At 42.8% G+C, this 121,896-nt stretch overlaps 1 protein-coding gene, 1 long non-coding RNA gene, 1 other non-coding gene and 1 pseudogene across 4 annotated transcripts; 3 read left to right on the forward strand and 1 right to left on the reverse strand.

Annotated features, from left to right (window-relative positions):
• The first annotated feature begins 3,944 nt into the window (after positions 1–3,944).
• On the forward strand, positions 3,945–4,051 carry LOC143653286 (U6 spliceosomal RNA). Its single transcript, XR_013161226.1, has one exon. It is a non-coding gene; the product is annotated as a U6 spliceosomal RNA (small nuclear RNA).
• Positions 4,052–53,564: 49,513 nt separating this feature from the next.
• On the forward strand, positions 53,565–73,932 carry LOC143648486 (uncharacterized). The gene is made up of 3 exons (XR_013158565.1): positions 53,565–53,744; positions 71,409–71,523; positions 73,198–73,932. It is a non-coding gene; the product is annotated as an uncharacterized LOC143648486 (long non-coding RNA).
• Positions 73,933–74,164: 232 nt separating this feature from the next.
• Positions 74,165–121,653, forward strand: RAMP3 (receptor activity modifying protein 3). Of its 2 annotated transcripts, none has more exons than XM_077118629.1 (3): positions 74,165–74,340; positions 112,275–112,407; positions 120,489–121,653. In XM_077118629.1, exons 1-3 carry the CDS (start codon positions 74,235–74,237, stop codon positions 120,742–120,744), a joined length of 495 nt encoding a protein of 164 aa, XP_076974744.1. In that variant the 5' UTR covers positions 74,165–74,234; the 3' UTR covers positions 120,745–121,653. The 2 variants fall into 2 exon arrangements, with proteins under 2 accessions (XP_076974744.1, XP_076974754.1); XM_077118639.1 differs by having other exon boundaries at positions 74,165–74,304.
• On the reverse strand, positions 74,408–110,634 carry LOC143678392 (myozenin-2-like; annotated as a pseudogene).
• Positions 121,654–121,896: the final 243 nt, after the last annotated feature.

The raw sequence follows: 121,896 nt of genomic DNA on the forward strand, positions 1-121,896 counted from the left end.
TAAGTTCCTTCACCTGTGATCAGTCTGTCTCTGAGCCTTCTTTAAATCTAGCATTTGATGCTGAAACCCTGGTAGCCTTCATTGAGACAAACTGATCAATGGGGAGACCCCACCTTGCCATTGCCAACCAAGTAAACAGCACCAGACAGTGATTCTTGGGACTTCTGCAGAGGCGTGTTTCTGAAGGGGAACTGTCCCCTAGCTGTTCCATTTCCAAAGGGGAACTCTCCCCTTTCTGTCCAAAAATCCTAGCACTAGGTCTGTGTGCTGGTTTGAAAGATTGTATGTACCCTAGAAAAGCCATGTTTTAATCCTAATCCTATTTTGTAAAGGCAGCCATTTCTTCTAATCCCTGTTCAGTATTGTATGTTTGAAACTGTAATTATATCATCTCCCTGGAGATGTGACTCAGTCTAGAGTGGTTGTTAAACTACATTAGGTAGAGACGTGTTTCCACCCATTTGGATGGGCCTTGATTAGTTTACTGGAGTCCTATAAGGAAACATTTTGGGGAAAAATGGGAGATTTGGAGAGAGTAGAACGACATAGCCATGAGAAGCAGAGAGTCCACCAGCCAGTGACCTTTAGGGAGGAAGAAGGAAAACGCTTCCCAGGGAGCTTCATGAAATAGAAAGCCAGGAGAGAAAGCTAGCAGATGATGCCGTGTTTGCCATGTGCCCTTCCAGCTGAGAGAGAGAGAAGCCCTATGTTCACCATGTGCCTTCTTACTTGAGAGAGAAGCCTTGAACTTCATCGGCCTTCTTGAACCAAGCTAGCAAACTAAAACAGTCTGTGATCCTCTCTGGCAGTGGGGAACTGCCCCCTAGCCTTGACCACTCTGCCTCTGGGGAGGCCTGGTCCCAGGATCTGTCATCTGTTTTCCTTGGGTTGAGGACAAGGGTTATGGGGATGCCTGTGTCCTCCCCTTAACCCCTTGTCCAAGGTTCCTAGACTCTCATTTCTCAGGTGAGTCTCAGTCCCTCTCCGGAGGATCCAGCCATCTCTTCAAACCTGTGTCTTTCTTTTCTCTCCACTCCCCAGGTCTCTAAGACTCATCCTTCCATCCGCCATAGGCAGCACTTATTTTGTTCCCCCCCAGAGACACCTGTTTAGGGTGCCTTCTCCATAGTCTTAAAACTCTCTATCCAGGGGGCAATATTCAACAATAAAAAGCAGCTCATTTTTTACTCCACATCAATTCGGCCACAATGTAAATTAAACAATAACAGCTAACGACCTATACATGGTATTTTTGACTTTCAAGTCCTCTGAGACTCGAGGACTTTATACAGTGCAATGGCAAATGGTCTGAGTTTCTCACATTCAGGCTTTCTTTTCCTTCTGTAACTGTCCTTCCTCCTGCCAATCCTGTACCTCCCACCAGATTTTGCTCCTCCATGAATGCACTTCTTTCACCTCCCCTTCTCCCAAGAAATCAGAAAAGTCCTCTGCAGAAAAATCCTCTGCAGAGTCCTCTGCCCACTTTGACCTGCTGATTGTGTACCACCCCCTCCCCTTTATGCTCCTTTAGCATCTTCTGAACATCCTTTGATTTGTGCAACCACCCCAAACAAACTTGTTTCACTTATCAAATCCTTCTCCTCACCTCCTCCAATTCTTCCATTGATCCCACCAAAAACCTTCTCCTTAACTCCTCTCCCTCTTCTCCCAGCTGACCTGCAGCTGCAGCTAAAACACAGCCAGAAGATAATACTCCCCCTTCTCCTCTCTCCCCATCTCCAGTCCACCGCAGAATCTCAGCCCTCTTCTGACCTTTCCACCTTCTCCTCCTCTTCCCTACACAGCCCCTAGTCAAGCCCAAACTGCTGCCATATTTCCTTTTCCCTTTTGGCTTTCTAACCTTTCTCAAGTTGAACAGCATCTAAGTTCATACTCTATTAACCCCATATAATTTAATGAAGAATATCAGTATCTAATCGTGTCCTATAACCTCTCCTAGTGAAATCTAAGCATTTAATGCCTGCTTTAAAATCAACTAACAACACTATACCATTGCTGAACATCATGCGTATTAGGATATAACATGTATAGTAAGAACACTGTCATATTTTTTTTCTTAAAAAATATGTTCAGTCTAGTTATTAATTGGTGTGTTACTTAAATATATTGTATTAAATGTCTGTTTCAATTTGCTGTTTGGTATGTTTCTGCATCTGTATTAACCAAACGTTCCAAATTGGTTCCCTCTCAAAAATATTTCTAGCTTTCCATTTCTTATGTAACTAACATTCTATTTGTGCCTGTCTACCTGTTCAACGTATGTTCTCATACTTTCAAATGGTAATAGCAAATAAGAAAATTCTTTAAAAGAAGCAAAAGAATAAAAAGGGGGGGAAACTTCTGAAAGGCAAGATTCAGAAACCTTAGTTTTATAATTACTGTAAACAAACTTGGACTTAGGAAAAACTGCCCCCAGAATTTTCCTAAAGCAGCAGAAAACTGTTAAAAAAGCAAAAACCTTTTCCAGTGGTCCTGGTCATAGATTTTTTTTTAAAAACATGGGCAGATACTGGGGAGCGAACGTGGGTCTCCGGCATGGCAGGTGAGAACTATGCCACTGAGCCACCGTGACCCACCCTGGTCATAGCTTTTAATAAAATAAATCTAATAATTGAAAATATTTCTGAATATAAAGCATATAAATGCATAGCTGTGTTCCTAAACCCAAGCATAAATTTCTTCCTTCTTCGATTATTTTGTAATATCTCTGTCTCTTCTCCCCTTCAGGAATACTGTTATTAAAAGGAAGTGTGCAGGTTCAAAAGCTTCGTAAATTTAATATGAAATTTACTTCTAATTAGGTGCAGTCTGGATGAACAAAAATTGTATGTGATAGAAAGTTTAACAGAATGGATTTTGTTCTAATCGTCATTAACTACAAGCCCCAAAGGAATACAGAAAGTAAAAGAGAGTTGGAGGAAATGAATTTTGTTTGTTATAGTCCTTGTTGACTATAAGCTCTGAATGAATGTAGAGAGTTGAAAAAGGAATTTATGAATGTGATTCTGTCTTTCATAAATTGACATGAAATTGACATGATTGATCATAGTACTGATCAAAATGTAATAAGTCTGTTTACCATATATTTCAAAAGAAAGCTTTTACGTCAAACCAGATAGTCACACAAAACTAAAGCTTAGTTTTTCTTCCTGTTGGATAATGCAATTTGTTAGCCTGTTCTTAAGTAAAGTACTAAAACAGTTTAATCTATTGCATAGGAAGTGTTTAAAAAGTACTCCAGTGGTTAAAAGAGATTTTCTATCTTGTCACTGGTTAAATTTGTAAAGGTAAAATAATATTTTTATTTATTATTTAGAGATTACATAAAATTCATAAAAATATGACATGCAAAATAAAATATGACAATGTTCTCACTATACATGTTATATCCTAATACTAATATGTATGATGTTCAGCAATGGTATAGTGTTGTTAGTCAGTTTTAATTATTCCTAAAAAGCTAGAGATCATAAAAACAGCCAAATTATCAGTTGCCCTGCTTTGCGCTAATACTTCTGTAAAAGAATATGTAGTCAGCTATAAGTCAGAGCTCCATCTGTGCCAAGGAAAAACTTTAAAAGAAAGGCAGGACAAATATATACAATATTTTATCTGTTAATTAACATAACTATGATAAATGTGTAAAAGTGAAATAGAATAAAAGTTCTGCTATGGTTAGTTAATGTAAAAAGTTATCTGTTCTTAATTCTAAAAATAGCTTCCTTTAAAAATGCTTATAAAAATTAAAGCTCAGATTTTGAACTTTAACTGCTATCTTTAAATTCTAAAAAGATGTATTCTTTGTGTGTCCTGGTAGTTCCCTAGAACCTTGGGTGTCTGTGTGACACCTGAAATTCAGATTTAATTCTCCAGCTCTGGGGGCTGGCATGAGTCCATGCAGCAGCTGTTAAAAGTTGTTACTGGTGCTCATTTTGGCAGGACATATAATAAAATTGGAAGGATATAGAGAAGATTAGTATGGCCCCTGAGCAAGAATGACACACAAATTCGTGAAGCATTCCATATTAAAAAAAAAAAAGTTGCAACTGAAGAAGATCAGACTCTGATTAAAGATGTGATGACACTGATCTGGTTGGGACTGGGGTAGATCAATACGCCGGGTAAAGAATGGCATTCTCTATAATTTTGGGTTTAAGTTTTGTGCGAGATAAAAAGAAAAATGTTTGTTTTGTCCAAAATTAAAGTTTTCTGTGGCACACTATCTAATTTAATCTGTCCGGTTGGTTAATTTAAGCAACCTAATTCAACTTTATTTGATATAAAACCTGAAGAAGGAATAAAATCTTAATATTCTGTACAGGTTAGTGTTGTGCAACGATACATTTCAGAGTGTTTTGTGCAGAAAATGAGAGAGTGTTTGCAGAGCCCCTTGAGGGACTGGAAAAATAGAACTGTTGGACTTCCCCACCTGGGGAATGCCTGACATTTTCTTAGGCAAGAAAGACTCCCAATTTAATAAGTCAACACCTCAATTTTGGCGCTTTCTCTCATGAAATTTATTTCTGTAATAGCAAACTGAACCTACTAGTGATTTGTGCCTTGGAGTCATCTCTAAAGGATCAAACTCTGAATTTCCCCCCAATGTGGGACATGATCTCCAGGAGTGTAAGCCTGGTCCTGGCATCGTGGGACATAACTGGCCCTGGCATCATGAGACATAAGTTCCATGGATGAGCCTGGTCCTGGCATTATGGATTAATTGACCAAAAGGGGGGAAAGAAATGGAATTTTGGTGGCTGAGAATTTTCAAATCGAGTCAAGAGGTCATTCTGGAGGTTACTCTTATGCAAGTTTCAATCAGATATTGCACACTGACACAATATACAACCCCCCAACCAGCAGTGTCCTGGAAACCCTGAAAAATATTTTGTGTTCTATAAAATTTTACTTGTCACATTTGGCTTTCAGAGACTTAAAACCTCCAAATTGTTTCAACATCAAAAAGCTCTAAAACCCAGAGATGCACGACTCTCCAAGAACAGCAACCAGTTTCATCATATCATTCCTTTGCCCCTTAATGACGACACTCCTTTTCAGCTTTGAAGCAGTTAAAGAGTACATCACCCAGGTAACCCTCCTCATTTTTAGGCCCTGTCTCTTAAAACTCTTAACCAGTTTTATTCACAGAACTGTCCAAACAATAACAAATCAGGCTACCAACAACATGTTACTTCTCCCGCAGGAATGTCAGTACCCGCCAATGCCCCGTAGGGGTGGTTCTAAATGCCTCCTCACCGCTATCAGTCAGAAGCAGATACAGAAAACAGACCTTTGCCCTTCAACATCCCACAAATTAAAAAGAAAAAAATCTCATAGTTCTCCTGGCTCATCCTGATCCTCTCCCCACTAATAACTCTTCTTCTCTTGGTATCCATAGGACCCTACATCATGCAAGCTCTAGCGCATTTTACTTAATCTGTGGTCCACAATATTACTCAAAGTCATGTAGAAAACATTCTTGTGTTGTGAGAAGTTCAGTACCACCCTGTCCCCACCCCCCCCAAATCACCCCTTTACCTCAGTGCTAGGAAGTAAGAAAACCCAACCCCCCACATTGACATCTAACAGCAGGAAGCAGCCAAAGTGAACAAGTTTGCCCCCTTTGCTTGCACTCCCTCTATGGCCTGACCAAATAGTCCATCCCTACCCATTTTTTCTTTTTTTATGTATATAACCAAAGGTGGAATGCTTGGCAAGACCTCTTCCCCCATGACGTGATTAGCCCTTAATGGATATTCTCACACAACAGTTCCACGATAGCTAGTCCTAAATGATATTCCCACACAGCAGTTCCATAATTGATCCTACACCCACTCTCCAGAAGCTGCATCCACCCTCCTGCAGTTACAGCCCTGCATGACTGCAACAGCATTTAACTTTTCACCCTGCCCAGACCTTTAGGTATAAAGACCCTTTGATTACTCTCCCTGGCAGGCTTAAGTCTGACTTCAGACCCCCACCTTGCCAGTGCCTGAATAAATTTATTCACCTGTGATCAGTCTGTCTCCAAGCCTTCTCTAAATCTAACACCTTTTTTCTTATCTAGCTCCAAAAGAACTAATACAGAGCTGCAAACTTCATCGGCAAACTTCCTGGGACAAACATTTCCCTAAGGCCCCAGACCTCCCCAAACCATTGAGACCTCCACAAGCCATAAAAGCTTGTAAAATTCTGGGCCCAAAGCAAACTCTTAGTTAATAAGAGGAAGAATAAGGTCATAAAGATTGTTAACCATCTGCCCAAAGACAAATTTTAGGTATGTGACAACAAACCTCAAATTCTGCTGGCTGTCTCCTTAGAACAAAGAAAACACCTAATATTCAAAGGCAACAAAACTTTCCTATAAAACAATCTGCCCACTCCACTCAGTGTGTGCTCCTCCCTTGGGCATGTCTGCATTAACCTCTTTAATGAGAACTCTCTCTTTTGACAAACTCCTTTGATAAACTTTATCACTTATTCCTACTGGCCCTCTCATCTCTAAATTCTTTTAGTTTTGAGACTATTGAACCTGGATTGGGGCTCAGCTGATACCATTGCCAGTAGGGCACCAGTTACATCTTTTGAGGTCATAAGACTTTAAAGTTGAAAAACAGGATAAAGGGATACAAATGAGGGTCAGTAACAAGGTTATTACAGTCACTAATAAAAGCTACCTAGTTATACAATTATCAGAGATCAAGGGAGTCAGATTGCAGTTCAGCAATTTCAGATATTTCTTTCTGTCTATTCACTAGAAATAATACACTAGAATAATACACTAGAAAGTAAAAAGAACTATCTATATAATGACTTGGTACTCGTAATCATGAGTTAAATCTTAACTTCTTGGCTACAAAAGGTACTAGCTTTGATGTCTCCATTTCTGAGAAACGGCTCCCAAGTCCTAGAGATAGACATTCTTGTGCCATCAACTGGCAGGACATTTATTTAGCTTTTTAAAAAGAAATTATACACATCTCCAGGCATATAGGAAGGATTTAGAAGTTTTCTCAAGGAAATGCTCTAAGAAAAGGGAAGGAGGGAAAGTCCCTTTCTCTTTGGGCAGCAGGGAAATTCCATTGTTTTAGGTTTCTATTTACCTGTACAGTGGGAACCCAGCTGATTCCTTGGAACTCACCCCCTCTCCTTCATTGGGTGAATCAAGGAGCAGAGCCAAGAAAAGATTCCCTGAGACATCATTACTTCCCACTGTGTGTTTCCAACAGTAGATGGATCCTCTGGGTCTCAGATCAGGAGGGTTTGATTCTGTAACCCATTGTCAAGCCATTGCAGGCTTTAAATTCAAACCCACAGACTGGAAGTTTCAGAGACTACTGCAGAGGCCTTAGGGCATGGGGTTGTGGAGGTGATTCAACAGGAGGGTGCACCTTTCCAGCAGGTGTTTCTCAACTGATAGACCTACACTCTCTATGACTGTAATTGTATTTGAAATTTAAAGTAAACTGAACATTATTTTTTACCTCTCCCAAGGCTTTGCTGTGCTTTCAAACACAATGGGGTAAGATGCAATACTTACCCCATTAAGGATGTAAAAAGAAATAAAACAAAATAGAGTTACTACGGCTAAGAGATTTAAAATGGAGTCAGGGGGTGATGCGATAGTGGCTCAGTGGTAGAATTCTCGCCTGCCATGCCAGAGAACAGGGTTCGATTCCCAGTGCCTGTTCATGTAAAAAAAAAAAAAAAAAAATGGAGTCAGGAGGTCATTCTGGAGGTTACTCTTCAGCGGGTCTCAGCCAGATATCACAAACTGCCAATGTATGCAAAGCCACAGAAAACAATGTTCTTCAAAACCCTGAGGACATTTGGACACCATAAACAAACTGCAAGACAAAAAACTCAGTAAGCTATCTAACTGAAAGACAAATGGAGTACCCCAAATAGCCACTGTTCTAGTTTGCTAGATGCTAGAATTCAGTATACCAGAAATGGAATGGCTTTAAAAAGGGGGGAATTTATTAAGTTGCTAGTTTACAGTTCTAAAGCCAAGAAAATGTCCCAATTAAAGCAAGTCTACAAAAATGTCCAAATTAAGGCACCAACAAGAGGTTATCTTCACTCAAGAAAAGCCAATGAAGTTCAGGGTTTCTCTCTCAACTGGAAAGGCATGTGGTGAACATGGTGACTTTACTAGCTTCCTTTCTAGTCTTCTTGTTTCATGAAGCTCCCTGGGGGTATTCTCATTTTTCATCTCTGGCTGGTGGACTCTGTGATCCTCTCATCATTCAGAAGCTTTCTCCGAAGTGTTTCCTCTTTTAAAGGATTCCAGTAACCTAATCAGACCCATGTGGAATGGATGGAGTCACATCTCCCTCTTTTCAAAAGTTAATACCCACAATTGGGTGAGTCACATCTCTATGGAGATAACCTAATTAAGCTCTCAATATACAGTGCTGAATAGGGTTTAAGAGGAATGGTTGCTCCCAGAAGATTGGATTAGGATTAAAGCATGGCTTTTCTGAGGTACATAAATCCTTTCAATCCAGCATATTCCACCATCTGGACCCTAAAAAAACCATGTTTTTTCCATATACAAAATACATTGATTCCATAACAAGATCAGAAAGTCTTAAACCATTTTAGTAATAATACAATATAAGGTTAAAACCAGTACAAATTCTTATCAAAGCCTGTTACAGGCATGGTCTGTCTTAAGGTAAAATTCTCCTCTGGTTCTGGGCCTGTGAAACTCAAACAAGTTATTTGCTGCCAACATACAAAGTAGAGACAGTCATAGGATACATACCCCCATTTTCATAGGGAGAAATTGGAAGGAACATAGGGGTCACTGAACCCAAGCAGTTTCAAAAACCTGCAGAGCAAAGTCCATTAGATTTCAGAATCTGAGAGTCATTTATCTTTGAAGCTTTGGAAAGCAGCAGTCCCACCATTTTCAAGGGTCTACACAGTGGCCTGCCTCTCTCTGAATGCTCCCTTGGAGGACATTGGGGAGACCACTTTTCTTCTCGGCTCCACCCTCTCCAAGCATTGGGACTGCCTGGGCTCTCTGCCATCTCTGGGGAACATGCTCAACCCCTCCATGTGGTGGCAGCCAGGCTCTCCCCAATCCTCAAGGAATGTGCTCTGCCCTCTCCAAGGCCTAAGGCAGCACCACTCTTCCACTGCAATGAGGTGGAAGGCTCATCCCCTGCCTCTGAGGTTTCCTGACTCTAGTCTTTAGCTTCCATAGTTCTGCCTCTGAAGTTATTTTACCTTCACATTGTCCCTTTTCTGAGCCCCCCCCACCCCAGGCAAGATTGGCAGCATTTCCTTTTACACAGGTCCCACAGCACTCTTGTTGGCCTTTGATGTAGCAAGCAAGGATCACATCCATCAGATAACAGGAGTGTCCACAAATTCTTCCAGGATAACTCCATTTCCAATCCTGGCTTTTTCTGAAATGGCTGACTGGTTCCACATTTGGTTAAATTCTCTGTGCAGCACTATTCTCTGGGGTCTCCCCTCCTGGAAGCCCAGAATTTTCCAGAACATCACTTTCTGGTTTCTTTGTACCAAAGAGTTCAGTTCTTAGCTTATCTTTGTCCTGTTGCATTTCACTATAAGTTGCGAGGAGAAACCAGGCTGCACTTTCCTCATTTAATTTGGGGATCTCTTCTGCTAAATATCTGAATTCATGGCTTTTAAAATCTGCCTTCCAGTCAAAGCCATAGTAAGTTTTGTCAGATTATCTGCCATTTTAAAACAAGGATCACATTCCTTCCAGTTTGCAATAACACATGACTCATTTCTGCCTAGTTCCTCATCAAAGATATCTTTAGAGTCCACATTTCCACCAACAGTCTCTTCAAAGTATTTTAAGCTTTCTCTATCAAGCTCCTCATAACTCTTCCAGAATCTTCCCTTTATCCATTTAAAAAGCTGTTTCAACACATTTGGCATTTATAAACCACAGCAGAACACCAGTTCTACAGTACCAAAATCTGTTCTAGTTTGCTAGCTACTGGAATTTAATGACCAGAAATGGAATGGCTTTTAAAAAGGGGGAATTTATTAAGTTGCTAGCTTACAGTTCTAAGGCTGAGAAAATGTCCCAATTAAAGCAAGTCTATAAAAGTGTCCAAATTAATGTACCAACAAGAGGTTAATATCACTCAAGAAAGGCCAATGAAATTCAGGGTTTCTCTCTCAACTGGAAAGGCATGCGGTGAACATGGCGATATCTACTAGCTTTGTCTCCAGGCCCCTTGCTTCACGAAGCTCTCTAGGGGTGTTTTTCTTCATCTCCAAAAGTCTCTGGCTGGTGGACTCTGCGGTTCTCTTGTCATTCTGAAGCTTACTCCAAAGTGTTTCCTCTTTTAAAGGACTCCAGTAAATTAATCAAGACCCATGTGGAGTGGGTGAAGTCACATCTTCCTCTTTTCAAAAGTTAATACCCATAATTGGGTGAGTCACATCTCTGTGGAGATACTATAATCAAGTTTCCAATGTACAGCACTGTACAGGGTTTAAGAGAAATGGCTGCTCTCACAAGATTGGATTAGGGTTAGAGCACGGCTTTTCTAGGGCACATAAATCCTTTCAAACTGGCATATCCACCAACCACAAACAACTTACATAATTTTCTCTTCCTTTAAAAGTGCTTGCCTTTCTTCTTTTCCTTTAAAAGTGCTTGCCTGGAAATGCCAAGACAGGATGGAATTTGTGTTACTATCTGAATCTGTGCTCCCTGAATTGTGATTCTAAGATCCCATATAAATGCCTTTGCTGCTTGCAACTTAGTTTGTTATTTCTCGGTTGACAAAGATCAACCCTATACTTGGCTCAAGTCGCACTTCCTTTAGACCTTTTGCCAAGGTCTAAAGAGTCCCTTTAGCTATAAGGATTGCCTTAATTATAGCCCACAGAATTTATTTCTCTATAACATTCAAAGGAACGGTCAGGAGTTGTAAAGGCAATGGGCTGTCAGTATTATTGAATTCTAGGTAATGAATATTCACCATGGATAGCTGGAGGAACAACTTGCTTTTCCCCAATATGTTCCCTTCCTCCCCAGACTGATGGACCTTGCTCAAGAACTCAATTAAGTCCTTACAAGTGATCATTTCAAAGTACCATCTGGGTTTCAGCACTGCCAAAGAAGGGTACTAAAAGGAAGATGGCTGAATGATAAGTTCACTTCTTCATTTTTGGCAGACTTGAGGGGAGAATGAAGGAAAGGGGCCAACACAGCTCTGTGAAATAATGGGAGTATTAATATCACAGGAAGGTCACCTTGCAGAATTATGCAGCAGTTAGGAAAAAATCCTATTCCTCCTGTCTGTTTAGAATGTACTGCTTCTCAGAATTAGTGGCTGCCCCTGGGGAGTTGTGTATCATCAATTGGATGAATACATCAGTATGGTGGGAAAACCTAGATGAGGGGTCTGGCCTTGGGATACCTATACCTATCTTGGACAGCACTGAGGGATTCTTAGTGACAACATTCCCTGTGGACTGTCCTGCCAATTGAAGAACAGAGCTAAAGAAATATGCCTCGGGTGTGAGACAATTCCTGTATGGTTTGCAGGGTGGTTTTCCAGAAAGGTTGATAAAAATATCCATAACGAAGATAGACAGGCACTTCTTTAGATAATGTACTGGATTGAGGACTTCCCTGTGGTGACCAGCAGCAGAAGAGCTGAGTCCCTAGTGGAGCAGGGAGTGGCAGGAAGCACTCTTCTCTTTGCTGTGAAGCAAATGCTGGCTGGCCAGCTCAGGAGTCAGGCAGAATAAATATAGTTATTTGTCATTCTTGGTGGCTGTCCAACATCTTTTAAATACCCTATTGCTTTGGGGGGCTTCCCTCCATTATGAGTTATACCACTGCAAAGTAGAGCCATGTTTTAGTTTCTTTGGCTGCTGAAGCAAATACCATGAGATGGTTTGGCTTAAACAATGGGAATTCATTAGCTCATGGTTTTGAGGCTAAAAAAAAGTACAAACAAGGTGCCGTCAAGGCAGTGCTTTATTCCCAGAGACTGGAGTCCTGGGGCTGGCTACTGGTGATCTTTGGAGCTTAGTGTGTCACATGGAGGCATCACCTGGTCTCTCCCTTCTCTTCTGCGTTCCCTTGATATTCAACTTCTGACTGCTCCCTCCGTGTATTTCCCTCTGTGTCCGAATTTCATTCTGCTTACAAAGAACTCCAATAATAGGATTAAGACCCATCCTGCTTGAGCTGGGCCACAACTTAACTGAAGTAACCTCATCAAAAGGTCCTACTTACCATGAGTTAACTCCCACAGGAATGGGTTAAGTTTAAGAACAGGTTTTCTTGGGGTACATGCAACTTCAAACCATTACAAGCCATAAACTCCTTTCCAAGCCTCCTTGCAACTAAAGTGTAGGAGTGATCTATTCTCCCTCAAACGCACCTGCAAGACTTGGATTTGGAGGAGAACATAGAGAAGAAGCAAGCACTGCTTGAAGCCATCTCCTATAGTGGAAGGTGGTGGAAGCCTCAGGTCTGAGGACTGCCGGGATGGAAGCTCTAGGTACTTAATGTCCAACATCATGGCTTGAGATCAATGTCTGTGCCAAGCAATAGTGGCCAGGAGGACTTTTCTGGTGAAGTTTTGTAGTGTGGTCTGGATGTTGTTCCTGGGTGCAAGCTTTGAAGCCTGACTGAAAATATTCTTAACCTAAAAACATTAATAGATTATTTTTCCTCTTAAACTAGATAATATGGAATGCTGGCTGGTAATATCCTAAGGAATTTGACCCTTGGGGGTAAGGGTAGGGGAGCTGGATGAAGCTGGTGCTTAAGTTATATAGGATTTATTAAAAACTGACAAATTAATACTATTTTTCAGCCAGTGTCTGTGTGGTAAACAGTCAGTAGTAAGAGGACTTTCCAGTGACTTAAGATTCAGAACATTTATCAGATAGTCCTTGCGTCTCACTTTGCAATTGTAATTAATGTCAATGACAGTTCATATTCCAGACATCAACTCCAGCTGTCCCATGAAGAGCCACTATGGCATTTTTCTGAAATGACTGTGTTGTTTTGACTTCACAGTTCTCAAGAACTGGGTTCATCCATTTTCGCAGACCACAATGCTGATTTGTGGAGTGTAGACAGTGGCTGTCCTGACCCCAGACATCAGAACTGTGAGAAGAACAAAAGCATGCAGCCTCCCTGCTCAGCGTCCAGGAAGGATACAGGGGATTAAGCAAGTAAAAAGCTAACAACATACCTTATTTATGTTTGGAATAACCAATCTTAATACAGTTTTGCCTGGATCACTGGATGTAGTGTTTTAGTACTACAAACAATTCACTAGAGGGGCCTAACAACAGGCAGAAGAAAGAATCAGTGAACCTGAAGATGGGACAATTGAAATGATCCAGCTTGAGAAACAGAAAGAAAAGGAATGAGAAAAATGAACAAAGCCTAAGGGACCCGTGGGACAACATAAAGTGGACAAATATATTCATTATGGGAGTCTTAGAAGTGGGAAGAATGAATATTTGAGGAAATAATGGTTACTAAGTCCACAAATGTGATGAAAGACAAGATTATACAAATCCAAGAAGTTCAATGAACTCCAAAAAGACATCCACACAGAAACACATTATTGTCAAGGTGTCAAAACCAAAAGACAAAGATAACTTCTTGGAAGTAGTAAGAGAGATGCACATAGTCACACATAAGGGATCCTCAAAAACATTAACAGCTTATTTCTTATCATAAACCATGCCTTCCAGAAGGCAGTGGGATGTTCAAAGTGCTGAAAGAAAAAAACAAACCATTAATCTGCAATCTTATACCTAGCAAGCCATCCTTCAAAAGTGGAGAAATTTGGGCCACGGTGGCTCAGCAGGCAAGAATGCTCACCTGCCATGCCAGAGGACCCGGGTTTGACTCCTGGTGCCTGCCCATGTTAAAAAAAAAAAATTAAAAAATTAAAATAAATTAAAAAAAAAAGTGGAGATATTTAAGACTTTCCTGGATAAAGAAAAGTTAAAGGAGTCCATTACTAGTAGATGTATTCTACAAGAAATGCTAAAAGGGGGTCCTTCAGGCTGAAATTAAAAGAGACTAGACAGTCATTTAAAGTCATATGAAGAAATAAAGAACATGGTAAAGGTAATTAAACAGGTAAATATAAAAGTCAATATTATTGAACTCTCAGTTTGCCACTCTCCTTTTTTCCTTAAATGACTTAAAAGGCAAATGTATAACAATAATTATAAATTTATGTTTGCACACAATGTGTAAACAAAAGATGCAATCTGTGACAGTAACAATATAAAGGGGGTGGAAGAGAAATGTATAGGAGTAGAGTGTTTGCATACTGTTGAAACCAATTTCATATGATTCAAGTTAGGTTGTTATAAGTTTAAACTGTAATTTGTCATTAAGAAAATAACTAAAAGTTATACAGAAGAGAAAATGGTACACTATAAAAAAATAAATACAAAAAAGGCAGTAATGGAAGAATTGAGGAACAAAAACATATAAGACATAAACAAATAGCTAAATGGCAGAAGTAAGTCCTTCTTTATGTAATTATATTAAATATAAATGGATTAAACTCCTATTCAAAGGCAGAGATTGGTAGAACACACACACAAAAATAGGACTCATCACTTTAGATATATGGACACAAGAAGGTTGAAAATAAAAGATGGAAAAAGATAGTCCAAGTCAACAGTAACCAAAAGAGATCTGGGATAACAATATTATCAGACAAAATACATTTTAAGTCAAAGAGGTTACAAGAGACAAAGAAGAACATTATATATTGATTAAAAGGTCAATCCATTTAAAGATATAATAACTGTTTACTAATCTAACAACAGAGCCCCCAAATCTATGAAGCAAAAGTTGACAGAATTGAAGGGAGAAATAGTTCTATAATTACAATCAGAGACTGTAATATTCCATTTTTGATATGGATAGAACAAACTGAAGATCAATAATGAAATAGAGGACTTGAACAGCATTATAAAGCGATTAATTCTGATAGATATATACAAAACACTCCACTCAACAACAGCAGAACACACGTTCTTCTCCAGTGCACATAGAACATTCTTAAGCTTAGACCATAGGTTGGACTACAAAACAAGTATTAGTTCATTTAAAGGAACTGAAATAATACAAAGTATCTTTTTCATTCACAATGGAATGAAATTAGATATCAATAAGAGAAGGAAAGGAGGAAAACTCACAGATATATGGAAATTAAACAAAACACTCAAATAACCATAATATAAATGAGCTAAAGATGGCCTCTGTGTATTTCTCTGTGTATTGTTTACTTCTTAGTAGCTGCCTGAGTCCATTAGAAAAGCCCACTAGTGCCCAACTCAAATTCATACATATTAAATTGTTTTAAAAATAGCACAGATAATAAATTTTTAGCCAGTAGAAACAACCTGTTTTGTATACCCTGTGAAATTGTGCTCAACATCTGCTTGTCATTGATAAAACTGCATTTATAGGGCCCCAAGCTGCTTCAGCCCTTCAGAGATCTCTGGCACAGAGGCTCCAAATTGTGCCCCATTGTTGCTCCATTTTGCAACATCACCTGTACACATGAGCCCCCACTCCACTTTCCCTGGGGTTTTCCTTGCCCTGCTTCCCCTCTGGTTCCCCCGTAGTCTCTGGAAGTTTTCCTGCTCTCAGGGACTGTGCCCCCAATGCAGACCTGTGAGCCACCATCAGTAAATAGCTTGTGTGTTACTGCCATCTAGTGGTCAAATCTTCTTGGTCTGAAATCCTTGAAATTCAAAGAGGAAATCAAAACAGAAGTTAGAAACAACAACAACAACAACAAACTTTTGAGATGAGAGAAAAAGAAAACGCAACATACCCAAACTTGTGGAATGCAGCAAAAACAGTACTCAGAGGGAAATTTATAGTATAAATGCCAATAACAACAATGAAAAAACTGAACTATACACTGTAAGAAATAACCAACAGTACACCTTAAGAAAGTAGAAAAAGAGGAGCAAACTAATCCAAAGCTAGAAGAAGGAAGGAAGTAATAAAGATTAGAGTGGAGATAAGTAAAATAAAGGATAAAAAACAATAGAGAAAATGAATAAAATAAAAATTTATTTCTTTGTGAAGATCAAAAAGTTGGCAATTTTTTAGCTAGATTGCCCAAGAAAAAAGAGACAAGACCCAAATTATTAAAACTAGAAATGAAAGAGAAAATGTTACTACTGTATTTACATAAAATAGAACAATTATAAGAAAATACTATGAACAAGTATCCACCAACAAGTTGGATAAGCTAGATGAAATGGATAAATTCCTAGAAGCAAACCATCAAAACTGATCCAAGAAGTAGAAGATATGAATAGATCTATAGCAAGTAAGCTGATTGACTCCGTGATAAAAAACTTCCCAAGAAAGAGAAGTACAGAGCCTAATGGCTATACTGTTGAATCTACCTAACATTTAAATAATTGACATCAAATTTTATATTTTATTAAACTCTTCCAAAAATTGAAGCAGAGGGAACATGTCCTAACTCATTTTTTTGAGGCAGACATTACCCTATTACAGAAGCCAGACAAAGTCACTAGAAGAAAATAAAACTACAGGCCAATACCTCTTATGAATACGGGTGCAAAAACCCTCAACAAAACACCAGCACACTGAGCTCTGCAGCATATTACAAGGATTATACATCATGAGAAAGTGGGATTTTTTTTTCCCCAGGAATTCATGGGTGGTTGAATATGTGAAATTAATCAATGCATTATACATCAATAGAGGGAGGGAAAAATGCCACATGATTATCTTAGTTGATGCAAAAGAGGTGTTAGAGACAGTCTAAGACTTTTTCATGATAAAAACATTCATTAAACTTGGAATAGAAGGGAGCTTCTTTAACATTATAGAGGTAATATATGAAAAATGCACAATTGATACCATACTCAAGGGTGAAAGTCTAAAAGCTTCCCCCTAAGATCAGGAACAAGACCAAGATGCCCACTTTCACCACTTCTATTCTATATAGTAGTTCAAGTCAGTGCATCAGGCAAGAAAAAGATATGAAAGGAATCCAAATTGGAAAGGAGTAGATAAAACTATGTTTATTCACAGATGACATGATGATATATGAAGGAAAGCCTAAAGATCCCCCCCACAAAAAATATTAGTGCTAACAAACAAATTAGCAAAGTGTAGGATACAAAATCATCATACAAAAATCAGTTGTATTTCTATACACTAGCAACAAACAATCTGAAAAAGAAAAGAAGAAAGCAATTTCATTTACAATAGCATCTAAAAGAATAAACTACTGAGGAATAAATTTAACCAAGGAGACACAAAACTTGTACATGAAAAATCATAAAACATTGCTGAAATAAATTAAAGAAGACCTAAAAAAGTAGAAAAGCATCCTGTGCTCATGGATTGGAAGACTAAAATTGTTACGATGACAATATGGATTATAGCAATACACAGATTCAAAGCAATTCCTACCAAAATTGCAATGTCATTTAAAAATATTTTTATTGAGAAATATCCACACACATACAGTTCAACCATATCATACAATCAATGGCTCACAATATCATCACATAGTTGTGTATTCATCATTATGATCATTCTCCAGAACATTTGCATCACTCCAGGAAAATAAAAAAAAAAGAACTCATCCATTCCAGTCCCTTTACCCCTCCTACTCTTTGATCCACAGTATTTCAACCTACCCAATTTTTACCCTTTATCTCTCCCTATATTTTATTTATTAACTTTTTTTTAAAAACTCATCTCTGCATACCCTGGAAAAAAGGAGCATCAGACACAAGGTTTTCACAATTACACAGTCATAAGGTAAAAGTTATATAGTTATACAGTCATCTTCAAGAATCAAGACTACTGGAACACAGTTCAAAAGTTTCAGATACTTCTCTCTAGCCACTCCAATACACCATAAACTAAAAAGGGATGTCTATATAATGCATAAGAATAACCTCCGGGATAACCTCTTGATTCTGTCTAAAATCAGCCACTGAAACTTAATTTTGTTTCATTTCTCTCTTCCCCCTTTTGGTCAAGAAGGCTTTCTCATTCCCATGATGCCAGGTCTGAGCTCATCCCTGGGAGTCAGGTCCAACATTGCCAGGGAGATTTACATCCATGGGAGTCATGTCCCACATAGTGGGGAGGGCAGTGAGTTCACCTTCCAAGTGGGCTTAGAGAGAGAGGCCACATTTGAGCCACAAAAGAGATCCTCTGGGGATGACTCTTAGGTATAACTATCAGTAGGCCTAGCTTCTCCTTTGCAGGAATAAGCTTCATCAAAGTGGCCCCAAGATTAAGGGCTCAACCTATTGAACTTGTTGTCCTCACTGCTTGTGAGAATATCAGGAATTCCCCGGATGGTGAAGTTGAATATTTCCACCTTTCTCCCTAAGCATCAGACACAAGGAGCAAAGGGGACTTGGCAAATCCTTTTTTATTCTCTGCTCAGATTACTCTGGGATATATGGGGGGAATCACACTAATCTGGACAAACCAACAAGATCTCGTGCCCTATTCAAAATTCCATGTAATTATGATGTTCCAGTAGACTGACCATAGAATTTAAATTAGATAATGTACTACCAAAAATAGAAATTTTGTAACAAATAAATATTTCTCTGTTTGGTCTCTCACAGAGGTTGAAATTTGAAAATACGGGCCATTTCATCCTTTACCCAGTATTCTGATTTACCTTAGTCCTATCAAGATCAGCTTCATTCATATCTCTGGGGGGAAGTCTGATCCCTTTTTCAGTTTTTTAAACAGTTTCTGAATGGGGTACTGCTGACTTTCATAGATTTAGAGCTCTAACTCCGAGTCTCAGTTGTCACATAAATACCAGAAGTTTCAGGAAATGATCAGGTTATATACAAATAGCTCAGTATCTTAGAATTTAGGAATGTCAGTTACAACTCCTGAATATATGTGACTGCTGTGAGAGCTTACAAGGTAGGACTCTTTATGATAGGCCCCGACCTGATAACCCATGACTTCAATTCTCTTGAGTTTATATATCATAGTCCACATGAGTGAGTCATGATAGTATTTGCCTTTTTGTTTCTGACATTTCATTCAACATACTGTCTTTAAGTTGATTCACCTAGTTGATTGTCTCACAGCTTTATTTCTTCTTGTAGCCATTCAGTAGTCCATTGTATGTAAACACCACAATTTCCTTCCATTCCTCAGGCATTTTCCCTTAGGCCACCTCCATCCATTGTGAATCAGGAACACTGCCACCATAAAAACCAGATGTCTATTTGCATCCCTATTCTCAATTCCTCTAGGTATATACCTAGTAATGGGGCTGCAGGATCATACAGCAACCCCACCCCTAGCCTCCTTTGGGATCACCACACTGCCCTCTGGAGAAGCTGCACCTCTCAGCTTCCCTATCAACAGTGAATAGGTACATCTCTTTCTCCACCTTTTATCTAGCACTTGTTTCTCTCTGCTCATTTTTAAACAATTTTGTTCTCATATTATACAAGCAAAACTAAGTTAAATAGACATGTCTTCACCATCATAATCTATCTGAAGACATTTCTTTTTTTTCCACAAAGAATCCATACCCCTCCTCTATGTACCTGCTTGTTGACATTTTGTTTTGGCATAATACCTTTGTTACATTCAGTGGAAGCATATTACAATGTTACTGTTGACTATAGACCCTAGCTTGCATTGATGGTATTTTTTCCTGTATACCATCCATTTTCAACACCTTGCAATGTTGACATTCATTTGTTCTTTCTCATGCAAAAACATTTTTATATTTGTACATTTAATCACCATCATTATTCACTCTAGATATTCTATTCTGAAGTTATACCATCTCAGTCTTTATCCTCTATCTTTCCTTCTGGTTTCATACTTGCCCCCAGCCCTTCTCCTTCAATCATATATATATTCAGCTTCATTCAGTGTACTTGTATTATTTTGCTAGAATCAGGTAGTATTGTGCTATCCATTTCTGAATTTGTACAATCAGTCCTGTTTCATATCTGTATTCCTTTAGCACCAAATGCCCAATCTCAACCCTCTTTCTATCTCCTGATAACCTGTATTCTTTAACTCTCAAAGTTCACTCACTAATACAGTTCATATTAGTGAAACTATACAGTATTTGTCCTTTTGTTTCTGGCTAATTTCACTTGGCATAATGTCCTCAAGGCTTGTCCATGTTGTTATGTAGCAGGCAGGCCGTCCCCTCTTTCTAGTTCAGCTGTGCTCTCTGTGGAAAATCCTCAAACCCCCTCTCCTGACCTTCAGGAATGGGTAAAACTACAGGCAAGCGAGATAAGACACATTCCTGGGATAGAAACCCCCTCCCCTAGCCTTCAGGAACTGGTGAAGCTGAAAGTAGGCAAGATAAGACATTCTGGGGTGGGGACCCCTCCCTTAATGGTTCAGCTTTGGGCCATTCTCAACTTAAATCAGTCAATTGTTTACCTTGTCTTTAACATGTCAAAAAGTCTATAAAAGCTAAGGTTGCCTTCTGTTCAGGGCTCAGACTTTCAGAGGTTACTCACTGAGCCCTATGGCCATAGCAAATAAAACCTGCTTCCCGAAACTGCAGATCCTTAGTCTCAGCCTGTTCTAACTTCGCGGAATGTTCCTGGAGGCCTGTGGCCTCATTCCTGGTTTTCGCGCTACATTTCTGGGGGCTCGTCCAGGATATGAGGCAGGTGTATTGTCACCTCCCTCACCCATGGTAGTGGCAGAGCCCTAACTTAAGACCCAATGGAATCCAGTTCCAGCAGCAGGGCATTTCCCCATCTCTCGGATTCCTGAACTCCCTGGATGGGGTGCCTGTCTCCACCAGAGCGGCAATGGATCTGGGAGAGTTTCTGGAACCAGGTTTCTGGGAGCACTGCCTGTCTGTCTGGTAAGCACCTGGGTGCAACAGTTTCAGCCCACTCATACAAGGCTAGGGGGGCCTGAGTGGAAGGGGAGCCTGATCACCTCCCAGACTACCCGAGTACCGGTCTCCAGCTGGAGGACCAGGGAAAACGGAAGTCTTCAGGTTCGGTTCTGGAAAGGGCGGTGCAGGGGGGGAGTGTTGGAATGTGTGTGTGTGTGTGTGTGTGTGTGTGTGTGTGTGTGGCGGTGCAGGGGGGAGCGTTGGAATGTGTGTGTGTGTGTGTGTGTGTGTGTGTGTGTGGCGGTGCAGGGGGGAGCGTTGGAGTGTGTGTGTGTGTGTGTGTGTGTGTGTGTGTGGCGGTGCAGGGGGGAGCGTTGGAATGTGTGTGTGTGTGGAATTGTAATTGTGTGAATGAAAGGAAGTCCTGGGCTGTGCAGCAGGCCATGAGTGAGTTTGGATTCTGCAAGTTTGTGGCAAACCTCTTATGGTTCAGGGTGAGCAACCCTGAAAGGGGGGCTGGCTTGCAGTTTAGGTGCCCAATGTCCCCATGGGGGAGCACCAGACTGAAGGAAGTAAGTTTATTCAAAACGCTTTGCTGTTTGTCTGCAAGCCCTCCCACTAATCATTGGTGCCGAAGATGTGAGAGGTGAAGTCAGTAAGACACAATTGAAATGCATGATTTCTAATTAAAAAAAAGGCTTTCACTAATGACTAAGGAATCAAGCTGACCCCTGACTGACTTAAGAAACTGTATGAATTAAAGTGGACCGCTTTTAGGAAGAATTAAAAAAAAGAATTTTTCTTATATTACAGCTTATCATTACTCTGTCTTATAAATTAAATCTTACACATTTCAGAATAAAAGGAAAACATCTATGTAAGGGTTTTAAAATTAATTTCATGAAAAGAATCTGTTCTGTACAATTAATATTGCCATTGTGTGACCTTGATAAAACAAACAAAACAGTTAAAATGTGCACTCTAGCTGGGAGGACTGGCTATCCTCTCAGAAGGAGGTGTACTTTAATAAAAATATCTAGGTCCCAGGAAGCTCCTCTTGGTCCCTAGCCAGTTCCCAGAGGACCAAACTGGGCCTAGTCAAACAAGCTAATTGAAATTTGGCCACTACTATGTGAAGTTATCATAAAAAGAGGATAGAGAAAAAAAATCTTATGAAAAAGGGACAGTACCTCATCAAAATCTTATGCTTTGATATGTGTCTTAACTAAGGAGACTCTGAATGCTGTCCCCAAAATTGCTATGAATTTTTACTGAAAGTTATAATGCTGCTTCTGAAATTCTCCAGCACTTCTCTTCAGGTGATAATGCCATCTTACCTGGTGATGTAACTATGCTCTATTTTTAAAGACTTTTAGTTGCTATCTTTTAATTATTTTCTTTACTTGCTTTCCTGACAAAATCTATTTTTATGAAACTGAAGTCAATGTTGTCCGTGAATCTGAACCTATAAATTAAATGGCCCAAAATATCACATTGTCTTTTATGCACAAAATTGGCACTGGGAGCAGGATTCGCATTTCAGCGTGGATTCATAGTAATAGAGGTCAATGAGACAATTAAAAATTTATGCAGAAACTGTGGAGTATGTTCTTCTAAATATTGTGATGCTTTATTAGGGCCATACTTGATAAATTAAAAGTTGCTGTTTTCTTGTCTTTTTGTGTGCATAATTGTTTTAAATTTAAATATTTTGTCTCCCTGGGTTATACTTTCTGGTGCTTTAAGACATTTGGAAATTTTTATGTCAGTAGGCCCTCTTCAAAGTTTACTTAAAATGAATTAACAGTAAGCCATGGGCTTTTAACATGGATTAGAAAATAATGTCATTTTTTTTAGGGAAAAGATCCTCTAAGCTCAAAATAAAAAACCAAGAAATTCCAGGATGGGATAATTTACCTTATCCCTCACTTGCAGAGGAATGAGCAAAATGCACAGGACCCTATAAAAATTAATAAAATAAAATAAAACAGGAAAAGCCTATGAAAAGGAATTGGTAAAATTACAGGAAAAACTGTAAATACTACAGGATCAAAATTTTGTTTTTAAAGAAATTGTTTTAATTGTCAATCAATAGCTGAGAGGGCCACAGTCCATATAGCCCAATATAAATATAAGAAAAATAAGGTAAAATAAACAAAGGAAAAATACATATGGTATTAACCACTGCCACTGTGATTAGAACCCTGATAAGTGGGATAATAATGTACAAAATAAAGCAGATAATAAAAATATTTTAAATAAAAAAAGTTTGTCAGAAAAAATATTAATTATCTGGATGGTCAAAATTGCTAATGCGGGGGCTGAAGGAATGGTGTTGGACTATGCAGATTATATGAAATTTATAAAAATTGGCACTGACCCCATCAGATAGACTGCTTTTTAAAAGTTTAATCAGCAAATTGGAAAAAGTTCGATCTTTCTGGCATTAGTTGCACAAAAGTGTAATAAGCAATAGCCTGTTAACACTGTGGCTACAAAAGGATCAACTCTGATATACTTCATAAAATGGTAAAGCTGGAAAACATGAGAAACTGGAATACAGGAAAAGGAAAAGCCAAAACAAACAAACAACTAAAATTTTTATATGTTGAAATTTTGGTTGTGCATTAACTGGAGTGTTTTGGTTATTGAACACTATAATAACAAATTTAATTTTGATAATTGTGTATGATGAAATGTTTGCTTGACTTGGTGACTTGAGTTTGAAGGATATAAAGAATATTTTTTTGCTGAGAGGAAAAAGAGAATAGTTTTGTCCTAACATGAAATGAATGGCTGTTGCAGAATGAAAAATATGGGACAATGCCTGAACGAATATAATAAATTATCAAAGGTTTGTAGAGGGGAAATTATGGTCAAAGTTAAAAAAAGTTTTAAATAAACTAAAAGGAAAAATATTAAAAACAGTACCCAAACTCTGTAGCATCTACTCTCCCTTACCTGAGGTCAAACCAGGAAACATGGTATGGGTAAAAAGCTATGAAGAGAAAAAAAAATTTAAAAAAAAGAGGCTCCCTCCAGTATTAATAGAAAGATCCTGACCATGTTGTTTTAATAACCCCAACAGCTATCAAAGCCATGAGGAGCATCCTATAAATTCAGCACTCTCAGGTCAAAAGGGCCACTGCAAACCACCCCTGATCCTGAACACCTGAGATGCACCATCCTCCGGGAGCCACTGTGCCCTTCTCCATTGCAACTGAAATGAGCTGACCAGCCCACGACTGAGGCCAGAGTGGCTGTCATTGCCCTGCTCTAGCTCACTGGAAGCAGCTAGTCAATGCATGGCTGAAACTGAAGCCTGAAGAGACCTCCAAGCCCTGCCTCTGTCACCCCGGAAGCTGACTGATCTACGCAGGGCCGAAAATTAGAAAATCAACACATGGACATCCTGGCCTGCTGGGTCTGTGGACTGTCTTTTCTTGTTCTTTGTATTTGTCTTTTGTTTAGCAGTTTCAGCCCTCCTGAAAATAGGTCTCCTGGAGTTCTTCCTGAAAACCAACTTTACTCTAATTTGATGGAATCCCTCTTTACCTGGGTTACTTCCCCCTTCCTAGCTGCTGTTCAGTGTGTGTGTCTACACTAATATTATAAAAAGGTTTTTAGGGTAAAAAAAAAATACTGTTTGTAGGAGTTAAAAGGTTGATGTTTAACCCAAAGCTTGCAGACACAAGTCTATGAAGAAATGCAGACTTGAGCTTTTAGGATCTGGAACTACAATAGAAGCTGAGATATGCAAATAAAGCACAATGAAGTGTGGAAGAGACTTGCTTAAGGGAAATTAACATCCTAGCCTTAAAAGTATTTACTTCCTAGAATTTGTTTTTGCATTGTATAGCTTTTGCTTGCAAACAACCTTTATCATCTTTCTTGCTAGTAAATAATTTTGTACTTGGCTGAAAATATGCCCCTGTATACTATAATCCCACCTTACCAGGTTCAATAATGCTGTTTTCATTACTCTAGGATGGCAAAAACTGAAAAGCCTCCTGGGAACTGGTGCTAACTTTATCTCTTGCCCAAAAGTTATGAGCTAAGACTTCACTGAAAAAAAAAACCAAAAAACCAAACAAAACAAAAACATGGGCTCCCAAAAGCATGTAACCAAAGCTAATGCCCCACCAGCAGGTGAAAAAAAAAAACCCCAAAGCAGGTACTGGGCATAGAGGCTAGGGGGCATAGGCTGTCAAAGAAACAGATCAAATCCTCTCAGGGGTTATTACTGCTCCCTCACTTGTACACCTCATATCACCCTGCTTGGCCCCGGAAGATGGCTGGTTAGCCAAAGACAGGTAAGATTCTTCAGGGGAGGAACAACCTAAGACAGGCACAGTCACAAAGGGGCCATCAGGAGAAAACTTGAGGCTAACAGAGGGAAGACACAGACCTTAACCCCCCCACCCCCCCCACCGCAACTTCACAGGGGCCTAAACCCTGCATGGCTACATTGTTTCCCATGCCCAGCTCAGATCAGAACATATCAACACCTGCAGCAAATAAATAAAAATGAAATATAAGTGATGCCCTTACCCTCCCTAAAAGTCGGGGTAAGCATCAAAGGGGGGAAATGTAGAAGGCAGGCCTTCCCCTCTTCCTAGTTCAGCTGTGCTCTCTGTGGAAAATCCTCAAACCCCCTCTCCTGATCTTCAGGAATGGGTAAAACTGCAGGAAAGCGAGATAAGACACATTCCTGGGATAGAAACCCACTCCCCTAGCCTTCAGGAACTGGTGAAGCTGAAAGTAGGCAAGATAAGACATTCTGGGGTGGGGACCCCTCCCTTAATGGTTCAGCTTTGGGCCATTCTCAACTTAAATCAGTCAATTGTTTACCTTGTCTTTAACATGTCAAAAAGTCTATAAAAGCTAAGGTTGCCCTTTGTTCAGGGCTCAGACTTTCAGAGGTTACTCAATGAGCCCTATGGCCATAGCAAATAAAACCTGCTTCCCGAAACTATGGATCCTTAGTCTCAGCCTGTTCTAACTTTGTGGAATGTTCCTGGAGGCCTGTGGCCTCGTTCCTGGTTTTCGCGCTACATTTACATGCTTCATGATTTTATTCTGTCTTACGGCTGCATAGTATTCCACGTATGTATATACAACACCTTGTTTACCCATTCATCCATTGATGGATATTTGGATTGTATCCAACTTTTGACAATTGTAAAGAATGTTGCTATAAACATCAGTGTGCAAATGTCTGTTTGTGTCCTTGCCTTTGATTCCTCTGAATATATACCTAGTAATGGGATTGTTGGATCATACAGTAATTCTATACTTAGCTTCCTGAGGAACTGCCAAATTGCCCTCCAGAGTGGTTGTACCATTTTACACTCCCACCAACACTGGATAAATATGCATCTTTCTCTACACCCTCTCCAGAACTTGCTGTTTTCTGTTTCTTTTATAATGGCCATTCTAGTGGTTGCCAGATGATATCTCATTGTGGTTTTTTTTTTTTTTTTTAACATAGGCAGGCACCGGGAATTGAACCCGGGTCCTCGGGCATGGCAGGCAAACACTCTTACCTGCTGAGCCACCGTGGCCTGCCCTCTCATTGTGGTTTTGATTTGCATTTCCCTAATAGCTAGTGATGTTGAGCATCTTTTCATGTGCATTTTAGCCATGTGTATTTCCTCTTCTTAGAAAGTGTCCATATCTTTTACCTATTTATTAATTGGTTTGCTTGTCTTTTTTGTTATTGAGTTGAAGAATCTCTTTATATATTCTGAATACTAAAGTCCTTATATGATATATGGTTTCCAAATTCTTTCCCACTGCATAGGCTGTCTTTTTACTTTCCTGACAAAGTTCTTTGATGCACAAAAGTGCCTAATTTTGAGGAGTTCCCATTTATCTATTTTTTTCATTGCTTGTGCTTTGGGTGTAAGGTCTAGGAAACCATCTCCTATTACAAGATTTAGAAGATGTTTCCCTATGTTTTTGTCCAAAAGTTTTATGGTCTTAGCTCTAATGTTCAGGTCTTTGGTCCATTTTGAGTTAATTTCTGTATAGTGTGTGAGATATGGATCCTCTTTCTTTTCTTTGTATATGGATATCCAGTTCTCCAAGCACCACTTATCAAAGAGGCTGCTCTGTCCTAGGTGGGTTGGCTTGGCCACCTTATTAAAGATCAGTTGTCTATAGATGAGAGGATCTATTTCTGAGTACTCAATTTGATTCTATTAGTCAGTATATCTATCTTTATGCCAGTACCATGCTCTGTTGACCACTGTAGCTTTGTAATATGCTTTAAAGTCAGGCAGTGTGAGACCCCCTACTCATTTTTTTTTCTTAAGCTAGTTTTTAGCTATACAGGGCACCCTGCCCTTCCAAATAAATTTTGTTATTGACTTTTCAATTTCTGCAAAGCTGTTGGGATTTTAATTGGCGTTGCATTGAATCTATAAATCAATTTGGGTAGCATTGACATCTTAACTATATTTATTCTTCCAATTTATGATCATGGTATGCCCTTCCATTTATTCAGGTCTTTCATGATTTCTTTTAGCATTTTTTGAAGTTTTCTGTGTATAGGTCTTTTGTATCCATAGTTATATTCATTCCAAAATATTTTATTCTTTTGGCTGCTATTGTAAATGGAATTTTATTCTTGATTCCCTCCTCAGATTGCTCACCACTAGTGTATAGAAACACTACTGATTCTTGGGTATTGAACTTGTACCTTGTTACTTTGCTGTACTTATTTATTAGCTCTAGTAGATTTTTTGTAGATTTTCAGGACTTTTGACATACAATATCATATAATCTGTAAACAGTGAGAGTTTTGCTTCTTCCTTTTCAATTTGGATGCCTTTTATTTATTTTTCTTGTCCAATTGCTCTGGCTAGAATGTCCAGCACAATGTTGAATAACAATAGTGACAGTGGGCAGCCTTGTCTTGTTCCTGATCTTAGAGGGAAAGCTTTCAGTCTTGCCCAATGAGGATGATGTTAGCTGTGGGTTTTTCATACAGTCCTTTTATCATGTTGAGGAAGGTCCTTTCTGTTACTATCCTTTAAAATGTTTTCATCAAGAAAGGATGATGAATTTTGTCAAATGCCTTTTCTGCATCTGTCCTGGTCAGCTTCATGTGTCAATTTGACCAAGTGGTGGTACCTGTTTGTCTGGTTGGGCAAGTACTGGCCTGTCTGTTGCAATAAGGACATTTCATAGAATTAGATCATGATCACGTCAGTTGCATCCACAGTTGATTCTACTTGTAATCAGCCAAGGGGAGTGTCTTTTGCAATGAATGATGCTCAATCTAATCACTGGAAGCCTTTTAAGGAGGATTCAGAAGAGACAGGCTCTCTTCCTGCTTCGGCTGGCAAGCCTCTCCTGTGGAGTTCATCCAGACCCTCCATTGGAATCATCGGCTTCACAGCCTACCCTGTGAATTTTGGACTCTGCGTTCCCATGGTCACATGAGACACTTTTATAAATTTTATATTTGCAAGTGTTCCCTGTTGGTTCTGGTTCTTTAGAGAACCCTAACTAATACAACATCCATCAAGATGATCATGTAGTTTTTCCACTTTGATTTGTTGATCTGGTGTATTACATTTATTGATTTTCTTGTGTTGAACCAGCCTTGCATACCTGGAATAAATCCCACTTGGTCATGGTATATAATTATTTTAGTGTGCTGCTGGATTCAAGTATTTTGTTTAGGATTTTTGCATCTCTATTCCTTAAAGAGATTGGCCTATAATTTTTCTTTCTTGTAGTATCTTTGTCTGCTTTGGCATTAGGGTGATGTTGGCTTCATAGAATGAGTTAGGTAGCTTTCCCTCTTCTTCAAGTTTTTTGAAGAGTTTGAGCAGGATTGGTACTACTTCTTTCTTTTTTAAAAAATATTTTTATTGAGAAACCTTCACACACATACATTCTATACAATGGCTCAAAATATCATCACATAGTTGTGTATTCATCACCATGGTCATTCTCCAGAACATTTGCATCACTCCAGAAAAAGAAACAAAAAGAAAAAAAAATCTTATGCATACCATACACCCTTTCATTGACCACTAATATTTCCATCTACCAACTTATTTTACCCTTTGTCTCCCATTATTTATTTATTCATTTGTTATTCATATTTTTTTACTTATCTGTCCATACCCTGGATATAAGGAGCATCAGACACAAGGTTTTCACAATCACATAGTCACATTGTAAATGTTATATCTTTGTGCAATCATCTTTAGAAATCTAGGCTACTGGAACACAACTCCACAGTTTCAGGTCTTTCCCTCCAGCCACTCCAGTACACTACAAAGTAAAAAGGAATATCCATATAGTGCATAAGAATAACCTCCAGGATGACCTCTTGACTGAAATCTCTCAGCCACTGAAACTTTATTTTGTCTCATTTCTCTCTTCTCCCCTTTTGGTCAAGAAGGCCATCAATCCCATGATTTCAGGTTCTGACAAATCCCAGGATTCTCTCCCATGTTGCCAGGGAGATTTACACCCCTGGGAGTCACATCCCATCATGTATGGGGGGAGGGCAGTAAGTTCACCTGCCAAGTTGGCTTAGACAGAGAGGCCACATCTGAGCTACAAAAGAGGTTCTCTGGGGGTGACTCTCAGGTATATAAGTAGGCTTAGCTTCTCCTTTGCAGGAATAAATTTCATAGCGGCAAATCCCCAAGATCGAGGGCTCAGCCTTTTGATTTGGTTGTTTTCTCTGCTTGCAGAATATCAGAAATTCTCCAAATGGGAAAGTTAAAGACTTCCTCCATTTTCTCCAGTCCCTCCAAAGGAACTTTGCAAATACTTCTTTATTCACTACCCAAATAATTCTGGGATATATCAGGCTATCACACTAACCTGGACAAACCAACAAGATCTCATGTCCTATTCAGGATTTCATGTACTTATGGTGTTCAACTAAACTAACCATAGAAGTTAAATTAGGTTAGTGCACTACCCAAAGTATAAATTTTCACCAAACAAATTTCTCTCCCTTTGATCTCACACAGAAATTGAAGTTTTAAAATATGGATGATATCACTTTTTATCCTGTTTCCTAATTTACCTTAGTCCTATCCTGATCATCTTCATTCATACCTCTAGTTGAAGTCTGATCCCTTTTTCAATAATTTAAACAGTTTCTGTATAGGATACTTCTGACTTCCATTGCTTCAGAGCTCTAACTCTGAGTTTCAGGTGTCATATAAATACCTGAAGTTTCTGGGAACAACCAGGTTATATATAAACAGCCCAGCCTCTTAGAATTCAGAAATAAAAGTTAAAACCTCTAAATATATGTCACTGCTGTAAGAACTTAGAATCTAGTACCCTTTAAAATAGGCCCCATCCTGATAAACCATGTTCTCAACTTCAGTTCACCAAGTTTTTATATTATAGGGAATGATAATATTTGTTTTTTGTTTCTGACATTTCATTCAACGTACTGTCCTTAAGGTTCATTCACCTAGCTGCATGCCTCACAACTTCATTCTTTCTTGTGGCCTCTCAGTCATCCATTGTATGTAAACATCATAGGTCCCCCTTCCATTCCTCAGTCTTTGTACCCTTAAGCCACCCCCATTTGTTGTGGATTGTGAACAATGCCACCATAAACACCTGTCTGAAAATATTTTAATCTCTCCCTTATTTTTTGTTTTTTTTTTGGCATGGGCAGGCACAGGGAATCAAATCCAGGTCTTGGGCATGGCAGACAAGAACTGTACCTGCTGAGCCACCATGGCCCTCCCCCTCATTTTTGAGGGGCGATTTTCCTGGATATAGAATTCTTGGTTGGAACTTTTTCTCTTTTAGAATCTTAAATATATCATGCCACTGCCTTGTTACCTCCATGGTTTCTGCTGAGAAATCCACACATAGTCTTACTGGGCTTTCCTTGTATGTGATGGATTGCTTTTCTCTTGCTGCTTTCAAAACTTTCTCTTTGTCCTTGACATCTGACAATCTGATTAGAAGTGTCTTGGAGTATGTCTATTTGGATTTATTCTGTTTGGGGTACACTGTGCTTCTTGGATCTGTAAAATTAAGTCTTTCATAACAGATGGGAAATTTTCAGCGTTTATTTTCTCCACTAATCTTTCTCCTTTTCTTCTGGGACACCCACAATATGCATATTTCTGTGCTTCATGTTGTCATTCAATTCCCTGAGACCCTTCTCATATTTTTCATTCTTTTCCTTATATTTTATTTTGTGTGTCAGATTTCTGATGTCCAGCCTTCTAGCTCACTAATCCTGTCTTCTGCCTATTCAAATCTATTTTTGTAGGTTTCCATCATTCTTCATCTCTTCATCAATGAAAGTTGTGACTTTCATTTCCACATGTTTGGTGATTTGTTTTTGCATACTTTCAAGTTCTTCTTTTTGTTCACCCAGTGTTTTCTTTATATCCTCCCTCAACTTGTTGATTTGATTTTTTATGATATTTTCCATGTCTGTTCAAACATCTTGAATTATTTCTTTCAACTCCTGTATTTCATTTAAAGTGTTGTTTTGTTCCTTTGACTGGGCATATCTTCACTTTTCCTAGTGACGAATTAGTTTTTGCTGGCATCTAGGCATTTGATTTCCTTAATTAGTTTATTCTGGATGTTGTTTTCACTCTTTTACATAGGATTTTCTTGCTGGATAGCTTTGTTCTTTATCTGTTCTTGGAAATTCAGTTCAACTTATTCTAGACCTCTAGCACAGGCTCTTTTTAAAAAATATTTTATTGATAAATTTTAACATCCAAACATTTAAAAAAATATATTTTTATTAATCAAACAACATTAAAACACACATTCTTAACATACAATCATTCCATACATGATATACAATCAATGGCTCACAATATCATCACATAGTTGTGTATTCATCACCATGATCATTTTTTTGAACATTTGCATCACTCCAGAAAAAAAAGTAAAAAAGGAAAAAGAAAAAAAAAAAAAAGACCTCATTCTCACCCCCAAGCACGGCAGTTCTAGATGAGGGTATCTTAGGCCTGCCCCCTTGGCTGCCGAGGGGATGCTGGAGGATCTAGAAATTCCTGTTCCTCAGCAGGACCTCCAGGATCTTCAGCCACCATATTTCTGGATCATGGTCTGCAGTATCTTCCATTTGATCTTTGAGTCCTAATGTCCACTGTCATCTTTTCATAATTGATCAGCTGATCTATCCCTCAGTCACTGGACTGTGGCCATCAGAGGCCACAAGGAGATTTCTGAGGCTTGGATGGAGTCTCCTGAGGGTAGTGGAGTGGGTGGGCCCTTTTATCCCATTCCTGATCCTTCTGGGGAGAGGAAAAACTGGAAACAGAGGCATGAAAGGAGACCCTATATGACTTTTTTTTTCTTTTCTTTTTAACACAAATTCACCCATTTCTGGCTAGAGATATTTTGTATCGTGGAGACTCTACTGGTCTTTCAGTTCCTTCAGCTTCCTGATGGTGGCTTTTACTGTGATTGCAGAGGTGATAGTGTCAATCCAGGAGCCACCAGTCAATCTTTTCATGCAGGGACCACAGCTTGTCTCTTCATTTTGGTTTTGACCACAGAAGGAGCAAGGGTACTTGGCCTGCTGGCCTATCTCAATTTACATCACCATGTTCCTGCCACAGTGGGTCCTGTGTTTACCAATGGTCCCTACCTCCTGGGTATATGTAGCTGTGCTGCCCCAAACTAGCCCAGAGTACTGAGAGGATCCCATGTAACTTTTGCCCTGGTTAAAATATCACTCAAATTCTTATAAGAAGCCCATTACTAAAAAAAAAAAAAAAAAAAAAAAATGGTGCTGGGAGGGTGGGAGGTTTGTAGGTCCAGTGGGAAAGCAAAAGTGTGCCTAGGTGCTGACAGGCAGTGCAATGGGCACTACCCCCTCCTGCCCAGGGGTACCCTGTAGGGGTGGGGATGGGACAGGGCCCAGTGCTCAGTGCTAGGAGGGCAAGAGGAAGTGCAGAAACCAGTCCTGGCAGGCAGGATTACCAGACATGGAGCTTAACCTGGGGACAGGAAGATGAGTGACAAATGGGCTGTCTCAATTGGTGACTCCCAGGGACTGTCCCCAAGGCAGGTACATACCTTCCCTCTTCCTGTAGCCTGACTGGGAACCAGGATCTGATGGTCTATCTGGTGCCACCAAGAGCATGTGAACCAGACTGGGCTTTTTAAACTGCAGGTCTAAGAAGCCCCTTAGCTGAAACTGAGAAATAGCCAAGGGTCTCCAGCTGTGCTGCATAAACCTAGCCCACCTACCCGCCCTTCAGAAGCTTTCAGCCCCTTCTTAAGGCACTCTTTCTCCCCCACTCCCTCTCTACTCCAGTCTCAACGTACTCTAACTTGCCTGACGTTTTTATGTTTGTGCTTGCATTTTCTATCGGTCCTGTTAGGCGTGGTCTTACCAACCTAACACTGTTGCATGGAGGTCAAGTAAAAGTTCACTCCAGGGGTTCCAACTCCACCCTTTGCACAACTTTGCTTTAGAAGTCCTTCTTTCAGGCAGAATCGCAGCTTCCTCCTGGGTTCCTAATGGCACTTTACACATGCCTCTGTGATGTCCCTTCTCCCACCATGTGTTTTTGTGCTTGTATCCTTGGGATCACTTCACTCACCTTGTATTCCTGGATTCTCGAATACATCCATGGGTGCTATGAAGCTGTTGGTGGTTCTTGTGTAAAAGGGAATTTTATAAAGCTTAACAGTAGCTAATTTTTCCTGCTTAATTTAGCTATTTACATATATTTTAGCTTCTGAAATATCCAGCAAAAGCATTTGTGTCATTTTATATTCACGGCTATGCATTTGGTGTGAGTTAAGAATTATAAAGAAAAGAATTATGGGCCCCATCAGGCTGAAGATAAACAATCCTGGCGCCAAGGTTACTTGTTGTAAAACTGTTAAGAAATGCTTATTGTAAAACTGTTCTTATTTGCTTTTTTGCAAAACAGCACCTGTGACCCATGCTCAACCCCCACCCCCCTCATCTTACCCTTTAAAAAGCTTTTGCAGACTTAGGTTCGGGGCTCTCTGTTCCTGCGTGTTCAGCGAGCCCCACACATGTGTGGAAAATAAACCCCTTGCGTGTTGCATGAGAGAACGTCTCTTGGAGTCCTCCTTTGCGTGGCAAAATTCTCAAATTCTTACACTTGCCTAGGACCCTTCCTTTCTGGCTGATCGCACATCCAGCACTTCTGAAGCCTGGTATCTGAGGCCAGGGCTGGTTGACAATGCCCTTTGGGCTCTTGGTACCACAGATCCCCACTCCTTTCCCTCTATATCTGGGTCCTGAGCACCCATCCTCACTTGCCCTCACAGCTTGCCCACTTGGATGTTATGCTACAAATGAATTTCCACAAGGGTTGCTTTAAGTTTATGGATTATAGATATGAAACTCAGCCAGGACTTGCACTAATGCAAGAATAATGTTAGTGGTCTGTGCCCAGGTATAGTTACCTCAGATTCAGGTAGTTTATTGCTGATAGTAACATATAGCCTGGAAAAAGCAACAAGCCGTCACTCTTGGGTTGGGCCGTGACAGTCAAGCCCTGCTGGACAGGGAAAGTAGAGAGAAGGTGCAGCCTCCTTTCTGTCCCAAGGCTTACAAGGAGAGACTCCCACAACCCCAGCCTTCAGTGTTTAGCCCATGAAGGTTTTGGTTGCAGAGCTGTCCCTGAGGATGGAGGATAAGTTCTGTGACCCATTGGAAAGAACTAGAGAGGCAGGAGAGCTGCTGGGAAATCCATTGCTCTTTTCAGCATGACACCATGGCCTCTTGAGGTCTGCCACTCTTGCTGGGCCTGCACTGAAATGTGACACAGCTCTTCTGACTTTTCACTGGTTGCCTGATGACCAACTGCTGCTGAGGGTCTCCTCCTGTACCACTGGCCAGGGAACCTGCACTGTCATTTCAGCTCTGCTCCTCCAGAAAGGAAGGGATGGGGTTCCCTTGAACATCCCCATGCTCTATGAACTCCAATCGCCCTCCTCTATCTGGAAGAGCTGCTTGGACTTTGTACCTGAGGTGCTGGGGCAACCGTTTGCACCCTGATGAGGGGCAGTCAGCTGACACCTGTGGATGAAGCCCTTGTCACAGTGGCTGCAGGAGAATGGCCTTTACTGACGGTGCAGGTGCCAGTGTTAACTGAAGCCACTCTTCAGGCGGATGGCCTTCTCCTAGTTGGGGCAACTGAATGGCTTCTCACCTCTGTGCAGCCAGGCGAGCTCCTGGAGCCTGGAGCATTAGGTGAAGACTATTCTGCACTCAGCACATAAGGGCCTGTCCCGCTGGTGCATGCACTGGTGGACCTTCGGCGTGCCCTGGAGGTGGGAGTCTGGGCTCTTCCAAGAAGGTCCTTTACCTGGGAAGTTGTCTTGCAGCCAGGGCTTGGACCAGCACTATGGATCAGGACTCCCTGGTAGCAGTCTACCCGAGTGGTAGCATCTTCTGTTACCAGCAACCTTGCATGTTGATGACAATTGCTCCCTGAGGTAGCTTTGTCATCACCCCAGAAAAACACCTCACCTCTTTCCTCTGTCAGAAGTCCAGGCCAGTCCTGGCTTTTTGAGGGACATGTAAATAACACTTGTCATTTCTTGTAAACTCAGCTTGGCAGCCTGAAATTACAAAAAAAGGAAAGAAAAATAAAAGATCTAGTTCCTGAGTCATTATATTTGTCTGCCTACAGGAGGACTGTGGGATGGGCTAATAGCATCTGGAGAACACTCTGAGAATTGGGTTCTCCTCCAGCCCTTCTGCAGAGACATTTTCATTTGGCTGTGTTCCTTTCCTCTCTAATATAATCCAACTGCTAAAATGTGGTTGAAACTAGACACACAACACAGGGTACAGACCATTCCAAGACAACAGGAGGAGCCTGAGAGTGTTACAGCTGTGTCATCCTTATCCAAGATGGGAGTTGGGAAGAAATCCATCAGTAAGGCCCAGAAGTCTCATAGTTAAGAACACAGGCCCTGGGGTCAGAGTGGGACAAATCCTGGCACCTTCACTTGCTGACCATGTGATGGACAGTCAATGGATCTCACAGCCCCAGGTTTTTCTTCCATAACATGGGGGTTGTTGGAGATCAAATGCAATCATTTGCATAGATAAACCAGCACAATGCCTTGCATGTGAGAAGGGCTTAATAAACATTAGTGATTGTTAATACCATTCACTAATTCAGCTGATTCTCTGGAGCACCAGAAGGTGCCAGGCCTTGCTTTAGGCAACACCAGTCTGTTGTGGAGCTCACCTGCGACAAGAATGAGGATGTGGGGGGTGGGGTGGGGGTGGGGGTGGGGTGGGGGGTGGGAGGGCTGGGCATTTCCTGTGAAGGGAACTGTATGCCCAAAGGCCTCAAGCGAAAAGAGCCTGGCTTGTGTGACGGATCCAAAGTGAGCCAGCATGGCTGCAGCATGGAGGGTGAGGGGAGAGTGGCAGAGGCAGGCCCCACCCCTCTTTTATTTTTTAAATATTTTCACTGATAAATCATCACATACATGCATTCTATACATGATATATAATCACTGGTTCACAGTATCATCACATAGCTGTGTATGCATCATCATGATCATTTTTTAGAACATTTATATCACTCATGAAAAAGAAATAAAATGAAAAAAGAAAAACCGCATACCTACCATACTCCCATCCGTCCTTCTCATTGACTGCTAGTATTTTTATCTACCCAACTTATTCTATCCTTTGTCCCTGCTATTATTTATTTATTTTTTACCCATATCTTTGCATTCATCTGTCTATACCCTAGATAAAAGAAGCATCAGACACAAGGTTTTCACAATCACACAGTCACATTGTAAAAGTTATATCTTTGCAATTTATTCCTGTGGGACCCACGGAGGAGGCCCCCATAACTCGTGGAGTACTTGGGCCACGTGCAGTTTTTGCTTACCTGGTGCTTATCTTGTTATGAGTGTAAACCCAGAGGAAGACAATTGTCAGCTGAGCTGTTGACCATGCAACCACTGGAGTTAGTGAAATTGAAAGATGTATTTATAGAATTTACTCAGGCAGAGTGGGTCATGCTGGATTCATCCCAGAGAAGGCTGGTCAGAGATGTGATGCTGGAGAGTATCAGTCATCTGCTCTCAGTGGGGCTGTCAGAGTCAGACCACAATCTCAAAGTCCTGAGAGGTTGGAGATTTCACTCCTGTGTTTACAGAGAGCATGGCTGTTGCACAAGCATTTTGGAGAGATAAAATTCCCACTTCATCAGTCTTTGAGGACAAAATTTCATTATGTTTATGACTCTCAGAACTTGAAATGTAATAGAGTATGTCATTCAGGGTTTGGAACCATAAACTGTGCTTTCCTTTCACCTATCAATCAAGTGGAAGTGTTTATTTTATTCTTGTCACTCCACTGTATATGCTTCTATAGATTTCACAGGTACTCAGGCAGAGGGCACACATAACCAATTTTGATTAGACTAAGCATTGCTTTTAAAATGGCTTAAATTTTGGGAGGATGTTTTAATGGAATGAATGTACTTTGCCTATAGAAAGAACAGGTCTTTCTGGGTTGCAGAGTGTGGAATGTGGTGCTTTGAAATTGTATGTGCCCAGGAAACATTTTAACTAAAATCCATACCTGTGCTTTTTTTAAAATTTGCTTTCTAAAGCCCAAAGGATATATGTCTCTCAGAATTTTAAATCTAATGGAGAAAGCATGTAGGTTTCCAGAACTGTATGAGTACAGTGGCCCCATTTTATTTTTTTTATATCTCCCTATACCAATGGAAACATGTATCCCATGAATGTCCTGCTTACGTATATTGGCAGCAGATAACTTGCTCTAAATTTCACAGTTCCAGAGCCAGAGGAGAATTTTTGCCTTAGAGCAGATGTGTATAATTCACTTTGTTGAGAATTTTTAGTGGCTTTAACATCTTATTGTTTTTGAATTGAATTGAAATGGTTAAATTGATGGAGTGAATGTGTTTTGTATTTTGAAAGCATGTCTTTTTGAGGGCCCAAAAGTTGTAATGTGCCAGTTTGGCAATGTTATGTAACCCAGAAAAGCTATGTTTTAAACCTGATCTGATCTTGTTGGAGCAGCTATTTTAATCGTGATTAAATAAATGTTGGTTGAGAAAAAAAAAAAAGTTATATCTTTGTACAATCATCTTCAAGAATCATGGCTACTGTAACACAGTCAACAGTTTCAGGTACTTTCCTCCAGCCACTCCAATACACCATAAACTAAAAAGGGATATCTTGACAATGCATAAGAATAACCTCCAGGATAACCTCTCGATTCTGTTTAAAATCTCTCAGCCACTGAAACTCCATTTTGTCTCATTTCTCTCTTCCCCCTTTTGGTTAAAAAGGCTTTCCCGATCCCTTGCTGGATTCTGGCTAATACTGGAATTTTTCTCCCACGTTGCCAGGGAGATTTACATCCTGGGGAGTCATATCCATTGTAGGAGGCAGGGCAGTGAGTTCACCTGCAGATATGGCTTAGAGAGAGAGGCCACATCTGGGCAATGAAAGAGATTCTCAACAGGTGACTCATAGGCACAACCATCGGTAGGTTTAGCTTCTCCTTTGTAGGAATAAGTTTCATAGGGGTGAACCCCTGAGATCAGGGATCAGCCTACTGATTTGGTTGTCCCCACTGCTTGTGAGAATATCAGAAATTCTCCGAATTTCTTCCTTTCTCCCTAGTCCCCCAAGGGGACTTGGTAAATACTTCTTTATTCACTGCCCAAATTATGCTGGGATATATCAGGGCATCACACTAACCTGGGCAAACCAACGAAATCTCATGCCATATTCAAGATTCCACGTACTCATGGTGTTCAACTAAACTGACCATAGAAGTTAAATTAGGTAATGCACTACCTAAAGTACAAATTTTGTACCAAATAAAGATCTCTCCATTTGGTCCCACACAGAAGTTGAGGTTTTATAATATGGACCATATCATTCTTTACCCTGTATTCTGATTTACCTGAGTCCTATCCAAATTAGCTTCATTCACATCTCTACCCAAACTCTGATTGGCCCTGTGTCTCTTGACTGGAAGGAAAAGGATTATTTTATTCTAGGTGTGGTGTGAATAAGATGAAGAGTTTGAGTAGGAGGGATGTGGCTTAAAAAGACTCTCCAGGTGGCCATATACAGAACAGTTATAGAGGGTGGAGCAGGAATGAGAGGTGAGATTATAGGTGGCTTCTAGAGCAGCAGGTAAGAGGCTGTGTGGATGGGGATGGCTGAGCCATGGTAGCCGGTGACAGTAGTGGGGCTCAGCATACCCTCTGGGACACTGATGTACAAAGTGCCAGTAAGCAGAAGCATCCAGGGTGGCTCCAAGGCTTCTATTTCAAGCAACTGTGTGGATGTGGATGTTGGCTATGCATGCTGAGATGAGAAGGGTGAAGAGAAAGCATTTTGTCTCGTTTGGGAGGGTGGCAGAAATTGAGAATTCAGTCTTGAACATGTCGAGTGTGAGAGGCAGTCATGAAAAGAGGTTATGTGGGTGAGTGTAGAGATGAGCTGCCAGCTCTTGGGGCCATAAAGCCATGGAGTTGGAGGAAGTGGGCTTAGTAAAGGGGAAAGAGGATAGGTCCCAGGCTAAGCTCTGATGGTGCCAGATTTGGGGACTTTTTTTTTAGAAGAGCAGGATAGTGACATAGAGGTGGGAGTGGGGTGAGCAGAAAAGCAAGTGAGACCCCAGGAGGTGGGAGTAGGGAGACTTCCCAGAAGGAGAGCCCAAGTCCAACCATATGGTTGCCTCTAGGACTCCTGACTGACCTTCCTTCTAAAGTAAACAAAATACCCTGAATGAAGCACCAAAACCAAACCTGACATGTTAGCAAGGAATAACCAGAAGCTAAAAATTAGATGAAAGGAGGATCTCTGTTCTAGTTTGCTAGCTGCCAGAATGTGATATACCAGAAACAGAATGGCTTTTAAAAGGGGGAATTTATTAAGTTGCAAGTTTACAGTTCTAAGTCTGTGAAAATATCCCAATTAAAGCAAAGGTATAAAACGTCCAATCTAAGGCACCAACAAGAGGTTACCTTCACTCAAGAAAGGCTGATGAAGTTCAGGGTTTCTCTCTCAACTGGAAAGGCACATGGCAAACATAGTGATGTTTGCTATCCTTCTCTCCAGGATTCTTGTTTCATGAAGCTCTCCTGGGGGTGTATTCCTTCATCAACTCCAAAGGTCTCTGGCTGTGTGGGCTCTCGTGGTTCTTGTGGCTCTCTCATGGCTCTCAAACTTTTTCCAAAATACTTCTTCTTTTAAAGGATTCCAGTAAACTATCAGGACCCATGTGGAATGGGTGGAGTCACATCTCCCTCTCTAATCAAAGATTAATACCCACAATTGTGCGAGTCGCATCTCTGTGGAGACAATCTAATCAAGTATTCAACCTATAGTGCTGAGTAGGGGTTAATGAAATGGCTGCCTCCACAAAATTGATCAGGATTAAAACATGCCTTTTTCTAGAGGATATAATATTTTCAAACCAGCGTAATCCCAAAGACAGCAAAGCCATGCTGTTGCATGAATAGTTTTTGCCAAGCCAGGTACGCTTGAACTTGAACACATAGAATAGGAGACAAAACCCAGGATTAACCCATGATGGGGAGTCTAAATGGATACCAAAATCTCAAAATAAAATTATCCCACAGATCTGGGTAGCTGCCCCTTACTTTTTTACACTTGGTTCCAGTCCTGTTATCTTTGGTATAGGATTGGTATCTGCTAAATTCAGGAGAAAAGCCAGTTGGTGGGGGGTGACTGGCTCGCCTGGGATGAGGGCCAAGGCTGTTGGCTTTTGCCTGTTCAGCAGGCTTTCCAGTGTTGCTTCCCTGAACACAGGGTGAAAATGTCAGGCTTGGGCCAGGTGGTCCTATTTAACCTGGAGATTTCCAGCTCAGTGATAGATTGGAAGAATGGAACATATGGCCATTTTCCTCTGAAGGAGGAAACCATAGGACTACCCATAGAGGGAAGCAGGAGGAGGGACAGAGAGGGATGCTGGCCGAGTTTTCATGGCTGAGACTACTGCCCCTCCATCCTGTGTGATCCAACATGCCAATCAAGCTGATTCTTTGCTTAATCTTATTCAAAATGGGTTTCTGAGTATTGTAATTAAAAAAAGGTTCTGAAAGACACAGGCATGGAATTATACCAGGGCCCAAACTCTTCTGATGACAATAGCTTATGTACTTTTGCCCTCTGTTTCAGGCAATGGAAAGAATGTAGAGGTAGCAATTACAAGGTATATTAGCTAGGGTTCTCTACAGAATCAGAGTCAGCAGGAAATATCTGTAGATATAAAATTTATAAAAATGTCTCATGTAACCATGGGAATGTAGAGTCCAAAATCTATAGGGCAAGCTGTGAAGCTGATGACTCTGATGAAGGGTCTGGATGAAATTCACAGGAGAGGCTCACCAGGCAAAGCAGGAAGAGAAACTGTTTCTTCTGAATCCTCCTTAAAAACCTTTTAGGGATTAGATTAAACACTCATTGCAGAAAACACTCCCCTTGGCTGATCACAAATGCAATCAGCTGTGGATGCAGCTGACATGATCATGATTTAATTCTATGAAATGTCCTCATAGCAACAGACAGGCCCACACTTGACCAAACAGACAAAAGGGCACCACCACCTGGCCAAGTTGACACATGAACCTGACCATGACAGTCCAGCCCTTGTCAAATTCGTAGCTATACACATCACCTTAAACCATACTTAATCTCTAAATAGAAAACAATAAAAGACACAGTTTTTTCCTCACCTAACAGTACTCAACTTTCCTATACACAACTGGAAATACATTAAATCTCCCCAGAATAGGGTGCAAATCCTTGGATAATATTCATCCATAAATTTCATATCTTACAACTTAAATACTATAACATGAGCAAAACAGCATTACAATCTTTGTTTCTGTAACTGATCACATGGTTGTAGTTCATATTTATTGTTACCTTCTTCCACTACCCATTCCATGCTCCCTTTACCCTCAGTAAGCACTTCAGCTGGCCATGGTTCTTTGCCTAGTGGGGTGACCCAAACCTTCATTCCTGAACTTTCAGAGCCATCGGTAGTCCTGCCTGGATTGGGTTGTTGCAATTTTCCATTGATTTTAATCACAGGGCATGGTAGTACTGAAAGACACCTTAGGGGATTTCCTATATTCCAGGAAAACTCTTCTTTACCTCCATCGTGTAGTTGCAGCCCTATTTTCCCCTGATAGGCAGGGTCAATCACCACAGCAAGTAAAGTAATACCCTTCTTGGCTTGTTGATCTAGGGGCATGAGTAGCCCAAAGTGGCCAGCTGGCAGCCTTAGATTCCAGTTCAATGGAATCATTGTTGTTTCTCCTGTAGGAAGCACTTCCTACAGGAACTAAAACCTGTAGACCAGCAGAGCTCAAGGTCATAGGGACAGGAAGCAAAAATTTTCCTAATGGATCCCTATGGGTAATAGTGAGTGGTGCCACTCCCATTTCCACCCCTTGGTTCTTGGACCTCTATCCTGGCTAGAGGAGAAACATCACCATATAGTGGACACTGATTCAGAGCATACATAGCCTCCTGGAGAACATTATCTTAGCCCTTCAAGATATTGCCACCTAATTGGCACTGTAACTGAGTTTTCAAAAGGCCATTCCACCATTCTATTAATCTAGCTGCCCTGGGATTATGGGGAACATGGTATGATCAGAGAAATCCATGAGCACGTCCATTTCCACATTCATTTTCTGTGAAGTGTGTTCCTTGATCAGAAGCAATGTTGTGTGGAATACCATGATGATGGATAAGGTATTCTGTAAGTCCACAGATGATAGTTTTGGCAGAAGCATTGTGTGCAGGGAAAGCAAACCCATATTCAGAGTATGTGTCTATTCCAGTTAGAACAAATCGCTGCCCCTTCCATGAAGGGAGTGGTCTAATGTAATAAACCTGCTACCACGTAGCTGGCTGGTCACCTTGGGGAATGGTGACATATTGGGGGCTGAGTGTGGGTCTCTGTTGCTGGCAGACTGAGCACTCAGCAGTGGCTGTAGCCAGGTTAGCCTTGGTGAGTGGAAGTCCATGTTGCTAAGCCCATGCATAACCTCCATCCCTACCACCATGACCACTTTGTTCGTGAGTCCATGGTGCAATGACAGGAGTTGCTGGGGAAAGAGGCTGACTGGTATCCACAGAACGGGGCATCTTATTCATTTGATTATTAAAACTTTCCTCTGCTGAAGTCACCCTCTGGTATACATTCACATGGGGCACAAATATCTTCATGTTTTTAGCAAACTCAGAAAGGTCTATCCACATACCTCTTCTCTAGACTTCTTTGTCACCAATTTTCCAATTATGGTCTTTCCAAGTCCGTGACCATCCAGCCAAACTATTGGCAACAGCCCATGAGTCAGAATACAAATGCACCTCTGGCCAATTCTCCTTCCAAGCAAAATGAACAACCAGGTGCACTGCTCTAGGTTCTGCCCACTGGGAGGATTTCCCCTCATCGCTGTTCTTCAGGAACATCTGAGAAAGGGGTTGTAGTGTTGCAGCTGTCCACTTTTGGGTGGTACGTGCATATTGTGCAGAACCATATCTAAACCAGGCCCAAGTTTTCTCTTCCTCAGTTCACTGTGAGGAACTCCCCAAGAGGCCATAACTCTGATCTGGGAAACAGAAGGTAATGTGACAGGAGTGGGGGCCTGTTCTAGTTTGCTAGCTGCCAGAATGCAGTATACCAGAAACAGAATGGCTTTTAAAAAGGGGAATTTAATAAGTTGCTAGTTTACAGTTCTAAGGCTGAGAAAATGTCCCAATTAAACAAGTCTATAGAAATGTCCAATCTAAGGCACCCATGGAAAGATACCTTGGTTCAAGAAGGCCGATGAAGTTCAGGGTTTTTCTCTCAAGTGGAAAGGCACACAGCTAACACAGTTTCTCGCTCATCTAGAAAAACACATGGTGAGCACGGTGTCATCTGCTAGCTTCTTCTCTTGGCTTCCTGTTTCATGAAGCTCCCCGGGAGACATTTTCCCTCTTCATCTCCAAAGGTCACTGACTGGTGGACTCTTCTTCTCGTGGCTATGTCATTCTGCTCTGCTCTCTGAGTCTCTTATTTTCTAAAATGTTTCCTCTTTTATAGGACTCAAATAAATCAATCAAGACCCACCCAAATGGGTTGAGACATGTCGTCACCTAATCCAGCTTAACAACTACTCTTGACTAAATCACATCATCCTGGGAGATGATCTGATTACAGTTTCAAACATACAGTATTGAATAGGGATTATTCTACCTTTATGAAATGGGATTTTGATTAAAACATGGCTTTTCTAGGGGGCATATATCCTTTTAAACCAGCACAGGGCCATAGCCATTTGGGTTATTTCCTCATGTAACTTGTGCCTTCAGACCTGCTCTGGCCCTATCTCATATATACCATTTCCATTTTATGATGGTGTGCTGCCGTACATGCCCAATTTTATGGCTCAATGGTCAGACAACACCCAGCTCATGACAGGCAGTTCAGGTCTCATGGCAACTTGGTGGCAACTCTACTAAGGTCCAGTCACAGGCCAAAAGCTGCTTCTCAAAAGGAGAGTAGTTATCTGCAGCAGATAGTAAGGCTTTGTTCCAAAATCCTAAGGGTCTGCATTGTGATTTTCCTATAGGGGCCTGCCAAAGGCTCCAGACGGTGTCTCTATTTGCCACCGACACTTTCAGCACCATTGGATCTGCTGGATCATATAGCCCAAGTGGCAGAGCAGCAGCCTGGACCTGTTACAGAGCCTCCTCTTGTCAAGTCCCTACTCAAAATGAGCAACATTTTTTGTCACTTGGTAAATGAGCCAGAGTAGCACACCAAAAACAGGAATATGTTGCACTAAAATCCAAAGAGACCAACTAGGTGTTGTGCCTTTTTTGGTATAGAAGGAGCCAGATGCAGCAACTTATCTTTCACATTAGAAGGGATATCTTGATATGTCCCACACCATTGAACACCTAGAAGTTTCACTGAGGTGGAAGGCCCCTGTTTTTTTTTGTTGGATTTATCTCCCATCCTCTGAGATGCAAATGCCTTACCAATAAGCCTAGAGTAGTTGCTACTTCTTGCTCACTAGGTCCAATCAAAATGATATCATCAATATAATGGATCAGTGTGATGTCTTGTGGGAGGGAGAAATGATCAAGGTCTCTGCGGACAAGATTATGACATAGGGCTGGAGAGTTGATATACCCCTGAGGTAGGACAGTGAAAGTATATTGTTGACCTTGCCAGCTGAAAGCAAACTGTTTCTGGTGGTCCTTACTACCTGCTATTGAGAAAAAAAGCATTTGCCAGATCAATAGCTGCATACCAGGTACCAAGGATGCATTGATTTGCTCAAGCAATGATACCATATCTGGAACAGCAGCTGCAATTGGAGTTACCAACTGGTTGAGTTTATAATCCACTGTCATCCTTGAGATAATCCACTGTCATCCTCCAAGACCCATCTGTTTTCTGCACAGGCCAAATAGGAGAGTTGAATGGGGATGTGGTGGGAATCACCACCCCTGCCTCCTTCAAGTCCTTAAAAGTGGCAGTAATTTCTGCAATCCCTCCAGGTATCCAGTATTGCTTCTGATTTGCTAGTTTGCTAGGTAGGAGCAGTTCTAGTGGCTTTCACTTGGCCTTTCCCACCAAAATAGCTCTCTCCATGAGTTAGAGAGCCAATGTGGGGATTCTGCCAGCTGCTCAGTATGTCTATTCCAATTATGCATTCTGGAACTGGGGAAATAACTACAGAATGGATCTGGGGGCCCACTGGATCCACTGTGAGACAGACCTGAGCTAAAACTCCATCAATCACCTGATATCCATAAGCCCAGACTCTGACTGGTGGACCGCAGTGATATTTTGGCCCTCCTGGAATTGTCACTTCTGAACCAGTATCTAATAACCCCTGAAATATCTGATCATTTCCTTTTCCCCAATGCGCAGTTACCCTGGTAAAAGGCCATCGGTCTCCTTAGGGAAGGCTTGGAGGAAGATTAAGAGTATAAATGTGTGTCAGTTAAACAGGGTCCTCTCCCAAAGGGACCTGGCCTTCCCCTCATTCAAGGGGCTCTGGGTCTGTAAACTGTCTCAAGTCTGGAAATTGATTAAGGGGCCATGATTCCGTGTTTTTGTAATTCAAGTTAGACTTGTGCTCACTTGACCTAGAATGATTTTATTTATCAGCTCAAACAAGAATTTAGTAGACTGCCCATCAGTTATATTTCTAGGTACCCCATGACTTATTAGCCAATGCCACAAGTCTCTGCAAGTCAGATTATTTTGACTCCTGCTTTGAGTCTGTTGTCTTTATGATAGCCACATCCACCTTGTCTTTGGCGATTAAGTGCTGCCACCTGACTTCTGCCAACTCAGAATTGGGTCATTCCCATTGTGTTTAAGGATTCCAGTTCAGTGACAGCAGTCCTCACAGTAATATCTGACCCACAGAGAAGTGCAACTACAGAGCTCTTCAGGGATGATGGTGCTAGTCTCACAAATTTATTTCTCACAGTTCTGATAAAAGGTGTATCCTCCAGACATTCCTGGGGTGTAAGAGCAGGCTTTCCATGATAAATCCACTCTAACATTCCAATCTCTCTAAGCCTTTGGATCCCCTCATCTACATTATACCAGGGCAGTTCTGGCATTTCAACCTCAGGTAATGTTGACCCCCTTTTGATCCATATTTCAGCCAACCATCCAAACAGTTATGCCTTTTCTAACTCCTCAAGCTATAACATTGAATGCAGAATTTCTGCTTAGTGGGCCCAAAATAATAAATTCAGCTTGATCCAGCTTTATATTCCTCCCACCATTAACCCACACCCTTAAAATCTATTGCCATACACATTCCCTGATTTCAATCTATATAAATTGAAAAAAAAAAAAAAACACAGTTCTTTTGGAGTATAACATACCTCACCTTTTGGGGCTTGTTGGGACTTCAGTCTAGTTGTAGGTCTGGAAGAAATGAGGGGTGGTGATGATGGGTCATGAAATGAATTAGAAGTATCTTCAAAGCCATTTGCTTGAGGGCATTCATTTGCAATTTCATCTGGTGAAACATGATTAATCACTCTAGGGCTAATCCCTTCAGGTGGAGATTGGGTGGTCAACTCCTCAGGGCAGGCTGGAGGTGGGGCAGCTATGTCCTCAGGGAAGGTTATTACAGGGTTATCAGGGAAGACTATTTCAGGGTTATCTGGAGAAGACTCAGCATGATCTAGGGTTTCAACCTCTTCACTGACATCATTATCAATCCACATGTTACCATCCCATTTTTCAGGGTCCCACTCCTTTCCAATGAATGCCCTCACTTAAATGGCAGATACCAGGCAAGATTGAGATTTCAGTTTACATTGTAAAGTTGCTACTCTAACAATAAGATTATGAATCTGATTTTCAGAGATCTCAAGTCTACGGCTATAGGAAATAAAATTTTCCTTCAGGATATTTATAGAAACGTTTACATATGTCAGACAGCACAGAAGCTTCTCATTTGAAGCCTTAAGCCCATCCCTTTCACTCATTAATGTATACAGCGTATCTAACAACAACCAGTCAATGTCTCTATACCTCCTATTTCTACAGAACTCCAAAAAGGTGTCAAAAACATTGTCCCCTACAATCTGATTTTGTACAAGCAAAGCATTAGAAGAATCCAATGGTGATATTTTGACTATCTTTTTTGCCAACTCACCCCATGGACTGGCAGTATCATTCTAATTATGGGAATCAGAGTCTTTCATGCCTTTGAGTCCAGTCAGAGTAGAAAACCAATGATAAAATCCCATTTTTAAGATTCTGTTTCTTAAAAATCACTCTGGTACTAAGCTGTATTAGCTAGGCTCTTTACAGAATCAGAATCAGCAGGAAATATCTGTAGACATAAAATTTATAAAAGTGTCTCACGTAACTGTGGGAGTGTACAGTCCAAAATTCGTAGGGCAGGCTGTGAAGCTGACGACTCCGATGAAGGGTTTGGATGAAATCCGCAGGAGAGGCTCGCCAGGTAAAGCAGGAAGATCAACTGTCTCTTCTGTATCCTCTTTAAAAGACTGTCAGGTATTAGATTAAACATCACTCATTGCAGGAGACACTCCCCTTCGCTGATCACAAATACAATCAGCTGTGGATGCAGCAACATGATCACGATTTAATTCTATGAAATGTCCTCATAGCAACAGACAGGCCAGCACTTGCCCAACCAGAGAAACAGGTACCGCCACCTGGCCAAGTTGACACATGAGCCTGACCATGACACCAGGCTACCAGCCTGACTTCCATGCTAGGATTACCAGAGCTAAAGAATCTCCTTTCTGATCCTACTTCTCATCAGCTGAGACCAGTATCAACTTGGTCTTAGTTGGAAACAGGGATGGGCCAGGCCAAATTCCCAGGGGCAGGAAAAGAAAGGGAGATTAAAATTCTGAAATCTACATAAAAACAAAACAAAACACACAAAATAAGAGATAATCTCATGGTTCTGATCTCTTCACACTCACCCCATGACGACTGTTTCATAGAGCTTGCTGCATCAAAATGTCCATCTGTTTCAAAGCTGTTTTCTGCTCCCACCAAGTTCTTCTCATCTCTTATGAATGAGTCAATACCCTGTTTGAGCTGGGATATCAAAGCTGGCTTTGAAAGGTTGGGTCTGCACAGAGAGCCAACATGGCAAAAGTTCACTCCTTGAACTGAGTTGGAAAGCAATCTATAGCTGCCAAATTCCCCTTGATCCACTAAGGGATAAAGTCTGAGCATGGATGTCAGAAACAGCCTCCTTCTCCGAGCCCTCTTCTAGTCTCAGTGCCTGCCTCCATACCCCTCTGCTCCTGCATCCTTCTCCAACCAGTAGTGCCCCTGTGAAAGCTCTGGCCCTTGTGCCACTGGGCATTACTCTTCCCAGCTCCACTGTGCCCATACCTGAGTCCACCATGGCATTCATCATATTGTAGTATTATACATCCATACAAAGCAAAATTAGTGCTTTGTTTTCCCAACTATGAACTTCTTGAGAACAGGGAATATATGTTCCTTATGCCCGCATCTCTGGTATCAAGTACGAGGTCTAGTGACACTAAAACAGTAAGTGTTGTATGTGGAAAAATAGATGGGAGCTTGGAAGGCTGTGAAGGGAAAGAAGGCGTCCAAAGGATGGCACAGTGGTTTTCCATCCACTCCCCATTAGCCCCTGTTCCCTGCTTGCATGTGGCTCCATTTCTCCTAGGTCTCCAAGCAACCTGCTAGGTTTATGTGGAATATTGATAACTTTGTGATCTTGGCTCCCCTCCTACAGCTCTTGCATCCATTCATTTCAGTCCTCATCCCTCTTCATTCCTCTCAATGACTGTTCCTTACACTTGTCTGCTCCTCTCCAACAACATGGCCACATTGTTGCCTTTATTCTCTTATGCCTGGATTCCATATTCCTACCCCATTTCTAGTCTTCAAGGAAACTTTCCAAAAGGGTACCATTCCTCAAACATAGCTCTCAGCTGGACATATCTTATGAGCAATCTACATGGCTCCTCACTGCTGTTCAGATTGTATATCAACTTCTAGGTGGCATTAGAAGACCCTCCATAAATCTACCTTAATGAAAAATTAATCACTGCAAAGAAGAGGTGGCCGAACTGATGTTTTACTTAAGTTGTTTACAGAATTTCTTTCCTACACAGACTTTTGAGGCTTAACTCTCAGGCTTCATTTTATTGAACATGTAAATTTATAGGCTTTCCTCTCTGGTGGTTCTGATGGTCGTGAGGGCTAAATTCTAAGTGAAGCCAAGTCTCCCACTGCCCAATGGGTTGATTCTGTCCCAATCAGCACCTCGACCAATCCGGCTCATGTAAACCCTGTCTCAAGCTCTGATGCAGGCTGAACACCAAAAACACAAAAAGAAACCCCTGTTTTCTTGATGCCCACTCATCCTTCCTCTATAGCTTTCCTTATCTGAATTCCTACACCACTGACTTTTGAGCCTTCTTATACACCACCTCTTACTGTTCTCTGCTTGTCCAGGTGTGTCTTATCAGAAGCATGGGGAGCTGGCTGGGAGCAGAGACCTCACAGAACTCTAACAACATGGAATGCATTGTGTCCAGCCTGCTACAGGGAGAAGAGCAGGGGCAGCAGTGGCTTACTCTCAGCTCAGCTTATGCTCAGGGAATAAGGAGAATGCCATTATTTGATCTTTAGCTATAGGACCTACATTTTACAGGCAAGAAAACAGGCATAGGGAGGTAAACAGCAAACATGTTAGGGTCTGAAACAAGGTCTCTTAACTTCAAACAAAAATAAGGACAAATCACTCTGACCCTGCTTTGGTTACATTTAAGAGTGAGTGTTCAAAGAGGTGAACATCCTGTGGGCTGTGACATACTATATAAATGTCTGGCATAATAGTTACCTGGAAGTCCTTGTGAAAATTTTGAACAGAAAGGGAGAAGGCCAGCAGGGTTGAATGCTACAATATCAGCAGGCCACTTCTTTAGAGGCATTGTAAGGTGGTAATGCTGTAGCAATCCTCTAGAATGGCCATACAGCCCAGACCTAGATTTTAGACATGATTTTGTAAACTTGTAACAGCAACTTCATTTCTCAAAGAAAGAGTCACAAACCTAATGGACACGTGTAACAACCACTAACAGATAACTATCATAGGAACAGAATAATTCTAGCAAAACGAATGATTAGCAGTTTTTCCCCCTAGACAGAGCTACATGAGAAACCAAATTAAAATTAGAACTCTGCTTGGGAAGTAAGAATTTGGCACATAGAGGCAGTTCTTACAAGATAAAGGGTTAAGGCTACCAAGCTCTTATTCATGCGTCTGAATGGGGATGGGCTCAATGACCGGATAGTGGGTTAAAAGTTCTCTCCCAATACAGCTTGGGCAGACACTACTAACAGCTCCTTGGGGGCATTACTTTTAAAATCTCTTCCCCTTTTGCAAGCCCTTCCTTTCTTTAGATGATACACCTCTATTAGATTACAGTTGGCACTTATTTTTCTGGGAACCCTTCATCCTTTTAAAGTTGACTCTATACAACTTTCATCTGTTTTAGTGAGTGTTAACTTTAAAGTATAAATCTCAGAGGGAAATCTTATTCCTAAAGTGGGGGGTGGGGGGCTCCTTACTGTAGATCCCATCTGACCACGGAACTCACTACTCAGGCACTAGCGCTTCAGACATGGTGAGGAATTTGGGGGGTTGGGACTTGGCTCAGCAGACTGATCCATCTCACTGCTTTCATTCCTCCCCAGCTGGGCTGTTTAACACCACAGTCACCAGCACACAGGGCGGCAAAGCATGTGAAAGGTGGCTGTGGGGCTGAGGGGCTAACTTTTAAATGTATATAATCATAATGAATTTAAATTTAAATAAAAAAAAAATCCAGCTATCGGAGAACTCGTAAGTCTGTTTGGAACAACTTGGGTATGTGAACCTTCTTTTTTTCAATTGTAAATTTTATAAAATCTAAAGACAGATCAAGTAGTTTTTTCATGGAAATTTAGCCTCAGAATTGAAGTGTGTTGTACCTGCAAAATATACACTGAACTTTGAGGACTTAGTACCAAAAAAGAATGTAAAATATATCACTAATAAAGTTTTACATTCATTGCATGTTTAAACAATAACATCCAGGTATACTGAGTTAAATAAGATGTGTTGTTAAAAACAAAATTCACCTATGCCTTTTTACTTTTTTTGCGTGTGTGACAAGATTTAAAATTGCACATGTAGCTCACATTATATTTCTATTGGACTGCCCTGTTCTAGATGAGAATGCCCTGTAGAGTGGGTGCAGAGTAGAGGGGTACAGAGAGGAGGTGTGCAGGAGGGGGGAAACACAGGCCACGTTCCTCCTATGTCTGGGTCAGGGTCTGGGTCTGTGCTGAGAAATACCTTCCTGGGGGTCTTCAGAAGCTGTGCTCTACTCTGATGACCGTATGGAGGTGGATACCCATTTCCACGGGACTGAAAGGGAAGTCAGAAAACTTGACATGGCAAAATGAACAGTCACTTAATAGGTTCCAAATAGTTACATCTTGAAGGTTAAAACAGAGAAACCCAGACAAGAGGAAATGAAGTGACTGCAAATAACAAAGCCTACTATCTGATTCTTCCTGAGTTGTTCTCAAAGCACCCAACCACACACTTTACCCAGTGAGACCAGGGTCTCAAAAGTGGCCAACATCACACGCTGGTACAGTTTCCTCTGCTACACTTTCACAGTTCCCTAATTCTGCTCTGAGAAATGCACGGCCGCATCCTCAAATGTCACAAGCACCTGGAACCACTTCCTTTGGTCTCCCAGGCTCCCTTGCCTCACCTGCTCTCCATTTCACCCCAATAAGGAACACCCTCCCAGCCCTATTTCTGTCCAGTAATTGCTGCCTGTTGGCTTTCCAGCCATTTTGGGTGCTACTTTGATTAAAGGCAACACATGATCCAGAGAATTCTGGAAACGGCAGTGTTGTAGGATGAAAAGAACGCCAACAAAGCAGTCCTACAATCTGACTTGAGTCCCAGCTCAATGGGGGAGCAATGTGGTACGGCATCTCTAGGTCTCCGGGTTTCCTGAATTTCCCGACGTGTATGAGTGTGGTAATTCAGCCCTCACTGCCCGTCCAGGTCAAACAGTGCAGCAGTCTGTAAAACGTGTGGCTGCCTTTGATTCCTCCCAGTCATTTTATCCCGGGAATGCGTGCTAATAAATAAGGGAGTATGCAGAGACTTGACAACAAAAATAGAAATCACATTGTTCCTTATTACAGGGAAAACCTAATAACAGGAGATTGATGAAATTCACTGAGATTTCCATACAGAGGAATGAACACTGGAGAGTGGGACTGAAATGGGAAGTGGACAACAATTTTCCCTATATACATTACGGTACTGCAGATTTTCACTTTATACCTTTCTGTGTTCTTTGACTATTGCAACTACTAGTACTTTAACTGAAACTTTTTTTAACTTTAAAAAAGTTTACCATTACCAAGTGGCAAAATGATAATAAATTAAGTAAAAAAAAGGTAAGGCATCTTCCATGTATATTATTCTACATGTATTTAATTTAAAAACTTAAGAGTAGGTAATATGATTCTTTTTCTAAAACAAACATGCATTAAGTAAGGCTGCAAGATTCTGTTTATCTTCTTTTGCTTGATTTTATTTTCTATGTTTCCCCCACAACGAGTACATTTTACATCTGTAAAGTGCAGAAAATGAAAAACGCAAAGCCCGGGGCTGCACCTGAATTCGCTGAGGCGGAGCCTTCCTAGGCCCCCTCACGTCTGGTTTCCCGGCCCTGCCTGGTCTCCCCGGCACCCCGGCCTCCCCAGCATCCCCGCCCCCGACTTCCGGTTCCCAGGCACCCCGCCGGCGACCTCCTGGACCGCCGGACCGCGGCGCGATCCCCACAGCGAACCAGACCAATCGCGACCGACAGCGTGGCACCATTCGCCTCGCGCACCGAGAACCCGGGGAGGCGAGGCGGGCCGGGTATCTGCGGCGGAACGCCCGAGGATAGCCGAGGCCAGCCGCGGCCGGCCGAGGCCAGTGCTCCCGGCGTCCCTCGCGCGGCCCGGGACCGTGGTGTCTGCGGCTGCGCAGTGTTTGCAAAGCCTTCTCTCCGGCCGGGGTCTAGGCGAGCGCATCCCTCCTGTGTCCTGGCGGACTATGGAATGGGGCGTGCGCGGGGCCGTAGGCGTGAGGAGGGCTCGCGAAGGCTCGCTGGCTGCTGTCTGAGCGGAGGCCCCCGAGGTCAGAAAGCCGAGGGCTGAGCTGGATGTCGTATCCGGTAATTGCACAAGCAGGCGGGCGAGGGATCTCTATCACTCTTGGAAGGGCCCAGGGAGCTCGGAGCCCCAGCTCATTCCCCTCCCATTGTCTCTTTTCGTATCCGCTATGCTGTCCACACTCAGTTTTCTCTGGATCGCATGTTCCCCATCCGCGGGGCAGAAATAATCATCATATGACACTCTGAGAGAGAGAAATGGAATTGGGAGAACCTCTTCACAATTTGGGCTACAGCAATAGTGGCCTAGTGACAAGAGGGACTGTGTGTTTACACCAGTGGCCCCATGTGCCCGTGACGTTTGAGGGTATGGCTGTGTATTTCTCGGAGCAAGAGTGGAGGAACCTGTGCCAAGACTCTGCACTAACATATTATTATGTTTTCCTAATTGTGATTTATAAAATGCATTGGAAAGGTAGTTAAATAAAATTTGTTTACTGATAGTCTTATAACTTTAACGTGGTACAAATGCCTGACTTACTCTGATAACTCTTTCAGTTTTCTGAATAGGTAGACAATATGTCTACGTATTTCCCTATTCTTTTGTGCATATCAAGGCTAACTTGCATGTTTGGTGCATTTGTTGCTGGACAAAGGCTGTGGATTCTTTTGCCTGATGTGCTCAGTAACCAATTCCTGAGACATTGGGGTTTCAAAGAGAGGAAAAATTTATTACTAGGTATGTAGTAAGAGAGCAGATGACCTAATGGCCCAAAATCTGTCTCTTTGAACTGCAATAATTCTGATAGTGTTTTTCTTTTTTTAGGTGTATAGTTGGGGAATCAAATCCAGGTCTCCTGCATGGAAGGCAAGCATTCTACCACTGAACCACCCATGCACCCACCCCTGATAGTTTTATTAGAGAAAAAGATGTGCAGGGTTTAGGATAATGAACATGGTGGCCCCAGGTGATATAATTAGAGGTGATCTGATTATTGAGTATCACATATTGATTACATGCTCGTCACAGAACATGTGTAAGAAAATGGCAGGATGAGGTATAGGTGACTTGTAGGTTAGAGTCTAAACTACTGCACATGTCTGGCAGGCCCATTTTGGTTGTATCTAGTCTCTGTGATCAAGATAACTTTGGACTTGGGGTGGGCTAGTTCTGAGTTGGCCCCAAACTCTTAATAAACATTAAGGGCTGCCTTTAGTGATTATAAGACTCTAAAGTTGAAAAACTGGATAACTGGGTATAAATAAACATTGGTCACAAGGCTTTACAATAAACAGGGGCAGAAGTTAAAGGCTATACAATTATTATGTGAGATCAAGGCAGCTGGATTACAAATAGAGAGTTCAGGTATTTCCCTCTGTCTACTCCATTATACCAGAAGGGAAAAAGGAATATCTATAGATATTCAGTAATCAAAATCATCCCCTAAATCCTGATTTCTCCTTTGCACATTTGTGGCCAGTTTCTTTCTCTTTCCTTTGGTATTCGAGAACCAGTGCAAGAGGAGATGTCTGTGGAGCTCCTCCTTGCAAATTATCTTAACAGAGGCTGATGCCTATGGAGCTGTGTTTTGAGAGAAGGATGTGGGAAGGCTGGGCTTTCTCCAGCCCTGCCAGTGACTAGGGTACTCGTGCACATTGTGCTGTGAAGTGCTGGGGAATAAAAAGTTTTAATAGGGCTTGTGTTGCCAGGAATGGTGAACCCCGTTTGCAAAGTTGATGCCTGTCCTCTGACAAGCCTCCAGAGCTGAGAACCTGCCTGACATGTACCTTCAGGGATTGCCCCAAAAGACAGGGATATTTACACTTTAGACTGTAGATTTCCATAGTCAGTGGAGGGTTGTATGGAAGATTTTGGATCATTATTACTTTTACATCTTAGTTTGTTTTTACCTCAGAAGGTTAAAGAATGCTGAGATGAAGGGTAGTACATTTAATAGAATAAATATGTCTTTGGAAATATGTGTACTTAAAAATGTTTCAATTTCCTAGGCTGCTCAAGCAAATATCACTAGATGGGGCGGGCTAAACAGTGGGAATTTATTAGCTTACGGTTTTGGGGCTAAAGGAAAGTCCAAATCAAGACGTCAAGGTGATGCTTTCTTCTGGAAGACTAGTGTTCTGGCGCTGGCTGCTGGTGGGTTTTGTTTGGGTCCTTAGCTTGTCACATGGCAAGGCACCTGGTGGCATCTCCTGCTCTCCTCCTTCCCTTCTGGGTTCTGTTGAATTTCAGCTTCTGTGGCTTTCTCTCTGTGTGTCTGAATTTCACTCCACTTATACAGGTCTCCACTAATAGGATTAAGACCCATCCTGAGTGAAGCGGGGCACACCTTACCTGAAGGAACCTCTCAGCAAAAGGTCCTACTTACAATGGGTTCACACCCACAGGAATGCAATAAATTTAAGAATATGGTTTTTTTGGATACATCCAGCTCCAAACCACCATGACAAGTTTAAAAACATATACTTGCTTTCTTTCATGTCTTTGCTTGCTTTGGCAAAAAAAGGAAAGAATAGAAAAGAAAAAGTTAAAAAAAAAAGGGTGGGGAAGCCTAGAGGAGTAGCAGTGGTAACTTTCCAAGCATGTGATATTGGCTACTTTTGAGATCCTCGTTTCTCTGGGTAAGAAGTTTGGTTGGGAGCTTTGAGAACATCTCATCCACCCCTGTGACGTCTTGGTTCTCATACTAATGAGTCTCAGTAGTGCTCTCTGGCATTTGTAAGTTGGACCACATTCCAAGAAAAGTCATTTGTTCTCTCTTTTGTGTGGATCCTACCCCCCCTTTTGTGTGGATCCTTCATTTATTGGGTTTTCATTTTTCAGAGCACCTGTTAGGTAGCAAGAGGATGGGCAGATTATGATGATGCAGTCTCTGCCTTCTAGAAACTCACAGCTAGGATTAACACTTTTAAGGACTGCTTAGTTCTGAGGAGTTCAGCACAGTGCAGGAAACTTTGCAGTTTTGAAATTGCTTAGTTTACTGATTGTATACTACCCTGGTTGCTTAATTTGCATGGAATTTTAACAACATGTTACATGTTAATAAAGACAATAATAGGTATCAAGGATTTAGCACATCTTAAATTCCGATACTTAAATAGGTATCACGTATTTAGAACATCTTAAGTACTGATGCTTTGCTATAAAATGAGTATTGTTTCTAATAATCACAAAATACTGCAAAGAATCTCTTGTGCCCATTTTGCCCATAGGGAAATAGATAAAATGACCTCCTGGTTATATAACTGGTAAGTCTCTGAGCCTGAATTTGAATTTAGGTCCATGCAACTCCTAAGGCTCTTCTGCTCATCCTAATTTCATTCAACTATCAGCTACCACATCACATTCACTATTTTTCTTTCTCCAACCTCTATCTCAGATCCCTGACAATGATGGAGGTGCAGGGAAACTTCCCTCTTGACATTCAAAATGGGGGAGAGTTCTCAGGTGAGGTGTTTGGCCAAGAACAACCAATTTTGTTTACTTCCCTCCTCTCCCCCCCATAAAATTGGGATAGATAGAAATGAACAGCGATTAAACCCCTATGCACAAAAGACTTCAGGAATATTTAAACTTATTCAATGCCAAGAATATCTGAAAGATCCATCCTCAGTTTTGTGTCTCACATCCTTTGCATTCCTCTGGGCCAAAATGCTCATCTTCTCTGGACAGGGTGTATCTTCTGCATTTACTGAGCTCCTGACTTTTCTGATGAAAGGCTCTTCCATCTGTCCAATCCGGGGTATTAAGCTTGGCTCTGGGTCAGTAGAACACACAGAGAATCTACACAGAGTTAGGTAGTCTCCTTGAGCTTTTTGCCAGCAAGCCTGTTCCAAGTTGTAAAATTTCCTTTGGCTCAGGGTCAATATTGAGAATTATCTAGAAAAAAAACCATGTGTAGACTCTGTGGTAGGGGTTAAAAGATAGGTAAGACATGCTTGTCATCCTCAATAATTTTGAAGTTCTGCACAGGCACCAGATTTACCCCACTCTCCAAGGTCACATGTTTAATGGAATCATAGTCCCTGTGACTCTACAAATTACGCCTATGGCTGTGGGTGTCCTAAGGGCCAAAGTTAACCTTTTTCCAGTTGTAGACCCACTATTACCCTCAGAAACATTGTATCCTCAGGCAGTTTTTTTCTTTTTTTTTGGCTCAATTAAATGGAAAACCAGGTTCTTATAAGTGGGATTAGGGTAAAGAGCAATAACTAACTAGCTGCAAAGCATCATTGACTTTGTGCAATTCTAGGAGAACAGGGAGAATATACCTATACAAACTGATGTAACCTCTCGTCTTCAATTCTTCAATTCCCAGCCTTCTTTGTGTGTGTGCTCTGTGTGTGGGGGGGTGTTGGTAGTGGTGGGGGGCACTTTTGACTTTTCTGTGGTCCATCCTACTGTGGGGATTATGTCTCATGGAGATCAGATTGTGACATGTATATATATATAAGTGTGTGTGTGAAACTGGAGCAGCGTGATTCCATCAGCAGATCGTGCTGCCTGGGGAGGGATGGCTCTGTGAGTGAGGCTCTGCCTCTGGTTTTGTGCTTGGTGAGTTTGAGGGACATGTATGGCCCTGGGTGGAACTGAGGAAAGAGGTCAGGGTGGTTTTCGCTTTGCATAGGGAACATAATTCACATCTGACTAGTAATGGATTATATTGCCACGAGGTGCAGAGAGAAGACCGCTAAGAATCAAGAAGAGTCTGGGGCAGGTGGTAAGGGAGGAACAGGAAGAAACTGGGAGGGTGTGATCAGCGATACTGAAGGAATGAGAAAATGTCAAGAACAGTGGGGAAGAAGAGGCCAGAATTGTTAACCTATAAAAATTGAAGAAAATGAGGTCTTCTAGGAGTTTATGGGGTTTAGTGATCAGAAAGAGTCATCTGAAATTTTTCCTAGAAGCTTTTTGGTAGCCTACAGACGCTAGACTGCAAATGGTTGGGATTTGAATGGGGGTGAGTAGTTAGAGGAAGGTAGTGGAGCTTTTTCAAGAAACTTGAAGTGTTAGCTTGATAGAAAAACAGGATAAAGGGGAGACCCTTATCTTAATTGGAGAGGCTTAAGGGGAACACTGAGAAGGGAATGATGAAGACTGAAGAATAGGGAGAGAGCTAGAGGAGATGTATTCCCAGAGTTGGTTTCAAAATCACAGGTGGTGGGACTGGCTTTGGAAAATAGAAGCCAATATTTGCCCTGAGATGGAGGGAGGGCGAAGATATAGAGGCAATTCAAGGGAAAAAGTGGTGAGCAGAGCTCACATTCACCCTCACCCAAGAAAGTAAACAATGGGACTATCTACACAGGGTGTTAGGGGCAGGAATGGTACTGGGAACTTCAGGGGATTGGACAGTATTTGGAATGGCTCCTTAGAAACTAGAAGAGGAGCTACCCTGCTGTGCTGGCTTGAAAGGATTATGCACCCTAGGAAAGCCCTGTCTAAATCCTAATACAATCATATGGAAACATCCATTTCTTTTAATCCCTATTCAATAATGTAGGTTGGAAACCTTAATTAGATTATCTCCATGGAGATGTAACACACCCAATTGTGTGTCACAAAAGGGTATTAACTTTTGATTAGATGGAGATGTGACTCCACACATTCCAGGTGGGTCTTGATTAGTTTACAGGAATCCTTTAAAAGAGGAAACATTTTGGAAAAAATTTGAGATTCTGAGAGAGCAGAGCCATGACAGATCCACAGGACAGAGTCCACTATCCAGAGACCTTTGGAGACAAAGAAGGAAAATGCCCCCGGGAGAGCTTCATGAAACAAGAAGCCTGGAGAGACAGCTAGCAGATACTATATTCGCCATGTGCCTCCAGTTCAGAGAGAAGCCCTGAGCTTCATTGGTCTTTCTTGAAGGTAAGCTCTTGTTGGTGCTTTAATTTGGACATTTTTATAGACTTGCTTTAACTGGGACATTTTCATGGCCTTAAACCTGCAAACTTGCAACTTAATAAATTTTCCCTTTTTAAAAGCCATTCCATTTCTGGTATATTGCATTCTGGCAGGTAGCAAACTAGGATGGATTTTGTTATTGGGGAAGTAGGGTGCTGCTACAGTTTGTGAATACCAAACATGTGGGAATGGATTTTTAAATGGATAAGGGGAGGATTCTGGAAGAGTTGTGAGAAGCTTGATAGAGAAAGTCTAGAATTCTTTGAAGAGACTGTTGGTAGAAATGTGGACTCTAAAGATACTTCTGATAAGGCTGTTCTAGTTTGCTAGCTGCCAGAATGCAATATACCAGAAATGGAATGGCTTTTTTAAAAGGGGAATTTAATAAGTTGCTATTTTACAGTTCTAAGGCTGAGAAAATGTCCCAATTAAGCAAGTCTATAAAAATGTCCAATCAAAGGCATCCAGAGAAAGATACCTTGGTTCAAGAAGGCTGATGAAGTTCAGGGTTTCTCTCTCAAGTGAGAAGGCACATGGCGAGCAAGGTGTCATCTGCTAGCTTTCTCTCCTGGCTTCCTATTTTATGAAATTCCCTAGGAGGCTCTTTCCTTCTTCATCTCCAGAGGTCTCTGGCTTGTGGGCTCTCTGCTTCTTGTGGCTATGTTGTTCTTCTCTGCTCTCTCTGAATCTCTTTTATTCTCCAAAATATTTCCTCTTTTATAGGACTCCAGAAAGTTATGAAGACCCACCCAAATGGGTGGAGACACGTCGTCACCTAGTCCAGCTTAACAACCATTCTTGATTGGGTTACATCCCCAGGGAGATGATCTAAGTACAGATTCAAGCATACAGTATTGAATAATGATTATTTTGCCTTTACAAAATGGGATTTTGATTAAAACATGGCCTTTCTAGGGGACATACATCCTTTCAAACCAGCACACAGGCCTTAGACAGAAATGAGTTATGTGTTATGGCAAACTGAAAGGAAAATGATCCTTGTTTAAAATGGCAGATGATCTGGCAAAATCGACTAGTGGCTTTGGCTGGAAGACAGATTTTAAAAGCCATGGACTCAGATATTTAGCAGAAGAGATTTCCAAATTAAATGTGGAAAGTGCAGCCTGTTTTCTCCTTGTAGCTTACAGTGAAATGCGACAGGAAAGAGAGAAGCTGAGAACTGAACTCTTGGGTACCAAGAAACCAGAAATTGGTGTTTTGGAAAAACCTGGGCTTCCAGAAAGGGGACCCCAGAGAATAGTGCTGGGGTCTATTCTCTAAATAGATGAGGATTTAACCAAATGTGGAACCCAGTCAGCCATTTCAGAAAAAGCCAGGATTGGAAATTCAGGAAGGATTTGTGGAAACTCCTGTTGTCTGATAGACATGGTCCTTGCTTACTACATAGAAAGCTGACAGGAGTGCTGTGGGACCTGTATAAATGGAGTTGCTGCCAGTCTGGACTGGGCATCCCAGAAAAGGGACAGTGTGAATGTAAAATAACTTCAGAGGCAGAACTATGGAAGCTAAAGTCTAGAGTCAAGAAACCTTGGGCTAGGAAAGCAGACCCACTTAAGTGCTTGGAGAGGGTGAGTTTGCCCCAAAAGCAGAGACAGGGGGTGGGGGGTGTCTTCCACCTCATCGCAGTGGAAAAGTCGTTTTGCATCAGGCTTTGGAGAGGTTGCAACATATTTCTTGGGGATTGGGGAGATCCTGGCTGCCACCACATGGAGGGGTTGACCGTGTGTCCTGGAGATGGCAGAGAGGCTGGGTGCAGCCCTGATGCTTGGAGAGGGAGGAGCAGAGAAAAGGTGGTCTCCTCTGTGTCCCCCAAGGATGCATTTGGAGAGGGTGGGCTGATGTGTGGGCCCTTGGAAAGGGTGGGACTGCTGCTTTCTAAAGCCCTGAAGATAAATGACTTTGAAATCTAATGGAGTTTGCCCTGCAGATTTTTGAAACTGCTTGAGTCCTGTGATCCCTGTAATCCTTCCAGTGCCTCCCTATGGAAATGAGTATATACTTCCTGTGATTATTCCTCCTTTGTATGTTGTCAACAAATAACTTGTTTGAGTTTCACAGGTCCAGAGCCAGAGGAGCATTTTGCCTTAGAATAGACCATGTCTGTAACTGACTTTGATAAGACTTTGTACTGTTTGTGACTTTGTATTGCATTTGTATTGTTACTGAAATGCTTTAAGGATTACTGATATTGTGATGAAATAGATATATTTTGTATATGGGAAAAATAGGTTCAGAGGGTTAAATGTGCTGGTTTGAAAGAATTTATACAGCCTAGAAAAGCCAGGCCTTAATCCTAATCCAGTCATTTGGGAGCAACCTTTTCTTTTAAACCCTGTTCAGTACTGTATGTTGGAAACTTGACTAGATTATCTCCTTGGAGATGTGACTCACACAACTGTAGGTATTAACCTTGGATTAGAGGGAGATGTGACTCCACCCATTTCAGGTGGGTCTTTATAGTTTACTGGAATCTTTTAAAAGAAGAAGCATTTTGGAAAAGTCTTGAGATTGCAAGAGAGCACAACCACAATTAGATCCATGAGACAGAGTCCACCAGCCAGAGACCTTTGGAGATGAGGAAGGAAAATGCCCTTGGGGGATCTTCATGAGACAAGAAACCTGGAGGGAAAGCTAGCAGATGTCATCACTATGTTTTCCAACTGAGAGAGAAACCTTGAACTTCACTGGCCTTTCTTGAGTGATGATAACCTCTTGTTGGTGACGTAATTTGGACATTTTTATAGACTTGCTTTAATTGGGACCTTTTCATGGCCTTAGAACTGTAAATTTGCTACTTAATAAATTTTCCCTTTTTAAAAGCTGTTCTGTTTCTGGTATATCACATTTTGGCAGCTGGAAAACTAGAACAGATACCTTTTATTGGAGACCTAGAACCAGGGGTGTCTTCATCCCTTCCATCCTTTGGGGGCAAGTACAGCAGGGGTGGCACTGACAACAGAGCTCACTGGCCAAGTAGGAGCTCCCTGGGGCAAGAAGCCTTTTTGGTGTGGCCAAGAGCAGCACCAGCTTTGGCATCAGGGATTGTACATGGGCAAGAGATCGCCTACAGGGTCCCCAATGTGACAAGAGCATCCACTGAAAGGGGCATCTGTGGAGGCTCCTGCCCCAGCCCATGGTGACAAGGGGAAGGGCTTTATGTGACACCCAGCCCAAAGTCCCTTCATCATCAGCTCTTGTTCTGAGGCCTCACAGGTACTTCTGGCCACAAACTATATGGCCCAAGAGTGGCCAGGAAGGGTAAGAGGCAGGCCTTTTGCTGCTGTGCATATATTGAGAGGTCCCCTACACCACCCAAACCAGTGTTTCTGTGTTCCTGGGAGGGCATGTGCCAGGACAGAGCCCTCTGGTACCCTACCTGCTCTCCTGACCCGAGGCCTTGATTGGAGTTGATGTGGAGCCCATGTTCCTTGGGGGTTGGTGAGCAGAGCTGCCTGCACGGGCAGAAACAGCCCATTTCCCGGGACTTGGCTCCTGCCAGCTGGCTCGCCAGCAGTTTTCAGAAGCACTGGTGCTCATCCCTGGGAACACCTTCCTGAAGAAGTCTGTGGGTCAAACTATCCACTATATGCCTAGATTTCTGAACCTGCCTTCATTGGCTCCCTGTTAATAGGGAGTCTGTGGTTATTGGATCTCATAGGCTGTAGTCATGGGGCTCACATCTTTCTGGTTTTCCAGAGTTCCCTGTGGGTCAACTGTATGTTTGTATGTAAGGGAGGGAAGGCTGAATTTTATGAGGGAATTCAGGGAATGCCCTAGTTTAGACTCACTGACCTTCTGAAAAAACTGAGTTCTAGTAAAAACGCAAAAGTTAAGCCTAAAGATCCCAGCAGGCAATAGTTAAGATATTACCATAATTTTTTTTAAACAAATAAGAAAGTCTGTATATACACATTATTCTTCAGAGCAGACCCAATAGGTGTCTAGCACTTTATACCAGAGGCTGCCATTGCCCACCCTGCCTGGAGCCCCTTTTCTGAAGTTGCCTGTGGGCCTGTGGCCACTCCTTTGGTGGTCCTCAGTGACTGTAGATATTGTGAGTCAGCATAATGCCATTTGGGCACAAGTTTGATGACTATAATGGGCAGTGCTGGTTTGGATTGGAAATCAAGTAGAGAAGAAGAAAACTCTGCACCTATGAAGAGCCAGCTATTTCTTCAGCCTTGTGCTTGGGAGAACCCTATTGGCACCTGGGAAATAGCAGCTACCATCCCAAAGACCTGTTTTCCACATGCTTTATGTAGCTGAATTCATTCTTACAACCATCCTATATACACCACCTCCAATTGATAGATGCCCAACAAACTCAAAGAGGCACTGTTGCCTTTCTCTTACCAGGGATTGCCATCTTGCATACTCCAGTATGTATTACAGTACTTCACCAGATGCACTCATGTTTGTTGCCAGGTTTATCAGGGAGTCCTGCTACCAAGACACAAGGCTGAGCTTTAGCACTACAGGCCAGGGATTTGGGAGCATCCCTAGCCAGGGCTCATATGGTCCCAAAAGTTGTGTTGAGCTTTCTTAATTACCTCTTAGTCCATTCAGATCAGATTAGCTTGGTGCCTTGGGGACAGCTGAGTCTGCAGTTGTGATCCCAGCCTCTGGAGGGGCAGAGAAAGAATCTTGGAGTTTGGTAGAGTGTGGCACCTCTTATCCTTCAGGGAATCCCTGCAGGCTGAAAAAGAGATCAGGACTGGGGCTACTTTTTTGGGAGGTAGGGAAAGAAGGGAAGAAAGCAGAAAACCATCATCTTTCCTCAACTAGCATCTTTATCACAGCTTGAGGCTCTCCATGGCTTACTGGATTTATGTCCCTTGGGGCCCATCTCTGGACAGCAGGGTAGGATGGAGTCTTAGACACCTTTTTCTGGGATGCTGGCATCTACCACACCTGGGATGGGCTCCAAGGAGGTGCTCAGGGGCCTAGTACCAGAACCAATGTGCTGTTACTCTTCTTGGATTGCTGATTTGATCGGATCTTATTTGATTATTATGATCTTGTGTTTCACCTTCATACTCCAAACTGCTTCTTGAAATGCAGGTATGATATCACACTCCTGCTTACAAGCCTTCGACGATGTTAATGATCTTTCAATTGGAAAGGGTGGAACATACATGATCATGTGTTCATTCATTTAACTAATATATATCTTAGTACAGTGTGTACTCTAAGTAGCTACTGTTCTTGCTGCTGGGTGATGAAGGTAAATAACACAGATATGGACCCTCCCTGCAGGGCATGCACATTCTGCAGGGAGAGGCATACAGTGCACTTGTACATAAACCATTTCAGCCAACATGTTCCGAACCCAGACTGTGCCCTCTTATAGTTGTCTACTGTGGTGATATAGCAGGAGTGTGGGATTTGAAGTCAGAGAACTTGAGAGCAAGCCTTGGCTCTCTTGCAAATTACCCAAGGGACTTTGCACAAATCACATAACTCTTTAAGCCTCTGTTTACTCATTTCTACAACAAATCAATTGATACTTTCCTCATTGAGTTATTCCAAAGATTAGATGAAATTAAGGCTGTGACGATGCCTTGTAGACTCTTGCCCACCATGTACTTAGCTGTTTCGATAATGTTGCAGTTCTTTATGATGCATCTTACTTCTCTTTAGTTTGTGGACTCTTTAGGCCCTTAATCAATTTAAACCCACAGACTAAGGTTCATCTTTGTATCAGAAACAGTGTAGGATCTTATGCATTTGAGGAGGGAATTCATTTGGGAATGCAGACTTTTCAAATCACATTCACAGGCCTTACGTTTTATCCTTAAAATAACCCATGGGGGAAAAATAGCAGTGGCAGTATCCCTTTTGAATCTTCCTGAAAACTTCCATAAAAAAGCAGAGCAGTTAGATAGCAAAAACCTCTGGACAACCTCTACAAGACTCAATGACATTGTAACCCCAGGAGTTCACAAATTCAAGATGGTGAGGGAAAATCACCAACAGCTGCAAGACCTGCATGGTATCAGCATCTGTACAGGAGAAAGCCCAGGGAAGCAACGGCACATTCAATGAGCCAGAGCACAGAGCACAGCACACGTGAGAATCACCAATGCTAAAACCAGTGGTGGTGAAAGCTGTTTGAAGAACAGACCCAAACTATCTCCCCTTAAAATACCTATTAATTACCAGGAAAAATAGTAAACATACTGTGGAGAAGCGTGGCAGTCATCGTTTTCAAAATTACCATCACCTGTAATGGGATAGATCAGCATTTTGTGCTTTCTGATATGCAGTGAGAAGGATACAGTAGCACTTCCATGGTTTTTATTTATTTATTTTGCTTCTGGGCTTGTCTAATCTGAAGACTTGGTATAGCACTCTCCTCCAATGGGACTTTAAAATGCATAACCCGAGTCTAACCATGAGGAAACGTAGACACACTTAAACCATCAATGTCAAGGTCAACAAAAAGAAAAGACTGAACAATTGTTCCAGATTAAAGGAAATTAAAGAGACATGTAAATGAAATGCAGCATATGATGTGGATGGGATCCTGGGATCAGAATAATGTTTTAAATTTTTCTATAAAGAACATTATGGGGACAATTGGTGAAATTTGAATTGGGTTTGTGGTTAGACAGCAATATTGTCTCAGTGTTAATTTCCTGAGTTAGATGGTTATTTTGTGATTATGTAGGAGAGTATCCACTTTTCTAGAAAACACGCATGAAATTATTTAGGAGTAATCGACTGTTTTGGGTGCTAAAGCTGCTAAGATGCAATATACCAGAAAAGGATTGGCTTTTACAAAGGGGGTTTATTAGATTACAAATTTATAGTTCAAAAGCCATGAAAATATCTAAAGGCATTCAGAGAAAGGTACTTTGACTTTGAAGAAAGGCTGCTGGTATCTGGAACACCTCTATCAGCTAGGAAGGACATGGCTGGCATCTGCTGCTCCTTGCTCCCGGTTCGTTGCTTTTAGCTTCTAATTCCAGTGGCTTCCTCCCTAAACTTTTGTGCATCCTCACTTAGCTTCTCCATGGCAAACTCTGGATTTCATCTCTTAGTTTAGCATCTCCCAAACATTTTTGTCCTGGTTTCATTTTTCTGCCATGTCAGCTCTCCAAGCATCTCCAATTGTCTGTGTTTAGCTGTCTGCTTTCTGTATCAGCTCTGAGCTCTTTCTCTTTCTGTGGGTTCTTTTAAGGACTCCAGTAAACTAATTTAGACCCACCTTGAATGGGCAGTTACGTTTCCATGGAAATAAGCAAATCAAAAGGCCACACTCAAACAGTAAATCTGCTCCCACAAGATTGGATTAGGATTAAAAGGACATGCTTTTTCGCTGGTACATAAGAGTTTCAAAACAGTGCATGGACCATAATGTCTGAAACTTGTTTTCAGTTGGTTCAGAAAAAATACGGAGTTATAAAGTAAATTTGGTAAACTTAACAGTATTCTCGCTGTTTCCCACACACTTTTGCTGCAGGATATCAGACAGCAGATGGGACTTTTGCTTTGCAAGAAGATCCCTTGGGAGAACTCTGCATACAAAATTGCACCCATCCCAATTCTATGGAGTTAAAGCCCAGACTTGGAAGCCCTATTATATATTTTCATTGTATAATGGATTACTTCTGGGCTTCCCTAGCCTGAAGGCTTGACACAGCACTCTCTAATGAGATTTTCTGTGATGAGGGAAGTATTCTAAATTTTCATTGTCCAATACAATAGGCAGTAGTAGGGCTATTGGCCAATAGCACCTGTCTAGAGCAATTAAGGAACTGAATTTTTAATTTTATTTAATTTTAATTAATTAAGATGCAAATAGCCAAATGTAGCTAGGGAGCTGAAAACGATATTTCCCAGACTTCTTTGCCAGCTGGTTTCCTGTTAGATTCTGCATTCAGTGGAGATTAGAAGGTGGAAGGAGGGGAAAAAAGGATATCCTTCCTGTTTTCCTTTTTCTGTCAGGGACTCTTCAACAGTAGCAACTGGCACCAGAATCCACCTTCTCTTAACACGCCCAGAGTCAGCCTTGGAGGTTGGTACTCAGGGGTAACAACAACAGATGTTAGGTCTGCTAGTCTGGGCACTAGTTCTGCCAGGTCCCTCCTCTGAATCCATGAGGTGCATATAGTAGCGGAGTGGCACCCCTCCTCAGAGGTTTGAGTTCCAGGTCTATGGGACTCCTCTTCAATATTCCCAAAGTACCAGCCAACACAGAACATGTGGCACCTGAGCTGTCCCAGGGCAGATGAGTCTCTTTAGCCCCCTCCCTGAAACAGTAACCTTGGAGCCCAGAGTTAGGCACTTAGGAGACCCTGGGCCTTGAACAAGAACTGTGTCTTGCTTTACAATGTCACAGAGGAAGGGGTTTCCAGTTTCCCCTTTCTTTGTTCCCATCAGCCTCTCTACTGAGTACTGCATCCTGTTAAAGGAAATCAGAAATGTGTACCTTAAAGAAAATCCTTTAAACTTGCATTGTGCTTTTTGGCTTCCAAAATACCTTCATCTCTTACCAGCCCTTGAGGAGGCAAGACCAGTGTTTTTGTTACCCCATTTAACAAATGAGTTCACTGAGAATCAAAGAAGTGAAGAAATTTGCTCAGGGTCTCAGACTGGTCTCGGACACTGAGCTCTGATCTTTTCCATGTGACAGCTGATGGCAGGCAAAGGAGGGAGGTGGGCCAGAGGCTAAATGTCACATCACTGCAGGGAGTGGAGGGAAAGGTGAGGTCAAGTGCCAGGAATTATTTTTTTGTGTGTGTACTTTCCAGCTGATGGGGGGAGGGGCAATAAAGTTCTGCCTGGACACACACTCATATCACACAAGCACACTCATATTTACACTCCGCACACCACGTACTAGACACTGAATACACACATCACACAAAATGCATTCTCCATACACACTCACATACTACACAGCATACCCTCCACACATGCCACACCCTCACATACTGCATTAATACCCACTTGCACAATCTGCACTAATACATACACTTGCACACACACCTGCTCACTTGTACAATGACTAAGCCGTATTACGATGCATACCACTCTCACTATACCACATATACACTGCACACATCCATGTACATACACTGCACAATCCGTACACACACACCACTCACTACAACATATACACATATTGCACACACCCTTGCACATATAGCATGCGCACCATGTACATGCACATAGACAAACGCACAAACCCCCATCATTCACATATACACCACACAGCGTAAATACACACAGACACAGGCACACATCACATAATGTGTACACACACCACAAATCCCTAACTTGTGTACACATATACCTCATACACATGTCTCACATTCAAGAACTACCCAATACATCCACACATGTACCCACAGACACATAAACACACACACACACACACACACAACGCACCTATTACATAAAACCCACCACATGTATCACTGTAGGAAAATGAGCCAACAGAGATGCAGAAAGAAACAAATGAAAACCCCCCAGTCCTTCTGGATAATAGTTTGCTGTTTTCCTCTCAAAAATTTTCTGATAAATTTTATAAGAATGAAATCAGACCTTTGAGTTAGCTTTTTCAAACTTGCTTTTTTCCCTTAAAAAGGAAATGGAGTGTTTGTTTTTTTGAGACCAGGGGTTGGTGGGGGGAACAGCTGAGGGTCAGAAGAGTTCCCTCCCAGGACCACGGGGCATTAAGAGAATCTGTACTGTGGCTTCGGCATCACCACGGGTCACAGGGCATCCCAGCTATCTGGAAAACCGTCACTTCTTTTCTTTTCTTTTTTTTTTTTATTAATTAAAAAAAAATTAACTAACACAACATTTAGAAATCATTCCATTCTATGTATGCAATCAGTAATTCTTAATATCATCACATAGATGTATGATCATCATTTCTTAGTACATTTGCATCAATTTAGAAAAAGAAATAGCAAGACAACAGAAAAAGAAATAAAATGATAATATAGAGAAAAAAATAAAAATAAAAAATACAAAAAATATATATTAAAAAACAGAACAAACAAACAAACAAACAAAAAACTATAGCTCAGACGCAGCTTCATTCAGTGTTTTAACATAATTACATTGCAATTAGGTAGTATTGTGCTGTCCATTTTTGAGTTTTTGTATCTTGTCCTGTTGCACAGTCTGTATCCCTTCAGCTCCAATTACCCATTATCTTACCCTATTTCTAACTCCTGCTGGTCTCTGTTACCAATGACATATTCCAAGTTTATTCTCTAATGTCGGTTCACATCAGTGGGACCATACAGTATTTGTCCTTTAGGTTTTGGCTGGACTCACTCAGCATAATGTTCTCTAGGTCCATCCATGTTATTACATGCTTCATGAGTTTATTCTGTCTTAAATCTGCATAATATTCCATCGTATGTATATGCCACAGTTTGTTTAACCACTCGTCTGTTTCCATCTCTTTGCGATTGTAAATAATGCTGCTATAAACATTGGTGTGCAAATGTCTGTTTGTGTCTTTGCCTTTAAGTCCTCTGAGTAGATACCTAGCAATGGTATTGGCAATTCTATATTCAACTTTTTGAGGAACCGCCAAACTGCCTTCCACAGTGGTTGCACCATATGACATTCCCACCAACAGTGGATAAGTGTGCCTCTTTCTCCGCATCCTCTCCAGCACTTGTCATTTTCTGTTTTGTTGATAATGGCCATTCTGGTGGGTGTGAGATGATATCTCATTGTGGTTTTGATTTGCATTTCTCTAATGGCCAGGGACATTGAGCATCTCTTCATGTGCCTTTTGGCCATTTGTATTTCCTCTTCTGAGAGGTGTCTTTTCTTAACAATCAAGAGGGTGGATCAACAATTATTTAAAAGATGCTTTTCCAGCAGGGGGCGCCAAACATTCGCAAATATGCTCCTTTCCTGCTGGGTTCTCCAGCCTGAATCTCCTAAGCTTTGAAACTAAAATTCCCAGCCCGTCCCTAAATCCCAAATAGGAGCCTTGTGACTCGTGGGGAGGCTGACTGAGGCATCAGAGTCAAGAGAGGGAGGTGACAACAAAGGGTTCGTGTGTTTCTCAAGATCTAAGGGAGAGACATCAATGACCGATGATATTAGATCACAAATCCTCCTCTCAGAGGACAGGATACTTTAGTTTCAAAAATTTTTTCTTTTAAAACTATTTAAAACTTAGGGAAAATGTCTAAATAAATCTCATAATAGTGGTGTATCAGTCAGGGCTCAAGCAGGAGTCAGAAACCACACTGAATAAATAGTGTTTAATAAAAAGGATGTCTGACCCTAAAGCACACAGGAGAGCAGACACCCCTAGGTGTCTGGAGCCCCCACCCAGTATGCTGGAGCTGGGCACTCAAGGAGGGAACAGGTCCGGGGGAGGAGGGTACTGTGCCTGGTGCATTATGGTCAATTTCATTTATAGCTGTTCCTATGCTGGGGCCAGGCATGTAGTGTTCCCATGTCACAGATGAGAAAACGGAGGTCCAGAGGGGCAACTGAACTCTTCTCTAGGGTCTCAAATCTTGGGGAAGGAGGCATTCTTTGGGGATAAAAAAAAGCCATAGTACAGCCTCCTGTGGGGGCTCAGTGTTCCTGTTCTCTTGCCAGGCACATAGAGTCCTTCTCCTGGTTAGGGTGATCCTTCTCTGGTTCACTGGACTGGATGCCCTCTGAAGTGGATTTGTGGGTGGCATCGGGCTAGTGGGCCAGTCATAGGGAAACAAGACACTGGGGTTCGCCCCAGGGGGCTAATGTGGGGAGGGGCTCATCTCACCCCAGGGCTCATGTTCCCCCAGGTTATGGACTCACAGGGTATCCATCAGCTCATCTGGAGAAGCTGGCACAAGAGTCTTCAGAGACCACTGGAATCTCTCTTAATCTGCACATTACCCCCTGGGTGGGGAGAGAAGGGTGAGTCCCACGCTGCAGGCAGGGGATGAGAGAAACGGGAAGGAGTCTCAGAAAGCCACTGGGCATGGGCGGCTGGAGAGATGTGATGGAGTCCAAGGACCTCATCTCACAGATCCTGGAGCAGCCTGCTCAGGACCACACGGCTCCAGGGAGGAGCCTGCCAGATGTCCACATCCTCTCTGGTCCAGCCTCCAACCCTTTCCCTGGGTACCTCTATCTGCTGGTGCTGCGGAATCACAGTCCTGAGAGTTGTGTCCGTGACTGTGAGCCTCACAAGTGACTTAGGGGGGAACAGGAGCCACTCACGAGGTTTCCTGAAGGTCTTAGAAAACCTTGCCTCCTCCAAGATGCCAGCTCTATTTCCTTGAGTCCGAATGCCCCCTCCCAGCTTGTCACACTTGTCTTAGCCCCCAGCTGCCTGCCTTGCCTGTATGATGGCTTCTTTGGTAGATGGGTACTGGAGGGAGATGCTGGCTCTGATTGGTCCCTTGCACAAATGTGTTCCCACTTCTCCAGCACTGGGACGTGGACAGGTCTCAGTCCTGAAGCTCTCCATCTCAGAAGCAGAGGAGCTAGGATATGCCCCTTCCCGGGACGGGGGTGGGGTGGGGTGGGATCTGGCAGCCATCTGGAAACTCTGTAGGGAGGAGGGTAGGACAAAGGAGGAGGAGAGGCATGGGCTATGATTTCTCCCCATGCTGATAGGAGTTTGGACATGGTGGAGGCAGTGGGTGCAGCTGGATTAGGTCTGGTGGAGATGGAAGGGGCAAGGTGGGCTCTCACCATGGCTACGTTTCCCACTAGCTGGGTTAAAGTCAACCTGCGAGTTGTGTGCACAGTATACAGAGCGCTGGAACAAGGACTCTGCCCTCTGGGGTCTCACACGGACGGGGGACCAGGGCTATAGGACTGGGGCCATGGAGGCCCAGGCAATTTTCTGGGAGGGGAGCCATAGAGGAAAGATTCATGGAGGAGAGGTACTGGGAAGGATGGATAGGGCTTTCCAATGACAGTGCCAGGTTGGGGCAGGGAAGGGTGTACCAGACAGAGGGAGCAGCTTCCCTCAAGGCCTGCAGGTATGCAGTCAGTGGTGGGAAGCATCACTGTCAATTCTTCCTGGCCCAGGGTTGCTGGTTCCCAAAGACAGGTTGGAGCTGGAGTATAGCACATCATACTGGCCTGCCCACCTCCTGATGGCCCAACCCCCCTGTTCTAGCCTGCAGACTGTGCTTGAGCATCTTCAGGCTAGCACTTGCTATGTGGCCCAACAGCCTGCTGTGGGGTAGGGTTTCTGTGAGGTGGCACACCTCTTGGGGTGCTGGCTGACCATGTGGCACTGTCCTCTTGGTGTGTCTTGGTCAGTGCCTCGTCTTGGAGAGACAGGAAACTGGCAGGCACCACTGAGTGGAGTGGGCACCCACAGCCCCAGTTTGCCCCTCAGCTGCACATTTTATGAACCCTGGTAGCCCTATATGTTGGCAGGATCTGTCTCCAGGAAGGGTCTGTGGTCACCTGCTATTCCTACCCTTTTCCCTCCTCCTTGGGCAGAAGGCAGGCAGAAAGACTAATGAACTTAAATTAGTTTTAAGTCTCCCTGGTAACAATTCTAACCTTAATCAGAATTTTTTCAATGAAAAAGCCCAGAAAGCTTTGATTCCCTTATTAAATTGGCAGAACAAGGAAAAGATCAACTCAGCTTATGCCAAGCCTGCACCACCCTTGGAATCATAATGCATTGTCCAGCACATGGAATCCTTTTCCACCTGGCTGAACGTTCCAGCCAGCAGTGAAGTTCACAGAGGAGGAAACCCAGGCTCGGAGAGGTGAAGGCACTTGCTCAAGGCAACACAGGAAACAGGTGGAGTAGCCAGGTGGCTCCGGATGGGGCACTGCCCTCCCTACCCGACCCCATGCAGGCAATCAGGAGCCAGCCCTGAAGGTCGACCTTCCTTCGAGCCATGTCCCCAGAACCTTCACATCAATACCTGGCCCTGCTCCCAAGGGTGTGGTGGAGGGCACTGGGAGGAGACGACACCCTCTGGCTGAGGGGTTAAGGGTGATCCTGACCACTGACAACTAGTCAGACATAACCGCTTATCCCCCAGGGGCGTTGCCTATCATAGGGGCCCAGGGGAGTAAACCCTGGTTGTGGGGACCATGAAGGATCAGCCGCTGGCATTAGAGAGAGACAGCAGGTCATACCATACACCTGCTCCTTGGAGCCCCACGACAGCACCCTGCTAAGACCCACGGACCCACGCACAGTGGTCTCCTGTTCGTGGTGCGTTCCTGCACACACACACTCATGCACATACCCTGAACTCAGTCACACACTCTCGGCCTCGCACACCCACACCCACGCGCGCCGAATTGCATACACTTCCCCGTGCCTCGGCGACCCCCGCTGCCAAGCGCGTCTCTTCTCAAAGAAACGCATCGCGCCTCCTTCAAGGCCGGCTGCGCCGGGCAGATCCTGGCCCACCCTCTGCCCACCTGCCCCCAGCTCAAGCCTCAGCCCGCCAGGCCACACTGCCGAGCGCCTCGAGAGCAAAGGGAAGAGAGGGAGGCGGGGGTGGGGTGGGGCCGGGCCTGCTCGCCTCCAACCCCGCCCCCGGCCCCGCCCCGCCTTGGTGCACCCGGAGCCTCCAGCACACCACCCGCACCGAACCCGGAGGGATTCCAGACCTGCGGTCTCTGCAGCTAGCCAAACCATGGAGGCGCGAGCATCGTGGCGCCCGCAGCTTCTCCCGCTGCTGCTGCTGCTGCTGCTGTTGTTCAGCGGTAAGGAGGACGCTGGGTCCAGGACTTCCTCGGGCGGTGAGGAGAACGCGCGAGGGCCCTCGCTCTTTCATTGCACCAGTGCGGGGCTGCGCGTTCGGAGCCTCTAGGTGCCTGGCGCGGCGCGCGGGCCTCTGCAGGGACCGCGACCCTTCCCCTGCAGGGAGGAGCCCTTTTCCCCGACGCCCGGCGTACCCGCTTGGTGGGGCGAGGAGCGGCTCTCCTCTCCTCCAGGCTCTGGGAAGAGGACACCCAGGGGCAGTTGACTGCGCCAAGAACTGGGGCAGGGAAGGGAGGCATGGGATTTCCCGAAGCCTCATCCTAGGCTAACGGGGTCCCTTGGGCAGGTCCTTTTCCTCCCCAGCTATGGTTTAGCTGTCCTCAATGCCCCAGACCCCGGGGCACCTGTTGGGTGGTGAGGCTCCTGTTATGATTCTCTTGTACATGTTGACTTGAAGCCCACGTTCAAGGGATGTCTATGAGAAGAATTCCGGGTTGGGTAGGGGTCGGTCCTTTCAGCTTCTGTTCTGTCTTCCTGAGCACAGCCTTTCCCAGTGTGTGTGTGGGGCTTGAGGGGGTGGTTCTGCATAGCCAGAGGGAAGGGGGAAGGGAGGCAGCTTTCTAACTCCTTTAACTCGCCCCTTCTCTCCCCCCCCCCACCCCATAATTTCTTCTCCAGCAAGAAAACATGACTCCAGGGAGGGAGTATTGCTGGCAGAAGGGGAATGGATTAAATTAAAAGCTTGTTTTGAAAACTCTTATTGAAGAAATGTTCCAAGAATAAGCAAGAAGGTGTGTATTTCAAGGGAAAACCTGAAGAAGGCTTGCAGAGTGCTGACAGTTCTGCCAGGGATGTGGCCTGGGGTCAGGGGACCCAGCATCTTCCCTACTGGGGCTGCAGCTTCTGGTCCCTTTGGAAGTCTGCCTCCTACTTGCTGGGCTCAGTTTCCCTAGCTGTAAAAGAAGGGCTGTCTTGTTAGCTAATATCTTTGCCAGCTTTGGTGATTTAGAATTCCATAATAGGTGCAGGGAAAGGGTGGATTGGCCTAGTTATCCTTCAGCTGAAGATGTCTTGGGTATGGAGAGCGTGTGATGTTCTGGGGTTAGAGCCTAGCAGGGAGAGGCTTTCTCCATAGATGGAAGATTTCTTGGAGTTTTGCTTTGAAGGTAAAAGGAGTCTGGTGCCTTTGTAGAAACCAGGAAGACACCGATTTGTGATTTCAGCAGCCCTCAAATGCAAAGCCCCTCAGATGGTGCTTTTGGTCCCTGTAACAAGTTCATCCTAGAGGGAAGTTGAGGTTTTCCTGCCCTATCTCCAGCACTGGGTTGAGAAGGACAAGGGCCCTGCTGTGGAAATCTTTTGCCTGAATAACCATCCTGACCTCACCTTGTCCACCTTTTGTCCTGTTTATTTGCCCCCACTGCCACCTTTTGATGGAGCTTGGGCTCTGTCTACCCTACTAGGGTGAGGATGGGAGAGCCCTGGGACTCTGCAGTCCCTGCCCAGGGCCGGCTTGGACAGAGGGAGGGTCTCAGGAATAGCTGAACCAGTGAGATTCAAGGATAGGTCAAACCTGCTGGTGGTTACACCCAATTTCATCAGAGGTGGGGCTGGAGCCCCCATTTGACCTGGAGGTTGCTGTACCTGGGAAGAGGGTGGGAGTGAAGCTTTCTAACTCCTGAGGCCTCTGTAGTGAGTTGGGGGATATTTGACCCCCTGCTGGCCACGGTGCTGCGTTCTGGGCTTGTTCAAAAGTGGGGGGTGGGGGGTGGTGCTGGCCACCTCCAGAGCAGCACCATTGGGGGACGGTGCGTGGGGGGGACTGGTTTATAGTGATGGAAGAGTGTCTGCCACATGCTGGATCTATTGGCTGGCGATTCCTTTTTAATTCTGTGTCTCTGAAGGATCCAGCAAGAAAGGCCCTGCCCTTTGCCTTTAAACCCTCCAGGGAACTTCATTGTGAATTTTAAACCTTTGTTCAGAAAGTAGATGGCACTGGGCAGTTGTAAAGCCCAGGGTGATTCCACTCTGCAGGGAGCTCTGCAATTGCCAAGCCCTGGACGATAGTTCCCTTCCAGGCCTGGGCGTGAGTTCCCATGCCTCACTTTCCAGCCGCTTGATCCCCGAGTTTCAGTTTCTGCAATGGCAGTGTGACTGCAGCCACAGCAAGCAAACTGTCAGTTTAAATCGGTTTACAGCCCCTCTAACCTGTGCTGAGATAAAATGCTCTCTTCTATAGCACTCCACAGATAGAACACTGCCAGTGTGTGCCTGTGTGATGGCTAATGTGGGTTTGGTATTATGTTTATCATCAGTAAAAACAATGATGTCCTGCTCCTGGGTAAGCTGAGTCACACTGGATTCTGCTGACTCAGATGGACCCAAGGGACCAGGCTAAATGCAGTGATGGGTATATCTAACACTCCTAGTGACAATGACTTCAGAGAACATGACTGTGATTTTTAAGACTAGAAAGTGCCTTAGAGGTCATCTGGTCCCAGTCTTCATTTTAGACATGAGGAAATGGAAGCCCAGTGAGGGAAAAGGGAGCCTCAGTTTGCAGGGCTGGGGGGCAGAATCACCCCAGTAGCCATGGGTGCCTGGCCACCATCACCCACAAAGCCGCCTCTGATGCCATCGTCATTTCCACCTCATTAGGACAGGAGCTTACTCATTTTGTTTTCAGATGACCAGCCACAGAAGACCTTTCTCTTAGAGATATGTCTCTTTGGCTGTTTATTGGCTCCCAGCCTCTGGAAGTTACCGAGCCCAAAGAAACACATACAGGGCTTGCATCTTTTTTTGTTTCTTAATGGAACTACTAGATTGATTTCCTAGACTTAGTCCCTTACATCTTTACCAACTCATACAGCAGCTTTCACGACAGTGGCCCACTTTTCTTGGCATGGTCAGAAATCTCCGCCTTTACTCTGCTATAACACCATATGGGCTTGCCGCTCATTTGCTGTGAGCCCTTGATCCTAGGGGTGTATTAGAGATGGGTTTAACCAGATCCCTTTCAGTTCTGATCCAGCAGGCCTTCTGTGGGCTGGCCATGTGCAGGTCTATGCTGGGAGCTGGGAAGTCATCCCAGGGAACTGGGTGGGAGGTTCACACCATCTTCACTTGTGCTTTCACAAATGGTCCCCTGTTGTGCTAGATGTGTGGGGACCTGCAGGCCAGCTCCTGCTGAGGGTGGACTCTCAATGAGACTCTCCTCCTTCCCTATGAACAGATGGAGCCTACTCAGTAGAGGTTTGTGGAGCAGGAGGGAATGCCTATGAGCCAACTCCAATCCCTGCTCTAACCAGACCTGCATTGGCACTAGTGTGGAGGGAAAGAGATGCCATCGTTGCCCTGTGTGCAAAAGAGTATGGAGGAAACCACACTCATCTTAGCTGAATTAATAGCCATGGGCCCTTGTCCTGTGCAGGGCTCTGTTTGAGGCTTTGTCATAGTTTGCCAGAGTTGCTATGACAAAGACCATAAGCTGGGGCCTAAACAACAGGAATTTATCGGCTTATGGTTTTGGAGGCTAGAAGTCCAACATCAGGGTGGCGGCAAGGCCCTGCTTTCTTCAAAGTCTGTAATGTTCTGGTGCTGGCAGTCCTCAGTCTATGGTGACCTCTCCCTCTATTTCTCTTTGGCTCCTCCTACTTCTGGCTTCTCTTTTTGTGCCCAATTTCCTTTGCTTATAGGACTTCAGCCCTAGTGGATTAAGGCCCACCCTCATTCCATTTGGCTACACCTTGGCTAATAATAAATATCGTCCAAGGTCTTACTTACAAGTGGGTTCACACTTGCAGGACCAGGGGTTAGGACCTGAATGTGTTTCTTTTTGGGGGGGGGCATCACAGTTAATAAATAGATCAATCAGTGGCCAAGTGGGGAGGATGGGGTGATAGAGAAAGTCATAAACCAGGCCTCCCAGGAATGACTGCATGGGCAGGAGGAAGGGAAGAAGTCTTCCCACTGAATCTCCACAAATAAGGGCATTTTGACAGGTGGAGGCTGGAGGAGGTGTGGTGTCACCTGGAAGATGGCAGGGCGGAGGAGTTGGTTGTTCTGGTCAGCAGGTGGGTAGGGTGCAGGCTGGTGGGGTGTAGGAAGGCTGCAGGGGCCTGTGGTGGGAGTGGAACTGAGTACATTAAGGGCATGGAGAGTAGCTGGCTGGAGGGGCAGGACTTGACTTGTTGGTTTGTACATATCTATGGGTGGTAAGTCGAGCCCAGGAGACCCAGAAAGGGTGCTCAGTTGGTCACCTCAGGAATGATGGGGTGGCTGGGCCTGGGGAGGGAGAGAAGGCCCCGGCCTGGGTAGCAGCCAGGAGGGGTGGGGAGCCATCTCTTTGGGAATCGAGGCCTTTTGAGAAGGGAGCATGGGCCATCATTACCATCTCTGCCTCGGTGCTCTCCAGGACCCTCCCTCCCCCTAGGACTAACCCTACACCCAAGGACTCTCTACTTTCTCATGACTCTCCCTGCCCCCAGGATCTACCCTGCACTCCAGGACCCTCTCTGCTCCCCAGGACCCTCCCCCTTCCTGGGAGGGAAGGCTTCTCAGTGTTGCAGCCAGATTCCTGTGATAGAACCCAGGGCCACCTTCCTACTAGCAGTATTGGAAGGTGGCGCCAAGCAGAATGGTGGCAGAAGGCCTGCTCAGGAGTCCTACCAGCTCAGACACCCACTGTGTTTGCTCTTAGGAAAGTCCTTTTTCCTCTGGGCCTTGGTCTCCCAATCTTTTTTTTTTTACATGCTGTATGGTGGGGGTCACATTTCATTCTTTTTCCGCGTAACTATCCCATTATTGTAGCACTAGTTATTGAATTTTTTTTTGTGGGGGAGGGAACTACATGGATCAGGAATTGAACCTGAGTCTCCTGCATGGCAAGTGAGAATTCTACCACTGAACTACCCTAGCATCTCCCAAATCTTTAAAGCAGGGGGCACAGTGTTCCTAAGGCCCTTCCTGGGGTAGATGCTACCCAGGTCTCCAGAACTGGTGCAGAGCCTAGTCCTTGGAGGGTCCTGGAAATGTGTGCCAGAAGGGAAAGAAAAGAAGGTGGGAGGGGAGGTGGAACTCCAGCAGGAACATCCCTAGTGAGGACTGAGGGAGGCAGCTAAGGAAAAAAGCCTGGGCCTGCCTGAGGCAAGCAGGAGCTCAGGCTTGGCAAACTAAGGGGGGATCTTGGGGTGAAGTGCCAGCCAAGGCACAGGGGCAGTTCCCCACTTGGGTTGTGGCATTTCGACTCTCCCACTGCCTTTTATCAGGTAGGTGGATAACCTCCCCTGCCTCAGTGTTCCTGTTTCCTAAAGTTATTGAGGGGATTGGTGAGGTGGCATGCTTAGAACAGAGCTTTCAGTGAACATCAGCCAATACTGAGGGAAATGGAGAGACAAAGGCTGAAGGGGAAGGCAGTGTCAAATAGGGGCCATTTGTTCTATTTCCTGGAGAGGAATTGAGGCTCAGAGACACAGAGGTCATGGCAGAGCCAAAATGCATTCCCAGGCTCTCTGATTTTTGTTTGGTGCCCTTATTTCATTCTGTAGGTTGTTTTTCACTTTCTTGATAATGTCCTTTGATGCTCAAAAGTTTGATGCTCAAAAGTTTTTATTTTGATGAAGTCAGTGTTATCATCTTTTCTTTTGTTGCTTGTGCTTTTGGTGTAAAATCTAAAAACACGTTGCTTGCTACAAGGTCCTGAAGATATTTCCCGAGGTTATCTTGTGTTTTATAATCCACTTGACTATCTGTAGATAGTGAGAGATAGGGGTCCACACTCATTCTTTTCCATGTGGATTTCCAGTTGTCACCATTTGTTGAGGACATTTTTCTTTTCACATTGAATGGACTTGGCACCCATGTCACAACCTACTTGGCTGTAAATATGGATTTATCTCTGGCCTCTCCATTTATTCCATTGATTTATAGGTCTATCCTTATGCCAGTACCATGTTGTTTTAACTACTGCAGGTTTGAAGTATTTTTGAAATCAGAAAGTGTGAGTCCTTCACCTTTGTTCTTTTCAAGATTGTTTTGGCTATTCAGGGCCCCTTGCAATTCCATGTGAATTTGAGGATCAGCTTTTCCATTTCTTCAAAAAAGGCTACTGGAATTTTGATAGTGATTGCATTAAATTTGTAAATTGTTTTAACAGTATTGTCATATTAACATTATTAAGTCTTTAAATCCATAGACACAGGGTGTCTTTCTCTCTCCTGATTGCTCTAGCTAGAACTTCCAGTATAATGGTGAATAACAGCAGTGACAGCAGACATCCTTGTCCTGTTCTTGATCTTAGGGGGAAAGAGTTCAATTTTTATCATTGAGTATGATATTGACTGTGGGATTTTCATAAATGCCTCTTATCATTTTGAGAAAGTTTCCTTCTATTTTTAGATTGCTGAGTCTTTTTTAAGCATGAAAGATGTTGGATTTTGTCAAATGCATTTCCTGTATTAATTGAGACAATCAGGTGGTTGTTTATCTTCATTCTACTAATGTGGTGTGTATTAGTTAGGGTTCTCTAGAGAAACAGAATCAGCAGGGAACACTTGCAAATATAAAATTTGTAAAAGTGTCTCACGTAACCGCAGGAACGCATAGTCCAAAATCCACAGGGCAGACTGTGAAGCCGACAACTCCAATGGAGGGTCTGGATGAACTCCACAGGAGAAGCTCACCAGCCAAAAGCAGGAATGGAACCTGTCTGCTCTGAATCCTCCTTAAAAGGCTTCCTGTGATTAGATTAAGCATTACTCATTGTAGAAGACACTCCCCTTTGGCTGATTACAAATGGAATCAGCTGTGGATGCAGCTGACGTGATCATGATCTAATTCTATGAAATGTCTTCATTGCAACAGACAGGGCAGCACTTGCCCAACCAGATAAACAGGTACCACAACTTGGTCAAGTTGACACATGTCCCTGACCGTGACAGTGGTGTATTTTACATCGATTGATTTTCTTATGTTGAACCATCCTTGAATTCTTGGAGTAAATCCCACTTTGTCATGCTTTGTAGTTCTTTTAATATACTGTTGGATTTGCCAGTATTTTGTTGAGGATTTTGGCATTAATATTTATAAAGGATGTTGGTCTGTAATTTTCTTTTCTTGTGCTGTATTTATCTGGCTTTGATATCAGGGTAATGCTGGCTTCATAGAATGAGTTAGGAAGTAATTCCTCCTCTTCTATTTTTTGGAAGAGTTTGAGAAGGATTGGTGTTAAATCTTATTTAAATGGCTGGTAGAATTCAGCCATGAAACTACCCAGTCCTGGACTCTTCTTTGTTGGGAGATTTTAAATTACTAATTTAATTTCTTTACTTGTTATAGGTCTGTTGATATCTTTGGTTTCTTCTTGCATCAGATTAGGTAGTTGTATTTTTTTTTTTTAAGGTAGTTGTATCTTTTTAAGAAGTTGTCCATTTCATCTAGGGTTTAAAATTTTCTGGCATGTAATTGTTCATAGTACCCTCTTATAACCCATTTTATTTGTATAAAGTTGGTGGTATTGTCCTCACTTTCATTCATAATTTTAGTGATTTGTGTCAGCTTTCTCTTTTTCCTTGTTAGTCTGACTAAAGGTTTTTCGATTTTATTGATCCTTAAGAAAAACAAACCAACTTTTGGTTTTGTTGATTCTATTGCTTTTCCCTTCTTTATTTCATTGATCTCTGCTCTAATCTCTATTATTTCCTGCCTTATACTAACTTTGGGTTTAGTTCACTTTTTTGTTCTAGTTTCCTTAGGCATGAAATTAGGTTACTGATTTGTAGTCTTTCTTCTTTTTTATGTAGGTACTTAGAGCTGTCCATTTCCCTATGAACACTGTCTTCATTGTATCCCATAACTTTTGGTATATTGTAGTTTTTTTTGGTCTTAAAATATCTCCTAATTTCCCTTGTGATTTCTTCTTTGACCCACTGTGTATTTAATAGTGAGTGTGTTATTTAATTTCCATGTTTGTGAATCTTCCAGTTGTCTTCTGTCATTGGTTTCTAGCATTATTCTTTTGTGGGCCAAGAAAATACTTTGTATGATTTCAATATTTCTAAATTTGTTAAGATTTGATTTGTAGCTTGACATATGGTCTTTCATACAAAATATTCCATGTGAACTTGAGTACAATGTTTGTTCTGCTGTTGGGTAGGGTATTCTATCTATGTCCATTAAATCTAATTGGTTAATAGTGTTGTTCAAGTCCTCTATTTCCTTATTGATCTTCTATTTCAATGCTCTATCAATTATTGAAACTATTGTTATAGAACTATATATTTATCATTTCAATTAGGTGAATTTTTGCTTCATATGTTTTGAGGACGTATTTCAAGGTGCATGTATGTTTATAATCATTATATTATCTTGCTGGATGACCCTTTTACCAATATATAATATCCTTCTTTGTGTCTTGAATTTTTTTAACTTAAATCTGTTTTGTCTGACAATAATATAGCCATTCTGGCTGTCTTTTAAATCTTTTTTTTCACTCTTACTTTCAACCTTGTTGTGTCTTTGTACCTTAAGTAAGTCTCTTATTAACAGCATATAGATGGTTCACACCTTTACATTCAATCTCCCAATCTCTGCCTTTAAATAGGGGAGTTTAATCCACTGACATCTAAGGTAATACTTCATGGAAATATTACCTGAGAGGGAAGGATTTACCTCTGTAATTTAGGTATTTGTTTTTTGTATATCTTGCATGGTTTTGGTTCCTTGATTAAATCATGGCTGCTTTTTAATATTTATTGTTTTTTTTGTAGTGTATCATTTTGATTCCCTTCTTTCCTTTTCTCTATGTTTTTAGTTATTTTTTTAGTGGTTACCATTATAATAACAATATCTTAAACTAATAACAACCTAGTTGACTAGTAGCAATCTAGTTTCAGTAGTATACAAACTCTCTCCTCTTATATATCTCTGCTTTTCCCTCTTTATATTGGTTTTTTTTTTGGTCTCAGATTGTATTTTTATACACTGTCTGACATTAACATAGTTAACCTAGAATGAAAACATTATTTTACAGATAATGCATGGAGGGGGAAAAGTAGTTACCAACCAAAAGTACAACCATATGGGATTTTGTATTCATCTATGTAGTTACCTTTACAAATGCTCATTATTTCTTCTCATGGCTTTGACTTATTGTCTAGTGTTCTTTCAGCTTTAACAACTCCTTGCAGTATTTCTAATAGGGCTGGTCTTCTGGTAATGAACTCTTTCAGCCTTTGTTTATTTGTAAATGTCTTAATTTCTACTTCCATTTGAAAGATAATTTTGCCGTCTGTACAGTTTTTCTTGAGAGTTTTTTTCTTAATGGGCTTTAAATATGTCATCCTACTGTCTTCTGATCCCTATGGTTTCTGATGAGAAATGCATTGTTAATCCTATTGGGGATCCTTTGTATGTGACAAGTCACTTTCCTCTTGTTGCTTCCAAAATCCTCCCTCTGTATTTGGATTTTGACAGTTTTGCTATACTGTGTCTTGTAGCTCTTTTAGGATCTGTTGTGCTGGGAGTTTGTTGAACTTCCTGGATATGTACATTCATGTGTTTCATCAGTTTTGGGAAGTTTTCAGCCATTAGTTCTTCAGATACTTTTTTCTGCTGCTTTCTCATTCTTGACCTTCTGGGACTACCCTGATGTACATTGATACACTTGATGATGTCCCACAAATGGCTCTGTTTCTTCTTCTTCATTCTTTTTTCTTTCTGCTCTTCACATAGGATAATTTCAATAGTCTTGTCTTCAAGTTCACAGATCCTTTCTTCTTCCTGTTCAATTTTGCTGTTGAATCCATCTGATTTTTGTTTTCATTTATATTACTGAAGTTTGCATTTCCAAACAGCTCCAGTTTTGTTTCTTTTTATAATTTCCATCTCTTTGTTTTGTTCAGACAACTTTTTAAAAAAATTTCCTTTTGTTCTTTGTATATGGATTCCATTAGCTCATTGAACATATTTAAGACAGTTGTTTTAAGGTCTTTGACTAATTATTTCAATGTATGATCTTCCTCAGGAATGGTTTCTGGCATGTTTTTTTTTCCTGTCAGTGAGCCATACTTCTCTATTTTTGTGTGTTTTGTAACTTTTGTTGAGAACTTGACATTTTGAGTATTATGTTGCTAACTCTGGAAATCTAGTTCTCCTACTTCTCTGGGGTTGCGAGGTTTTATGTTTTGCTTTTTGTTGTTGTTATTGAGGACTGGAGCAATCAATGTATGACTTTTACAAACTATTTTTTGCTTGAATGGGAAGGAAGGAGATAAGAGGGAAAAAAGGCACGTTCTTTTTAATACTTCACTGACACTTTTACCTAAGGGGGGTTGAATAATGGCCAACCTCAGACTATCCTCCTGGTGATCTGAAGTGGCTGATCAAAAGCAATGATCAGTGATCAGACTACATAGCCCTGGACTTTGGAGAACTAGGTACTTATAGCCCTCCTGGCACCAACAAACTGCCATGTAGTTGGGGAATAGGGGAAGGTAGCCAATCCATGGAGGGTGAAATTCACTGATATTGATGGTTAGTTACCAGCCTCTTCCTCCAGCTCTTTCCTGGATGCTGCATAGTGTTTCACTAAACTCCAGAGTTACAAAGTAGTTGATTCAGACAGTTCCTGCCAGTTCAACAGTTGTTTTGTTGGAGAGTATAGTAGTTTGAAACTGTGTGTAACCCAGAAAAACATGTTCTTAAATTTAATTTATTCTTATGGGTGTGAACCCACTGTAAGTAGGACCTTTTGATGAGCTTCTTCAGTTAAGATGTGACCCGTTCCACCCCAATCAGAATAGGTATTAATCCTATTACTGAAGTCCTTTATAAGAGAATGAAATTCAGACACACAGAGAGAAAGTCACAGAAGCAAGAAGCTGAAATCAACAAAACCCAGAAGAGAGGGGCGAGACCAGCATATGCTGCTGTGTGTCTTTCCATGTGACAGAGAAATCAAGGATTGGCAGCAGCCCCTCCCTAATGCCACAGTCATCAGTGAGAAAACGTTGTCTTGATGATGCCTTGATGTGAACTTTTTCCCAGCTCCAAACTGTGAGTAAATAAATTATCATTGTTTAAACTCACCGATTGCATGGTATTTGCTTAAGCAGCCTAGGAAACTAAAGCAGAGGGACTAATTCCTGGAGCTTCCTATTTCACCATCTTCCTACAATCGTCTATCATGGCTTTTGTAGTATATTCACTGAGTTTTGAAGCCATTACCACAACCTTATAGAACATTTCATCACTCCAAAAAGAAACCCCATACTCATTAGGAATCACTCTTCATCCCTCCCCTCTCTCCAATCCTAGGCAACTACTAACCTAGTTTCTGACTATATAGATTTTCCTTTTCTGGACATAAATAAAATAAACAAAAACTATATGGGGTTTTTCTTGTGACTTACGTCTTTCTCTTAGCATAAGGCTTACAAGATACATTCATGTTGTACTTCATTCTTTCTGTGGCCAATAATATTCTACTGTATGGATATGCCACACTTTGCTCCTCCATTCGTCTGTTGATGAACACTTAGGTTGTTTTCACTTTTGATTATGTGAGTAGAGCTGCTGTGAACATTCACGTACATGTTTTTGCATGGCCATAAGTGGTATACATCTAGAAGTAGAATTGCAGGTTCACATAATATCTCTATGCCTAACGTTTTGAGGAACTGCCAGGCTGTTTTTCTGTGTGGTTATGTCATTTTACATTCCCACCAAATTTAAATACTATTTATATAAATTCATATATGAAGCAGTATATGAGGTTACAGTTTCTCCACATCCTTGGTACCACTTGTTATTGTCCCTCCTTTTGCTTATGGCCGTGCTAGTGAGTGTGAAGTAATATTGCATTATGGTTTTGATCTCCATTTCCCTAATAGTTCATGATGTTGAACATCTTTTCATGTGCCTATTGGCCATTTGTATATCTTTTTGGAGAAATGTCTATTCAGATGCCTTGTTCATTTAAATAGCCTCTTAGGCTATTTAACTCTTTATTATGGAGTTGTAAGGGCTATTTATATTTCCTGGATAAAAGTCCCTTATCAGACAAATGATTTGCAACTATTTTCTCCCATTCTGTGGTCCTCTTTTAATTTTCTTGATGATTTACCTTGAAGCACAAAAATGTAATATTTTGATGCAGTCTAACTTATCTGTTTTTGTTTTGTTGCTTGTGCTTTTGGTGTTATATATAAGGAGGCTTTGCCTTACATAAAGCCATGGAGATTTATTCCGATATTTTCTTCTAAGAGTTCTATAGTTGAACTCTTACATTTAGGTCTGTGTTCCATTTTGAGCTTATTTTTGTGTATGGTGTTAGTATGGGGTCCAACTCTGATCTTTTGCTTGTGTATATCCAGTTATCCCAGTATAATTTGTTGAAAAGACATTCTTTCTCTAAAAAATTATTAGAAATCAATTGATCATTATTTGTTAGGGTTTATTCCTGGACTCTCAGTTCTGTTCCCTTGATCTCCATGTCTGTCCTTATGCCAGTACCACACAGTGTTGATTATGTTAGCTTTTAGTAACTCTTAAAATTGTGATGTGTTAGTCCTCCCACTTTGTTCTTTTTCAAGACTGTTTTGGCTATTTTGGGTCCCTTGCATGTTCATATGAATCTTAGGATTAATTTGTCAATTTCTTCAAGGGGCAGGTTGGAATTTTGATAAAGATTGCACTGAAGCTGCAGATCAATTTGGGGAGCATTACCATTGTAACAATATTAAATCTTCTTATCCATGAACATAGTATGTCTTACCATTTATTTAGTTTTTTAATTTCTTTCAACAATGTTGTACAGTTTTCAGAGTTCAAGTTTTGCACCTTTTTGTTACATTTATCCCTTGGAATTTATTATTTTTCATTTTTACTTTATTGTAATTGGAATTGTTTCCTTAATTTCATTTTCAGATTGTTTATTGCTAGTGTATAGCAATAGAATTTAGTTTCCTATATTGATCTTGTACCCTGTAATCTTGCTGAACTCATTAGTGCCAATCATTTTTAGTGCATTCCATATAGAAAGTCATGACATCTGCAAATAGAGATAGTTTTACTTCTTCATTGACAAGGTAGGTGCCTTTTGTTTCTTGTTCTTGCCTAATTCTCCTGGTTATATCCGCAAATACAGTGTTGAATAGATAGTAAAAGAAAACATCCTTTTCTTATTTCTAATCATGGGGGAAAGACATTAAGTCTTTCACCATTAAGTATGATGTCAGCTGTGGTTTCTTTGTAGATGTCCTTTATTAAGTTTTCTTCTATTCTTAGTTTGTTGAGTATTTTTATTATGAATCTGTGCTGGATTTTGTCAGATGTTTTTTTCTCACCTATTGATATTATCATGTGTTTTTTTCCCTTGATTCAGTTATATGGTATATTAAGTTATTTGTTTTTCAAATGTTATACTAGCCTTGCATTTCTGGCATAATTCCCAACTGGTCATTGTGTGTAATCCTTTTTATATGTTGAATATAGTTTGCCAGTATTTTTGTTTTGTTTTGTTTATTTATTTAGTGTTTGCCATATTTTGTTAGGGATTTTTGCATCTGTATTCATGTATTCAGACTCTGGTATGTAGTAGTCTTGTGAAGTATTTATCTGTTTTTGGTAGCAGTGTAATACTGGCTTCATCTAATGAGTTGGGAAATGTTCCCTGCTCTTCTATTTTCTGGAAAAGTTTGTGAAAGATTTCTAGTTCTTTAAATGTTTGGTAGAATTCACCAGTGAAGTTATCTGGACCTGAGCTGCTCTATGTGGGTTTTGAAAAATTACTATTTCAATTTCTTTACTTGTGATGTCTGTTCAGATTTTCTGTTTCTTCTTGAGTCAGTTTCAGTAGTTTGTGTCTTACTGGGAATTCATCCATTTCATCTAATTAAGGTTATCTAATTTGTATTTAATTTATTCTTCTATTCACTTTTATGATATAACCTCTAAGGCTCCCAACTGAAAGCTTGGAAAACTTAGTAGATCCCCTCCTTGGCAAACCCTATCCTCCTATTTTTGTTCTTCCTAGATTGTTGAGACCGCTGAAAGGTTTTCTCAGCAAATCAGCTTCTTAGTAGTTGCCAATGAATCACTAAATGCCTGTTAAAGCTCCTGTATTTGGGTAGTTCTGCCTTTGCTTCAGGCTTGAAAAGTTTAAGGTATAAAGGCTCTAAAAGCTCTGGATCACTGCTAATGGTCTGTTCCCAGGAAGACTGATAGTACTTAGGGACAGCTGTGATGCTGAATATTTTGGGGGGGGGGGGGCGGTTTCCATTAGTGGTCCAGAATATCCTGGTGCAATAATGTTTTCTGGATTTGGAGGGCTTCGTGGTTCTAGGTGTTGGGAGAAGTCGACAGGTCTTGTTGTGAACCACCTTCCAAGTTGCTTCCATCCAGTTTTCCATTCTGCATAGCAATATTGTGATTCATTTGTGCTTTAGATTCATACTGGAAAATTTCAAATGTGTATTTGTCAGATCATCTTTGAAGCATCTTAAATAGTCTGGCACCGTGGTTACTGAGATGGGATAATTCTTTCAACATGATGTCTCTGGGTATGCTCACCTTGTTGCCCAGATTGATACCGTCTACATCTTCACTTGAGAAAGGCCAATGAAGTTCAGGGTTTCTCTTTCAACTGAAAATGCACTTGGTGAACATGCCGATGTATGCTAGCTTTCTCTCCAGGCTTCTTGTTTCATGAAGCAACCACCCGGGGCATTTTCCTTCTTCATCTGCAAAGGTCTCTGGCTGTGTGGACTCCCACGGTTCTTGTGTCCCTCAATGTAGTATTTCATATAAGAAGATCTGTTAGGAATAAGTTCTCTCAGTTTTTGTTTCTGTGAGAATTTCTTCATTTCATCTTCATTTTTGAAAGATAGTTTTGCTGGATGTAAGACTCCTGGTTGACAGCTTTTTCCTTTTAGTACTTTGAAAGCACCACTTTTTGGCCTCTGTTGTTTATGATGAGGAGTCTCAGTCATATTGGGATTCCCTTGTATGAATCTTTTTTCTCTTGCTGTTTTCAAGATTTTTTTTCCTTTGTTTTAAACTATGATATGTATGCGCATGGATCTGTTTCTTTTTTATACTACTTGGAGTTTGTGGAGATTCTTGGATGTTGTAGTAGTTAGGTTCAGGTGTCAACTTGGCCAGATGATAGTGCCCAGTTGTTCTCCTGCTGCGGACTTAAATCAATCATCAGCATATGAATTTCATCTATGGCTGATTACATCTATGGTAGGCTAAGAGAAGTGCCTTCTGCAATGAGTGAGGCTTAAAAGGAGAGCTCAGAAGAGAGAGAAAATAGCTTAGATAGCTCCAGGAAGCTCAGCACTGCCCAGCAGAATGCAGCTCAGAGCTCAGAGCCAGCTCAGACCCAGAAGTTGGAGATGCAAAAAGGAATTGCCCTGGTGAAAGCCATTTGAAACCAGAAGCTGGGAGAGAAGCCCAGTAGATGTTTCCATGTGCCTTTCATGTGACAGAGGAACTCAAATGAAAGTTACCTGCCTTTCCTTTGAAGAACTGTAAATTTGTAACTAAATAAATCCCTTTTATAAAAATCAGTCCATTTCTGGTGTATTGCATTCCTGCAACATTAGCAAACTTAAAGAGATGTGTAGATTAACATTTGTCATCAAATTATAGAAGTTCTCAGTCATTAATTTTTCAAATATTTTTTTTCTCCTTTCTCTCCTCTCTTTCTGATACTCTCATTATATGTATGTTTGTGTGCTTAATGCTGTCCCACATTTCTCTGAGGTTCTGTTCATTTTTCTTCATTCTTTTTCCTTTCTGTTCTTATTGCATAACCTCTACTGATCTACCTTCAAGCTTGGTGTGTCTTTCTTCTGCCAACTTAAATCACTGTTCAGTCCCTGTAGTGAATTTTTAATTCAGTTGTTGTACTTTTCAACTCCAGACTTCAATTAAAGCAATTTCTAGGGTGGTGTGATGGTGGCTCAGTGGCAGAATTCTCACCTGCCATGCCAGAGACCTGGGTTCATTTCCCGGTGCCTGCCCATGTAAAAAACGAAAAGCAAAAACAATTTCTAGCTCTTAACTTTCTCTATTTGAAGAGACATTGTTATCATACCTTCTTTAAACATAATTTCCTTTAGTTTTGAGTATAAATTATAAATATATATTATATAATATGTATATAAATATATATTATATAATTTATATTATATTTTGCTAACTCTAACATCTGGACCCCATCAAAAGTGATTTCTGTTGCCTGATTTTTCCCCTTTGATTGCATCATGCTTTCCTGTTTGCATGTCATAGTTTTTTGTTGAGAATTGAACATTTTAGATAATATATTGTAGCATCTCTGAATACTCATTCTACCAGGAAACTTGTTGTTGTTGTTTTATTTGGTTACTGACTTGACTGAACTAAGTCTGTGACATCTGTTTTCCCCATAGTGTGCAGTCTCTGATGCCCCTGCTCAGAGTTTTTTTTTTTTTTTAAATATTTTAGTCTGAATTCCTAGGGATCACCTGAGTCAGCATAAACCACTTGTCAAAGGTTGAGCATAAGCCCCTTAATTTTTTGGATTTTCATCCTATATTGTAGTGTGTGTGCAGAGCTTGGAGACTGCTTTCACAGTCAGCAAGTACAGTTTTGCTCCATATTCAGCCAGGCTCTAGTAGCTTGGAAGTCCCTTTTCAGTTGCTCTTGAGAAGGCACAGCATTGGATATATGCATAGAATTTCGAATCACTAGGGATGAGTGTCATTTTATTTTTAAGTCAGGCAGGCTTCCTAAGACTCTGCCCTGGATGAGGGCAGGTTATTGTGTACTCACGTTATAATAGAAGTTGTGCTTTAGCCCCTTGAGCTAGGGGGGCTTCCACCTCTTGCTAATGTACCTAAGTTTGGATTGGGGAAAGCTTTTAAGTATTCACCAAAACCTGCTCTGATTGCCCCTGAGTGGGTTCATACTAGTACATGTTCACAGCTGTTGGGACTACCAGGCATGAGTTGATCCCAGGACTGTTCTTTGTTGCTTCTTTCCTTGGTTTTCTGTATTGAACTTCAGTCTGGTCTGTCATTTCATCTGTTGCTGTTTGTATCATGGGGATACCAGCTCTTAAATGCTCATTACCAAAATCTCCATTGTTTTGGACAACACCCATTGTGTATCTGTAGAGAATTAAACTCCCCATAATTGCTGCAGAGAGGAAGGCATTGCTCATAAGGGGTATGGCATTGAAATCACTTTGTTTTTCTCAAATCTCCTTGGCAGTCCTTATTATCTGGAGAACATGGCTGGACATTCTCTCTTCCTGTGAAAGATGGAGGCCATCTGTACAGTGACAAGTGTACTGGGTTCTGGTTCCCACAATTAAACTCACAGAGGCTGCTCAATGCCTAAGGAACCCAAACATGGACCATACCTGGGTAAGGCAGGATAGGGTTTGAGAAGGCAGGCTGTCAGGCTGGGTGCCCTTGGAGCTGCCTCCCAGGTGCTAGATGACATCATTCTAAGGACACCATTCAGATGACTGTTGGCCTAGGAGGCCGGCCCCAAATCCTGGAGAGACATGACATCCTCTTTCTTCCTTCCTGCCCTGGCCTGGTTGGACCCATACCCCTCCCTGTAGGTACATAGAGGGATGCTCTCTGCCAGAGGCTGAGGGTCATGACAAGACGTAGCAAGGCTGCCACTGTCAGGCTGTGGTGTTCTGGATAAGTGATGTGCCCTCTCTGATCCTTGGTTTTCTCCCTAGTAAAGCAGGAAGAATAGCACCCTTTTTGGAGGTAGTTTTTGAACCAAATGGGTCTGTCTTTGTGGAACTCCTAGCAGAGCAACTACACAAACGTAGGTGCCCAGTAGATGGTGGGTGGTGTCACTGTCCTCTAGAGTGCTGGTGCCCAGCTGGGCCTTGGTGAATTTCAGGATCAAAGGAAGGTACAGTGCAGACCTGGGTATGGAGCGTGCTAGCTTGCTATGGGGATAAAGTCCCTCCCAAAGTCCTGCCCACTCCCAGGAGAGTGGAGGGTCAGGGATGAGTAGTGCTGGGCTACCAGCTGTCCCTCTGTCCTTCTGGAGCCGTCATTTCCTTTGTCCATGGCTCACTGATGCTTCAACTTCTAAAATCCTGCAGTTCTTCTTTTCTTCCTGATGCTGACAGTTCAGAGTAGCCACCGTCACTGGGAACCTTCACTAAGTAAATCCTGGTATGGGAGCTCAGTGCCAGCCCCAGACTGGAGTGAGGGGGGAGGGGGAAGGGATTCAGTTCATCCTTGCCCTGGGGGAAAGAGGCGATCTCACAGTGTAACTAGATGAGAAAGGGAATACAGAGAGAATCAATTCAGGGGAGTGAGGGCAGATGAGCAGCAGGTGGAGGAACCAGTGCAAGAGCAGGTGGAGGAGGCAGTGGAGGAACTGGTGGAGGAGCTGGCTTTACCCTGGAAGAATGAGGGGCACATTATTGGCAGAGGATACAGGGCCAGCCCCAGCAAGAGCAGCAGGAAAGCTCCCAATACATATGGGGAACGTGGAGTAATTCATTTTGGCTGGGGTACAGGATGAGAGATGGGGAAAAGTGTGGGGGGTGGGGGATGAGCCAGGAGGGACTTAGCAGTTGTGTGGGAAGAGACCAGGACACAGGTGACTGCTAAGAAGCTGTGTGATCCTTGGCAAGACACTTAACCTCTCTGAACATCAATATCTGCTCTGTTTCATGGGGATTTAAGGCCCCTTTGACAGAGAGAGATAGATATATATAGAGAGAGGGACAGAGAGAGAGAAAGAGAGAGAGAGAGCAGAGAGACAGAGAAAGAGAGAGAGAGAGAGACAAAGAGAGAGAGAGAGACAGAGAGAGAGAGACAGAGAGAGAGAGACAGAGAGAGAGAGACGGGGGGGGGCGGGGATGGCAGATGCCAGGGCCCTCCAGGGGCCCAGGGAAGATGAAACCATAAGCAGAAGTAGGAGCTCAAGGTGCAAAGCAGGAGTCGGGAAGAGGGGCAGAAGGAGAATTGGAGCTGGGTGTTTCCCACCCCAGGGACCTTTTTGCCCGGGGAGTGTGGCTGGATCCTCAGGTGTTTGCCTGCTCACTCGCACTACCTCAGCAACCTCCCATTCCTGAAGTCGGCTGACCCCTGTCCTAGCCTGGGACGCTGACGTGGGTACCTGCACAAAAGCACATTCCTCCCGTCCATGACCTGCCTGCCTACCATCAGGTAAGTGCAAGTTCGCTTGGGTGAGCTGTGCATTTCCTGACCTCCCCAGCCTCTTTCTCATGTTTTGCTGGGGCCATGGCATAGACTGGCCATCCCCTGGATTTGCTGTGGTCATCCAAGATCCCAGAGTCTCATTTTCCTTATGCCTTCAGTGAACTGCATGTGTTCTTGAGGTTGGTGAGGCCTCCTGACCTCCCAGTCCCTGCTCACCCTGTTTGATGATACCCTCTGCCTTCAGTCATTTTCTTACATCCCCCAGGATTCCTGTGTCTTATTCTTGTCCTGGATGGTGGGCTTCCCGAAGACAGGGATCAAATCCTGTCCTTCTCCTTTCCTCCAAGTGCTGAGCCCAGCTCTGGACATAGCAGACATAAACAGCAAGTGCTCAGTATGTTTTCCAGACATTTGAATGAGAAATTCCAGAGTTGGGTGGCTCTGTGGTGTCAGAAGATCCTGAACCCTATAGCATGTGGATGCTTAGGTAGGGTCCACACACCTGGGAGGCTCCATAGGGTGACATGAGTGCTCCAAGGTGCTGCAGCTTCCCAGCAGGACAGAAGCATCTCCAAGATGAAGTTAGGTGAGACCTCCTGAGTTCTCTGATAAGCTAGCTTCAAGTAGACAGGTGAAACGGTATGAGGACACTTCAGATAGAAGAAGCAACATCTGTGTTCTCGAGAGATGTCTCACTGACCTGTGCCTGTGTTCTCCCTCTGTGAGGGAGGGTGTCAGTGCCTTCTTGGAATTGCCCAACCAGCCTTTGTCCTCAGCACCTGCTAATGTGGAATAAGGCAGATGTTTGGGTTTCCCACCTGCTAAAACAAATACCATACAATGGGTTGGCTTAAACAATGGGAACTTATTGGTTTATGGTTTTGAGGATAGGAGAAGTACAAAATCGAGGTGTTAGCAAGGTGATGCTTTCTCTGCAATCACTATTACATTCTGGATCTGGTGACCATCGATACTTGGTCTCTGTCTTTCCCATCATGTGGCAGTGCACATGGCAGTGTCTTCTTTCTGTTCTGGGTCCTGTTGAGTTCCACCTTCTGGGTGCTCCCTGTGGCTTTCTCTCTGTGGCCTTCTTTATAAGGCCTCCAGTAATAACATGAAGACCCACCCTGATTTAGGTGGGCCACACACATAAAATGTCCTACTTAAAATGGGTTCATATCCACAGGACCAGGGGTTAGGATGTGAACATGCCTTTTGTGTTTTTTTTTTAGTTCGCTATCTGCTGAAACAAATACAATGCAGTGGGTTAACTTAAACCATGGGAATTTATGGGCTCATGGTTTAAAACTAGAAGTGCAAAATCAAGTTGTCATCAAGACAGAAGACGGCGGCATTCTGGGGCTGGCTGCTGGTGATCCTTCTTCCTTAGCTCTTCTGTTATGTGGCAATGCATATGGTGGCCTCTCCTGGCTTCTCTGAATTCTGTTGACTTCCAGCTTCCGGCTGTCGCCTGTGGCTCTCTCCTTGTGTGTCGGAATTTAATTCTTCTTATAAAGGGCTCCAGTAATAGGATCAGGACCCATCCTGATTGAGGAGGGTCACACCTAAATGAAATGACCTCATCAGAAGGTCCTACTTACAACAGGTTCACACTCCTAGGAATGGATTAAGTTTAGGAACATATTTTTTTTTCTGGAGTGTATACAACTCCAAATCACCGTGGTGGGGGACATGATGCAATCCCCAACACGTTCTCCAGAGAAACAGAACCACCAGTATGTATCCCGTGTGTAGGTGTATGTGTGTGTTGTGTGTCTGTGTGTGTATGTATATGAAAAGAGATTTATCCGAGAATTGGCTCACACAGTTGTGGGGATTGGCAAGTTGAAATTTGTAGTGCAGGCCAGCAGGCTGGAAACTCTTGGGCAGGTACTGATGCTATGGTCTTGGCAGAATTTCTTCTTCTTCAGGACAACCTCAGTTTTCCTCTTAAGGCCTCCACCTGATTGCATGAGACCCTCCCACACTCTCAAGGTAATCTTTTTTTACTTAAAATCAACTGATTGTAGATGTTAACCTCATCTACAGAACCCAGTAACTCCCAGAATAACTGGGTGCTATGGCCTGGCCATGTTGACTCCTACAGGGTAGGGTGTATACACCTCCTTGTACCTACACCCTGTGGTTTTTAGGAGCCTGCAGGATGCATTGGGTACCAAGGCACACACACAGGAAGGAAGATGGGGATTCTTGCACTCTGGCCTGGAACCCCAGCCCTGGAACAGAGAATCGAGGTGCAGGAGTAGGGCCCCAGTAGGCTTCTCAGGAGCCCCCACTGGGACCTGGGGAACCCCTCACCCATCTCCCTCCTGGTGAGACAACAGTATGGGTCTAAATGACCCCCAAGGGCCCTTCAAAGCACTGTCAGGCTGGGCTCTGAGATTCTAAGTTTGAAAACTCACAAAAGGAAGAAAACCCCTGAGACTGGAGACCCACTTCTGGGGACAGCTGAGAGGCCCTTTTGCTTCCTTTTCTGTTTCTTGGGATTCCAATTCATACCTTGCTCTTGCTCTGAGCTGGCCACCTTCCGTGTTCATTCCTACATTGTGGCATCTATGCTACCTGTGGGCAGATGGTCCAAGCCACGCCCTTTTCCAGGTAAAGACACACCCTCCTCTAGCCCCCTGTGGCCACCTACCCCTCTCCTATGGTACTGACTTTACTCTGATGTGTGTCCTATCTTGTCCCTGCTGGTTCAGCACAGCTTTGCCCTCCTACATCTCCCTCTGTTCTGTCTCCCAGAAGCGCTGTGGCAGTTCAGAGGCCACAGATGTCATGTTTTCAGTGAATTGGCCCCATCTTCCCATCTATGAATAAGAGGTGGGCTGATGGTTCTGGGGGAATCCCACACACAAACCTTGGTCCTTGTCCTGGTTCTGCCTTGACGCTCGTGGCTTCAGGCAAATCATTCCCTGTCACTGGCATCTGGTTCCTTGTGGGGGAAGCAGGGGGCTCCAGGGTCTTTTCTGGCATTCTCTTGGATGAGCTTGTGATTTTTTCTGAGATGTTTTGGGGATTGCAGTCTGACAGGGACAGAGCAGTTGCATCAGATATGAGTTGGGTCTTGTTTTAGTTTGCTAAAGCTACTAGAATGCAACACACCAGAGATGGATCAGCTTTATTTTTTTTTAAATATTTTTATTGATGAAACAACATACAAACACAAACATTCTGAACATACAAACAGTCCGTACATGGTATACAATCGATGGCTCACAATATCATCACATAGTTGAATATTCATCACCATGATCATTTTTTAGAACATTTGCATCACTCTGGAAAAAAAATAAGATTACATTTTAAAGTAGCTTACCTTACTTTTGGACACTAAACAAATATTACCCAAATTTTTTTTACTAATTTGAAGCACAGTTCTCAACAAAAGCCATAAACATTTTTTCAAACTTTTTTAATTGTATAGTATAACATATATACAAAACAAAGAAATAAAAAAGCAATAGTTTTCAAAGCACTCTTCAACAAGTAGTTACAGGATAGATCCCAGAGTTTGTCAAGGGCTACTAAACGGTTCTCTCATATTTTTCCTTCTAGCTGCTTCAGAATATAGGAGGCTACAGGGCTTAAAGACTTTTTTATCATCACAATCGATTTTTTTCCTTCTTTTTTTTTGTGAACAATAACATATACACACACAAAAAAACTATAAATTTCAAAGCACAGCACCACAATTAGTTGTAGAACATATTTCAGAGTTGACATGGGTTACAATTTCACAATTTTAGGTTTTTACTTCTAGCTGCTCTAAAATACTGGAGACTAAAAGAGATATCAGTTTAATGATTCAGCATTCATATTCCTTTGTTAAGTCCTATCTGCTATGTATAATTTCACCATCACCTTTGATCTTTCCATACCTCTCATTGGGGTTATTTGGGCTATGGCAGTTCTATATTTTTCATATTGGAAGGGTCTGTCACTAATATGGCATAGGGAGATTGAACTATCTGATGTTCTGGAGAGGCTGGGCTAGGTTTCAGGATTTATCTCATCCAGGGACCCATCTGGAGGTTGTAGGTTTCTGGAAAGTTACGCTAGTGCCTGGAACCTTTGTGGAATCTTATAAATTGCCCTAGGTATTCTTTAGGATCAGTGGAATGGTTCTGGTTGGGGGTTGGTAGGTTATGATAGGTAGCAAGGTCTAACTGAAGCTTGCATAAGAGCAACCTCCAGAGTAGCCTCTCGACTCTATTTGAACTCTCTCTGCCATTGATACTTTATTAATTACACTTTTTTTCCCCCATTTGGTCAGGATGGAATTGTTGATCCTATGGTGCCAGGTCTGGATTCATCCCTGGGAGTCCTCTCCCACATCGCCAGGGAGACTTTCATCCCTGGATGTCATGTCCCACATAGGGGGGAGGGCAATGATTTCACTTGCAGAGTTGGGTTTAGAGAGACTAAGTCAACATCTGAGCAACCACAAAGGTCCTCCAGAAGTAACTCTTAGGCATGCCTATAGGTAGTCTAAGCTTCTGTGCTACGTATATAAGCCTCGCAAGAGTAAGCCTCATGATTGAGGGCATGGCGTATTGATTTGGGTGTCCCTAAAGTTTGACACAGTATCAGAGGATTCCCTGATGGTAAAGTTTAATAGTTCCATAGTCTTTCTCCCCTCCCTCAGGGAACTTTGCCAATAGTTTTTGATTATCTGGTTAATATACTCAAGGATGTTTCCAGGCATTACAATAATCTATACACGATTAAAGGACCTCTTTCTCATTCTGGGCTGTCTGTGTTTCAGTTGTTCAAATGAGCTATACAGATAGGTTGAATTAGATTACACACTACAGAAAATTTCAGTTCCAGATCAAATAAACATTTCTTTCCATTGGTCTCAAAGAGTATGTATGGTTCTAAAATATAGACATTGTCTTCCTTACCCCTATGTTCTGAATTACTTTTACCCCAACCTGTTTGGCTTCATTCTTATCTCTAAATATCAGGCTATACATATAAAACAGCTTCTCAAAACCCAGAAATAATAATCACCACTCTGGATTAATGTGTTTGCTCTAAAAGCTTACAATCCACGTCCCTGTTTACTTATAAGCATTTTCTAAAGGTGACCATACCATTGTTGTTTGTTTGTTTCTGGCTTATTTTGTCTCACCAAATATTCCACATGTTCATTCACATCATTGCATGCCTCACAACAAAAATGTTCCTTTTTGTAGCAGCACAGCCTTCTTTCATAAGTATACACCATCATTCGCCATTCTACTTCTCCATCAGTGCATCCTTCAGCCACCTGCATTCATCTGGGAATCATGTAGGCCCAAAGTCCACAGTCCATCAACATTCTCAATTTTAGATAATTTCATTGATCCCTAGAGACAGAAAACCAGTAAACACTCTCACCATATAGGAGATCTAAACCTCCTCTTAGCTCTTGTCCCTCACCCCATTATTTACCTCTGCTGTTGCTGTGGTAGTGCTGATGGTTTCATTTGCACATAGCTCATAGCATGCAACTGCAGTTTTCCCCCTACATCCTGGAGTTAAACACTCTTTATACAAGAATCATATCTTTGAAGTAATTCTTACAAGAACTCATTCATATTTCTAGTGTGTGTCAGTGGGACAAATAGGTCTATACAACCCCTTTCAATCTTGTTCATCTTCAATATGGTATTATTACTTTTAGACCCACTAGAGAATCACCTTCGCTCCAATCTATTCCCTTACATTGAAGTTCAACCTCATTAGCTAACGGTTCACTCATCTCTAGCTCCTATGTATCTCTAAGTCCCCTAAATTGTATATTATAAATCTCTGATTATACCTTTATGCTGGCCATAAAAGTGGAATCATACAGTATCTGTCCTTTTGTGTCTGACTGATTTCATTCAACATTATGTCCTCAAGGCTCATCCATCTTGTCATGTGCTTCAGGATGTCATTTTGTCTTACTACAGCATACTATTCTGTCATATGCATATATCACATTTTATTGATCCACTCGTCTGTTGATAGGCATTTGGTTTGTTTCTATCTTTTGGCAATTGTGAATAATGCTTCTATGAACATCGGTGTGCAAATGTCTGTTTGTGTCATTGTTTTCAGCTCCTCTGGGTATATACCAAAGTAGTGCTATTGCTGGGTCATAGGGCAGCTCGATATTCAGTTTCCTAAGGAACTGCCAAACAATCTTCCATAGTGGCTGCACCACTGTACATTCCCACCAGCAGTGCATAAGTGTCCCAGTTTTTCCACATTCTATCCAACATTTATGGTTTCCTATTTGTTTAATAGCAGCCATTCTTATAGGTGTGAGGTGGTATCTCATTGTAGTCTTGATCTGCATTTCCCTTATAGCCATTGAAAATGAACATCTCTTCATGTGCTTTTGAGCCATCTGTATTTGCTCTTCAGAAAAATGCCTATTCATATCTTTAGCCCATTTTATAATTGGATTGTGTGTTTTTTTGCTGTTGAGTTGTATGATTTCTTTGTATATACGGGAAATCAAAACCTTTGTCTGATATGTGATTTCCAAATATTTTTTCCCATTGAGTTGGCTGCCTCTTCACCTTTTTGACAAAGTCTTTTGAGGTGCAGAAGCATTTGATTTTGAGGAGTTCCCATTTATTTGTTTTTTCTTTTGTTGCTTGTGCTTTGGATGTAAAGTTTAGGAAGTTACTTCGTATAACTAAGTCTTGAAGATATTTCCCTACATTTTCATCTAGAAGGTTTATGGTGCTAGTTCTTATATTTAGGTGTTTAATCCATTTTGAGTTAATTTTTTGTGTAGGGTGTAAGATAAGGGTCCTTTTTCATTCTCTTGGCTACTGATATCCAGTTCTTCCATGCTCAATTATTGAAAAGACTATTTTGTCCCAGTTCAGAGGATTTGGGGCTTGTCAAAAATCAGTTGGCCATAGATTTGGTGGTCTATTTCTGCACTCTCAATTCGATTCCATTGGTCAATGCTTCTGTCTTTGTGCCAGTGCCATGCTGTTTTGACCACTGTGGCTTTATAATAGGTTTTAAAGTCAGGGAGTGTTAATCCTTCCATGTTGTTCTTCTTTTTTAGGATGCTTTTAGGTATTTGGGGTTTCTTTTCCTTCCAGATGAATTTGGTAGTTAGCTTTCCCAAATCTGTGTTCATTAGGGAGATTGGCCTGTAGTTTTCCTTTCTTATAGCATCTTTACCCGGTTTTGGCATTTAAATGATAGTAGCTTCATAAAATGAGTTAGGTAGAGTTCTTTTTTCCTCAATTTTTTGGAAAAGTTTGAGCAGAATTGGTGTTAGCTTTTTCTGGACTGTTTGATAAAATTCTCCTGTGAAGCCATCTGGTCCTGGGCTTTTCTTTGTAGGAAGATTTTTGATGACTGATTTAATCTCTTTACTTGTGATTGATTTGTTGAGATCTTCTATTTCCTCCTGAGTCAGTGTAGCTTGTTTGTGTGTCTCCAGGAATTTGTCCATCTCATCTAAGTTGTCCAGTTTGTTGGCATATAATTGTCCATAGTATCCTCTTATGATTTATTTCTTCAGGGTCTGTGGTAACGTACACCTTCTCATTTCTGATTTTGTTTATTTGCATCCTCTGCCTGTTTTTCTTTGTCAGTCTTGTTAGAGGCCCATCAATTTTATTGATTTTCTCAAAGAACCAACTTTTTTTTTTTTTTTATTAATTAAAAAAAGAATTAACAAAACAATTAGAAATCATTCCAATCTACATGTACAATCAGTAATTCTTAATAACATCACATAGTTGCATATTCATCATTTCTTAGTACATTTGCATCGATTTAGAAAAAGAAATAAAAAGACAACAGAATAAGAATTAAAACAATAATAGAAAGAAAAAAAAAACAAAAAAAACAAAAACAAAGGACCTATACCTCACATGCAGCTTCATTCAGTGTTTTAACATAATTGCATTACAATTGGGTAGTATTGTGCTGTCCATTTCTGAGTTTTTATATCCAGTCCCGTTGTACAGTCTGTATCCCTTCATCTCCAATTATCCCTTCTCTTTTTTTTTTTTTTTTTAATTAACGGAAAAAAAGAAATTAACCCAACATTTAGAGATCATACCATTCTACACATGCAATCATTAATTCTTAACATCATCACATAGATGCATGATCATCATTTCTTAGTACATTTGCATTGGTTTAGAAGAACTAGCAACATAACCGAAAAAGATATAGAATGTTAATATAGAGAAAAAAATAAAAGTAATAATAGTAAAATCAAAACAAAACAAAACAAAAACCTATAGCTCAGATGCAGCTTCATTCAGTGTTTTAACATGATTACTTTACAATTAGGTATTATTGTGCTGTCCATTTTTGAGTTTTTGTATCTAGTCCTGTTGCACAGTCTGTATCCCTTCAGCTTCAATTACCCATTGTCTTACCCTGTTTCTAACTCCTGCTGAACTCTGTTACCAATGACATATTTCAAGTTTATTCTCGAATGTCCGTTCACATCAGTGGGACCATACAGTATTTGTCCTTTAGTTTTTGGCTGGATTCACTCAGCATAATATTCTCTAGGTCCATCCATGTTATTACATGGTTCATAAGTTTATCTTGTCTTAAAGCTGCATAATATTCCATCGTATGTATATACCACAGTTTGTTTAGCCACTCTTCTGTTGATGGAGATTTTGGCTGTTTCCATCTCTTTGCAATTGTAAATAATGCTGCTATAAACATTGGTGTGCAAATGTCCGTTTGTGTCTTTGCCCTTAAGTCCTTTGAGTAAATACCTAGCAATGGTATTGCTGGGTCGTATGGCAATTCTATATTCAGCTTTTTGAGGAACCGCCAAACTGCCTTCCACAGTGGTTGCACCCTTTGACATTCCCACCAACAGTGGATAAGTGTGCCTCTTTCTCCGCATCCTCTCCAGCACTTGTCATTTTCTGTTTTGTTGATAATGGCCATTCTGGTGGGTGTGAGATGATATCTCATTGTGGTTTTGATTTGCATTTCTCTAATGGCCAGGGACATTGAGCATCTCTTCATGTGCCTCTTGGCCATCCGTATTTCCTCTTCTGAGAGGTGTCTGTTCAAGTCTTTTTCCCATTTTGTAATTGGGTTGGCTGTCTTTTTGTTGTTGAGATGAACAATCTCTTTATAAATTCTGGATACTAGACCTTTATCTGATATATCATTTCCAAATATTGTCTCCCATTGTGAAGGCTGTCTTTCTACTTTCTTGATGAAGTTCTTTGATGCACAAAAGTGTTTAATTTTGAGAAGTTCCCATTTATTTATTTCCTTCTTCAGTGCTCTTGCTTTAGGTTTAAGGTCCATAAAACCGCCTCCAGTTGTAAGATCCATAAGATATCTCCCAACATTTTCCTCTAACTGTTTTATGGTCTTAGACCTAATGTTTAGATCTTTGATCCATTTTGAGTTAACTTTTGTATAGGGTGTGAGAGATGGGTCTTCTTTCATTCTTTTGCATATGGATATCCAGTTCTCTAGGCACCATTTATTGAAGAGACTGCTCTGTCCCAGGTGAGTTGGCTTGACTGCCTTATCAAAGATCAAATGTCCATAGATGAGAGGGTCTATATCTGAGCACTCTATTCGATTCCATTGGTCGATACATCTATCTTTATGCCAATACCATGCTGTTTTGACCACTGTGGCTTCATAATATGCCTTAAAGTCAGGCAGCGCGAGACCTCCAGCTTCGTTTTTTTCCCTCAAGATGTTTTTAGCAATTCGGGGCACCCTGCCCTTCCAGATAAATTTGCTTATTGGTTTTTCTATTTCTGAAAAATAAGTTGTTGGGATTTTGATTGGTATTGCATTGAATCTGTAAATCAATTTAGGTAGGATTGACATCTTAACTATATTTAGTCTTCCAATCCATGAACACGGTATGCCCTTCCATCTATTTAGGTCTTCTGTGATTTCTTTTAGCAGTTTTTTGTAGTTTTCTTTATATAGGTTTTTTGTCTCTTTAGTTAAATTTATTCCTAGGTATTTTATTCTTTTAGTTGCAATTGTAAATGGGATTCGTTTCTTGATTTCCCCCTCAGCTTGTTCATTACTAGTGTATAGAAATGCTACAGATTTTTGAATGTTGATCTTGTAACCTGCTACTTTGCTGTACTCATTTATTAGCTCTAGTAGTTTTGTTGTGGATTTTTCCGGGTTTTCGACGTATAGTATCATATCGTCTGCAAACAGTGATAGTTTTACTTCTTCCTTTCCAATTTTGATGCCTTGTATTTCTTTTTCTTGTCTAATTGCTCTGGCTAGAACCTCCAACACAATGTTGAATAATAGTGGTGATAGTGGACATCCTTGTCTTGTTCCTGATCTTAGGGGGAAAGTTTTCAATTTTTCCCCATTGAGGATGATATTAGCTGTGGGTTTTTCATATATTCCCTCTATCATTTTAAGGAAGTTCCCTTGTATTCCTATCTTTTGAAGTGTTTTCAACAGGAAAGGATGTTGAATCTTGTCGAATGCCTTCTCTGCATCAATTGAGATGATCATGTGATTTTTCTGCTTTGATTTGTTGATATGGTGTATTACATTAATTGATTTTCTTATGTTGAACCATCCTTGCATACCTGGGATGAATCCTACTTGGTCATGATGTATAATTCTTTTAATGTGTTGTTGGATACGATTTGCTAGAATTTTATTGAGGATTTTTGCATCTGTATTCATTAGAGAGATTGGTCTGTAGTTTTCTTTTTTTGTAATATCTTTGCCTGGTTTTGGTATGAGGGTGATGTTGGCTTCATAGAATGAATTAGGTAGTTTTCCCTCCACTTCGATTTTTTTGAAGAGTTTGAAGAGAATTGGTACTAATTCTTTCTGGAACGTTTGGTAGAATTCACATGTGAAGCCATCTGGTCCTGGACTTTTCTTTTTAGGAAGCTTTTGAATGACTAATTCAATTTCTTTACTTGTGATTGGTTTGTTGAGGTCATCTATGTCTTCTTGAGTCAAAGTTGGTTGTTCATGTCTTTCCAGGAACCCGTCCATTTCCTCTAAATTGTTGTATTTATTAGCGTAAAGTTGTTCATAGTATCCTGTTATTACCTCCTTTATTTCTGTGAGGTCAGTAGTTATGTCTCCTCTTCCATTTCTGATCTTATTTATTTGCATCCTCTCTCTTCTTCTTTTTGTCAATCTTGCTAAGGGCCCATCAATCTTATTGATTTTCTCATAGAACCAACTTCTGGCCTTATTGATTTTCTCTATTGTTTTCATGTTTTCAATTTCATTTATTTGTGCTCTAATCTTTGTTATTTCTTTCCTTTTGCTTGCTTTGGGGTTAGCTTGCTGTTCTTTCTCCAGTTCTTCCAAATGGATAGTTAATTCCTGAATTTTTGCCTTTTCTTCTTTTCTGATATAGGCATTTAGAGCAATAAATTTCCCTCTTAGCACTGCCTTTGCTGCGTCCCATAAGTTTTGATATGTTGTGTTTTCATTTTCATTCGCCTCGAGGTATTTGCTAATTTCTCTTGCAATTTCTTCTTTGACCCAGTCATTGTTTAGGAGTGTGTTGTTGAGCCTCCACGTATTTGTGAATTTTCTGGCACTCTGCCTATTATTGATTTCCAACATCATTCCTTTATGGTCTGAGAAAGTGTTGTGTAAGATTTCAATCTTTTTAAATTTGTTGAGACTTGCTTTGTGACCCAGCATATGGTCTATCTTTGAGAATGATCCATGAGCACTTGAGAAAAAGGTGTATCCTGCTGTTGTGGGATGTAATGTCCTATAAATGTCTATTAAGTCTAGTTCATTTATAGTAATATTCAGATTCTCTATTTCTTTGTTGATCCTCTGTCTAGATGTTCTGTCCCTTGATGAGAGTGGTGAGTTGAAGTCTCCAACTATTATGGTATATGAGTCTATTTCCCTTTTCAGTGTTTGCAGTATATTCCTCACGTATTTTGGGGCATTCTGATTCGGTGCGTAAATATTTATGATTGTTATGTCTTCTTGTTTAATTGTTCCTTTTATTAGTATATAGTGTCCTTCTTTGTCTCTTTTAACTGTTTTACATTTGAAGTCTAATTTGTTGGATATTAGTATAGCCACTCCTGCTCTTTTCTGGTTGTTATTTGCATGAAATATCTTTTCCCAACCTTTCACTTTCAACCTATGTTTATCTTTGGGTCTAAGATGTGTTTCCTGTAGACAGCATATCGAAGGATCCTGTTTTTTAATCCATTCTGCCAATCTATGTCTTTTGATTGGGGAATTCAGTCCATTGACATTTAGTGTTATTACTGTTTGGATAATATTTTCCTCTAACATTTTGCCTTTTGTATGATATATATCATATCTGATTTTCCTTCTTTCTACACTCTTTTCCATATCTCTCTCTTCTGTCTTTTTGTATCTGACTCTAGTGCTCCCTTTAGTATTTCTTGCAGAGCTGGTCTCTTGGTCACAAATTCTTTCAGTGACTTTTTGTCTGAGAATGTTTTAATTTCTCCCTCATTTTTGAAGGATAATTTTGCTGGATATAGGAGTCTTGGTTGGCAGTTTTTCTCTTTTAGTATTTTAAATATATCATCCCACTGTCTTCTAGCTTCCATGGTTTCTGCTGAGAAATCTACACAAAGTCTTATTGGGTTTCCCTTGTATGTAATGGATTGTTTTTCTCTTGCTGCTTTCAAGATCTTCTCTTTCTCTTTGACCTCTGACATTCTAACTAGTAAGTGTCTTGGAGAACGCCTATTTGGGTCTAATCTCTTTGGGGTGCGCTGCACTTCTTGGATCTGTAATTTTAGGTCTTTCATAAGAGTTGGGAAATTTTCAGTGATAATTTCTTCCATTAGTTTTTCTCCTCCTTTTCCCTTCTCTTCTCCTTCTGGGACACCCACAACACGTATATTTGCGCGGTTCATATTGTCCTTGAGTTCCCTGATACCCTGTTCAAATTTTTCCATTCTTTTCCCAATAGTTTCTGTTTCTTTTTGGAATTCAGATGTTCCATCCTCCAAATCACTAATTCTATCTTCTGTCTCTTTAAATCTATCATTGTAGCTATCCATTATTTTTTCTATGTTTGCTACTTTATCCTTCACTTCCATAAGTTCTGCGATTTGTTTTTTCAGTTTTTCTATTTCTTCTTTATGTTCAGCCCATGTCCTCTTCATGTCCTCCCTCAATTTATCGATTTCATTTTTGAAGAGGTTTTCCATTTCTGTTCGTATATTCAGCATTAGTTGTCTCAGCTCTTGCGTCTCATTTGAGCTATTGGTTTGTTCCTTTGACTGAGCCATATTCTCAATCTTTTGAGCGTGGACAGTTATCTTCTGCTGCTGGCGTCTGGGCATTTATTCAGATTTCTCTTGGTGTTGGACCCAGCAAGGTTGTAATATTTTTCTGTGAAATCTCTGGGTTCTGTTTTTCTTATCCTGCCCAGTAGGTGGCGCTCGTGGCACACGTTTGTCTGCGGGTCCCACCAGTAAAAGGTGCTGTGGGACCTTAAACTTTGGAAAACTCTCGCCGTCCTGGGGGTTCGCTAGCTGAAGTGGCTTGAGCTGGCCCGGGGTCCGAACGCAGGGAGGGTGTCCGAACGCAGGGAGGGTTGCTGGTCGCCGCAGCCAGGGAAAGAGCCCGTCCGAATTTCCTAGTCGGCCCTGGGCAACAAGCGTGGCGGGAGGGCGCCAGCGGCAGCGGCCCGCCCGAGAGAGTGCACGTTCCCCGGGAGTCACGGGGTCACCGTTCTCCGCGGCCTGGGGGTTTCCGATCCAATTCTCTCAGTTGGTCCGGGGGCTGCGCGTGGTGTGGGCGCCAGTCGCCTTGGTTTCAGGGGACCACCTCTCCAATTCTCCCAGCCGGCCCGGGAAGGGGGAAGGGAGTAACTCCGGCCGCTTGCCACCCCGCCCAGTAAGGCCCGCGCGCCTCGGCGATCTCACCCGAGCTGCTTCTCTCAGCCAGCCAGCCGTTCCAGGATGGGGTACGCTGTCTTTTTTATCTCTGTTGTGGCTTTGGGCGCTTTCTGTATCATTTCTACTCCCCTAGTAGGTGTCCTGGAGAAGAAACTAAGATCCGCGCGTCTTACTAAGCCGCCATCTTCCAGGAAGTCCCAAAGAACCAACTTTTTGTTTTATTGATTCTTTCTGTTCTTCTCCCTTTCACTCATTTCTGCTTTAATCTTCGTTATTTCTCTTCTCCCATTTTCTTTGGGATTAGTTTGCTGTTCTTTCTCTAGTTCCTTCAGGTTTGCTCTTAAGTCTTTGATTTTTGCTCTTTCTTGTGTTTTAATATAGGCATTTAAGGCAATAAATTTCCTTCTCAGTACAGCCTTGCCACATCCCATAAATTCTGATAAGTTGTATTCTCATTTTCATTTATCTTCAAATAGGTGCTGATTTCTCTAGCAATTTTATCTTTGACCCATTGGTTGTTGTATAGTGTGTAATTTAATCTCCATATATTTGTGAATGTTCTCATTCTTTGGTGGTAATTGAGATCCAGCTTCATCCCACTGTGATCAGAGAACGTGCTTTGAATAATTTCAATATTTTAAAATTTATAAAAATCTGTTTTGTGCTGCAGCATATGATCTATCCTGGAGAATGTCCCATGAGCACTAGAGAAGAATGTACATCCTTGTGCTTTGGGATGCAATGACCTATATTTGTCTGTTAGGTCTAATTCATTTATCAAGTTATTTAACTTCTCTATTTCCTTGTCAATCTTCTACCTGGTTGTTTTATCTATAGAGGAGAGTGCTGTTATTGAAGTCTCCTACTATCATTGTTGAAACATCTGTTGCTTCCTTCAATTTTGCCAATGTCTCTCTCATGTACTTTGGAGCTCCTTGATTGGGAGCAAAAACATTTATGATTATTATATCTTCTTGGTGAATTGACCCTTTAATTAGTAGAGAGTGTTCTTCTTTGTCTCTTATGATGTCTTTACATTTAAAGTCTATTTTGTCTGATATTAGTATAGCTACTCCTGCTTTCTTTTGGTTACAACTTGCGTGGAAGATCTTTTTCCATCCTTTCACTTTCAATCTATTTGTATCCTTGTGTCTAAGATGAGTCTCTTGTAAGCAGCATATAGCTGGATTATGTTTCTTAATCCGTTCTGCCAATGTGTACCTTTTAATTGGTAAGTTTAGTCAATTAACATTCAAAGTTATTACTGAGAAAGCTTCTTGATTCCACCCTCTTATCTTTTTTATTTTATTTGTCTGATCTATATATTCTTTTCCCTCTTTCTCTTTGTATTCTTTAAATTACCCTTAGTGGTGCTCTTCAATTCTGTGCCCTCCTCCAGACCTCCCTCTCCTGTCTTTTTTTTCAGCTGGAAGAACTCCTTTCAGTATTTCTTGTAGGGCCAGTCTTTTGGTGATGAATTCTTTCAGGACTTCTTTGTCTGTGAAAGCTTTAATCTCTCCCTCAATTTTAAAGGATGATTTGGCTGGGTACAGAATTCTTGGCTGGAAGCCATTCTCTTTCAGGATCTTGAATATATCATACCACTGCCTTCTCACCTCTAGGGTGCTAGTCGAATAGTCTGGACTCAGTCTTGTTTGATTCCCCTTGTATGTAGTAGATTTTTTTTCTCTTACCACTTTCAGAATTTTCTGCTTCTCTTCAGCATTTGGCAGAGTGATTAGTATGTGCCTTGGGAATGGCCTATTTGGATTTATTCTGTTTGGAGTTCTTTGGGTTTCTTTGACGTCTATATTTATATCCTTTATGAGGGTTGGGAAATTTTCCCCCAACCTCAACTACTCTCCCTAGCCCTTTACTCTTCTCTTCTCCTTCTTGGACACCAATGATTCTTATATTTGTGTGCTTTGTTTGTCTATCATTTCCTTGAGTTCCCATTCATTTTTTTCATCTGTTTTTTGCCATTGCTGATTTGAGTTTTTGAAGTCAATTATCCTGTCCTCTGTATCACCTCTATATTCTGTCTTCTATCTCTTCAGATCTGGTGTTGTGTGCCTCTAGTATGTTTTTTATTTGGTCAACAGAGTCTTTAATCTCTGTGATTTCTGCTAGTTTTCTATTTATTCTTTCAAATTCCTCTTTGTGCTCTTCTGCTGGCTTCCTGATCTCCTTTATGTCATTTGCTATCCCACTTGTTTTATTACGTAGAGTTGTATGAACATCTTTGATTGGTTGTTCCAATGTCTGTGTCTCCTCAGGTTTTTTAATTTGGTCATTAGGCAGGGCTATATCTGTCTGCACTGTGATATGCTTAGTGATCTACTGCTGTCTTTGTTGCATGTAGATATCTTGTTTGATTTGCTTTGGGAGTTGATTTCTTTCAATAGTCTAAGGCTTTGTGTTTGTGGGATGGTTATACCATAAGGAGCAGGGCATTGGGGGGGGCCCTCAGTGTTTCAGGGCAGCTATGGGCGCAGGTGCTTGTGAACATTGGCACTTAGTGGCCAGGGAGGATGTAGCTGTGTGGGTGCACTGGTCTGGGTTACGTAATCCTGGTGTGTACTGGTCTAAGGCACGGGGCCCTTTGTGTGCACACGTAGGGCTGTGGCAGCAGGTTGGTATTACACTTTCGTGGATGGGGGCAGATGTCACCTGGCTGTGCAGGTTGGCACTTTCTTAGAGCTGGGAAATGAGGCTGAAGGCTGTGTGCATGAATGGTTCTAAGACTGCTGTAAAGTGTGGTTCCCAGAGCTGAATGACGTGATTGGGGGCCCGTGTGCATGCATGGGCCTCAGAGTGCTGTAATTGGATGCACTGAGCTCAGGGAGGGTGAGTGAGGCTGTGCGACACTGTGGGTGGGGAGGGAGGGAGGGTGGGGAGGGAGGGAGGGTGGGAGTAGCCTAGGTATAGAGGTTAGTGTCCGCAAACTTTATGTGCTGGCAACAGCCTGTAGGGAACAGGTAGGGGGAGATAGTGCTTGGAAGGGGTATAGGAGAGGTGGGTTGGGCTGCGCTTGGGGTGGGAATGTGGGGCAGGTACATGCACTGGGGGCTGGTGGGTTGGGGTTGCTTGGAGTGTAGGGAATGGGTGATGAGGTTTGGGTGCATGAGGTGTGTGGTGAGTCGCTGATCACAGGGCTGCACCGATGAGGGTAATGTGCCCAAGGAATACGGCTTGGCTTATATCCTAGTCCTGTGTACCTGTTCATGCACTCCCGTGGGTTCCAGCGCTCCATGCCTCCACGCCTCCACGCCAGGCTCCAGCCCTCTGCCTTTCAGTTCCTTGGCCTCTGCAACCAGGGCTGCTGCATATGGTGCAGAAGGCTCTCCCAGGTCAGCTGCATTCCCAAATTGCTGCCTTAGTTGCCCTCCTTTCCCTTCTCTAACTTTTTCGTGGAGCAGGGCTAATCTCAAGCTGCTCTAGTTGGCCATCTTCCCAGAAGTCTCAGATCAGCTTTTAATAAGGGAATTTATTTAGTTAAAAATTTACAGTTCTTCAGAGGAAAGGCAGCTAGCTTTCATCTCGCTATCACATGGGAAGTCACACAGTGATGTCTGCTGGCCTTCTCTTTTAGTTTCTGGGTTCCAGTGGCTTTCCCTGGGGTGATTCCTTTCTGCATCTTGAAACATCTGGATTGAGCTGTGAGTGCTGAGATAAAGTATGCTGAGCTCTCTTCTGACCTCTTTGAAGCCTCCAGCTAAATAAATTAAGCCTCACTCACTGTGGAAGGCACTCCCCTTAGCCTACTGCAAGGACAGAGCAGTTACATCTATCTGTTCATATACTGATGATTTAAGTCCACAGTAACAGAACAATGGGGCATCATCACCTGGCTGACACCAACTGCCTGGCCATGGGTGGCTGGAATATTGAACTTAGGGTTCATTTCCTGAGTACACGTTGACTAAGTATTTACAAAGCACTGGCAGGGGAGGGAAAGGACTTAATTTAGTTTTCAGAACTTCCTAGGGAGGAGGAGACAAGCCTCTGGTCTGGTGGAAATTGATGTCTTTGGAGTGGGTGGCTGGGCTTAAGGGCAGGCAAGCACAGCTTGTGGGGTAGGAGGACATTTCCAGGGCTGGTTGCTGAGTGAAGGTGTAATGCAGAAAGGATGACATGTGTTTAGGTGGGAGAAACTGGGAGGGATGACAGAGGCTTTATGCACCTGGGTAAGGAGAGTGCTTGCTCGCAGCACCTCCATGCCCACCGGTAACCCAGAGGAGTCTCAAGAATGCTTCCCTGTCATTGGAAGCACAGGCTCTCTCCAGCGACCTTGGCCCTAACATCACTAAATCCAGCCCAGGTGATTGTGGGCAGCTCCACAGCCACCTCTGCTGCCCTTGGGAGGCGTTGGAATCATCCCTGACTCTCATAGCCTAAGAATCCTTCTCAGGACAATATTCCAGCCACCCATGGCCAGGTAGTTGGTGTCGGAGCCTGTGCGACATCCATTGACTTGTTCAGGACCCCTCTCACCCTCCCCCACCCCTCTGGCCAGAACTTCCTCCTGGCCTTCCCTTGCCTGCTTACCACCTCCTCCACACTTCTCCTTCCCCCTCCCACTCTCCTCCTTCCCTTTCCCCACCCATCGCCTTCTCCCTCCCAGGTTTCCTAGGTACTGAAAGAGGCCCTTCCCCCCTCTTTTTCCTGTCTTGATGTCCACCCTCTTCTCTTTGATGGGTTCAGCCTTCCTCTGGCCTAAGGAGGAAGGTTGAGGAGGCTGTCAGGAGACAGGCAGCAAGAGCACTTTGAAAGGATTCTCCTGGTAAGGCACAGTGAACACTCGAAGGCTGGCCCCTGGGCCCCCATCCACATTGAGCAGCCCCTTTTGTTTGGTGTGAGCCTCAGGGGCCTTCTCATACTTGCCCTCTATAGGTTCGAGTCCCAGTGTGGGTGGCTGCAATGAGACTCGCATGCTGGAGAAGCTGCCGCAGTGCGGGGACGCCTTCGCCGACAGAATGCAGAAGGTGGAGGTCTGGAAGTGGTGCAACCTGTCGGAGTTCATCGCGTGAGTGCCCGCTGCAGTCCCACCCACACGGCCCTGCCAGCTGTGGCACCTCCCACACGGCATCTACCACAGGGCCCTGCCCATGGACCTGCTGACAGGGCCTTGCTCACATGGCCTCACCCATAGGGCCCAGCACTCGTGGCCCTTCCCACAGCTCTGCCCATGTGACATTTGTGCTTCCCACTCACTCCTGAGGCTCTCCCAAAGCCCCTGTGTGGTCCCTCACACAACCCACCACCCCTCTCCTTACACAGCTCACCTGTGCCCACGCCCTGCTCTGTTGCATGATCTGTTCCTCTGGGTAGTGTCTTTGATGTCCACTTCCCATCCTGAACTGCATTGGCCACCCTGGGCTGCTCTGGGGTTGCTTGACCTTTCCTTTCTCTGGATGGTATGTTTCTCACAACACCAGCCAAGTGGAACTGGGATTGGGGTGGGGGTGGGTGGGGCGGCAACACAGCCTTGAGAAATTGGATTCCACCCACTTCTACTTGTTGGAGTGGGATGACAACGTGCTAAGGAGGGTCCCAAGTTCTCACAGCAGCCCATTTTGATCTTGTGATCGCAGTTTGCCATCTTTACCTGCTGCTGGGAGGTAAAGGGGTTCCTTGGGAATCACCTGTACTTACCTCTCCTCCCATGTCTTGGCTCGCCAGGGTGCTGTGACAAATAGTAGGCTTAACAATAAGAATTTATTGTCTCACAGTATTGTAGGCTTCAAGTCCAAAATCAAGGTATTGGCCAGTCCATGCTTTCTCCCGGAATTCTACAGCATTCTGGCACTGGCTTGCTACACTCCTTGAGGTTCCTTGGTTTGCTTCTCTGCCTCTGTTGTATGGTACAGCCCTGAATCTCCTCTTGTGCTTCTCACCTGTGTTTATAAGGCCTCCGGACCCACCCTGATTCCGTTGGGCTGCACTTTGCTAAAAATAACATCTTTATAAGGCTGTATTTATGAATGGGTCACACCCATGGGAATGTGGATTAAGATTAAGAACACTTTTTTTTTTCCGCTGGGGTGTGTAGCTCTGTCTACCATGCCCTATTTCACCATCTCAGCCTTGGCACTCCTAGTTACTGTTGGCTAGCCTGTACTGTCCCCACTGCTCCAGGCCTTCATTTGGGTGACCCCCACTCAGATATTGCCATGGGTCTCCCCTCTAGGAAGCCATGCCAGGCCCTGGGATCTGCTCAAGGCTTCAGCTCTTTCTCCTTTGAGCCCTCAGTCCCTGTGTTCTCCTGTCCCTAATATCTATCCTGGTGGTGCCTGGAACCATGTCCCCATTGACAGTAAAGCTCCTTTTTGGTGGGGTCCATGCCAATAGACCCACCTAAACAGGGCAGAATGACTGTTTGCTGACCCAAGCTGAATCAAATCTCTATATGTGCTGTGTATGTGGTGTGGGGGTATAGAAATGGGTTTGGGCATGCCCCTTCCAGTCCTTGGGGAGCCATGGGAGGGCCCCTGGAAAGACAGCCTGCACAACAGGCCTAGGGTAGGCACACAGGTCACTGAGGATGAACTTGGAGTTTCTAGTTCCCTTAGGGGACTGAGCCCTGCATCCTGTTTACTCCTTTCTGTATCCCCCACTGAAGTTTCCCTAAGGAGATGAAAGAGAAAAGTCCTGCCTTGAGGCTGGGGAGGACGGAAGAGAAGGTAGTCTGGGAGTTGGAAAGCAGGTGGGGGGAGGAAGCTAACTCAACAGCTCTGATGTTAGTTAGACAATCCACCTGGATTGTCCAGCAGTGACCACTGTGGATCTGGGCCCACTGTACCAAGTATTCCAGAAAGCCCTTGCAGGAGCAGGTGGATATATGGATCACCTCCCACCTCCTCTGCAAGAGGCTACTGGCTTTATGCTCCCTCCTTCGCCCCAGCCAGAGACCAGAGGGTTATTCTCAGGAGCTGCTATGACAGAGGGTCTCTGGGCCTCCTGTCCAATGAGGTCAGTAGGGTGACTGAAAGAAAAGGTGACACCCTGCCTTCCTCTTTCACTGGCTCCAGATGCTGGCAACTGGCTGTCACTGTAGGGCAGGAAACCGGACAACCTCTCCTGAGGACTTGGAGCAGACAGAGGGGAGACTGGAAGGTGATGATGCTGTCTGTGGGTTCCCACCAAGGGCCTGGCAAACCCCGTCCCCACCCAGAGGAAGCTCACAGGACAGATTCTCCCACAGGCTTAGAGCTTTCCATCTGTTCTTGGCTCCAGGCCTGACCATGTGTATCTAGTGGGTCTTTGGACATCTGGCAAAAGCTCGAACCCTGAAGATGGAGACAAGAACAAATGGAATAGAGTGGTCTGGGTTGTGCAATGGGAAGAACATTTCCCAAACCATAGTTAGTGTTTGCAGAGAGACAAAATACCAAACCCATGACCTGAGAAAAGCATGTTATGAAAGGGGAGCATTCAGAGAACAAAGAAAGGGCCCTGGGGAATGAAAAACATGCTCCAGAAATGAAAACCTGAATAGAAGAGTTGGCAGATAAATGTTGAGGAAATCCCCCAGAAAGCTGAGCAAAACTCATTTGGTCTTCTGAACCACTTTATTCAGTAATATGATTAATTCCCTTTACAAATGAAGAAACTGAGGCTTGGGAGTGGGAGAAAGAAGAGAAGACAATGGAGACAGCCCAAGAAGCCTGTCAGTAGTGGGAGTTCTGGAATGCCAGAACAGGAAGATGGAGGAATCTTATCATCAGCAGAGCAAGGAATCCCTCAGAGCTGAGGGACATGAATTTGCAGACCAAGAGGGCTCACCATGTGCCTTGTGTGGTGGATAGAATCAGTCCCACACCAAGGCCTGAATCAGGAGCTGTCACAGCTCTGGAAACAAAAGAAAACCTATGTGTGTTCAGACAGAGACAAAAACGCAGTCTCTCTACAAAACATCTGGACTTGGGATGCCTTTAGACTCCCCCACAGCAACTCTGGAAACCAGAAGACAGCAGAAAAACTTTTTGGAAGATTATGTGTTCTAACTAGAATGCTATTTCCCACTAATCTATCAGTCAAATAGGGGAGAAATAAAAATGTTGTCAACATGCAGAGCTTCCAAATGTTCTTTTCCAGGCATCCTTTTTTAAGAAGCTACTGGTAGCTGTGCCACACCATTATGAGAAAGTCAAGATAGAGGAAGATGTGGAATACAGGAAATGGGAGGTCTGAGGCAGGAGAGAGATGAAGCAGATTCCCAGGAGGATGGAAGGTGGCAGAGCAGGCACATGGTTGAAGGGAAACCTTCCTCACAAAGATAGCGGGCTGAGCCCTGTCATTGGCTGGATGTCAGATTCTATTGGATGAGGTTGTTGCTCTCTCCTCATGCCCTGTGGCCTGGGTTAGCTCAGGACAACCATTCATTCCCCAACTGATGTGATTTGACCGGGGCTGTGCTGGGCCTTGGTGAAAGCTGAAGAAGTGGCTTGCTTCCTTTGACTGCATCTTACCTGATGCCTATAGCCAGGCCCCCCACAGCCCTACCAGGGCTGTGACCCACATTTCTCAGGTTCATCCATGGCCTGGCTCAGGGGCTTCCCAGAGTGGCTCCTGTCATCTCTTGGGCAGCCCCGAATGTTTTCCCCTAGAAGTCTCCATCCAACTGCTACAATTCAGCTCCTTCCTTGCCCAGTTAAGGGAGTGGTTGCTACTGGGGTTTCCAAATGAAACATTATATTGCCTTGAGGCATGTATACAGGTTGTAAAACTTAAAGAAAAGCAAAAGGATAATTAATGAAAAAGTCAGGCAAGCGTTTACCTGAGTGAGGGGGAGAGGGTGTTCACTTGGAAAGGGTTTGGTCCAGCTTCCGAGAGACTTCTGATTCTTGTCTGTTTTCAAACCTGGGTTCTGGGTACATATTGTTCAAATGGTGTGTTGAGCATCCCCCAAACTGATGAAAGTGACTCTTGGGGCCCAGACCGAGGGGAAAGGGAGGCTATGAATAATCCAGGGGACATTTGGGGAAAACAGAGAATGGAAAACATTACCTATCATAACTTCCTTTCCTTCATGCAAATAATAGTGTGTCCTTATTAATCATGCCTTAATTTTTTATTCAAGACACAATGTGTTGGTGAATTAATAAGAGTTGGAGATTATGTGTTACGACTTGTGCATGAGACCGGGGGGTGGGAGGTGGGGTTGGAATTCCATCCTCCTGCTCTGTAGCTCACTGGGAAGCCAAGAACCCATGATGGGCAGGCCAGGAAGTCATGGTGGGTAACCATGATGTGGTCTGTAGCCTCTGTTTTTCCCTTACTGGGCCTCATGTATGGAAATTGTCATAAATGATCTCTCTACTACTAGTTTGTTAATTTTTTGTGAATATCAGGCATTTAAAAATTTTTACTGATAAATCACACTCATACAGTCCATCCATAGTATACAATCAGTGGCTCACAGTTGTGTATTCATCACCATAATCATGATACCAGGCATTTTAATCTTCCTTTCAAGTCTCCCCCTCCCCAGTCCAGTACACAGCAGAATGCCTGGTGTATAGGAAGTCAGCAAAGTACTTTTATGGAAGCATGAATCTAAGACACTTTTCAGCGCTGGCCTTCTGCAACTTTTTGGTCACATATCCAATTGCCTGAGTTTTTGGTGTCTTTACTCACAAAAGCATGTGTTATTATAATAGCTTATGCCCAGTCTTCTTCAGAAACACCAGCTATGTGGGTGTTTTCATGGAGCTCCAGGGAGTCGACCACATATATGAGCAGGGGCTTATGCTCATGACATCCCTCGTGCCCAGTAGCTAAGGTGGGAAACCCCTGAGACCTCACTGAGCATCTACCCTGTGCCAGGTGCTTGCTAGGTGTCTATATACATAAACCCATTGGTTCTTCAACCACCTCACTGGGTAGGTATTATTAACCCTATTTATGGATGAAGAAATAGTCTTTTGAGTCAAGGAACAAACCTAGTTACAAGGATGGCAAATGACCAGTCTGGGCTTGGAGCACCCAGTCACACTGGCTTTGTCACCCAAGCCCTAAACCATGATGCACACTGTCTTCTCCAGTGGGTGCCCCAAAGTCACAGATAATTCCTGCCTTGGGGTTTCCCCAGCTGTGGCTGAGATTGGGGTGTGGGGAACAGAGGTGACCTCTAGCCTTGCGCTTACCTCATCAGTGGTTCTTTGGGCTGTGAGGGCTACCACAGTATGGTCATGCTGGCCATACAAGCTGCACCCTCTCCCTCTTCCCTCCCTAGATTCACAGTTCACAGTGGATGTCCCCAGGGTCTGCCTGCCTCTGAATTTGGGAGTTTTGCCTCTGGCTTGTTTCAGCAATATCTGAGACTTGGGGATGCTTGTCATCAGTGGTGTTCTTGTGCTGGCAATACATTAAAAGAGCTTTCCAGGCAGCATGGGAGTTCTATAGAAGTCACTGGTTCTTATCAGAATACAAGAGGATGGTGGAGACTTCTAAGGCCAGCAGCTTTGTGTGACCAAGCAAAGTGGTGTGTTAGATGGTTCCCTGTACTCCAGACCAGCTGGCTGGGGGCAGTGGGTGGGGATTGGGGACCCTATAGAGGAGCATGTTTGGGGATCATGATGGGTTGGCCTGAGGACATGTAGTGTTGAGGTGTCGCAAGAGCCTGGGAGACACCCATAGTGCTGGGCTCGTAGCTGCGGTGTGGGAAACCCTGTTGCTATGGACACAAGTTTGAGTCTGCTGCCTTGGACTCCTATTCCTTCCTGCCCAGGTTGGCTTTTCCTTCTGAGATCATCTGGAAGAGCATAAGGGTGTGTCTGCCCTGCCATCCTGGCATCATGGGTCTAGCTGAGAGACTGTCTGTGGTCTTCCTACTTCCTACATTCCTTCTGACATTTTTTGCATAAAAGCCAGGCAGACAATATTCTTTGCAGGAAGATCCTTGTAGGAAGGGGCTCCTTCCTGTTGGATCAGTCCAGGTCATTCCTTTCCTGGAGAACAGAAGCTCAAGAAGGAGGAGGAGAAGACATGGCAGGAAGGGCTGGCCCAGATGACATGTCTCTGGCTACAGGAGAGGGCAGGTAAGGACCTGAGAAAGAAGCTACTCGGTGGGGAATTACTGAGCCCTTCTGGCAAAGAAGCCACAGAAGTCCTGTCTCACAGCTGGAAAGAACTGGAGGAGAGGAAGGAACAAGTTTCCCCAGGAGCCTCCTGGATTGTCCCCAGGAGCTGTGCAGGGTGCTGTAGACCTGCCTTTCCGCTATGCCTTTAGTCTTCCAGGCTGTGGGCTATCCATGAATAGTGGCTGGAAGGGGTGGGCCCATCAGGGAGGTGACTGGAAGGTGCCAGCACTGGGACCGAGCAGATATACATCAACCATTTTGGAGAGCGTCCTGGGCAGGTGGTTGCTAGTCTTTGCCTTAACAGTGAGGTCTCCCCATCCTGCAGCAGCTCACAGCTCCCTGGGGAAGCTGGCTCTTTCTAGGAAGTTCTTCATGTGGAGCTGAGATCTGGGTCCCTGCCTATTAGCCCTCGGTCTGCTGCATGGATATGGCAGCATGGATGTTTCTTATGAACTAGGAGACTCCTGGGAGGGCTTGGGTTTTGATGCTGCACTGTTAAAGTGTGTGCCAAACAGCCAAAATGTCCATCAACAGACGAGTGGCTAAACAAACTGTGGTATATACATACGATGGAATATTATGCAGCTTTAAGATAGAATAAACTTATGAAGCATGTAATAACATGGATGGACCTAGAGACCATTATGCTGAGTGAGTCTAGCCAAAAACTAAAGGACAAATACTGTATGGTCCCACTGATGTGAACTGACATTCGAGAATAAACTTGGAATATGTCATTGGTAACAGAGTCCAGCAGGAGTTAGAAACAGGGTAAGATAATGGGTGATTGGAGCTGAAGGGATACAGACTATGCAACAGGACTAGATACAAAAACTCAAAAATGGACAGCACAATAATACCTAATTGTAAAGTAATCATGTTAAAACACTGAATGAAGCTGCATCTGAGCTATAGGTTTTTTTTTTTTGGTCTGTCTGTTTGATTGTTTGTCTTTTTTTTTGTACTGTTATTATTATTTTTATTTTTTTCTCTATATTAACATTCTATATCTTTTTCTATTGTTTTGCTAGTTCTTCTTCTAAATTGATGCAAATGTACTAAGAAATGATGATCATGCATCTATGTGATGATATTAAGAATTACTGATTGCATATGTAGAATGGAATGATTTCTAAATGTTGGGTTAATTTCTTTTTTTTCTTTAATTAAAAAAATAAAAAATAAAAAAATAAAGTGTGTGCCCAGCCAGACATGGGGCTGGAGAGGTGACTTCCAAGAAGCAGCAGGAGGCATGGCTTGGGCTGGTGCTCAGCCTTCCGAGACCCCTCTGCCAGCCACTGGTGAACAAGGACAGACTGACTTGGCTATTCATCAAGAACAGGGAAGGAGGCTTCTGGCCACAGAAAGCCTCTCTCTTTCAGTCCCCAGTAGGCAGGCTGCTGCATGTCCCTCAGCCTCTGAGAAATTGTACTTGGAGAGGAGTGTGGGTTTCTCCTAGGTGAAACTGGGTAGCACTGGGAGACCCATGGGCTGAGCCCAGACCCTGGGCTCCCAGGTGAGTCATGGACTAAAATAACTCAGTTGTGGGCAGAGAATGTGTGGGCTCTGTGCAGCCTGGGCTGGGGGTGCATGGGAATTGAGAGGTTTTGAGAACAAGGCATCATTTGAAGACTGAGTAGAATTAGGTTGTGCAGAGGTGGGGGAAGGTGGTTTAGGTGGAGGTGAAAGCATGGGCAGACACAGGCAGGGAAGCAGCAAGGAATGGGGAGATTGGAATTGGAGGGGGCATGCTCCTTGGCAAGGAGACCTGGGGGGGTGGGGGCAGATGGACTCCATGGGATGACAGTGCATGAATGGCACCTCCTGTTCTGTCTGTCCAAGGCTGACTCCTCATACATTACCTAGAGAGTGGAAGCGACTTTTTCCACAAGGGGGTGGCCAAGCCAGGGTTTAGCCCCACCCCCCATTCCTATCCTGTTACCCACGTAGGCCCTTTTCTTGTTCCCATTGGCCGCTAGAAAGTACTGGGGAGCTCACATCACCAGCCTTCTCTGCCTTGCAGGTACTACGAGACCTTCACCAGTTGTACAGAGGCGGAGACCAATTTCGTTGGGTGTTACTGGCCTAACCCCCTGGCCGAAGGCTTCATTACCAGCATCCATAGGCGGTTCTTCTCCAACTGCACCATGGACGAGACCCACTGGGAAGACCCCCCTGATGTGGTCCTCATCCCGCTGGTGGCCCTCCCTGTCCTGCTGACCATCGTCATGGCTGGCTTGGTGGTTTGGTGCAACCAGCACGGGGACAGGCTGGGGTGAAGGCGTGGCTCTGATGGGTCGTTGGTTGGACAGTGGGAGTCACTCCTGGCAAGCTGGAGGAAGGCTCCTTGGGACTGGGAAGCTGGGGCTGCTGTGGCCACACTCTCCTGGGTTCTGGGAAGAGCCCCAGGGCTTTTGACATTTCCACTGACCAGTTTGCTGCATGGTGGTACTCGAGCTTTGCACCTTGGCATTTCATGCTTCTTTTCTAGCCAGTGGAAAAAAAACTTGACCAGGGCCGGAGTTGTGTTCTGGGCACAGTTGTTGGCTGCCCTCACTCTGAGCTCCCCAAGACTGGGCTGGGCTGCTCCCTTTGTGTTTCAGGGCCATCACTCAGTATGGAGGCCTTGGTTCCAGCCCCAACCCTTGCTCCAGCACCTTCTCCAGCCCCAGCCCTGACCCCAGGCCTGGACCCACCCTCAGCCACGTGTGAAAGTATAGGATGGATTACCTCCAGCCATGGAGAGGATGAGGGAGAGGCTGGGAAAGATCCTACTCGGTGGGGAATTCTGAGCCCTCCTGGCAAGGAGGCCACTGGAGTCCTGTCCCACAGCCAGAGAGAGCTGGAGGAGACAGAAGGGACAGGCTAGGAGCTCCTCTAGGAGCCACACAGGGAAGCTGCAGAACTGCCTGTTAGGTGGGCTGTGGGCTGTGCTTGTGGACAGGGGCAGGGTGGGGTGGGCCAGAGCCCCTCGATGGGAGGATGGAGGGGTCTTGAGCCAGTGAAACTGGGGAGCCCTGTGTGCATATGGTGGGGCTTTGGGGGACCTCCCCAACACCAGTCTTCATGTCTTCAAAGGAGCCTCCCAGATGCGGAGGACACCCTCCCCCCCCGACCCCTCATGCTAGATCTGTGTGTGCCTGCTCTGTCTGTGTTGTCTGCTTTCTCTGAGTAAAGAGTTGTCCTTATTTCTGGGGTGTCCTGTTTTATTTTTTGGATGTTCAATGAGACTGTGGGTCTCTTGGGACTGACAAAACTTTCCTGACCATTTTTACAGATATAGAGCAACTGAGGTCCCAGAATCCCGGAGCGTTGGAGTACAGAGGCACTCAGATGGGGGTGTATGGTTCCCAGAAAGGAGGAGGGCCCCTTCAAATCCAGCTCACAGCCCTTCCCAGCATCTGTACCCCTAACCCCCTGCCCCAGGGGGC

Source organism: Tamandua tetradactyla, chromosome 1 (genome assembly GCF_023851605.1).
Source record: "Tamandua tetradactyla isolate mTamTet1 chromosome 1, mTamTet1.pri, whole genome shotgun sequence".
Lineage (NCBI taxonomy): Eukaryota > Metazoa > Chordata > Mammalia > Pilosa > Myrmecophagidae > Tamandua > Tamandua tetradactyla.

What these genes read in the sequence shown, in the direction of transcription:
- RAMP3 (XM_077118629.1), top strand. Translation starts at nt 74,235, where the DNA reads ATGGAGGCGCGAGCATCGTGGCGCCCGCAGCTTCTCCCGCTGCTGCTG. An exon ending in GTCCAGGACTTCCTCGGGCG is followed by an intron (nt 74,341 to 112,274) that starts GTGAGGAGAACG and finishes TGCCCTCTATAG; the next exon opens with GTTCGAGTCCCAGTGTGGGT. An exon ending in AACCTGTCGGAGTTCATCGC is followed by an intron (nt 112,408 to 120,488) that starts GTGAGTGCCCGC and finishes TCTGCCTTGCAG; the next exon opens with GTACTACGAGACCTTCACCA.